General features: G+C 40.1%; 6 protein-coding genes and 1 long non-coding RNA gene across 17 annotated transcripts; 3 read left to right on the forward strand and 4 right to left on the reverse strand.

The window, feature by feature from the left end:
• Window positions 1-847: 847 nt before the first annotated feature.
• Window positions 848-5,662, forward strand: il10ra (interleukin 10 receptor, alpha). Its single transcript, XM_008425710.3, has 7 exons — window positions 848-1,109; window positions 1,827-1,947; window positions 2,092-2,273; window positions 2,362-2,507; window positions 2,703-2,874; window positions 3,984-4,093; window positions 4,190-5,662. The coding sequence occupies exons 1-7, from the start codon at window positions 1,046-1,048 to the stop codon at window positions 5,069-5,071; spliced, it is 1,677 nt and encodes a 558-aa protein (XP_008423932.1). The 5' UTR covers window positions 848-1,045; the 3' UTR covers window positions 5,072-5,662.
• Window positions 5,663-9,313: 3,651 nt separating this feature from the next.
• LOC145554522 (uncharacterized) lies at window positions 9,314-11,810 on the reverse strand. The gene is made up of 4 exons (XR_014090487.1): window positions 11,523-11,810; window positions 10,930-11,064; window positions 10,523-10,550; window positions 9,314-10,405 (listed from the first exon to the last, which is right to left on the reverse strand). It is a non-coding gene; the product is annotated as an uncharacterized LOC145554522 (long non-coding RNA).
• Window positions 11,811-18,068: 6,258 nt separating this feature from the next.
• tmprss4a (transmembrane serine protease 4a) lies at window positions 18,069-30,144 on the forward strand. Of its 2 annotated transcripts, none has more exons than XM_081614434.1 (13): window positions 18,069-18,198; window positions 25,677-25,740; window positions 26,094-26,219; window positions 26,426-26,578; window positions 26,683-26,806; window positions 26,899-27,018; window positions 27,526-27,569; window positions 28,036-28,192; window positions 28,308-28,474; window positions 28,708-28,803; window positions 28,903-29,039; window positions 29,185-29,340; window positions 29,414-30,144. In XM_081614434.1, the coding sequence occupies exons 2-13, from the start codon at window positions 25,734-25,736 to the stop codon at window positions 29,423-29,425; spliced, it is 1,299 nt and encodes a 432-aa protein (XP_081470560.1). In that variant the 5' UTR covers window positions 18,069-18,198; window positions 25,677-25,733; the 3' UTR covers window positions 29,426-30,144. The 2 variants fall into 2 exon arrangements, with proteins under 2 accessions (XP_081470560.1, XP_008423931.1); XM_008425709.3 differs by lacking the exon at window positions 18,069-18,198 and adding an exon at window positions 20,310-20,923.
• A 296-nt stretch (window positions 30,145-30,440) lies between these two features.
• On the reverse strand, window positions 30,441-38,941 carry mre11a (MRE11 homolog A, double strand break repair nuclease). The gene is made up of 20 exons (XM_008425706.3): window positions 38,868-38,941; window positions 38,252-38,322; window positions 37,376-37,508; window positions 37,105-37,265; window positions 36,912-36,999; window positions 36,657-36,798; window positions 36,460-36,574; window positions 35,280-35,465; window positions 34,946-35,117; window positions 34,774-34,854; window positions 34,571-34,700; window positions 33,918-34,018; window positions 33,644-33,814; window positions 33,491-33,550; window positions 33,237-33,414; window positions 32,159-32,251; window positions 31,996-32,057; window positions 31,093-31,154; window positions 30,909-30,996; window positions 30,441-30,790 (listed from the first exon to the last, which is right to left on the reverse strand). The coding sequence occupies exons 2-20, from the start codon at window positions 38,269-38,271 to the stop codon at window positions 30,749-30,751; spliced, it is 2,085 nt and encodes a 694-aa protein (XP_008423928.1). The 5' UTR covers window positions 38,272-38,322; window positions 38,868-38,941; the 3' UTR covers window positions 30,441-30,748.
• Window positions 38,942-39,794: 853 nt separating this feature from the next.
• cep57 (centrosomal protein 57) lies at window positions 39,795-44,384 on the forward strand. 3 transcript variants are annotated; one of them, XM_081614189.1, is made up of 11 exons: window positions 39,798-40,136; window positions 40,418-40,604; window positions 40,758-40,946; window positions 41,027-41,142; window positions 41,250-41,378; window positions 41,953-42,030; window positions 42,140-42,226; window positions 43,465-43,536; window positions 43,644-43,873; window positions 43,952-44,096; window positions 44,179-44,384. In XM_081614189.1, the coding sequence occupies exons 1-11, from the start codon at window positions 40,089-40,091 to the stop codon at window positions 44,350-44,352; spliced, it is 1,455 nt and encodes a 484-aa protein (XP_081470315.1). In that variant the 5' UTR covers window positions 39,798-40,088; the 3' UTR covers window positions 44,353-44,384. The 3 variants fall into 3 exon arrangements, with proteins under 3 accessions (XP_008423927.1, XP_081470315.1, XP_008423926.1); XM_008425704.3 differs by having other exon boundaries at window positions 39,799-40,136; window positions 41,027-41,154; XM_008425705.3 differs by lacking the exon at window positions 44,179-44,384 and having other exon boundaries at window positions 39,795-40,136; window positions 41,027-41,154; window positions 43,613-43,873.
• A 1,660-nt stretch (window positions 44,385-46,044) lies between these two features.
• LOC103474599 (coiled-coil domain-containing protein 195-like) lies at window positions 46,045-50,019 on the reverse strand. Its single transcript, XM_008425703.3, has 3 exons — window positions 48,871-50,019; window positions 46,794-47,001; window positions 46,045-46,701 (listed from the first exon to the last, which is right to left on the reverse strand). Exons 1-3 carry the CDS (start codon window positions 49,184-49,186, stop codon window positions 46,572-46,574), a joined length of 654 nt encoding a protein of 217 aa, XP_008423925.1. The 5' UTR covers window positions 49,187-50,019; the 3' UTR covers window positions 46,045-46,571.
• Window positions 50,020-51,826: 1,807 nt separating this feature from the next.
• dock10 (dedicator of cytokinesis 10) lies at window positions 51,827-120,287 on the reverse strand. Of its 8 annotated transcripts, none has more exons than XM_017308311.2 (56): window positions 119,954-120,287; window positions 89,133-89,252; window positions 85,061-85,150; window positions 84,114-84,196; window positions 81,784-81,856; window positions 81,445-81,585; window positions 80,972-81,106; window positions 80,408-80,597; window positions 79,569-79,654; window positions 77,369-77,452; window positions 77,090-77,248; window positions 76,652-76,900; window positions 76,447-76,569; window positions 76,078-76,160; window positions 75,872-75,994; window positions 75,700-75,779; window positions 75,439-75,626; window positions 75,203-75,268; window positions 74,981-75,073; window positions 74,749-74,872; window positions 74,537-74,658; window positions 74,319-74,402; window positions 73,480-73,572; window positions 73,187-73,305; window positions 72,920-72,989; window positions 72,001-72,114; window positions 71,821-71,892; window positions 71,577-71,723; window positions 70,813-70,896; window positions 70,624-70,720; window positions 70,430-70,462; window positions 69,675-69,853; window positions 68,982-69,098; window positions 68,341-68,449; window positions 68,095-68,216; window positions 67,186-67,300; window positions 65,956-66,022; window positions 65,482-65,529; window positions 62,826-62,936; window positions 62,321-62,430; window positions 62,126-62,241; window positions 60,713-60,850; window positions 60,443-60,625; window positions 60,237-60,347; window positions 59,930-60,145; window positions 58,987-59,044; window positions 58,271-58,378; window positions 57,594-57,700; window positions 57,365-57,487; window positions 57,047-57,160; window positions 56,091-56,237; window positions 54,833-55,043; window positions 54,345-54,535; window positions 54,155-54,255; window positions 53,246-53,384; window positions 51,827-52,819 (listed from the first exon to the last, which is right to left on the reverse strand). In XM_017308311.2, the coding sequence occupies exons 1-56, from the start codon at window positions 120,059-120,061 to the stop codon at window positions 52,772-52,774; spliced, it is 6,522 nt and encodes a 2,173-aa protein (XP_017163800.1). In that variant the 5' UTR covers window positions 120,062-120,287; the 3' UTR covers window positions 51,827-52,771. The 8 variants fall into 8 exon arrangements, with proteins under 8 accessions (XP_017163800.1, XP_017163798.1, XP_008423923.1 ...); XM_017308309.2 differs by lacking the exon at window positions 119,954-120,287 and adding an exon at window positions 98,365-99,107 and having other exon boundaries at window positions 60,713-60,847; XM_008425701.3 differs by lacking the exon at window positions 119,954-120,287 and adding an exon at window positions 98,365-99,107 and having other exon boundaries at window positions 58,277-58,378.
• Window positions 120,288-142,482: the final 22,195 nt, after the last annotated feature.

Consider the following 142,482-nt stretch of genomic DNA (forward strand, 5'->3'; position numbering starts at 1 on the left):
TATAGTGAATAGTGAAAGTGTTCACACCGATAACTTTTTCACATTATAGTGTAGTACATTGAACACCATGTTAGCCAGTGTTACTTGTTTTGTTTTTGGAGTTTATGTAACTTTAGGTCAACACCAACATTGCACAGCAATAAAGTGGAAAGTAGTTTTTGAATCTTTTTGCAAAAACAAAAAAAAATGTGAAGGTTTGACGAGCTTTTTTACTCAGAAACCCTTAGTCAATATTTCTTAGAACCTTCTTTTGGTGCATGTCAGCTGCATGTCTTTTATGGTATGATGTCTCAACCCTCTTTGAACATCATGGTTTGAAAGAAAACCAAGATATTGTTGCTGATGCTGTATGTTTGTATTCCTTTTTCTCTGTGTGAACCTGCACTCTATGCTGCTGAGCATGAATGAGGTATTTCTGATGTAGCCTGTGACTTGAAAAGTCAGATAGAGTATGCAAACTTTTACACATAGTTATCTGGAAGTGAACAAAGTCTAAAATCCACCTACCTGAGTGAATTTGTATAGACTGTATTTGTTTTATTTCTATTTACATTTGTAGAAAGTAAGTAAGATAAGACATAAAAATCCCCCCACAATGTAGTGCCACTTTTCATGAAATAATAATGGAGGTCATAAAAAAAGGTGAAAGGGGTATTCCAAGTACTTTCCTCTTTCTTGTTTGTACAGTGAGATGGCAGATCAGCCATCGTGTGCACCGTGACTGTATGGAAAGGAAAATAAGGCAAAAAGAAAAGAGGAAGTAAAGGCTGAGAGAGGAGGACCCCGTCACTGATGATGTCACAGCAGGAAACCCATCATCAAGAGGGCGGGGAGGGAGTGAAAGGAGATCTGCAGATAGGTTTTATTTTTTTCTTCAGATCGACAGCTATCACAGAAGAGAAAGCCGCATCGCCGCCTTTGATAGTTTTCTGTGCTGATAATGGTTTCAGTGATCCCTCACTGATCACTGGGATGAAGGACTTTGCTGGAAGCTGTTGAAGGATTTTCTGACTGAGTGTTTATATCTTTCTCAAGAGCGTGAAAAATGGAGGAGAAAGATAAGCCACTGATTTTGGTGTTCCTAATCCTATTCATCGGACATGTTTCAGGTAATTATGACCTTTACTGATCATTAATGTTAAGTAAGTGTTAAGTCCTGCTTTAGATTTTTAAAGGTCATTTTGAATTGTTCAGTATCTGTGGATGGTGAGATTTTATCATTTATAGTAGTAGTTAATATAGAGAGTGTTCATAAGTTGTGAAGAAAATCTACTTTTTAAAGTTATTTTTACTTCTCCCAAACTTTGGTGGAAAATTATAAGTGGAGTAAATATAGAATAAGTAAATCTTAATATATAAAGTCAATTTTTCAAGATTTTTATTGATCACACTTTGATATTTACCCAAAAACTTGAATACTTTTTAAACTATGAGTCTGATAGTGAGGAAGATGTGTTACAGATTTAGACAAGCTCAACTGTCGTCTTAGGTGATATTCATGACATTGATTACTAAAGTTGACATTAGTGTTCAATTGCAAAAAATTTTTATTTCCTTCTTGTGAATAGGGCTCTGTTCCCCTTCTGAAAAAAAAAACCCCAGGGCCAGTACAAATCCTATGATTTGCAACCAGACTTCCTCTTTTCTTCTCTCTACTCTCAAATGTTTTTGCGAGAACGTCTAAAGATACTCCTTTTCAGCATATATCTAGCATAAATGTACATTGCAGGTGTTTCCTCTTTGCACGAGTCATGTAAAAGCGATCAGTGATTGGAAACATTAAAATGACTGTACAAGATTTTTACATGATTTTCTTCTTGAAACAGGAACAGCCATCCCACCGCCTAGAAATGTGAAAGTGCATATTTCAGAAGGTGAAGTAATACTTCATTGGGAAAATCCTGAAAACGCCCCTCCATACGCGATGTATAACGTTCAAATGAAAAAGTATGTTGAACCTTTAAATATATAATTGTTTTCAAATAGCGAATTGTCACTGGAGTTACACATTTCAGTAGCAGTTCAGTTTTCATAAGACTCTGATTAGTCACATTTTTCTCATTTATTGACTGGTGAAAACTCTGCCTTCAGGTATGTCGCAGATGACTGGGCTAATGTTTCCAGCTGCGTGGGGATTGCAAGGACCTACTGTCTCCTTAGCACAGATATAGAAAAAATAAACGAATATACAGCTGCCTATTTAGTCAGAGTTCAGCTCGTCGAAGGAGATCAATCATCTAAATGGGAAAAGAAAAAATTTTTACTAAACGAAGGTAAGTATTTCAGTTGGGGATGTAGTATCAAAATTAACTCAGCTCTAGGTAGGTTTGCAATAATTTTCAACTTGTTCTCTATTCACAGGTGAATTGCAGCCTCCATCTTTTAGTTTGAGGGCTACTTCCAGCACACTTACAGTCCTTGTCCATGAAAATCCCATCTTGAGAAAAATCTTTCCATATGGCGTTACCTACAAGTTGTATTTGGAGGTAGCTGGTCGAGAAAACAAGGTGAGTTTTCCTAAACCAGATAATTAGGTTTAATGACAGAGTTAAAAATGTGGAACTTTAAAGACAGAACATGGCCTTCTGTAACCACATTATCACTTAAACTCACACGTCACTTAAAATCAGTAATAAACAAAATGAGTATTGAGTAAAATCCAGATACAGTAATTTTTTATTTATTTTATTTTGCATTGCCAGACTACCAGAGTTTACCTTGAAGACGGCGAGGGAAAGCCTGAAGGGAGGACAAAGACTTTCACTGGTCTCCAGTGGGGAAAAAATTACTGCATCAGCGTCGAAGTCAAAGCCAATGGTTATTCCACCAAAAGCAAAGTGTCTGCAAAACAGTGTCAGCTCCTCCCAGAGCAAGGTAAAGGAATTTGCTTATACTTACCACTAATTTAGAGAACCTTTCAAAACTATTCAAAATCTTTAACATTTTCACATTTCGTTATGATACAACCACAAATTTGTTTTGTTTTTTTATCTAATGCGTCATAGGGTGAGTTTTCATTAAACCCCCTTTACTCTAATATCTATAGAGCCATCAATGTTACATGACCTTTTGAGACAAAGATGACTCATAATTCTGTATAAATATCTATTACAGAAAATTTAGTCATTTTTGAAAACCCACCATTTTATTAGATTTTCATTTAAAATGTATTCTCTTCTATAGGATGTGGATATTTTGTGGAATTGATGTAAGAAGTACCAAAGTAATAACTCTCCATTTTGCAATAAGCTATACAAGGGAAACATGACATAAAGAATTTCCTCTGGTGAGACTAAAACAGATTTTTCTTTTTTTATGGCCTATGCGCAAAGTATTACGCATGACTGAAAACTTACTGCACATCATTTGAGCACACCATTTCTCTGGTGTAAAACATGGAGGTGACAGAATCATTCTGTAGGAAGTTGGTCAGAGTTGATGAAAAGATGGATGAGCAGAGTAATGTTGGAAGAATCTGCGAAAGACCTGAGATTTCAGGAAAATGACCTTAAGCATTCAGCCAGAGCAAAACTAAATTTAGAATATATGGTGAGACTAGAAACTTGGTGCTCACAGATGCTTTGTTTTCAATTTGACTGAACCTGAGCTTTTTTGCTATGACTGAGCAGACATTTCAGTTTCCTGAGAGAAAAGCTGGTAGTGCAAGATGCGCCTCTTTATTACAGACCTTGTACCACTGAATTTTTTCATCACAAAACATATTTCACATCTCTACGCATGCATTTGTGTTGATCATGCACATAAAATTCCAACAAAATACAATGAAATTTCTGTTTGCAACGTTACAAAATGTGGAAAAGTTTGTTAATGAAGAAACATTACCTGCACAGCTCAAGTCGAGACAACAGCATGTAATGCAGCAAAAAACATTCACGAAAATTGCCTCACTTTGTTAATGTTTGTATATTTTCACCTTGAACTGATCGGTTTGTAAAATGGAAATTTTGTTTTTCTTCTTTCAGAATTCTACATAATAGCTGTAACATCCCTGTCTCTTCTGGGGATCCTGGTAGTTGCGATCTGTATTCTGTTGGTTTACCTAAGGCGGCCTGCGAAAACACCTGTAGCTTTGGTAAGAATAAAAAAAAAAGAAACCATTTGAAAATGAAAACGGTTGAAATGTGACATGGCTCATGATTTCTTTTAATCTCCTCTTTCCCCGCTTCAGAAATCCCCTGTGAGTGGCTGGGAGCCACTTTCTGTCACAGAAGGGTCGATGGAGGTGATCACAGACAAAGGATGGTTTCTTTCCAGTTACAGACCTGACGTAAAACCCTCAGTGAGTCTCCCCGAGACCAACCTTACGATAATAGACGACGGCGAGGAGGAGAACAGGAGGACCAGCTTGGACAGTGGGGTCAGCGTGGAGGCGAACTCAGCGGCAGACAACAGAGGACAACGTCAAGAGAGACAAGAGGACAGTGGCTGCGGGAGCATGGGAAGCCCGGAGATCTCAGCCCACAGTCACACAGATTACCCCATGCAGGATGAAAGCCTGGAAGCGGACGACGTCAGCAAGAGGGAGGACAGTGGGATGGGCTTGGGCTGCCCACACCATTCCTCTTTCTTGAAACTTGACAGCCAGGACACAAAATCCCTTGTCGAGACAGTCATTGTTGGGAACTACCGCACCCAGAGCCCGTCTGAGATGCAGGTTCGAAGCAGAGATAGCGAGAACATGTTAAAACAGATCCCTGCACACTCAGCGCTGGCTGACGTGGTGACGGGATACAAGCCCGGGCCGCTATCCTGTATCTGTTCGCAAACAGGCCAGTGCAGCTGGTGCCACAGACACGGCAGTTACGGACCCGAAGGAACCAAACTGTGCAAGGCAGTGGGTATCAAAAACGTGCTGCTTGGCGGGACGAGTGACCTGGTGGACTCTAGCAGAGTCGGAAAAACACACTTGGACTCTGTTATAAACAATTTGGAAGAGTCTCTTTTACATGTGTCTGACACATTTCTTCTACTGACGTCTAGATACGAGCAGCACAGCAACATGAACAATGTATCCCTCTCCCTCTGTGACGTTCAGCTGACAACTGACTAATATGGTGTGGAACGCAACACTATTCACACATGACGTTACATCACATTGAATATTTTGAAACGGAAGTGAATATGTTACGAAATCCTCTGAAAGATTCAGCCGGTAGGACGAAACAAATCAAGTCGCACTCAGGCGGGGGAAAAAAAATCAATTTAGATTGCAAAACTACTGACTATTAACCATCCCTGACGCCTTGTGAGCTTGTTGATTTGAGGAGTTCTTAAAGCCTGCTTCTCTGGGTGTATCGTTGACTGACTGAACTGCACATGCCGGAAATGAAACCAGTACGAGGAGCACTATGAAAAAAAATCGTTTGACAGTTACCCAGTTCAACCTTTCACGATTTCACCTCCTCCGTCTGCGATGCGTCGTCTTTCAAGTTTTTTTTTTCTTTTTAATGGAGAATCACTTCACGTACTCCTGCAGTATTAAACGGAGCAAACATTCATGTCCTTGTTTTCACTGATGTCTGATAGATCGCTGTTTTTGCTTCGGCCTCATTTGCCTCAGCAAGTAGCCATCCTTGACTGCATCCCGTTGAGACTATTTATGTTGTGTTTCTATAAATAAATTTATTTATTTCGTATTTCAGCCTCGACTCGGGTGTGATTACGCCGTCTCTTTGGATTCTTCTAGAAAATTCCACCCATACTGTTCTCGGTCGCTGAGTAAACAAATGACACAACATTTAGGCAGGAAAACCCTGAAACAAAGCATGTACGGGATCCCCAAATGCAGATGAACTACAGGAACCTGCGCTGTGGCTTTTCTTTTTTCTTTTTTTGACACACACTAGGAAACAAACACTTCCTCTGCACATAAATCTACCGAGTTTAAAATAAAAGAAAATCCCAGAGCACAGTTGAATTTTGGTAAAAAGGAACACATCAAAACAGCAGCCCTTATTATTTTTTCCAGACACCATAAAAAAACATCATGTGACCCATTTCTTCTTATGTGCAACGAAGTTAAGAGGAAGTGAGACAATTTTTGGTTTTTCCTCCTAGCTAGGAAAAGCAAACTTTTTTTGAAATGATGAATATTACAAAGTATTATAATAAATAACTCTTGTCTGAATTACCCAAAGCAAAGAGAGAACTGAATCCTGTCTAGTCTGCCATTTTCTGCTTAATATGTATATTAACATAGATGTGCATATATGGTACTTTCTAGGTTTTTACTCATGGCCACGTCATGAAACTTTATAATTATCTCCCATTGTTTCGAAACAGGAAGCAGACAGTTTCTCTGACCTAAAGATGAATGTCTTTTTGTGTAAAATGTGTACATTAAAAATGTATATATATTGAAAATGCTGACTGCTGTTAGTAAAAATGCGTAGTGTACCAAAATGGACCAAGCAGCCACTCAGAGAAGAAGTCATTACTCCAAAACCAACATAAAAAGCCAAATTCACAAATTCACTCATAAAAAAAAAACTTTTACTTTTTAAAAATCTAAATTTCAAATGTTTGGCCAAATCGACCATAGCAACACATGGAAGAAAATGAGGGGATCTTGCAAGCTTGAAAACACCAGCTCTACTTTGAAGTAAGGGTGGCAAAATCACATTGTGTGGGTTTTTTTCCTACAGGCAGGGGTATTCCACTGGTGCATCAGCCAAGACGTTAAATCTTTGACACAAGTATGGATTAATTAGAGAGGCTGTAGCAAACTCTCTAGAACACACCTCTATACAACTGCACAGAAAACGCAGGAAATCTGCACAGCACCTCACACTAGCTGTCAAGCACAAAGGAAGGGGGTGGTTTGGGCTACCTTGCAACCTCAGAGTCAACCATAAGCTGCTTTTTATTCTAAGATAGTCCAGAATCAAATGTGAAGCCACTTGTGTGACAGTGAGAGCTTACCTGAAATATGGTCATCAGCAAGACAAACACAACACAAATCTCAAGTAGTATAGGGGATAATCAAGGTATTGCAACAGCCTACTCACAATGAGAACCTCAACTAGGGTGAAATGCTGTGGCAGGAACTAAAGAGAGCTGTGAAACTACAGAAACAAATGCCCGGAAACCTCAGCGAAGTGAGATGATGTTTTTAAGAAGAGTGGGCAACAATTCTTCCACAGCGATGTGGGAGACTGATTAAGTCATACAGAGACTAACGACGTCAAGTCACAGTGACTACAGAGTCGGCTCTACAAGTTGCTGAATCATGGTTAACTTTTTGATGTTATCAATGCCTGATAAACAACTAGAACTGAACGTGGTGCGCATTTTCTTTTTTTTTTTTAAAGATGGAATCAAAGAATTGTAGCGAAGCTCATTTAATTCTTACATAGAGGATGTCATGACTTCAGGAGGTTAAAAAATGACAAAGCAAAATGAAAAAAAGTGTTATGTCCCTGGTATAGCAATTTAAAAAAGGCTGTAAGAAAACACAGTCAGGCTCAACTTTATGACCAGTCACAACCCACAAGTCATTGGTCATGATGTTGGTTTTGCTTGGGTCTCTCCTTACATCCTCATTGTAGCGAAAACCATCTGGTTTGGTGCAATCTAACAAACAAGCTACTTTAGCTGAGAACGTTACTATTTGTGTGTGAGGAGATGGTGCCAAGATGCCATTTCATTTCAGTTTGCTGCTAACGGGGCAGCATTTCTGCAGACCAATCAGTGTTCCCATGCTGGTGCCTTTATACCACTGAAAGATGGATGTAACAATGGACATCAGAATGTGATCTGGACCATGAAGCAATGGAAGAAGGTGGTCGATTCTGATGACAGATGCCGTCCTTTTTTTTTTTTTTTTTACGTCACACAGGTGCCGATGAAGGAAGAGGACTGCTAACCTGAGGAACCTTTGGCAGCAAAATCCAAGCCAGCAGAGACAGTGTGCAACATTGGCGTTTTAGCATAAGGACTTGAAATATACAGTAGGTATTGTTCCCAGAGACCATAACACACTTTTGTGCATCCTGTAAAGTTCAGGCTTTGATAGGTCAGGACTGTCTTTGGAGAAAAGGGGACCAACAAACTATCAGTTATCAGTTTGGTTTTAACTGCGTTGGAAGTTATTTATTTAGAAACACATATGAAAGGCACATTTGCCATTGTTAAATTATACAAGTGTCTGCAACAAATCAAAAAGTGAAGCACGCATTATCACTTGGCTTTCTAGCTAAGTGAATGCATGAATGCACCTCTCCATTTATGCATACCTAATTGCCCCTGGCTGTGAGCTGATCTGCATGGGTTATGTGCAGATGCATTTTTATTTTTAGAACAGTGCAAATTAGTAGTGCCACAAATATGAAAAAATGACCTTCCCCTCTAATACAGGACAGAGTAATGCCGTCACATAAATATATCAAAGAACCATTAAAGTACAAATATATTTACACATAATTTAGTTTTCTCATATCCAGTTGTGCATAGTATACTGTTACATGGGATTCTCTGGTGTCAATGAATGCTTATATTATATTTAAATAAGGACTGTTTCATAATGAATTTCAGTGCATTGTGTCGAAATGCACTCAACTGTTGACAAGTAACAGACTCATCTGACTTTTCTAACTCCGTCTTTATCTTCTTAAAGATGAAGGGATCTTTAATCTTGAAAAACAATATTAAAAATCTTTCATTTTTATCCACTCTGACCACTTTTTCACTCTCTTCTTGCCATCTGCCATTTATCTTTTCTTTCATCCTCAGTCTCGACCATATCTGCTCATAAACCCGAGCTAAAATATTTAAAAAAATAAGATTAGAAAGTTAATTTAGGCCTTCACAGATGTGAAACTTGAGTAGAGAACAAAATGCCACCAAAAACCAACAAGCTAAAATACATCATGTCTTAATTTTTTGTCACAGTAGGGCACACAGGTAACCTAATGAATATAATCACATAGGTATGCACATCTAACAGAAATATATAACAATTTAATAACAATACTCCTTTGCTTTTAACTTCACTTATCTTCAAAAATGACTCGATCCTCTCCTCTTGATATTTTCTGCCTCTTTCTGCAGGAAAAGCTGAGTTTAATTTATACCTGGGTCTGGGTATATAAGATATGAGCAAACTTCTGTGAAACGCTTCTTGAAGGATGACCAAAGGAAAATAGTTTAAAAGGCAATTCTGCCAAATCCCAAGGAATGGTGTGTAAAGCTTTGGGTTGGTAAAAGAATTGTTGTCTGCGAGTTGCTCTTTCAATTGTAACTTCTTCTTTTTATACATTCTTGAACTAATTGCTTGATTTAAAAAAGAAAAATCTGTTTTTAAAACCTGTTTATTGTTTCCAGTTGATGTAATAAGATTGACAAACCTTCAACAATAAATCACTCAAATATTACATTAAATTTTTATACAGACATAAGGCATGTGCTACAGTATATACAACCGAAACCACTGATTCAGAATCATTTTAGTATGAAGCTATCACCATGTAGGTTTCTCGTTTACGAAATAGGGACTTAATCCAACACATAAAATGTCAGAAATGAACAATTACATATATTTTAGCCTTATTCAAAGCCTTTGGAGTTCTGTTTTGAGACATCAAGAGCATAAATGATTGTTTTTTTCACTCAACGCGATAGGCAACATCAAGTTACCCCACTGCAAACCGTTTTGAGGAAAAGAAAATTGTTAGCAAACAACTTCTAGTTTCATTAGAGGAAAAACAGTGAGACATTGTAGTTCCACTAACCATAGAGAGTTTCAGATGGGCGGTAGATATGTGAATTTGGAGGGAAGTCACCCGCAGTTTATAAGAAAACTGATGTAGCTGGTTCCTGTGGCTGGGTTGGTGAGATATTCTTCCCTTTCCCTCAGACCGTTACTCTCAGCAGTGAGCTCTGTTTTTTCTCTCAGTTTCTTTGACTGGGCATAACTGACTTATCACGAGACACCTCATGCTGTCAGTTTCTAGTGACACAAATCAAAACTGGCAAAGTTAAATTGCTCAACAATATCTATTTACAGATGGATTGATTGCTTTATGTGTGCTCTACAATCAGAAGAGACAATGTTGGTTTTAAATTAGCAACTGGAATACTTTTGCTTCAAGAAAAAAAAAGGGAATTAAAGGAAGCTTTAACACAAAGTTATGCAAAGTTACCTATGCAAGAGGTGCAAAGCAGAACAACGTACAAATATTAAGGTGCAATCAAATAACGTCTTAAGTCTAACTACACAAACGGCAATGAACGTAAGCTTTAAAAATGAGCTTCATGCTGCTTAAGGATGTGAAAAATGAGGTGGGCTCCTTCCATTGCGTCGGAAGTTTTCCGGATGCCACAGACTTGTTATTTTATGGAGCCGCTGATTGTGAAGGGAGGTTTCGACTTTTTCAAGCCAACTTTGCTGTAAAGTCGAAACACAGCAATGTTGAGGTGCAAAACCGCAAAGCAATTTTAAATGAGGAAATAAAACTTGCATATATGGCTTTGAAAGAAAGGCAGAACAGAAGAATGTACTTACGTGAGCATTCTGTCTTTCACTGTCGGCTCTGCAAAGAACAAAGAAACATAATGGAAAACGTTTTCAGCAACAAAAGGATGATTAGTTGTTTTGCTTCCGTGAGTATAAAGTTGCATGCTGGTTTTGGGGATTTAAATATTTATCCAAAAATCAGTCGAAACCCGCTTTCCCTTTCTGATTCGACTCTGGAAAGTGGCAAACAGCAGGGAGACGAGAATATTGCGAGCTCCTTATTCTGTTGCATTGATCTATCAGAAAAAAGATGCTTACAAGGTTGATTTAACTTAAAATATTGCACTTCATGCGTCATGTGTTAAATGGTGTTGCTTAAGTGGTCTTTAGCTGTATTTTGTATGCGGTGTGTGATGTGCGAGATGCTGTAGCGCAAGTATTCGTTTTTATCTTACTTTTTTTCATGCAGCACTTTTTCAGCTTCTTGCATTTATACTTGCAGCAGAATTGCACGATGCCAATAGTAAGGAGGATTGCCAGGATCCCAAAGCCCACCAGGACCCCAACCGTTGCCGAGTTCACGTTGCTCCCTGTGAACACAAACACAGGTGGCCTTAGACTGGTTAACTTTCAGATATCCTCTGAAGCGTGTCAAAAACAAACAAGTAAAAAAATACATGCTGCAAGAGTGGCAGCTGTGTGTTTTTGAACTTACAACATCTTTCATTACTGGTGTTAATTTTTACAAGATGAAGTAGACCGCATGGGTTTAATACAACTGGTTTATACATATTTGTTATTAATGGATACTTTATTTGTTAAGAGAGTAAAACTTCAGTGGAAAGACAAAAACTAGGTTGTGAATCAAGTACCACATTACTCCATTTATAGAACACATCTCAAGTCCCTCACCCTAAAGTCATAAACAAGCAGTACATTTTAAAAAAACAAAACAACTTGCAATGAATGTAAAGGTAAATGATTGATTAAAATCCCAGCGGTGCCAGAATGTCTGGCACTGAATCTTTCTTAAAAGCGGGATCCTTACCACTATTCCCCATGCCCGTCAAGCCACAATGACCGCTGCTGCCCCGTGTCCTTCTTCTCTTCCCCTATTCCTGCCTGCCGGAGTCGAGTTCTGTCACCCGCTTCTTTGACTGGACATCAGATTTTCAGGAGATCATTTCATCCTGGATCTAAAGAGCCAAAACGGAGAGCTCTCTTCTCTGTCTGCTTTTGCCTACGTCTGCTTGTCATGTCCCCATACCAGACATTCCTTCAAACCGGTCCATCTCCTTTGCTTGTCCTGCCTACGATTCACCCTTCCTTCATTAGTAAACTTTTAAGTGATTCTGATGGCCTGTTTTTGTCATTTTTATGCTTTTCTAAAAGCTTGTTCTGGAGTACACTGATACTGTGGTGGAAACCTTTTTTTTTTTTTTTTTTTTGCCCCTGTTTTGAAGAAACCCCAGACATGAACCAAAACCAGAAACATCAAGGAAAACAGCTGTACTCTTTAATCATATGACCTTCATTACTACAAGGTAGGCGTTGACACCTGTTCTGACAGATGACGTGGCACTCCTACAGGATAGCTACATTGTTGCTCCTTTTCATGGCAAAACCAAATTCAAAACAAATACACATGACTCAGAACGAAACATTAGTACTTTTTACACTGACTAAAACGTACACCAAGCAATGACTTCAAGCAAAACAGTCCCGAATTCACTTGTATCCAAAACACAAAACTGTATGGGTGATTTATCTTAATCTTTACACAGTGTGGCATTTTCAAGATAAACTGGCATTCATTTTCACTGCAAATGAATGCTTGTACAAATGTTTATATTTGCAACATGGAGAAAGGTAATGAAGCTGTTGTAATACAATGCCTTGCAAAATCATGCACACACCTTTAACTTTTCCCCATGGTGTCGTGTTACAACCACATATTTCATCAGATCTTACTTGGATTTTAATGACAGAGCAACACTAAGTAGTGCTTAATTCAGTCATTGCCTTCCTATTCAACTCCAGTCTATGATAATCTCCCTTCAGTGCTTCACCTGGGCTTTCTCTCATTGACTTGGATTTTTCCAGTAGGATTTCAACCGGGCCAATCAGCGAACAGGAAGAGATCAATGTACTGTGCTTTTAATAGTTGTAGTCTGCCTATAGTTTTAGCAATGAGAGGAGGAAGTGAACAATGTTGTTCAGTTTGTGTTGGCTGCGCTTCCAAAGAATTTAATTGACATCAACAGGCATCTTGTTTTCTCGTCTCGGCATTTCTCTCTTCACAGGGGGGATTGTTGTTTACAGAGCAGGCAATTTTTCATATTGTCAAACTGATGCATTACATCAAGGAGAAACTTTAGTGACTGGATAAAATTTAAAACATCAGAGTCCACGTCTCCAGCAAACAATCGTCCAGACCCTACGTACGAAGCAAACCGTACGGAAAGGGACTGTTTCTTTTTTTTATTTTATTTTACAGCATTGCTTAAATGTGAAATGGATGGGGAGGGGGGAATCCAAAGTTGAAATTTTACAAATAAAAATCTGAAAGTTTTGGTATGCATTTGTATTCAGCCTTCATTAAATGTATAATTAGCCAATTGTCTGTAGAGTTCACCTCACTAGTAAAGACTAAACTATACGTGTGTCATTCAGTCTCGATATAAATGCGAAGGCCACAACAGCCGCGACCTTCACAGCTGTTGTGTGAAGGTCACAGAGGTTTGTTAGAGTTGACAAAATGTGAAAAAGTTGAAGTTTCACTAGCTTTCCAAGGCACTGGTGAAGTTCAGTAGTGCAGCCGTCGGTGTTACAGGAAATCCTCTGAGGTTTTCCCTCCAAACCATTTGACCTTACAAAGTCATGTCTTCAACAATATCACACAAATTCTAACTTAACTTAAAAATAAAAGGTATTTAAGCAAACTCTCCTGTTCACTTTACCTATGCTAACACATAATTCTGAAAGCAGTGAAAGCTTTGGGATTCATTTTGAAAGTTTGTCTCCAAAACTTTCTGTTATGACTGTTTGCTAAACGCTTATTGAGGCTGTAACAGCTGCTAGACTACATTGTCCTATATCACATCACATTGTGTGAATATCTCTGAACATGTTTGAAAGCACGTGTCAGTCATCAACAACGCGTCTATCTGTACCGTGTGGTTGAGAGTTTCCTGTTATTTAAGTTTGGTGAGTAAGTCTGTCTCTGACATCATGGGCTCAACTGCAAAAACACAAAATGTCAAATGATTTCTGAAGGGAATAGATGCCTTCATTTAACTGAGGATAAAGCAAAAAAATGTTTCATCTTACTCTGACTTGTATAAGAATATAAAATGTGGCTGATGCAAGCTTAAGTACTTTGACTTAAATACTTTTATCAGAAAAATAAACCAACTTCCAATTTCCCCCCATATAGGGCATGTTTATGTTGCGTCTTGAACTGTGTCTTTTCCAAACTTCGAGTGGAAAATGTGAAAATTTATATTGAATCCAGCTCCACCTCAAAACAGCAATGACATGTCATCTGTCCGAGGCAAAAGTCCAAAAGACATTTGAGCAAAAAGCAGGTGCTCAATTCAGGTCCATGCAAACCAGGAGGAAGTCGCGAGTCTGTGGGTTCTGACCCCGGCAGATGAATCGTTCATAAGTGGAATTGTTGTAGTCATTTGGGGTCACGATCAGTGGGTTTTTTTTGTAACTGCAGAGAAAAAGTTGCATGTATTCATCTGAATGATGTGTGACAGTATAATTTGGATTCTCTGTTCAGGACTGAATATTAAACTGAGTGAAAATAAATACAATCAAATACCATTTTAAAAACCGACAGACAAAAGTGGATTTGGAATTTTTTTGACCCCATCAGTCAGACAACAAAAAAAAAGCTGTGACCTCTGATTAATATTATACCAATATATAATCTATGTGTCAGTGTGGAAATGTCTGCCATTGCATGCCAGTTATAAAGTTGATGTGAGGCTGAACACATTTCCCCAGTCATTTATTTATTTTTTTTAATTGATGCACCTGAAGCTCAGAGGGGAAAAGAGTGTGCACCACATTTTCATAACCACCTCATTGTACATGATGTCTCTGGAGAAGATCAGTTGAGATGAGTCAGATATGGATGAGGAGGAAGGAGGGAGCCTACAAACGTGTTCAAGCTCCCTTTATTCCCAAAGCAGTCGAAAGAAAAAAGACAACTCAGTCACAGGTATGACAATGTCTGTTTTACTCTGTGCCTATGCAAAAGTCTGATTGACGGATGTTACCTTGAATATTTTTAGTTCCACAGGTTTTATGGGAACATGCCTTGTGGAGCATCGAGCCATTGGAGCGCAGCTAAGAATGTGGAAATGGTTTTCTGCTGGCAGGCCTCATCATGCTACATAACTCATTTAACAAGAAAAGGAGAACCAATGGCTTCCACTTGCAAAGAAATGTTATACTTTGACTAGTGAGAGTTCTTGAGGACAAGCGGTAAACCTTAGTTTTAATGAGACAGTATTATGCGTTTTCCCGGCACATAGAGCAGTTTTATAGCACAATAAAGTAACTATGTTAACTACAGTAGTTATAAAAACGCTATCAAATATGATAAAATAATTTTTACTTCCTACTCACCTTGAAATTGGCTCTCAATCTCTTTAAAAACTCCTGCTCTTTTTTAAAACTCCGCCTTCAGAAAGTCATCACAACATAGCTCCTCTGTTAACCCTTTAACAACAATTTTACAAAGCTGCACTGAGAAGCAGCTCGATCCACCAGGTGTTTGCCAATTACTGCAGGCTAGTCTGAAGAGGAGTGGTGGAGTTGTGATAGAGGCGGGAGCTCGGAAATTGCAGCTCTAAGGAGTAGCTACGCCTTGAAGACGCCGCTCGGTCCAACCCAGCATGCTGCATCTGCTGAATGGTTGCCATGGAGATTAAAGGATTTCTGTAACGTGCATGAAAGAATAAAGGCAACACTACAGGTATGTTTTCAATGAGGGAAAAAGCAATATTATGACATGATGTAAAGCTGAAAAAAGTCAAAATTACATAGTACTGCATCTTTAGCAGTTTCAACAGTGTGAGGTGACCCACACTGACAGGTGTACAGCACAGAGGTCATGTTAGACTTTTTTGTTTTCCGTCATTTTGATTGACAGCACCGAAAATTTTCCATCATGATATTTTATCTGTCAATTTTCAAAAGATATCGACATGGGCCATTCAGTATGGAGCTAGCTCCATTTAACTTTCATGCGGTTTAATCCATATTCAACAAATTGAACAGAAAATTCAGATCCCATCACACAATCAATCAACTGCATCTCGTCAACAATGAAATTAAGTGACCAAACTTAAATTATGAGCGCTGTCAACTTCCTCCTGATCAGCATCTGGAAGAGAAATCTGCACTAAAGTTTAGATCAGACCCAAAAAAGTCCAACCCGACCCAACCGAGTCCACAGGCATTGTGTCCGAGCCAGATGCAACCCGACTGATTAATCAGAGGCCCATGCCTCAAGTAAGCCCGACATATTCTTTTAATTAGGTTTTTACTGTGTTTTGATTTTACACCATTTGAGTAAGCGGCGCAACGTCTCCCAGATTTTGTTCAACATCTTCCAGCTCCATTTTGTCGCTTGTTGTAATGCAGGATGAGTCGAGTGCAAACCTTCTGAGATAATTGACTTTAGTCATGCGGCGCACTGCACTAAGGTCTAATTAACTCTCTTTCTTAAACAAAGTACACTGTCTACTCCTCTATTTAAATAATAAATGAACACAACATTCTCATAAAGAGAACATGGCATTTGACCCAGACGTGCTCCAAAGTGTCCTGCCCATCACTCTTCAATGCGCTGTCAGCTCTTAAGTCAGTAGGCTACATTTAATTCAGTGTCCATGTCAGAGATGATATTCAAAATGGATTTTTTTTTACGAACCCTGTGCGTAAAGTTGGAAGTGTCTGCACATCTGCAACAAGTCTAGTCAGGGGTGTGAATTGTAATCCGTCAGATTTTTCTGGCTTCAGATTTTTCCATCAATTTTAAAAACCCTTGATACAGCATGTTAAGAAAACTATCCTTTTATCGTGAATTTATCAGTATGTAAAAACCTTACTGGCTCCATGCCCTAAAGTTAGATCAGTGGCAACCACAGAAAACACATTACTCTGTTTCAATGTGTTATCGAAGTAAAAAAGCAAAAATACTGTCAGTATGGAAAAGTACATTGTGCTCTTCAACAGATCTCTTTTGTTTGGCTCTTATTTTCTTCTCACAATCTAATCATGTCATGTTAAGCAGGTGAAACTCATTTGCAAAATATAAATGTAGGCAGTACGTGCAAATGTCGATATTTCCGTTGAATACAGCAAGTGTGGCCAGCTGTATGGAGTTATGCACCGTCCATCATGCTTTGCATAGTGAATTTCCCTCCTATCATGTGACAAGTCAAAGATTATATTAGTTCAGGTTTTGTAATGCATCTACTTATTCACATACATGCATCACCAACACATAACACAAACAACATTGTTCTTCAATTTGTTTGTTTTTGTCCAAAGCTGTGAATATTGTTTTCAAGTATATTCTGATATCCACTGAAATATTTATGTCAAATGAATATTGTTGCCTTCACTTTAGTAAAATTTCTGAAAATTAGTTTCTCTTATTGTCACGTTATCAGCTGTAGACAGACGGGTAAAGAAAATTACCCCTGCCTTTTTGTTCACACTTACAGTAAGCACAGGTAGAGGGTTTTACAGGAAAAAAAAAATCTTTTTATCTTATTTCAAGGTAGGAAGTTTCCAGTTTTTCCAGTAAAACCCCACAAGGAAATGGCAACAGAAAAATGTAACTGATCCTTTTCACAAAGACTAGGGAAATATTAGATTATGAGGCTGCCAGGCCTCACTATGAGATATCACATATCCCTCTGCTATTATTCATGAATCGTTATTGCTGCATTCACCCGTCTTTGGTTAAATAGTGAGTAGCATATTTCACATTTCTGAGCAGGAGTTAACAGCTTTTCTTATACTGTAAATCCACCCATTCAGCAAGAAGTGGCGTGACACGCCCTTTACCAGATTATGAGGCTTTTTGTAAAACCTCCACAACTAAATCCCTGTATAAAACAATAACATAAAATGAGTTTTAATGAATCCAAAGAGGAACTAACTTTAATTAAAAAAATAGGTCAAGCAATATGCTTGACCTATTTTTTAAATTTTTTTTTAAAGCGTTTATATTGTGGGAACAATACATAAGGGTCAATGCTTGACCATGGAGATGAGATTTTTTTTTTTTTCAAATCACACTTCCCACAAGGTGTCTAAAGCCCTATATTTAGTTTCACAAAATTTACGCCTAAGTGCGAAAACAAAGGATAAAACTCCTCCATTGGTGGGCGGCAGTAGGGAGAGGGGGTGTTGAATGTAGGGAGAGGGCTGATTGTGTGTGTTCAAGGATGTAGTGAGAGAGAGAGAGTGTGTGTGTTTGCTTTGCAGGAAGAGGAGGGCGGAGTGGAGGGATGAAGAAACATTGGAGGGTGTTTGCTGGTTGAAGCTATAAATGTCAGTTCTGAAGGTCTTCAGAGGAAAAGAAAAAACATTCTCCAACAGGAACTATTGATCTCTGTCCAATTTTCTTGATACTTTTTGGATTCTATATTCACCAGCACCTACAGAATAAATTAAAAAATCTTCCGTGGCAGGTGAGCATAAACTGTAATGATAATGAGTGTGTAAAGGTAATTACTAAGATGTTTTTAATTGCTTCCTCCTTCGTTTCCAAATTCAAACCTAAACTTGTTTCGATATTGCAAAGTTAATTGTCTGCGTGCGTTTCAATAATGATGGAACAATTATGAAGAGCAGAATGAATGGCATGTGGACTGTGACAGGTTTGAGTCTGGCAACTCAAACTTTGGTCTCTTTCTGTCAAACTTTAACTGTTTATTTGCTTTTCTGATCAGAATGACTAAACTGTTCACACAAAAATAACCTTCAGTGGGTGTTTTGTAATTCGTTTTAAAGGGTACCGTTTGTTCTCCTTGAACGTAAATCTGAGAGTTATGAAAAGCTAACAAATAAATCTGAATGCCATTTGAAAAATAAATCCGATGAGGCAAGTATAAGGTATGAACACACACACATATATGACTCTATACAACCTCTCTTTTTTTCTCTTGCCTTCCTTTTGAAAACTTGATTTTACCTATGCAGCATGGTTTTTGTCGATGTTGTTCTTGTCCTCTGCTGACCACTTCGCTAAAGTTGCACTTCACGCGCACGCAGGGGGAGTTCAGTAAATATAGACGTCTGCTTTTTTGGTCCAGGAGTGGAAGCATTTATCGTTTACTGCCAAATACAAGGAAATGGTGAAGATACCATTCATTTTATTGTGGCTGTGGACTCCTACATATATATTTATTATCAATAAAACAATTTATTTCATGTCGGGGGAACCTTTGGAATTGTACTAATCGTAAAATAAACCCCAATTTATGCACACAAAATGGAGAAAAGCTGCGTGGAACCACGCAGGACCTGCTTGGAGATGAATCCGGCTGCAGCGGACAGGGGCAGAGACAAACAAACTGCTACGTCATTTGATCTAAATTCTAAGACGCGTGTTGATCTCCTTGGCTCAAGCAAACGCATCAAAACAGAATCGCTCATTCCACTGGGGTGGAACTGTGATGCATCGTGGAAACTGTGACAGAATAACAACTGGATTAACAGAAGCTGTTTTTGCAGGGATCGAGTGTGAACTTTGCTGTTAAAAACGTAAATCAGCCTAGAACCGATTCATTTCCGAGAGACATCCATAAGACCTTTTGTTTTAGTTACAAAAATTGTATTCATCCAGGCTTTCACAGTGCAGGCTCACAGCTTCCAACACACTGAGGTTTGCTTGTACGAGAATGATTTATGAGTCATCAGGTGCGAGAGGTGGAAGTTTTCTAGGTGAGGAAATACTGGAAGTGAGCATCCGGTATCCGAGATCAGTAAAGACTATCTGCTACTGTTTGTAACAAAGGCTCATTCTCTTCTGCCGTCCTGGTCACTCACTTCTCAAACGTCCAACCTAGTTTCCTCCCCCCCTCCCTCTATCTGGTTGCCTGCGGTTGTTTTCCTATAATATTCTCACTGGATTAACTCAAATAAAAGAGTGACCAGAAATGTGACATGTGTCCCTGAAAAGCAATTAAACTCTTTGAAAGCGATGTAACAGTTTGTTATGAACTCAGTCTTGGCAGTTTGGTATGTGTGGCTCTTTAGGCCACTTAGTAGGTTTAAAACTGAAAAACTAAGCAGGGATTTTCGATTTGAATCCTTAAGTGTAGCCAGTTTTGTTTATTTGGATGGAAATATAAGTCTGGTATAAGAGTCTTAAATAGGTACTTCTATAATAAAGAGTTTCATAAAAATTAGGAAATAATCAACTATTACATGTGCTCTATAAATGAACAAAAATAAGTAAAACAATGAATTGTTTTAGTTAATCTGATCTAAAAAAAAAAAGATATACCTGTACACAGTAATAAATACATTTATTCAAGAATTATCACATTATCTTCAGATTAAAAAAAAAAAGGTCTCACATTTAGAGAAATAAACGTGAGCCCGAGTTTAAAGTTATACAGTTCACCATACCATCTCATACCTTACATTTACCCGGCCGTTTTAAGCATCTTATGTTTACATGCACAGGTGAAAACGGAACATCTCTCAAAGTTCACCTGACGGGTTTGTGAGTCAGGGTGACTGACTGATACCAGCTGAGCATATTACTGTCAAAACAAAGCGAGCGGCCACGCCTAAGCAAACAGCGTGCAGTTGCAGACATGTTTTGTCTTTAAGCTACGTGCTGCTTTTTACACTTAAATGTATAATAGTTCATGTCAATTCAGGGAATCCTGACTAATAAGCACTAAAGAAAAGAATACACGTAAAATACAAGACCTCGTTAAAAGTGAAATGCTGGAGTTTTTTTTGAAGTTGTCAGTTAAGATGTTTAGAGGAGGAGGGACGACTCAGTGGAAACGCAGGTAGGACGGTTGAAGTGTCGAGTTACCTGGTTTTAGTTTTTGCTCTGTCAGAAGACCTCGGAGTATTAGGAAAGAAGCTCCTTTCTAAACTGCCCTGCAACAACACTCGGCTCCGAACACCGGCACGTTTCATTACAGCTTTGGGACCACGGAGGTGGAGGTCAGGCGTCCTTCAAGCTAGATTCAGTTACGCAGGTGTAGATTGATTAGTGCAGGGAGCACGGAAGGGAGACCGGGACAGGACCGCTCCTGGTTTTCCTGCTAAAACCCAGTTGGGGAAAAAAAAGTGACAAAAGGCAGAAGAAGGAGAATATAGAGGACAGCAGCTACTGAGGAAAGGGCCAGTGGTACGCTATTTACCGAAAAAGACAAGTACATCATGGGGGTGAGTATAGCATACAAGGCTGTTCATTTGTTTTTTTTTAAAGGTCTAGCGGTTATAATTGATCTGACTATCTGACCCTGAAGCAAGCTTGAAAACACTGCAAAATTAAATGTGGTGACTTCTTAGGTTGAATCATATCAATCAGTTTCTGCAGTGTAGTTGGGTAAAAACTTCAAAATTTATACTTTATACTTCCTATAAAGTATAAATTTATATGAATATATATAAATTCATAGGAAGTATAAATTTACTTCCTAAATACGATTATATATAAATACGATTTTATATATATATATATATATATATATATATATATATATATTGGAATTTGTTCCATCACATAAACTAATTATCTTAATTATCTTTTTACAGCCTTCAGCTCTCTATTCTCCTGCATAGCTTCTCAGATGCCCATTTTTCTCAGCTGAATTCAGATGAAATATTTTTGTTTTCTAAGTGAACACAGTAAAATAAAAGATAATTGTCAGGGGTTTCAAATGACCCCGTTATACTTGCTTTTGTTAAAGCTGGATAGCTTCCCAAAAACTCTAACTAAACTAACTATTGGATTAATATGACAAAAAAAAAGAATAGAGATTTGTGTGTGACTCACAGGTTTATGTCAGTCGTGTTATTTTAAGACGTTGCCTTAGAAAATGTGCCGAGTGTGTCATAATATTTCGGGGAACAAAAACAACCAACTGCTCTCAGAAATCGTTTGTTCAATTCCCAGTGTAATACAGCCATGTTTCTGGTTTCCCAGGTTGTCATGACTAGTTTCATCCCCTCCATATTCTCGATACTCAGAGTTTACGGCACACTTTCAGGTGTTGGTGACCTAGTTTCCTGTCATAATTTTTTTGTTTGTTTGAAACCAGGAAAAGAAACTCACCGAGATTAAAAATTCTTATTTCCAAAAACTGTTCTGGGCTGTACACCCACAACGTTTCCTAACATGGCATTGACTTCTTGATGAGCGTTTCATTGTTCGGAGGTATTGATATTTATTGATGATATTTTTTTTTCTAAAACTCAAGATTGAAGTTCCTAATACAACAAGACTTTATTTTTGTTACTTAACATCAATGTTTTAAGGAAATCAGCCATCTTTGTTGTATTACAAAACAAACTAATTGACAAGGCCACAATGTAAAAAAGAAGAGAATTAAAAGTACGATAAAATAACTCTTTGAATGGAAAATTCCTCACACGAATATTTGAGACGTGTATAAAGTCTTTCACTTTATACATGCGACCATTTCTGCTGCAAAATGCCTCAAGGGGTCTGATCAACAAAACCTGCTGTGACAGAATATAATGTACATAAAACCTGTTCAGCAACATTCTCTGTCTGTTTGTCTACTGGTAGATGTGTGTGCTTTTTCTGCCTCTTGTAACAAACGAATCTACATAAAGGGCAATGACAGGTCTTTAGAATGTCTTTGTGCTGTAAATATGATTGCAATCTAAAGGCTGTCAAAAACTAGTAGAACAAGCTAAAATGTGGAACAAGGGGCAAAGCGAATAGTTCCTGAAATCATCTGTTTGCACATTATGTGCTAAAATTTGAGAAGCCAAGTAGCAGAGAACAAATTCTACCTTTTGCGAGAAACAGCCTTGAAATAAATTCATATTTGATTGCCGCAACAGTATCACCTAACAGCAAACTTGTGGAAGCAGTTGTTGTTTTCCTTTTAAATTCCCCTTTTTCTAATATAATATTTTACGATCATTTTACTTGTAAGCGCAAACCTACTTCCGTGTTTCTAAGGCAAGCTCAAAATGAGCTGTACTTTAGTTGTGCATTAGGCTTTTGTTGTCTTTTCAGTGTTGACACTTCCTTATTACCCAACAGACACAGAGCAGTAAACACCGATCAAACAAGTTTAAATGTCGGTTTGGGCCGCTGCAGAGCTGTGAACTTTACCAACATAACCGGATTCAAATGAATTTCTAATTATCAGAAGCTATAGTCGTAGGACATCTTCGTGACGAGTGAAGCCATGACTAACTGTGTATAGAGCTTAAAAATTCACAAAATATTTTACATGATTCTTTATGCATAGAATTCATATATGGAAAAACAGGAAAGACGAACGATCTTGCAATAGTGCTATCTTTCAAGGCTCTGTCAGAGAAAAATTAAAATTAGTTAATGCTGCCTGATAAAACATGAATTGTTCTCAGGTTATGAATAAATATGTTGATTTGAAGACAAACTACATTCGAAACAGACTCTTGTTTTTTTTTTTTTTTACAAATTACTTGCTTTAAAAGGGAGTGGTGCTGGAGAGCATTGTTGTTTGGCCAACAATGGTTACCACCACAGTAACACAGGCTTCATTCAGTGCTTTGCATAAAAGAGGGCCTCACATGCAAACATGCTACTTCTAATAAGATCACACCCAACTCAACCACTTATCAAATTAAGAACATCGAGGACAGAGGATAAGCTGCTTTTCAGAAAGTTTCAGGCCGTCCGAGAAAGTGACGCACCGGGAATTTCGTTACCGCCAGTGAAGAGCTTGCTAGGGAACGGCAGTGGATGGGTATCAGTGATTCTGCAAGCAGACGCATCTTTGCCTGGTCTCAAGACAGGCAGCAAGTAACCAGAACACCTAGGACAGACTGAGTCCAGAGACTCATGCGATGTTCAAAGGTAAAAATCGGCGTGTCAAAAGAAATCCTCAGATTAAAAGAACTGAGAACCCGGAAGCTGTAAAGTTTGTTTCAGCCTCTAAACTTGGCTTGGATTGTGGAGTCAGCTGTAGTGAACTTGTTGAAGCTCTCTTCAGAGCTTATCGATCTCGTCTACAGATCTTGCATCGGGCTGTGCAGATGTTCAGAAGCACCTCAAGAGTTGTTGGGCAACACACTGTAGATCGGATAAAGGCTCATATTATGTATAGCGCCAACATTACAAACATTGTAGAGATCTAGAATAAAAAATGCCTTTCTTGATTAATTACAGTTTTTTAATTTTTTTTTTAATCTTCCAGTCTATTTTCCAATTCAAACCCGCCTGGCTAGAATGGTGCAATATTTTAGCTTAATTTGTTACAACGGCATAACATGACCGGAAAAGCAAAGTTGTCCACTTTTGAGAGCAAAAAGTGGAGAATTACACCAATGGGGAGATAAAATTTCACTCCATTTACCTCCTAATAATTTCTTTAATTGCCCACATAAAATGTCTCAATACTCAAGTTTACATGGAGGTCAACTAAGACATTAAAATCTAACATATATGCATAATTTTCTTGCTTTCCATTAAAGATCAGTTGATAGGATCTTCTCACATCCCAGTAGCTACACTCACCTGATGATAAAAACCATATCCAGAAGCTCCCTGTTCATGTTGGGAGCCAGTCAAAATGGTTTCTTTGTTCAGCTAATCCAATCACAAAACGGGCATCTCCAGTTTGTTTTTGTTCCTTCATAAGATATTTGGTTTGCTGAAACCTCAATCAGTGAAGCTAACATTTAGCTTTCATAAAACAATTAAAGATGGGTGTGTCATCCAAAAAGGTTGGCCATTTTTTCTGCTCTAGGGTATATAATTTCTAGCAGAAATCTTCTACTAAAAAGCCTGGATTCTAGATCTTTACAGCCAGAACTTTCATAGCTGAGTAGAGCAGCTGAAGGATTTTGATATAACATGCAGCCCATTAATCCTACTATTGGTTGTCATACAAATAATGCTAAAATGTTACCTTACTTTTCCAGGTGTCAGTCCAGGAAATGGTTATTTAGATGCATTCCAGTAATTTGCACATTTAGTTTAAAACTGATTTTGGTACAATATCAGACTTCTGAATCACTGAACAAGTGATTGTGTGTGTGTGTGTGTGTGTGTGTATGTGTGTGCGTGCATGTGGTCGGCTACAGAAAGATAAACAGTTCAAAAGGTGAACAGTGCTGGTCCTAGTCAACATATCTAATTTGTGACAAAAATATATATAGTTGCTGATTTTATAATATTTTGACTTTATTTAACCAGAAAAACTGAATGAGATCAAGAGAAGAGTTCCCAGGTCCATGTCCCGTCGATAAGTCTGCTACTCCAGAACTACAAGTGGATTTGTGACTTACTCAATAAAACAACAACCTGTACGGGCCTCTACGTCACTGCAAACATTTGTTGTGTGCTGAAGCAGAAACACATCTGAAATGGCATGCCCAGGGCGGATTAGGGTTTGGCACTAAATCCACCAGTCTTAAGCTTTTGCTCTTGCCAACTTAATGTGACAATCTTTAAGAATAAAAAAAAAACATTCTCAGCTTGGTTTGTTTAAGCAGGTGCATCTGCATAATTGGTCGGGTTCACCATGTACAGACTTGCGCTGTCGATGCTATTGTGTTGCTATTCTCCACCTCTGCCTTTTAACGACAAACATCAAGTACCAAAAGCCCTCAACCTGTGGCTCCTGTGGTCGAAGTTGCAGCCCTGCATCGATTTGCATCAGTGTTGCTTTTTTGTCCCCACAATGTGTTGCAGACAAACAGCTCAGTCATCACAGCTAATAAACTTTGCAGTTTGGTTGGATGACATTTGTAGAAAATGACATTAATGCAGTGGTAAACATTGAAATGACATCATAACGTCCACCTTTTTTTTTCTACCAATATTTCTTTTCGGTCATTACCATGCTCCCTCTCTGAGCTTTGGTATCCCAGCAGCCAAGTCCGAACAGGTGTTGGGAGTAAACGGACACTTGTTGCTCATGTGATATCTGTTGTCTTCTGTCCTCAGGCATCTCAGACATCATTTCAGGAAGCAGCGGATATCGAAATACCACTTAATTCGAATATGCCAAGTAAGTCAAGAGTCCATCTCTGGTTATTTTGCATAATAGATCAAATGTGGGCTCAGGAAGCTAAAACATTTGAAACTGCAGGGCAAAACTGTTGAAACCCAGTCAGGTCCTTTTCTGGCTCCTTTACAAGTCCTAGATCAGGCCCTTTCAGCTCCAGTCCTCAATGGCCAGTTGTCCAGCAACTTTTAGATGTGTCCCTAGTCCAACACACCTGCATTAAATGGTTGATTGACCCCCTCAGTATGCAGTGGATTACTGGAGTCAAAGACCACTGTTCTTGATTATATTTAATTTTTCTCTCTAATATTCAGATTTATTGATTTTTTTTTTTTTTTTACTTTGTTCTTTTGCAGATGCTCAACAAAAACTCATGGCGAACTTGAAACCTAAAGCAGAAAAGTTGTCAAAGACAAAGAAAATAATCTGGATTCTGATGGCAGTTGTGACTTTGGCCATATTGGTCATTGCAGGATATTTTAGTAAGTCCCCAATTCCCGATAACATTATACGTTACGAATGTTATTTTTTGGGGATACAAACGAGTTTGCTATTTTAAACGAGACTTTCCTTTGCATTTCAGCAGAACAAATGTTTCTATGAAGAATCATTTCCAGGATTTAGTGTCACACATTTCTAACCCATGTTCTGCTCTACTGTTCTCACATGTGCCTCCTCTCCCCTCCAGTCAAGAATCTAATTGAAAAGCATTACTACTACTGCACACGCTCGGCGAAGTTCATCCCACTCGCTAAATCCTGTGATGGGAACATTGATTGCTTCGATGGAGAAGATGAGGCTTATTGTACGTCAGAATTCAAAGCAAACGGCACATTCCCAGGTACGACTGAAACACCTGACACGTTCATATATTATCCTGTAAGCAAAACTACAGCTTGGAAGCGAAATCGTGACGTTTTTGTCCCCTTCCTCTCGTCCTCTCAGTGCGTCTAATTTCCGCTGCGAGTGTCCTCCAAGTGTTCAACGGCAAAACGTGGAGGACTGTCTGCAACGACGACTGGACCGCACAGCACACCGAGACTGCTTGCAAACAACTAGGATACACAAAGTGAGTTTTAACAATAGTACGACTTAAGAAACTGGTTGTTTGGTCTTGAGTTACATAGAGCCTCCCCTTTCTCCTTTACTCTCCGTGAACAGATCCCCAACAAGCAAAAATGTTGACGTTAGCACTTTGCAGTATCCTTTAATAACTGGACCATTCGCAGCAGTCAGGAGCGAGAGTGGGAGCACACCAGTACATCAGGCAGCCACTGACCGGTGAGAACAACACAGTTTTCCTCATGTTTTTTTTTTTTTTTTGAAGTCCTGTTTGTTTGTGGCACTTGCAGGGATGATTTATGGCCAAATTGAGGTTTCAAGCCATCTGAGCAGGCCAAAAAATCTCCCTATATATAAAAAAAAACAAACGAAAGTTAACATACTATAAATATTAATCTGCTATTACTGTACAAAAACTCCCCTTCATTCCACTTTTCTTTTTGACTCTTGTTGTCTTTTCTTTACAAAGTTTCTGTTCCTGAAAGGCACTGTGAAGCAGAAAAAAAGTCCAGTTTTTGTTCCTCAAATGCATTTTCTACTAAAGTGAACAAACGGGTGCTTTACCCCGACAAAACGGAACAAAAACTGAGGCATAGTTCAACATGGGTTGAAGTTGGAGAAGCAGGGGAAAGATTATTCCTACATGTCCATCATTTAAGTTGTTTTCGGTTACATTAGCATACAGCGCTCTTGGCTTATCACCCTTTCTCTTTTTTGTCCAAACAGCAGCGTGTGCCGCACTGGATCTGTGGTCTCTTTGAAATGCTCAGGTGAGTTCTGGTTTTAGAAAACCCAGTGTGTCGTCGTGTGACTGCATTGTTTCCAGGGTTTTCATGACATAAAATAGGTTTCAGTGGAGATGAGCATTAGAGGTGACAAGTTTCACACGTGCAGGCCTAAGCAACCCCTAGAAACTCATAACACGTTGTGTTTATTCCTGCTGCTAGGATACTAAGAGGTCACGTCGCCCCGTCTGCCATCAATCTTTATAGATTATATATATTAATACTATAAAACCACCCTCTTGTTACTCTTTAAGTTACATACTTTTAATATGCACCTTTATCAAACACATGATACCAAGTATTACAGGACGAACATTTGTGATCACTATGTGATAATTTGTCAACCTTATGATGTAAAATTAAGCACTGTTAGAGAGCAGGACAAAAAATTATTTGCTAGTGGGTCGTGCCGTTAAAAACTGTTTCTCCTAAAAATTTCTGTATTGGTCAGATTGTGGCGAGGTGAACCATGTGGATCGCATCGTTGGTGGCGTGGATGCCAATATAGAGAGTTATCCCTGGCAAGTCAGCCTGCAGAATGGTGGACACAGGTGTGGAGGCTCACTGGTGTCATCACGCTGGATTGTCACTGCCGCTCACTGCTTCAAGTTAGTAAAATCACAGCCATTTGCCATTTCTTGTGAATTTTTGTTTGCCATGCAATATTAAACCTCCTGCCTCTCTCTCTCTCTCCCTCCCTCCATTATTCTCGGGTCCCTGCAGCAGTAACAAAGAGGTGAGTCGGTGGACAGTGATGTCAGGAGAGACATACATTACCTCCTTCGGAACCTTCTCTGTGGACATGATTATAATCCACGATCAATACGATAAAGACAAAAACGACTACGACTTGGCAATGATGAGGCTGAGCAGCCCGATCTCAATGGGAGGTTAGACTTTAACGCAGTACACCTGAAAACATGCAAAATCTTAAAATGTTCAGATCAATCTCTTAAAGGTCAGGCGACCTTCAAGAGATTGATCTGAACATTTATCAAAAGCCCTTTACTGACATCTAGTGTTCAGTGTTTTAAACTGCAATGTAATTTAAAATTTAATGGTAATCATACATGTTTGAAAAGCAGCTAATTCAACTCGCCTTTGTAACTTTCTTAATGTTCAGACAATCGCAAGCCAGTGTGTCTCCCACCTAAAGACCTTCCCCTTCCTGACAAGGCTCCTGTGGTTGTCACAGGCTGGGGATTGCTGAGAGAATATGGTGAGACTATTACGTGAACCAAGGGAGGAAGAACAAAAAAAAAAAAAACGTTTTGCTTTGGTAATCTAATGCTACAGCAGATTTGTCTTACCTTTTCAGGAAAAATTGCAACTAGACTGCAAATGGCCAATATCGAGATGATTAGTCGAAACACATGTTCCGGTATTTATGGATCCTTAATATCGCAAAGGATGATCTGTGCTGGCATCTTGAAGGGAGGCGTGGATTCCTGCCAGGTAATGAGTTACAGTCGGGGGGGTCCATTTAAATGCATAAATTGAGTTAACTTGACGATGTATCGTTAATGTTCTGTTCTTGCAAATGTCTGAGTTTTTTTCTTTTTTTAATACTGAGCCATTTGTGTTGTGGTTAAAACTGCAGGGTGACAGCGGAGGCCCCTTGGTGTACCTTTCCTCCTCCAGTCAGTGGAATCTGGTGGGAGTGGTGAGCTGGGGCGACGGCTGCGCGCGGGAAAACCGGCCTGGAGTCTACAGCAACGTGGATGACATGCTCAACTGGATCTATGAAGTCATTGAGGTACTGCATGCAAACAAAGGAAGCTCCATTTTTGCAGGCTTCAATTACATCAGTTTTTTCTTCTTTTTTTCAGAAAAATCAGTGATGTTCCACTGTGACTGGAGCCACTAAATGGATTTCAGGCATTTTTACCCGAGACAGACTGTGAAGCTCAAAGTTCTTGTTTTAGCACTGCCGTATGTAAATAAGAGGACTTTTGGGGGAGAAGAGCGGAATATGCACATCTGCTGTTAATGAAACACTGAGCCACAAGTATGGATACAGACATATTCGTTTTCACAGATTGTGCCATTATGTCTGTATTTACCTCAAGGAACGTGTGTGTTTTGTTGTTGTTGTTTTTTCTGCTGCCTAAATTAAGGTTTCAAAAAGTATTGTAGCTTTTATTTTTTCTTTCTTTAATCTGGAAGCACTTTTTGGCAAAACAAGCCAGTCAGAGCAGATTCAGTGACGTGTGTTTTTCTGCACTAATGGAAGCTTTTATGGTGCTGGACTTGTTACCTTTCTCTCCACTCAACACCCAATAATGCATTTTTACAGGCAACGATATTTTACAGTGTAATTGAAAAAAAAACAAAAGCATTTCATTGTATTACAGTGACTCCTGAACGCTCGCGTTATGGATTTTTTTAAAGGTGCAGGTCAAGTCAGTTTTGCCTTTCCATGTAAATTAAATGTTGTTGTTGCTGTTAACATTTATTTGGTTTTAACATATACTTGTAAATAGTCTGTAAATATAATAAACTTTTTCTCGCCTTGGAGGCTGTTGTGTTGAAGTGCAAATAAAACTGGGAAATGAACGTCTTTCATTTTGTTCTCGTCTGCTTCACAAATGTGAACAAACCACTCTAACAAAGTATTTAACCATTCAATATTAATTTATTCCTATTGGTAAGGTGTCTTTTGATAAACTGAGATAAACATTTTAATGAAATTCCAATCTCTAGTAAAATGTATTAGTTTCTAAATATTTGACAACACGTTGAGTTTCAATTGACCTTCTGGGGTCAAACTGATTCTCTGGATATCTAGTCGACTATAACCACCTGCAAATCAGGAATGAAAACCTTGGCAGTGATTTTAAACATATTGGACAGATGTTTGTAATTTTATATGAAAACAATTTATTTGTCCATATTTAGAAAGGGCAGTGGAAAAAAAAAAGATAACAGCAGGAACCCTCCGGGAAATGGAAAGCAAACAAGAAGGTGCAAACTTGACATTTTCTAAACTCCTCTGCTCAAACTCTTCAAACCCCACAATACGGGAAGCTGGTGCACTCCATTATTTTACCCCATGCAGTTTTGGTTGTAAAACTGAATTAATCATCGTCATCATTTAAGAAGACAGAAGAACATTGCAGGAACACACAATAACACTTTGAATTAAACACAACTGATGGATGTGCTTATCTTCTTGAACCACGGCTGTGGCCTTTGAACGGGTTGTCCTGGTTTCATCCACATGAAAACAAGTAAGATAAAAGAGAGAAGATTAGTTTGTAAGCTGCAAAACAAGAGGTAAATGTGGAAAGTATGACTAATCTAACTCCCCATATTTGTTCATACCTCCTCATCACTGTCAGCAAAAGCAACACCTCGAGAGGTCTGACTCTGACTCTGAGAACCGTACTTGGGGACAGATGATGATGATGATCTGTGTTTGACAGGAACAAAATTCAGCTTAGAGGCCGGAGAAAAACGATATGCATCTCTGTGGCTTTTCTCTGCTAAATGTTAGCTTAGCACAAACCTGGGAGGCGGCCTGGTAGCTTTCATTACGGGTATATCTTCGTCTGAGTCATCTATGATCACCTGAAGACGGTCGAACAGCACGGAGAGGAATTATGTGTTACGTTTATGAAGGTTTCAGGAATATTTTCCATGTGACAGGTAAGCTCTAGAATTTATTTTTTGACTTAATTAGTCGCTTAAGTTTTTAGCCAGGTTCTCTGTTATAACTTCCCATTTCATGATGTTTTTTTTTTTTAATTCTTTTTTTAAATTTACATTTCTACACTCCGAGCCCGACACCGAAACAAAATTCGAGCCAGGCCAGGCCAAAATTATTTGCTCGATGGTCAGGTTGGCTCAGGCTTCTGTGGCGAGTTTCAAAAACCTACAAAACATTCAGCAAAGAATAGACCAAATGTAAATTCACAATATAAAGTCGTGTTAATCTACTTAATAACTGATTCGGTAGTTTATCATGATCAGGAAAGAAAGACAGTAATGTGCAGATGTTTGTTAGACTGTAAAACATGCAGCTCCGCCCTGCTCTGCTCCTATCAAACACATCCCAGATGATTTGCACATGAGTCACCCTGCGGTTACAGGTGACAAAATGGAGCTGGAAGTGGCTAAACAAAAGCTAAAGTTACACTGATTACTCAAATTACACTAAAAACAAGAGCAGTGAAATCTTAATTGAAGCAATATGTCGGGGTTGACTTCAGGCTGTAATTAAAGTTAATTACTTATGATAAGTTAATTACTTGGGTCAGACTGGGCTTGGACACTGGCTTGTTTTGTTTTTTGTCCCGATCTAAACTCTAAAATTAGTAGAGCTGAGACATAAGAAACAAAGAAATGTTGAAATCCATTCAAGTTGGTGAAAAAAGCAAAAATCTCAACGGACGTTTATTGGTTAATTTACCTCTTCGGCTGCAGAAGAAGTGGATCCCCCTGTTTGAGATCTTTGGGACGTAGCCTGAAAAGCTGAGAAATGGGATGAGATAAAAGACATAATATTGAGAAAATAGGAAATAATCTAAAATATTTCAGCGGATTATCCTTAATGAATGAAGCGTCCCCTCTACCCTGAAATATGTTTCTGGTTTGAGATGCTGGTGCTGATCTCTGGGAACGACCCCGACCCCGACCGGCCGGCTTTGCTTCTGATGCAGCAGAACCTGGACAGAACAAAGAACAGAAGATTTAATGAGACAAAAAAAATTTTTTGCATCTAATTGCATCTAATTCTGCAACGCCGAATTAGATGGAAAGTTCTTCACGACAATTTAGGTAAATGCTTTATTAAAAGAACAAAAAAGACTCTCACTGCAGGACTCCAGTGCTGGCTTATTTATTTACCACTTTATGCCACTCGGGTGACGTTTCGAGGCCCGAGGCTCTGAATTTGACCGTTCAGAACTTTCCCTGTCGGCCCACGCCCAGATTCCGGCCTGAACGACGTACCGAGAGCACATTTGCAAAAAAAAAATTCCAGTTGGTTTGCATATTCAAATCCAGAAATCAGAAAGTAGCTTTCTTTCTGGCTACATGGACTTCTTCAGTCAATTAGGCCCGACGTAAAAACAGAACAAATTGGCAGCAACTGCTACAGTTCACTGAATACCTGGTGAATAACTAGCAGAAATGTATGAAAACAGTGAGCAGAAGGTATTAGATATCATTGTTATTAATACCAGACTTCCTAGGTGTCTGATAAAAATAGGTCCCGTTACGTATTTGACTGGATGGCAGCAGCCATTTATCTCAAGGTCACATGGTAGCTGAATTTAGAGAGAGCAACAACAAATATAAGTAAATCACAAGCCAATATGGTTATGAGCACGGCTGCTTTAGACCAGATTTACATCATTAACATGAGGTAAGTCCTCAGACTTGCAGAGATACGTTAGTGGTGAAAGGTGCAACTTGCAATACTGGTGTGAAATGAGAATAAAAATGGAATTTAGTTCAATAAAGTGAAGCTAATTTTGTTTAACTTTCTATTTTTGACTGACATGAACATCTTGAATAGCAGCCTTGTCTCTTTAAATGTCTTTGCTGGATTTAGATGTGTTTAAGTTTTAATTGTTGAAACCCTAGAATTGACAAACAAAACATTGCATCTGACAAAAGCACCTCCTGACCTCCATGTGGGACCCTCACCTCTCCCTCTACCCCCTCCCCGACTTCCTCGCCCTCTACCGCCTCCTCGTCCTCTGCCTCGGGTCGGAGCAGGAAGCGACCCCGAGTCCTCGTCGGAGTCCATGGTGGCGTCTGCGGGCTCATCTGACAAATCGAGATCGCCGCGCTCCATCCGGTGGGCTCTGGCTCGGTTGATGGCCTGAGACACAAACGCAAAGTGAACCACAAGCTCTTCACGCCGTCTGACAAAAACCCGGTTGGTTATTCTACCCTACTTCTTTGATGTCGTCCTCTTCTTCAGTCGTATTCTTCTTGGAGTCTCTGAATTTCTGAATCTGAAAAAAAAAAAATTTAATTCCGTTAACCCCCCGTCGTCACGGCGCCGCACGACGCGGCGGTTTGCTGAGCTCTTTGGTTGCCCGTCTCGCCTCTGCATCAATATCTTGCTCTGTGGTCACTCCTCTGCTCTGAAGATGCCGCTGCGTCTTCTCCAGCTGGTAGGTGATGAGCTCCTCGATGGCGTCCTTTTCGTCTTTGTCCACAAACTCCTGGATGGCTTTCCCCATGCCCTGCTCGGTCAGCAGGGACAGCTGCACCTTCTGTGAAGACACACACACACGCTCAGTGACAACATCAGACGAAGCGTGGGGAAAAAATTAAATCCTGCGAGTGACGTCAGCGTTTCATTTAAAGTTTACACACCTGCTCAGCCGCTTCAAAGTACTGCTTAACCAGGTCCTCCACTCTCAGTCCCTCAACAGCAGCTGGTTTTACTAGCTTGCTGTAGTCGACGTTGAACTCGTCTAAAATTTGCAATAAATGACGAATATATACAACAAATAACATACTGAACATATAAAATACCTGGAGGTCTTACGAAAGAATCCACTAACGGTATAAAAAAAAGAAGCAAGATTGATTATTTCCTCATTTTGTTTCAAATTTAATTAACTTGAATTTATCCAATACGGTTCCAGTCAGAGGTTTAGAAACTAATCATTCGCATGAATGTCATTATTTCTTGGATTTTAAGCCTTTGACTTCCGCATTTTTTTTTTGTTTGTAAAATTGTCAAATTGGGTTCCTGTGCCGTCGTTTGGCAACATTTCATATTTTGTAAAATGAACTGAGATAACTGAGTTTTCCAACAAGATAACAACCCCAGAGAGATAAAGAAGGATAACACCAAGCTTTTGGGAATGATTGTGACATTAATACCCTGGAAAAAAGGAAAGCAAAGATGCATCCATAAAAGAATAAAATTCCTCAATTTACGCCCGATGAGCAGACGCCGACTGACACCATTGGATTCAAAAAGAAAAAGTCAGCAGAAACGTATTTAGGCGAAGTCCGACCTTTGACGCCCTCCTTTTGCTCGCGCTTTCTGAGGAAGTGGATTATATCCTTTGGGTTAGCCACGAGGTCCACAAACTTCTGACTGAAGCGAGACGTGTTGAACGTTTCAAAACCTCCGCTGTAGTCCACCTGGAGACAAGAACGAGGGGAATTCACTCGCTGACGAGCGCGGACGTAAAGATGAGTGCAGAACTCGGCCCACCCTCAGGCGGATTAGAGGTTTCTCCGGCGTGAGCGAACAGCCGAGTCTTTCCCTCTCGGCTTCCTCTAACATCTCAGAGACCTGCGTATGGACAAGAAGGAAAAGGTTGACAGAGGCAAATGGAGTGAAATCTTAAACCGGTGCAGCGCATTTTAAGACGAACATCGCTTACCTTTGCATAGCACAGGTTCTCCACCTTCTTTGTAACCTGAGGAGTATCAGGCGTGAAGAGATCCTCGTAGTCGGCCAGCACGACATCCTGGATGAAGAACTGACGGACTGTCTTCAAAGGGATCTTCTCCATCTTCATTTTACGACCTTTGACTCTAAGCAGTCCTATATGCCTAAGTGAGCACAACGGCAGAGGCTTGAAAACTGCAGCTGTTCAAAATACAATAGGAAATGTCCTGCAGTGTGTGTGTGTGTGTGTGTGTGTGTGTGTGTGTGTGTGTGTGTGTGTGTGTGTGTGTGTGTGTGTGTGTGTGTGTGTGTGTGTGTGTGTTTACTTCTTGGTGGCCTCTCCAGGCGACAGGGATGTGGCTACAGAGCTTCCTGGCTGCGTCACGTAGAAAAGCTGCTGCTCGTTTCTAGTTGGAGTAATCAAACACTCGTGTTCGTGGCCCCAAACAACCAGGTCAATGAAATCATCCAGGAACTGCTCAGGAATGTAGTTTGTGGGACCGTGTTTACTCCTAAACAGAAAAATGGCACAAATATTGCTCACTTTGAAAACAACGCATGAAAAGATTGACAAAAGTTATTTACCTTTATGGTAATAAATAACATAAGAAGAAAAAAAAGCAGAAATAACTCCTCCTTAAAACCGTTTGACTTTGCTTTTCAATATGGCCGCTCCTCGAATAAACGGTAGTAGGATAAGGTGAAAACATCTTCATCATACAAGACACACATGTAAGAGTGCGTCTAAATTCAATATTGCATGTTAATATAAACTCAACGAATCAAAAGTGGCGCTTGCTTATGCAAGATAAGGCCGTGAACCTGATCTGACAGGCCTGGTAGTAAAGAAACACATAATCAGAGAAGCAGCCAAAGGGCCCATGGTAACCCGTAGTAACACTTTTCATGTTAAAGCAGCAATGTGCAACTTTTATAAAGAGATGCATGTATAAATATGTTCTTTACATATTTGTTAAAACTATCACAATGTTGTGACAAGATGGTATGAGACAGACAATCTGTGAAAGAAAAAAATAATCAAGCTTCTCTGCCTTCTCACAGTGCCAACTACAGATATACACTGCTGGGTCAAAAACAGCCAATCACAGCCAGGAGGAGGGCCTCAGCACTGTCAATCACTCTCACGTACGCACTGCTCACACTCTCCACCATTCTCTCTGCTGCAGCTGGTTCACTACAACAGCCTGCCATTAATGCTTAGGCTAGTTAGCATGTCTCTCAGGATCACCTTTCAGTGATATAACCCTGAATAGTTTAAAGGCTGCACACATGTTAGAATGGCCCAGTTAAAGTTCAAACCTAAAATACTGACTATAGATTTTAGCAGAAGGGGCTGAATAGAAACACAAAATGTTGTAAATTATCTTACGTGTCACTAAGTTACTTTTTAGTTTGAGTATTTTTGCAAGGCACTGCATTTGTTCCAATACAAATTCCACCAACTAAATTAAAACTGTTCACATCACTCATGTTTTGAGGACACACCTGTTCTGGTGAATCGCAAAGAGGTTAAACCAAGTATCTTGATCCTCTTTGGGTCGAAGCATGGTGACCTGCTTGTTGACAAACATCCTGTACAGGCGCTCATCCGGGATCGAACCTTAACAGGCATTCATGCAAAAGTTAGGTACAAAGCAGATGAGAATTGAACAAGTAGGAACCAATGGGAAACCCAAACCTACCAAGACCGTACAGGGCCAGCTTGGTGCTGCCTTTCTGCAAGAGGATTGGACTAATCTCTATCCTCTCCACAGAGTGAGAGTGACCAAAGTGATTGACGAGACCAGACGCGCTCAGCAGGTCCAGCGCACACAAACCTTCCGCCTCGAAACAAAAGACGTTTTAAGGATGAACACACAGATAAACTAAATGAAATATATACTCAGGATTCATTTCTAGTTGATGTACTCATTGTTTTTCAAGCAGAAGGAACTCACCCCGGTTGGATCGTCGTGGTTGCCATGAATACTGAAGACAGGGATAGAAATGTTCAGGTTTTCATCCTGATAGTTCACCCAGGGGAACCTGCAACACAATGATTCATTCATTCATTCGGTACATATGCAACACTGATGGAAAACCCGCAGAGGCAGGCAACAAAAAAAAAACAAAAAAAAAAAGAAAACTGACTGTGTTGTGTTGAAGTTAGTAGTCTGGTCACTGAGGATGTTGAAGGTCACAGGCGAGTCGCCCATGCAGTATTTCCTCAGCATGGTGATGCAGCTGTGGAGGCATCGTCTTGACGGCTTGTTCTCGTGAAACAAATCCCCACCCAGCAGGATGAGATCTACCTGCAGAAAAATAAATCACAAACCAAATCAGGCAGATGAGCAGCAGAGAAAAAAAAAAATTATTCAGACAAAACAAGATGTAAATATTGATCGCGGCAACTCGCAAGCACCTGATTCTCCTTGGCACATTCCAGGATTTCGTTCAGTGTGTTGAAGGAGTCGCTGCCACGAATCGCGTCTTTCTCAAGGTAACCGAGGTGAATATCAGTGGAAATCAGGATCTTGAATGTATCCTCATCATCCCTGGAAAAGTGAAGGCGAAATGTGATGATAAACACAGCTTTGATCTTTAAGAGAGACACAATACAATACAATTTAAACTAAAATCATGCTGATACATTCATCTATATACATCCATCCATCCATTTTCTTACACCCTTGTCCCTCAGTGGGGTCGGGAGGGTTGCTGGTGCCCATCTCCAGCTAACGTTCCAGGCGAGAGGCGGGGTCACCCTGGACAGGTCGCCAGTCTGTCGCAGGGCAACACAGAGACATACAACCATACACACACACACACTCACACCTAGGGGCAATTTGGAGAGGCCAATTAACCTGACAGTCATGTTTTTGGACTGTGGGAGGAAACCGGAGTACCCGGAGAAAACCCACGCATGCACAGGGAGAACATGCAAACTCCATGCAGAAAGACTGGGGCTGGGAATCAAACCCAGAATCTTCTTGCTGCAAGGCAACAGCTCTACCAACTGCGCCACTGTGCAGCCCGCGTCTATATACATTGGATGTCCTATTTGTTTTTTTGTTAAGTTCCTTGAGACAACATCTGTCGCTAATGAATATGAATAAATTTAATTTGTACTTTGCCACCTTTAATTTGATACCAACAGTTGACCAGTGCAAAGAGGTCTGAAGCATAATAGTGATAAAGGAATGATCTGAAAATAGAAAGAGTATGATCTAACTAAACTGTGGCGGAGATGCATTTTTTCAGAAAGGAAAAGGGAAACTGGTCAGGATGGAAAACTTACAATGTGTTTTCTGAAGACATGACGACACAAGAGGCTCTATTCAAAAGCTGGCACGTTAACAAATGGCTCCCCTGTGGAGAACAGAGACAATCCAGAACAAGCAGATTATAAACGTGCTAAAAGATTCTCAGAAATCCAGTTGTATATAAGCATGCTGCTTCTTAAGACCTCCTCTGTTCATTCAGATCCCACGATTTGTTTCAACTTTTTTTCTTTTATAACCATCAGTCATAAAGTAAAACATAGTGCCTACGTTATTATCTTTTTTATTATTTTTTTTAAAGAAAGCCTGATATTTGTCAAATGAAATTACTTCCGGAAAGAATAGCTATAGCTTCTAAAACATACGTAGCTATTCAGTGTTGTATGGACTAACACCGTGCTAATTAACAATAACTAAAGTGGCGGCCATGGCTAATAGAAGCGTGTAACTCAATGGTAATTTAGCGAGGGGATAGTAAAGTTAGCATTTTTTTAAAATCCTATGGTGCAATGCACCAGCTTTCTTTGCATGGAAGCTAGCTTTAGTTAACATTTAATATGTATGCGTAACATTGGCTTGATAAGTACACAAAACATATAAAACACAGATGAAACTGAAAGTCATGCCACCAACCTCCCATTAAGTCTCTATTTACCCTGAAAATCCCGGTAACTCTTGCAAAACGTCATTTCCCCCTTTTAGATTGCTCACGGTTATTGTAGTTTTTATTCTGGGCGATCACAAACTCGACCTACAATAATCTCCGAGGAAGAGAACTACATTTCCGCAAAACTAGTGGTGTCGCTTGGTTTATCCGAGTAGGAGCACCGCTGAACCTTGTCCTCGCGTGCTAAAATGGATAGACATTGAAGAATAGACGCCGCAAAGCGATATTTGATACTTGACGTTCGCTATAGTGGCAACGGTATTTTTGTTGGAAGGCATACAACAACAATGTAATATAATGTTCACACACAAATGTTCACGCACTTTGTGTGTGAACACGACACACAAAGTAGAGTAATGTAAAATCCAACTTTCATTTTTTAAAGAAATTAATATAATTGCTGTACATTAAGCTCACGGTTATGAATTGTAGATAGTATTTTAATGGTGGTCTGATATATTCTCACTTTAAACATTTTCACTACATTAGCAAGACGGAAATAATAATACAGTAAAGAGTAGCAGAAAAATACATTGCTAATAATTTTCTTGAAATTGTCTGGATGTCCAAATAAAACTGCACAGTTGAGAAAAGTAATAATGTCAGCGGTGAACAAATAAATACATTTAAATGCATTTAAAGCACAATGTGTAATTATGCAATACTTTAAAATAAATAAATAAATACATTAATAATAATAATAATAATAATAATAATAATAATAATAATAATAATAATAATAATAATAATATAAGCATTTACTACTACCGCATAAAAAACACGATATAAAATTTAACCCGATGTGCATTTACATTAATTCGGCTAATCAAGTTCTAGAACTGCAGCGTTTCAGAGATGAAGTTGCCACTCACAAAATGGCGGAAGAACTGACGTATCGTTTCTACGGGGCAACGCGACGTCTATTGTCTACGTCTATGTTAGTCCAGCTGAGCGTCGTGTATAACGGGCCAAGCCGGACTTGGTATCATTCGAACACCAAGGAGAGTCTACTGTTGTTTGCGTTTTTTTATTTTTTTTTTCCACAATATATTTGCACAGAGAGGCTGCACAAAAAGCGGAGCTTGGCTAGCTTGTCATAATTAAAAAGGGTGTTGCTTGATCAATTTGTAAATCAAATCTTATGGTTTACACCCTTAGCTTGAGCGGACAGCATCGGCTGTGCATCAATGGAGATACTTTCAAATAGACCCGCAGCAGAATCCTATCGGTATAAGGTAGCTCTACTCTTTTGTATCATTTAACTTGAAAGAATTTGAACTTGTTCGTTGTCGGTTATTTGTATTAGCCAAACTGCTAGCAGTGGTTGCTACATTCTGAAAACGGCTCCTTGCTAAGCTTAAAAGTATATGTTTAAATAAACTTATTTTTTAGTTAAGTCGTAAACGCTTATCGTACTTTTTTTTGTTACGTTCTTTTAATTGCAAGCTTTTATTAAGTGGAAAAAAAGCTTCTCATTAACATTTTTCAAGATGTTCCTGATCCCGTTTCTCTGCAGGCATCGCGTTCTTCTCCAGCACCTAGCAGGATGGTGTCCGACACTTTCTCCCTGTCGTCTTATAAAACCTATCCTGATAATCGATGTTCCGTCAACACTCCTGCACGTCACACGCCCCAAACATTCACTCGGCATTCACATCGTCCAGCATCACCCAGCAAAGCTTTTCCAGAGAGCAGCAGTGCAGGTAACTCGTGTGTTGACAAAGTTTCCATTTCAAACAATGTGTCAGAGCTCCATGGTTACACGTGCAACATGATGCCACACTGCTTGAATGTCTCAGCCGCAACAGCATCCTTGAATTCCTGCTGATTTTATTCTGTTAATTCTACTGTTGCAGCGATCTTATCTGCCTTGAGGAACCTCCAAGAGAAGATTAGGAGGCTGGAGCTTGAGAAAGACCGAGCAGAGTTGAGTCTTTGCACTTTATTGAAGGACGGACGTCTGCAAAGTGACAGCCCTGCACAAAGACTCCTTACTGATGAGGACATCGACAGAAAAACAAGTGAGCAGTCAAACCATGACCAAGGTAAGAAATGACCTTCGAATAGAATTGAAGTTTTAAATTCTGCATGTTAATTCATTACGTATTTTGCCCTTCATTTGCAGTGCTGATCACCCACCTTGCTGCTGCAGAGAATCGCTGTGAGAAGCTGGAAGGACAGCTGGAGGAGATGAAGAGGATGTTGCCCAGGACAGAAAGCACCGGCTCACCCAATCAGGAAGTGAACTCGGTGGTATGGATGTTCTTGAAGAGTTGGCTAACGCCTCATGCTTTAAAATGCATAAAACATTGCAAAGCGAGGAACAAAGCTATTTGTTGCCTTTGTAGGCTTTAACAGAGAGACCTGGTATGAGTAGTCAGCAGCCTGATGGACTGAGTGAGCATGCTCAGTTGGAAAAGCTGGAAAAACTTGAGCAGGAATATCTCAGGCTGACTCGCACACAGGAAAATGCAGCGGTACGTACAAGGCACAAACATGTTTAGGGTTTTTTTTTTTTTTTAGCAAAATGAAGGTATTAGCCATTTTTAGCGTCATCCTCCAAAACAGCAGATGCATCGCTCACAACTTCCTCCGCCTCTGTGTCCTCAGCCCTTAGTTGTTTATGATTTGACTTACCCTGATTACGTCACAAGATGGCGCCGTTGCTTGACCCACTTACTACAGACAAACCCTGCATTGCTAATATTTATTAAAAGCTTTTGTTTACACAGAATGAACGCGCAATAGTTCCATCTTTTTCAGTCACGTAAGTGGCTTTATCATGTCAGTGACACTTTAAACTTATGCATTGTCCCCGATCTAATTGGAAGGCTGTATTTCTTTAGATATCAATAAACCAACCGAATTTTAAGTCAATCTCAGAGAAATGCTTTCTGGAGTCTTATATTTTCAGATGAAGTGGTAAGAAAAAAAGTAGTTCACAGTAACCATGTATAAAATGTATAGTATAATGTTGGTGTCATATTATTATTATTATTGCAATATTGTTATTATCAGCAACACAGTGACGATGATTGTCGTTGATTTCAGATGAAGATCGGCGCGTTGGAAAGAAGGATACAAGAAGAGGAGCACTATAGAAGGCTCATTCAGGATAAAGCCAATCACGTAGAAAGACTTTATCTTCTTATTTTATTTTTATGTTTTATTTTTAGCTAGAATTGAAACGTCGAAAGACTATTATTTTCATGCTTTCTTTTTATTTTGCATCCTTCAGCTGCAGACAAGTATGGAAGCCAACAGAATTTTGCTGCAGTCCGTTTCTCCACGTTTATCCTTCAAAGAGAAGAAATCCAGCTCAAAGGTAACAACCTGTAACGGATGGCTCACGGTGTTTGTCATGTTTGCACTTCAACAGAGCAATTATTGTCGTAATCAGTGCTGTGAAATAAAAAGGAGACCAAATACTTGTAAAGTAGATGGAAAGATGAGTCTCTTTTATTGCATTTTAAGTAATGAGTTTTATAGGAACAGATTATTGTTTTCTTTGCAGATCCACCCAGGAGGGAACTGAGCCGTCTTTCTTTTTTATTTCCAGTTCATTCAGACCAACTGTTAACATCAGTAGCATTGAACATATTAAAGGTTTTGATGTTTAAATACATAAATAATTTTTTAGTCTTGCTGGAGGAGGCACCTTGTACATGTATTACATACATAAAAGGTGCATGCAAAAAATGGCAATTTTGTTTCTAAACAAAAAAGGAAAGAAATTGCTTTAGGTAACGTTTGTTATTTAAGCAATTTTAATGAAAACATGTTTTAATGGGAGCATTGTAGATTTTTTTTTGTTGTTTAAATGTTATAATTTTCAAGCTTTCCAAAAATACATAAAAAAACAAACACACACACACTTCACCACAATTTAACCATGTTGTATGTTGCACTACAGTCCCACATATAGACTCATTCAATTAAAATCTATTAAACCTGCAGAATGCAGCTTTTATAAAACCATGTTTTTTACATATTTGTTAAAATTGTCACCATGTCGTGAAATATGAGACAGAAAATCTGTGAAAGAAAAAAATCCACCTCCTTTGCTGCCTCCCAGTGCTACTATTGACATCTGCAGAAATGCACCGCTCTACCATTCAAAGCCTGGAGGAAGAGCTTACCGTTGTCAATCATGCTGGTGTACGCACTGTTCAATGTGTTAACGGCAGATAAACAACCTACCGTTGCATACAAATTGTTTATCCGCTGTCATCGGTGGACTGAGCTCCTCACTCTGCTATCGGGAAGACGCTGTCGTGTGGTGGAGAGCAAAGGGAGGGGAGTGTGAGCCGCATGTACACAGGCATACGTGACAGCACTAAGACCCGCCTCCTGGCTCTGATTAGTTGATTCTGTAGTTAGCACTGAGGGAAGGCAGAGGAGTTTGGGTTTTTTTCACAGATTGTCTGTCATATAATACTGTCACAACAGCTTTAACAAATATGTAGAAAGCACTTTTTTTAGTAAAAGTTAAATGTTAAGTTTCTGTCATGATTTGTTTCCCTTTTTCTCTCTTTTTTTGCTAATTTTTTTTTTTCCCCACAGCAACCTTCTCCAAAACACACAGAGCCTCACTACAGACTGAGCCTGAGAGACATACCATTTGTCACTGGAACGGTACCATTTGCACTCATACACTTATGGTTGTGCCCTTCGAAGCGCGATGATAAATCCTCCTCACTCTCCCCCTCAGTGTTTATCTTTAAATCTCTTCCGGTTTCCAGTCGGTCGCCTGCAGCCACTCGGTCAGAGCCAACGTTCAGGCAGTCTTGTCCCTCCTGAAGCGGCACCAGCCTCAGCTCTGCAACAAACGCGTCCTGTCTCGCAACGCAGACCACTCCGAGACGAGCAGCCAGTCAGGCACTTCCTCCTCCTCCTCCTCCTCGTCCACTTGCGGAGACGAACTGTCGGAGCTGCTGCAAGCCCTGCAGGAGGAGCTGTACCTCATGAGTTTGTGAGCGAGCTTGTAAATGTACCTCAGTTTCGGAGTCCCGTTTGGTTAAATGTTAAGGCGCATCCTCGTCGCACGCAGGGAGCACAGTGAGTTGATGAAGCAAATGGAAGAGAGCGCCTCTGAAAAGGAAAAGGGAGCGCTTCAGAGGGAGCAGGACAGGCTGCTGCTGAGGATGGAGAGTAAAGAAGAACAGATCAGTAAGCTCTGCAAGCATAAATCACAGGTGGGGCCTCGGCAATAATTACCATTTTACATCTGTAGCGTGACATAATTGGTGTATGAGTGGCTCTTTGTTTGTGCTCCAGATAAAGAAGTTAAGAACGAAGGTGAAGTCTGAGAAGAACAGTCGAGCTGAAGAAAGACTCGCCACCAGAGGACGCTCTGAAGCACCAACTAAAGCTCAACTAGCTGAGAGAAGCAAGAGGAACCTGATGCTTCTGAGGGATATGAGAGCTCTGCAGAACTCTTTACAGACCTGAAACTCACTACAATATATTCATAGCATAATCTGTTTACTGTTTTTGGTGCTATTCTTCTACCTCTGACTATTATAGTGCTTAACTGAATCTGCCTGATGCTGAAAACCCACTACACACAACAGGAAGGTTCACCGCTTTCATCTTCCTTATGAGGTTATTGGTACCTCGGGAGTCGGATTTTCCGAGTTCTTACTCGGTACTAGAACAAGGACATCGACTGAAGTGAAAAGTCCAACAAGGGAAGTCCAAGGTCATTTATATAGAATATCATGAAAGTTGCCTATTGCTAAATAATGTAGGATTTTTAAATTGGTTTCCTTAGTTTGTGCTATGATCAGGTTCTTCTTTTTAAACTCAGTTTCTGTTTGAGTATTTCCATGGAGCGTCTTCTTCAGCTTCTCTCCCTCTGACCAGCAGAGGGTGGGAAAGTGTAGCGACGCACTTCCAGATTGATTTTTGATGTACAAAGGTGAAGAAAACTAAGAGTGCTTTGATTTTTTTACATTTTCTTTAAACAGAGTATAAGATTGTATTTATATATATATATATATATATATATATATATTATATATAGTTTCAGATATCAAAATACCATTGCTCTTGTCTTCAATTAAATTCATAATTACTCAAAACCTATAAAGAAGAGCTGGACATATCGTCCTCACATATTAAATAAAACTATCAACATCAGCTCTCAGAAAGTCATCATTTTTATTCCTTTATTATACTTGGAGTACAGCTGTGGAAGACTTGATACTTTCTTTTAAGCATAAAGTCCTTAGCGAAAGCATTCCACTTGGATTTTTTTCGCATTTTACAACCCGATCATAATTTTATGATCGGTTATTATGCGATGGAACAAAAAAACAGTAATTAGTATAACGCAGTGTACATAAGAGCCTGAAGGAAATGAAAACCATGTTTCCATTTGCGCTGCTGTAAGTTTAAACCTTTTCACAATAATTAATTTGTTTCAGAAGGGCCTGAATGTCACACATTTTAAAATTTTTATTTTTTTGTAAGATATTTTGAAACCATGTTTTAATATTTTTTTTCCCATAACATATTTATCTAAGTTAGTCTATTTAAATTCACCAAAATTTGTCGTCAAAGCGCAAAGTGTGTTAAATTTGAAGGCGAATCAACTGTCAGTGATCTGCTGAACTTTGGAGCAAATGTACCAGATAGCCGTCCTTAATCCAGTTCCTCAGTCCAGTGGAAGCAGCTGTAAACTGGACTGTAACAGGTGCAACACTATGAACTTCATACAAGACATTAGATTGCTTATTCTGCTTTTGAGTTTGACAGTACAGCTTTACATGTAGCTCATTCACTATTCACTAGAAATCTCAAAAAAATAACCATTTCCACTTGAGAAAAATGTTTACTTTTCTACCGGAGTTAATTTTGTGTTTCATTTTAAACAACTAACTTGGTGCATTCCATAAAAAATTCAAACACGTTAGCGAATGTTTATCTCATTGTCGTGTAAAAGAGTTCACAAGAGGACACCGATAGATCTTGTTCATGCAAAAGTTGACTGCATCATCACATAAATCACGTGGCTGCTTATCAGACGGGAAAAACTGATGTTAAATGTGTTTTTTTTTTATTTTATTTTAACGAGGGGAATGTGTGGTTGTGAGATATGGGGTATTGTTGCTAAATAAACCTCCTGAATATGGACACATGTCGTTGGTGATGACTTTAATTCCCATTTTTTGCACGGGTTACAAATACAAATCCTCGTCAGGATGCCAGCTTGACTTGGGGTTGTGGATATGCATTTCAGTGCGCCTTGTAAAGAGAACAAGAAGATGAATAAATGATGACGGTGACGTGCCTCGCACGGACCGAGTCAACGACCACAGCTGAGTCTGAAAAGGCGGCTGCCACATGTGTCACCCTGAAACCACAGGCCGGGCCGGAAGAGGAGTCTGGACACCTGATCCTCCGTTTAGAGAGAGGCCCCCGCGTCTCATCCCTGTTGACCAGGCATAGATTGCCACGGCCAAATGAAAAGAACACCTGTAATCAGAGACTCCAGTTTGTTGGTCAGGTGTGATAAAAATCGGTCTGCTTGCTTACTCAGTCTAAATTGACCTAGTTAGGAAGGGAAGAAAAAAAAAAAACTCCGATGAGGATGCAAAGTTCCAGTTTATATCTTCAACTTGTTCCATTAATATATCCAAAGTCTTTTTTTTTTTAATAATGTTTTCTCAGGACTCGGTCTCGGCTATGGAAGCCAGACCAGTGATTTTGGGCTCCTCTTTGTGTTTGGTCAGAACAGGTCGACTGGTGTAAATGTCATCAACGGGTAGAAGGAAGGTTACGGTTTTTACCTTGGCCCTAAAGGGAAAGCCAAAGGATAGGAATTATTTCACGTCAGTCGGAAAGTGGTCAGCGATTTAACGCCACCCCTTAAAAGAATGTCTCTGTACCTGTTTTTATGGACGTACTCCTGCAACGAGCGGCGGTTGTTGGCTTTCTCTGCTCCTCCAAACACGTCGCCGTCATGCCGGATTTCTTCGTGAAGTCTATCCCACCCTGAGTTACTCTGCCTGTTCTTGTCGACCCTTCCCTCTCTCACTGTCAACCCGGAGAGGCTGGAGCTCGTGGAGTACCTTCGCACGGTCATGGCAGTGTTTTCTAGAAAAAAAGAAGAGTGAAGCTAAACCTTTTAAAATGTTTCCTGTTGTTTTTTTTTATTATTATTATTTCACACACCATTAGTTATTTAGTAAGCAAACAATAATTTTGTTTTATTACAAAATTATTCATGACATATTCTTTAGTCATGAATATTGTAAACATGACTAACATAAGAAAAATGCATCTTAGGTAAAAAAAAAAAAAAAAAAATGCTCTGATAAAGTTGTGTGGTAGTTTAATCTAAATAAAAATCACCCAAGATGGATGGCCATGATAATATTGGAGGAAAGGTTCACTATTTATTCAATATATGAATGCTTGTATTCTGTAGGGAGAATTGATGGGATGATGGATGGAGCTAAATTACGGGGCATCCCTGAAGGAAACTTGTTATGCTGCAAAAGACTTACAACTTGAAATTTCTCCTTTACCAGGAGCTCAACCACTAGTGTTTAAAGCATTGGTCCCCATACTACGGCCCGCGGGCCTGATCCGGCCCGCCTCCAACATTTGGTCCGGCCCCTTGAACAATACCAGAGAGCATTTAGATTTTTTTTCATATTCCGTATTTTCCGGACTATAAGCTGCTACTTTTTTCCTAAACTTTGAACCTTGTGGCTTATAGCCCAGTGCGGCTTATAGCCCAGTGCGGCTTATAGCCCAGTGTGGCTTATATGTGGATTTTTCTTCAACCACCAGGGGGCTCGTTAGCAGGAAGTGAATCATTGGAAGTCAAAATTGGAAATAAAAGAAGAAAACGGAAGGTTTTAATAGGGAATTGAAATTTGAGAATGTTGTTGATCAGTTAAATAGCATTGAGGGGAAAAAGAAGATCTTTCGTTTTTTTAAATAATACTGGGATCATTATGAGAATTTGAGGCATAGATATTAGGATCCAGTAGATGGCAGAAGTGCAACAATAATGGATGCAAGTTGCCGCTGAAATCTAAAGAAGAAGAAGAACACGCCCATTTTCATTTAGCACATGCTAGTAGCAGACAGAAGGATGAGCACTTTTACTGTTACAGTTACAGTTTGGAAACTGCAGTAATCAGTTCAGTTAAATCTAAACTTGGCAACTTTTTCTTTTTCAACCCTAATAAATGTGATATTCAATTGACCTGTTATGACTCAAATTTTGGGTGTCCGCCCCCCCTCTGCTGCTGCTGCATCATTGTGGAAAACCTGGAGTGGCAGAGTTATCTGCGGTTTATAGTCCGGAAAATAGGTGTTATTTCCTGGATTTTTCTGTGAAGAACCCAGAGAGGGTTATTTGATTGTGCTTTCTGGAAAACAATAAATTTTTACATTTAGGCACTCCTGCAATCGTCACACTTTCTGTTACAAACTGACTCCGGCCCCCCACCAGAGAAGGGAAAAGTTATGTGGCCCTCACAGGAAAAAGTTTGGGGACCCCTGATTTAGAGTGACGGATTAGATCAAATCATATTCATGTCTTAGAGTGGTCCAGGTCTAAATTCATTTGTATTAATTAATTTACTTTAGTGAATTTTCCTTAAAAACAAACAAACAAACAAATAAACAAAAAAAAACAACTACTTGGTGTGTTAAATTAGTCTATGTCCGACCCCAACATAACAATTTCACAGACTAACAGATAAGTATCGACAAGTGCAATCAGCGATGTTTCTTTTTCAGGTTGTGTGTACAAAATATTTGTCTGCCCCTTAATTTCAGTCATAAAAATAAAAAAAAAAGTTTTGGTCAGAAAGACAAAACAATGACGCCAAAGCCTAATCCCATCATTATTGTTATTATAATATGTACTACTACTACTACTATTATTGTAGCTGAAAGGTAATAAAGAACATACTATTTTGCGTATTTCTGCACACTTGCTCTTACCTTTGTACTGTCCCTCCAGGACTGGCGCAGACGCATTCCGTCTCAAGTTCCCGTAGGGGTTCTCCAGTATCGCGGGTTGCTCAGTTCCAGCGCTGGTTTCTCCTGCCGTCCCTGCACGCTGACCACCACAGTCCCCACGCAGCTCTCGGTTTTCCGCCTCCAGCTTCTTGATTTCGTCGCGCATCTCCATGATGACCTGCGCCAGGCTGCGGCTGCTCTCCATGGTGCTGCTGCTGCGCTGCCAGTACCAGGGCTTCCCGAAGACCGGAGGAGGGTCGTGCAGGAGGGGCTCGCCTTGCCGCTGCGGGTTCATCATGCTGCCGCCAGGAGACTTATGTGGTTCCTCCAGATGAGCGTCTCTCCAGGCCCCCCTCTCTGTGTGCGTGTCTCAATCTCAGTCCAGATCTTAATGTGGGCAGATTATGTCGCCTTTCACCACTTATACAGCTGAAAGAGCTCCGGTGATCAGCCAGCACCGCACAGGGGATCTTTTATTTATGAGCCCGGGAGTCTAGTTTCATGAAAGCCAAGCTTGGGGTCGGAAATGAAATGTGCTCTTCACAATAGCTTTAATTGGAGACCAGTGGCGCCCCCAAGAGGGGGGCACTGGGAAAAAAAAAAGGTGCTGACCATCCCACTGGCCCCCCCCCCACAGAGAATCATGTTCAGCTCAAACACATACATTCATCTTCTTCAATTAATACATCCATGTAAAAGCCTAAGTAATTATTTTTATGTTAGTTGTTCCACTCTAAAATGTTTAGTGGCTTGTTCTGGCCACAATAGAAAAGAAAAAATTCTGGGGTGCCATCATTGGAGGCGAATATGAACCCAAACCAGAAGAGTTTGCTGCTCTTCTGATTGGTTATTATGCTCGTTTGTTTTGTTCATCATCAAACAAGTGCATTTCAGGAGGCGTCAGAACAAATTAGGAGGTGGATTTTGGAAGCAGAAGGATAAGATTTTTCAAAAATAAAAATAAGAAAAACGTTTAGTGTGATTGGATTCATCACATCCATCCGAGCTCCCTGTGAAATCACCTAATTAACTGCAATTTATTGGGTGGCTGTTATCCGTTAATTGAAACCGTAGTGAAGAAGTCACCTAATGAATTATAATTTCAGGGTCATGACAAAAAAAAAAAAAAAACACATCATGATGCTGTGAGGATGTTTTTCCTTCAGCAGGGAAACTGGTCAGAGTTGATGGGAATATGAATGGAGCTAAACACAGGAAAGTCCTGAAAGAAATTATTCTTAATAGAATTATTTTTTAAAGAAAATTGAAAATCATTTATTATTCAATTCCCAATTATTCTCTACTTTGTGTTCATCTATTACAATCTGGGGCTCCAGAGCCAAACTGTCAAGGTCTCTTCATATAATCATCTCAAAATGATAAAGAACCAATTTAGTTTTTAAATCTAGATAAGAAATGTAGGTTTTTGCCTTTGCTAAAAAAAAAAAAGTGCTATTTTTGGAAGTCATTAGGTTGGAAAACTATACCATAAAATCTCAATAAAATATTTCAAAGTTTATGAATGTATTGTAACAAATTTAAAAACATTTAAGTCATATGAACAATTTTGAAGAAATCGGTGCAGAGCAGAAACTAAAATTATAAATGATTGCAGCAAAAGTTCAACATGAACCTGTCAAAGTCCAGGCTGTCAGGAGCAACAGACGGACACCAACAAACCAGTATGTGGAGGAGAGAAACACCAACCAACCCGCAATTTTAGGCTTTCAAAACAGGCTGCGGGGTTCAGGAGGCAGGACCGATGAGACTAGAAGGACACGTAAAGAAGACGTGTCAAAGGAGATCGGTGCAACTCTATCTGCTTCATCTCAGATGTTCAACAGGCCGAGAGTGAGGAGGTGGAGATATGAATGCGTCGGCTGTCTTATCAGACAGCGACAGAAACCGAGGCCCCGAGGCTCAGCATTATGATCAGGGCCACTTAACCTCTTTCTATGTGCAGTGTCCTAACCTCAGGCTTAGCATCAATAAGTAAACGGCTGCTCTTCTTTTCTTTCTCTGTGCATGGTCAGTAATTATAGCCAACAATTGGTGGTGGTGGGGGAGGAAAACCTGACATTAGATCCCATGGAAACTGTTCTCTGTAGGAGTGCAAGGCAACGCTTAACGTCATTTCACTTTCACCGAAGCCTCAACTTACGCCGCCGGTGACAAAATCACTTCAACACGACTTTCCGCTCTTCCTCACTTATTTGACCGTTTAGGATCAAACTCTCAAGCGAGGGAACAGAATCGAACTGAGAGGAAATATTTTGCAATCCTAATTGGCCAAACGCAGAACAGAAAACCAAATAAAATAACTCTTAAAATGAACTTGGATTTGTAAAATATATAATAAATTAGGTTAAAAAGAATGAGTTTCATTTGTACCTTAACTGTGCTTGAAATATAATCAGGTTTAAAAAGAAAAAAAAAAAGTGAAAAATAACCTCACCGTGTCTAATGTGGTGTTTAAACTGGATACAAATGTAAGAAAGTCATCATACGGGGGCCAAACCGTGTATGTACTGTAAATAATACCTGTCAAAAATACAAAACAGCTAAAAATTTATCAGACAATTGCAACATAAAGCAGCATGTAAGAGAATAATGAGAAGGTTAATTAAAACTCTAACGCTCCCAGTTAAAAAGAGAAACAGCAAAAACGCCAGCGCTCCCTTAAAATCATTAGCACTTATGGATAATAAGACAGTATTAGAACAGGATGTCACATTATTATTAGCAGCATTATTTTGCATAAAGCACAGATTTAATTTGAAAAGATGTATCTTATTAAATATTACTGAAGTTCATATAAATATTAAATTGACTGTTTTGTATCAAGATGAGTTTCAGGATGAACAACAGGAATCCTGCCACGGCATCACCCAGATTTTAGATAAAGACAGAAGTGAAATGAATCAACACTCATACTTAATTTAACATTAACAAATTTTTATTCAAATCTCATACATAAAACTTTAGTTGTTTTTTTTGTTTGTTTGTTTGTTTTAAATTCAGCTAAACAAATATTAATATACTGTATACTTTATAAAAGGAGACATTTCAAACATTTTTTTTTTAAATAGTAATACTTCTTATTTACAATTTAAAACATGAAATCATAACGGTAACAATGCCATTTCAATTATAAAAAATGTTACAAAACATGTTTCTTCTTTTTTTGTTGTTGTTGTTTGTTTTTCTTGTTTCCGTTTGAAAATTGGCACGGCAATATCCGCTCAGAATGTCTCAACGATACAAAGTAGCAATGTGGAGCTGCTCTACATTCAGAAAGTAGCTGGAGGCCTACTGCGTAATACCTCGGATTCTTAGGACCTGCGTTCAAATCCGATGTTATTTTTCACATTAGTCTTCTTTAGATAGTTTGAAATACATTGGGATTCCGTACGTAAACAAAAATGTAAAAAAACCGTGCACCAGAAATGCACCTCCATCTCAGTAAGGTCACCGTATTCTAAAGGGCAAAGGGGCGTTGGGAGAGAAGGCGCATGTGTGTGTGTGTGTGTGAACAAATACATTGTACGTCTGTCAGTTTATATTAAATCAGCCTGGCAGGGGCGGGACAATCTGTACCAAACCAACACAAACAGTAGCTAACAGTCCAGGAGCCTGGCCTCTCTTTTGTAGACAGTCTAAACTCAACAATGGGACTACAGACTACCACAACCACGGTCTACACACTTCTTCTTCTCTTTTCTTGTCTTTTCTCTAAAAAAAAAAAGAAAAAAAAAAAGAAAAAAACGCCAGTCACAGTTCCACTAATCTGCCGCTCCAAGCAGCAGCAAAAGCAAGATCACAATCAAAAACAATCAAATGAGCAACGCTGAGGCTCAAACTGGCACAAGGGATTTCTGGCTGTTCAGTAGGTGCTGTGTCGCTCCGTTCCTGGTTGTCTTGTGTGAGGAATCTAGACAAGGGCAAGAAAAGAAAGCTGGAGTTGGCACAGGAAAAATCTGCGTTTTGACGTAATAGCGCTTTGACTGATTCGACAGGTAGTTCAGTAAGCATGAAGCGAGGCGGCTTATGAGTGGTGACATGGCATAGCGGTTTTTAGGAGTGGACAGAGAGGAGGCACTGAAGGCAATTTGTCAAGCTACAAAAGTTGGGAGGAGGAAAAAAAAGGCAGAAAAAGCTGCAGTTTAAACAAACAAACAAACAAACAAAAAAAGTCCATGGAGTCCATGAAAATGCAGAATGTTTGATAAAAAAAATAAATAATGCAAATTAAAAGATGCAGTGCAAATGCAATCCAAATAAAGAAGCGAAACCTATTCAGAACAGGCACAAGATGGTAACAGAGTCAGTGGAGCTACGTCTCATTGTGATGTGAGACCTGTTCGTTCATGATGCCCGACAACTCAGTGAGCATGTCCCGGTAGTGAGCCCTCATCTCCTCCTGGTACTCCAGCTGGTCCTCCTTGATGAGGCGCTCATTCACGTCCAAAGCCTGACCGCAGGCCTCTGCGAACTGCCTGCAGAGGACAAATCAAGGAGTAGCTCACTTGTGGGCATGTCAGTAAATGATCGTTTTAAATGAGCGTATATGGGTAGCATGTTATTTAGGTGTAAAATTATCTAATTTTAGCATTTTATCCCTGTTGTGACTACAATGTGGATAATGAAAAATAGACATACTAATACTAGAATGTTTGTTAAAGTTAGCATTTCATAATAGTTGTGATTTTGTGCTTGTCGACTATTAATCCCAAATAGTCGATTAAGACCAAAGCTTTAGATTTCAAAATTCTGAACTTTTCTAGAGTCAGGTTCTGTCTACATTAACACCAAATACTAAAGTATTTGGTGTTAATGTAGACAGCAATGCAATGCTAATAGCAATGCTATTAAAGATAGCATTGCTATTGATAGCAACATGCTAATGCTAGTATGATGGCTGATCCTAGTATTTTCTTTCAATTTTTTTTTTCTTTTTAGATTTTCTTTACCCTTTGTAAAGAACAGGAAATGGCAGAAATGCAGGAAAGTTATCAGAATCAATAATCGGCTTCCCAGGACGGCTGCATTCAGGGCCTTGGCGTATGCAGCACTCTACCTCTATGCTACGCAGAGTTTCTGCTGCTAGCATGATTTGTTTATGACAAACTTTGGTTTCAGATTTTTAATTATCTATAAAAGGACATTTCCCAAAAGAGTTAACCATTTCCATGAATCAATTGTTTCAAAAATGTGCTCTAGACTCCTGTTTTCACTATAGCTGAAGTAGAAAACAGGAAAATCCTACCTGAAAATCTCTTTTAGGAGTTTGACCTGGTTGTCGGGATATTTCTTTGCATTCTTCTCCTCCAAAAATGCTCTGGCATAAGCCATAGGTCCTGCATTCACCTAGGAAGGACCAATCAGCAGCTATAAAACCAAATAGTGGCGTATTTGTATCTTTTTTTATTTTTATTTTTTTCTGGAGGAGCGCTTACTTTGACGCTAACGCTGCCTTGAAGTTTTAGCTGGAGCCGGATCATGTCCACCTCTTCCATGTTGCAGAGCTGGTTGAGCTCGGAAACTTTACGCGACATCTCATCGATGGCAACTTCGATTGGGTTCATCTCCGTGCTTTGCTGCTCCACCACCTGGATGCGCTTCTTTAGGTAGGGAAAGCTGGAACTTGCTGCAAAAATGTAAAAGCGTCACATCAAACATTAGCCAAATTCACCAAAAGACTCGAGTATTTTGTGTAACTTCTCGTTTGCAAAGCTAGAAAAGACGTTTAGAAAAAAAAATGAAACAAGATGTAATGGAAGAAAAAAAAAGGATCTTAGGTTTAACAAACTTGGAAGTTTTACTAAGACTTCAGGCATAGTAACTTTTCATTCAATGCACACTATTGGAATTAAAGATTGCTGAGCATAAAGCAGCCATCAAGCATAAAAACAGAAAACATGCAAACGGATAAACAAATACTAACTGGTCAGTATGGTGCGTCTCTTGCATTGCTCCTCCACATCTCCGTGCTTCTTCCCCGACAGGGTGAAGGGAGTCTCGAACACAAAGCGGTTGATGTTGTGGTGTCTCTCAAAGTCTGTTCTTTTGTCTTGTTGCTCTTTCTCATCAAAGTAGGGCACTACATATGTCACCTGAATGTAGGCGTACTTGGATTCCAGGTCTTTGGGATTTACCTGCATTGAATGAATGTTAGGCACAAATTGTGAAACTTTGGGAAAAAAAAATAAAAAATTAATAAAGATGAAACTTATTGGCAAAACGAATAAAGATGAAAAATTAGTACAACATTGATTTTTTAAAATTTTTTTTATTGCAGTATGATGCGAGAATGTTTTGAACCAAATCTTTTTATCTGAGATAAATTTTCAGGACCCTACTGTCAGTACTTGATTCAACTCTCTTTAGTGATAAGACTCCACCTGGCTTTCCCCTACGACATTTCTCAATGTTTGACCATTCCACTTTGCACTAACTCTACGTCATCCAGAGTCCTGGGTCTGCTCTTGTGCTCCATTTCCTGCAGCTCCCAGCACAGGCGTCTGGAAAACTACTCCAGTGTTAATTTGTTCATGTGTTTAAGGTCTTTATCCTACTTGAAGATCAAACAACAACCCCCTTTTTAGCTTACCGACAGATTCTGACATGTTTTATTAACATTTTCCTGATGTTTTACAGTTTATGATGCCACATACTCTTTTAATGTTATCAGGACCTTTGTAAAAGAAACATACCCATATCCTCCAACATGCTCAACATTAGGCCTGAGGCTCTTTTTTTACACATTCATCATTTGCTTCATGCCGACCACAGATGGAGAGTTTGTTACCAGGAAATCTTAGCTTCATTTGACCAGATCGCGGTTGTTCCAGTTGTGTTCAGCCAGCTTTATGAAATATGAAATAATTCTTTGCCGACTTTCTCTCACATTGATATTTGAGCCTTGTTAAATATCAATGCCATGTCATATCTTATAGTCATGCTCACTGTGTGCGGCGGCAAGATAAAAGTGGTTTCTCATCAGACCTTTGTTGTCTCGCTGTGACTGTAGATATGGGCAACTTTGGGAAAAGAGCTCAACGCACAGAATTTACACGAGGGCATTTTACAAATCTTTACCAACAGTGCAAATACTTGCTGAGGCTGCTCAATTTTTTCTAGATCACATCCACATGTAATAAAACCAAGTAGATAAACTGTTTGAGGAAACATTCTACCATTACCTTGTTAGAGTCCTGGATCATCTTCACATTGTCGGGTCCGAACTTGTCAGAGTAGAGTTTGAGTAATCTCTGGGAGATTTCAGACAAACCCGTCAGCTTTGGCTCTTTATAGATGAACTCTTTGCTCTCCTCCTCCTCAAAGAAGCCCTAAAAATCACACATGCAGATAACTAATCAGTGAAATATGGATAAACCATAATGCTTTCTTCATTCAAATTTCTGGAGTCAACGACGCTGCAAATAAACACACGTGATCGTGTTAAAGCACTTCACTCCGTCCTGTCAGCGTGTCTGTTAAAAGTTTCGGATGGAAGACTGGGGAGATAGTTTTCAAAGCAACACTGGGATCAGATGTCAAAGGTGAGTAAGGTTTACTGAATGTGTTGAATGTGGGTGCATGACATCAACCTGTCTTAATTTTTAGGTGGGGGGGGGGAAAAATAACTTGATCGTCAGGCGTTACGGGGAGTAAAGTGGACCACAACAAGAGCCACACTACCTTTCAAAGGGTCAGAGCAGCAGATGTTATTATTGGTAAAAAGGACAAGAGAGGTAAGAATGATTAGCACCAGGGGAAATGAAAACTTGAGGGCACTCGAGACTTACCGCAATCTTGGATTAAAAATATGATAAACAGGAAAGAAAAGAGCAAACAGAGAGATTAAGGATTCTGACTACAAAGAAAATTTTAGCTGTCTAATTTTATGTAAACAGACACTATTTAGAGCTCAGGATTGACTCCAAATCAAAGCAAAGTGTAACACTTGCATGATACCTAAATCACAGTAAATGCAGCTGTGGAGGCAAGTCTCTGCTTCGGACGTTGGGCGCCCAATTAGCGTCTCGTGAAATCATAACCACACTTTCCCAGCCAGCACGGAGTATTTACAGTCGATTCTGTTTATATTAGCCTGGTCAGCAGGTGTGTGCCTTCATTCACATTACTCATCACTCACTTGTCCGTAAAAAGCCACACGGTAATAGCGTCCAAAGAGCCGTTTTTCTGAGTTCACGACCTCCGTCACCTTCAGATACGAGCGATGAATGTCGTAGTACAGCTCCGACAGCCTCTGTGGAAAACACGGAGTAGCACACAAACTTAGACAGATATGGCGGTTATTTATATGGCACCAATTCACAACAAATATCATTAAATTATAATACTTTTCCAATACGTATTCAAAACTGTATGCAATCCGATTCATTTCCATTAAATAATGCAGTCCGACTGTAGCTAAGAATACAGTGAATCGCATAACGACCGTAAACGTTACCTTGAAGTCCCTCCTCTTCTCAAAAACAGCGATCACGGGTTTGTTTATGTCTGCAATAAGCTCATATCGCTCAGATTTCCACAGATAGTCCACACACAGCTCCAGCTGCTCCACCAAAGTGTCCTAAAAGCATAATCCAACATATATTTTTAAAATACTAAACTACTATTATCCATAAATGATAATCATGGATTTGTTTTTTTTGTTTTTTGTAAAAGTGAACACTGACCTCAGTGTATGGCGTATCTTGTGTACCTGTATCTTCCTTCATAGCACCTTCCTCCTTAACATTGGGGCTAATGCACATAAATGCTGCCCAGCCCATGGAGAACGAAGCTAGAGTGACAGACGGGTAAAACTGACATTAGGGCAATTCAGATTATATGCAGTGCAGACCTTCAGATTTCCCACTTAGGTGTTCTGCTAATGGTGTTGAAGTCAGTCAAAGCTTTTCAAAGCCGTTGAACGTTTTCCACATTTTCTCTTGATAAGAACCACAAACGTTAAAGTATTTTCTAGGGTCTTATGAAAATCCCAAATAAAACCAGTTGAAATTTGCGTTTATAAAACGGACAAAATGTGAAGCACCTGCATAAAATACAATGTGTAATCAGGCATCCGTTTTTGCCGCCTTGCACAAAATTAACATCATTCAGTGTAAATTGTGACGTATCCTATCAAACGAAACTGGTGTTGACTGTCATTTTATTTCCTCAAACACCTGACATCAAAGCTGAAAGGCTCATTCCTATAATCTGGACGGAAATTATACAACCTACAGGAGAGAAGATGCTAAAACGAACACCTGACATAGTTTACGTCTAGCTCTTCTTTCAACGTCAACACGTTAGAATAGCTTATGTGAACTCCCAGCCCCTCCAACCCAGCAGGCCCCCAGGCGCTCACACTCACTGTCTTGATCTCGGGAGGAAGTTAGTAAGGAGCTACAGTTAAAGACAGGGCTTTCTTCGGGGGACACACAGGACATTCCGGCTTTGTCGGCTCTCCAGTAGCCTGTTTGGTGGGAGGGGAGGAGGAGCAGCAGGTTTATAAAAAAAATATGCGTCCACTTGGTTTTATCTGCTATGCTTGAGGACGAGACTCACAAAGCGGCTAAGCAACAGTAGCTATGGGCTGGGTTAGTGAAGCGCATGCAAATGGATGCCGGGCACATTTGGCTAAAGATGCAGGCTTTGTATGAGGATGCACAGACAAAAGGAGCGAGTGGAGACAAAGAAACATATGAGAATGTGTAGAGATCAGCCTAGAGTTTGACAAGAAACCAAGAGACTGTTAATCAGAGCTAAATATCTTCACTACAACTGTGCAAGTAAAGTAAATCAGCTTCACATCATTAGCAATCTGCACTAAGCCACTGTGCACATATTCCACTATTTTAGAAAGAAATTATGTCTCAAAGCTTCAATGATTGTATTAAATGTGAAAAACAGTTTGCAGATTAAAATATGTATATATAGCTGTAAGTACAGTAGCAGAACTTATCATGTAGGCAGAAAAGAACAGAAATAGATGCTCCGTAAAAGCAGAGATTTTTGGGCACAAAGTTACACAGACAGACCATGCTGCAAAAGAAAGCTTGTTAAATTTAAGCTTGGACTAACCTCTCCTCTTCAGCGATTCAGCAATCAGGGCTGAGATGTGGATGTAGCACATAGCAGCCTAAGAAGAAAACGTCAACAAATGCAGTTTTCAGGTCAAATCGAACGGCAGAAGGTGATACATGCAGTAAAACATTCCAAAGCATAAATAAAATGGATAAAACAACAACGTAGCAAATGAGTGAAACAGAAAAATCATGTAAACTGTGCCTAGCTTTTAAGCTAACCCCTCTGCATAAAAGCCTCGCGAGAAGGAGCAAGACAGCTGTTTCGTGGTAGTAACATAAAATAAAAAACAAAACCTACATAGCGTGATAAAAATTCTTTAAAGCAGGTTTTCCTGCTGCTGAAAAAAAATAATACGCCACATTAACCATTACAGTTACATTATTTATGTTATACAGACTATTAATCTGATGTTTTTTGATTTATAAATTTGGACAGGTTCTAAAAATCTCCTTTAGTTGAAATCAAAGAACAAAAATATTATGTATGGAAGTTTTAGACGTCTCAAACCGTAACTTTGAAAAACCTTAACATATACGGTTTTTGGTCTCAGGCATGACCAAGACTTTATAAATGCAGTCTCAAAATGGTACATTGTTATAGTGTAATGTCAAGCAGGAAAAACTGTTGTGTCATTTTCACCATTGGTTAGTGAGTTAAGTGGAACACAATAGTAAGACTAATGTACACCACTTAATATTGATTAAATTTAGGTTGGTATGTTACTCCACTTCAAAGGTACCAAGGTTTCAAGAATACAAGTGGCAGTTATTTTAATGAAGCATAAGACTGAGGTTAGGTAAGGACATATGCCTTTCCCTAAATGACTCAGATCCATATCAGTAAAATTACAAAAAATTCTGAACGAGACGTCCCAAATTGAAAGTGTTTCAAAAGTCACTGAGGTGAGATCAGCCAAAGAAAATCTGAGATGTCTGACCTCAGACAAGTCCCCGTTGCGGACGTGAACCTTGGCCATGCTCTCCAGCCAGGTGCGTCGGAGCTCGGGCGTGCTGGCGTAGGAGTTAGCCAGACTGTACTGCAGGTCCACCAACATTTCTGGGTCTTTCTCATGCTCCTTCATTTGGGCCGTGGCCATCAGGACCGTCCTGATCCGTTTGGTCAAATCCTTCACCTCAGCAGGGAACGGTGTGCTCTGAAGGAATTTGAAGAACATTCCTCACTTTAAAATCTTGATGATTCTCAAAAGCCACATGACCACAACACAGCTCTTAAACTTGCGTTACCTTGAGCGGCACATCTCCGTTGGCAAAGTTGTTAATGATGGCCAAGGATTGTTGAAACCTCGAGCCTCCAATTCCAGCATCTGCGATCAGCTGGCTCACTGCTTTGATAACCTGAAGTGGAGACAGAGGCTCAGCGTGGCTCTGGAAGAACCCTTGTATACTTCCATTACCATGAATCAAAAGCGGGGTGGGGGGGGATCACCAACCTGCAAATGTGAGCGGACGATTGATTTGCCTTTTGTAAACTCAAAGTTTTGCCTCATGAAGAAATAGAGCAAGGCAGCCGCCTCCGTCTGGGTGGAGCTGGATCGATGGTTACAGCATTTTAGGATCTCATAGCACAGACAGCCACACAGGTCTGCCTTACCCTGGAAGAACGCGCTGGGAAACTGCAGAACGAAAGGACCGTCAGACCCAACGTCACATGAGAAAAGCTAGCGGAAGTCTTCGAATGCATTTTCGAACGCTTGCTGGACCTTCTGCACAAAGAGCCTGAGCGCAGCAAAGACGTGGCGCAGGGTCGCTGTTGACTGGTTGATCTGAAAGAAGAGCAAGTAGGTGTCCAGCACCTTCTTCATCAAAGTGTTCTGCCCTTCGTCCTGCAGCAACTGCTTCTATATGAAGTAAGGGGAATAAAAGAGAAACTGTGTGTCATTGTGGTAGTTACATTTAATAATAGGAATCAATATCGCTTTAGATATTTAAATTTTGTGGGGGGATGAAATCCAATATGACACAAAATGTTTGAAATAACAGCAACACATGATGGATTTGTGGGGGAAAAAAAAAAGAAAGAGTGCAACTTTGGAAGATGGAAGAAAAATAAACCCAATTAATAAAAAAAAGATTACATTTTCAAAAATTAAACGTAATCGTCATTTTGTGAAAAAATATTGCACCCCATTACTGAACCATGAATAATCTGTATTTAACCACATTTCTTTGGCTTTATTTCTCTAGTCAACGTCTGAATAGCTTAAAAAAAAAAGAAGGGTTTTGCAGTGGCCTAGAAAGAGCCCAGTCTTTGATCCGATTGAGGTGCCAAAGCATGAGTTTAAACAAGCTGTTCATGCTCAAATACCCTTCAGTGGGATTGGATAAAGAAATTCTTCAAATAAATCTGGGCCAACATTCCATAACTGAATGTTGGCCCATTGCATGATAGCAATATTTTCTACTGGGGGCGAGGGGGCACAACCAGGTTGGTTTGTGATATAATCGCCGATAACAAACGAAATCATCCTTTAAAAACTGCATCGTGTCATAACTTCTGCTCAAATGAGGATTCTTATTTGAATATTACTTTTGTTTCCTGGCTGGAGCGATAACTGACATTGGTTCTGATTAGTCCACTATTGTCTTGTTTTCAATATTTTAGCTGTGAATTATGGCTCTGTTTTAACATATATTATTTAGCTCATTTGATATTAGAAGAAAAATAACTAATATCAAGTATGTTTCAAGATAATTGTATTCCTTTTTCGTCCTGTCCTCTAATTCTTAAACTTTGACTTCTTCCCTGGTTTACTTTTATCTTTAATTTGTTTTATCCTTTCTATTCTGATTTAATCTTGCACCGACAACTAATGAAGTATGTGAAAACAAAAAAAACCATGCGACACATGACCTTTCAAGTGCAGAAAGTGCAAAACTGCTTTTTCTTGCCACCAGGTGGCAGTAAAAGATCAAGTAATAAGCTGCCGAAGCCATAATTTACACCACAATCCCTCCTGGATTCAACATACATTTACAGTAAATAGTTTAAGCATTTGTTACCACAATTCAACTTTTTTGTCTGTTTTGTTACAAAACGCTATTTGATTCTTAAATAAGAAACAAAGAAGATAAATACGCAGGCTGTCGTTTTGGCTGTGCAGCGTGATGCAGACCTTATGATGGTGAACAAAGAGCTCTAGTACATCCAGCACGGTCAGAGCCACCTCTGTGGACAGGTTGGCCTCGATGTCTGTGGGACTCAGCGTGTCGCCGTCCTGGATGCTCCCATCTGCAAACGGAATCGAGCGTGGGTTGTAATGTCAATCCAACTAAGGCGGCGCTACAATCCTCTCGGTCTTGTGTTTTACCCGTTTCCATCATCTGCAGCAGCTTTGGGTTCATGAGGGCATTCTTGCCCCTGATGATGGGCATGGTCTGGGAGCGAGCGTGTCGGTGGCCTTCCCCTCCAGAGGCCATCCTGGGGACGACAGCGAAGAGCGCGGTTTAGAAATTAAACAACTGTTGCTGCAGGAATTAACCTACAGAGAATAAGACACTTTATGCGACGTAATAAATAGTAACAACACATGACGGTCAGTAGCTATGAGGAGGGGCATGCTCAAAACACAGCTACCATATGTGGCATGGAAACACAGTGATATAAAAAAAAATGAATATACATAAAGCAAAATTTTTTTTTATTTTTTATTTTATCTACTTGTAAATTTCATCTATAGTTGCATTTTCTAGGGATTCTTGTTATTAAAGCTAACCAGACATCATTAATATCAAGAGTACTCAGACTCAGCATCTTCATCTCAACTCATCGTCGTCATCATCATCATCATCATGGCTGAGGTGGAGGATGATTACCATTGTGGGAAGAGGCTCGAGTGTTGAGAGGACTGGGAGGGGTTGCTAGAGCCCTTCAGGGTGCCATTGGCCTGGGTTGCCTGGGCCAGCTTTACTGCCGCTGCTAGCTTCCTGTTCACAAGCCAACCACATCACAGCTAACGTTAGTTACTGTAGTTAAAGCAATCAATGTTTTTTTTATTTATTATGCCCATCATTTATCAGTCAGTGATCCTAACTGTGAGTGGCAAGCTAATGGCCGTCTTGTTTGCATGCTTGCATAATCAATCGAAGACCTTCATGTAAACGAGATGCACATCGGGGAGGTTTTAGCTCTTTTGTGGCCTTACACAGGTATAGCAGCTGGCTCACGATGTGTGTGTGTTCTATTTCCCCAGCAAAGCAAAACGAAACGCAAAAAAAGCATTCAAGATCTGCAAAAATTGACCTTGGTATAGGATGAGAGAGCAGCTGGAGTTGGGGGAAAAAAAGAAATTCAGCTCGTACAGAGTGGGAAGGTCAGCCAGATGGAAAATCAATTGTTTTAGTTTGCCATTAGTATAATCCTACCAGAACTGAAGTGATGAACAAAAGGTTAGAGTTTGCATTAATGTAATACAAATATCAGCGTCAGAATTAAAACGTGTGGATTTGATCATGCTGAACGTCAGCAATCAGATACCTGACCTCAGCGTAGGTTTGTCTAGGTAAACACTTGCTGCCTTTGTAAGACAAAAAAAAAAAAGGATATGGAAATGTTGCAGATGGATTCACAGAACAGAGGATTCCATGCACCATCAGTGAGAAAAAATATATATACATATAACTATACAATCAACACAGGAGAAGCAATCAAGTAAACACAGATAAGTGCTCGATTGATGCAATACATCATACATGTGCAGCAACATGGATGGTCACCATGCACAAAGCAGGGGGGAGACATGCAATACGATGCAGCTTACAGTACAATGTTTAACAGTGACATACTTTATTAATGTGTCAGATAGTGTAGATAACCAAGGTGACCCTTGGCTATGTACAAGGGTCAGCGTAGGGTCGTGATAATGCAGACTGGGAGTTAGCTAAACTGTTTAGGAAAGCATAACTTAGCAAACAATTCTTTTCCAAAATATGAACATTAGGGGGAGAGGGGATACTGGAGGTAGTTTTCAGTTGTCAATATGGTGTGCAAAATAAAGTCTGGGTACGCATAAGGGTAAGATATGGACGAAGCTATTTGAAAGGAAACTGCACTTTCTACGACTTCACGGGTCTGAAATTCATTCAAGTTGAGAGAAAGACTGCAGATAACAGAAAGGCTCTGGTTTCCTGTCCCAACATCTGTCTGTTATAGAACGTGTTGAATTTGGAAATGGTGGCGACCACTTGGAAATCTCAGAGCGAAGGATCGACACTCTGGAGTATAAATGGAAACTGATGTTTCAGTAATGCTGGCCTCAACAGAAGGTATACGTATTTTTGTCTTTCTTTGAAGGACCAGTAAAACGGCGTTTTAAAGTGATTGTTTCTGCACAAGTCACAATGTTACATCCACTTTGAAACTAAAGAATGAATAACTTCTTATATGAGGCTTAACTTAAGAAAAAAAAAATCCATCTGTAGGTCAAAGCTTTACAAAAATAGGAGGTTTAGAGTTTGGCTGCAAAATTCTTGTTGCTGCATCTCTTATAACTGCTGGATTTTGCACTATGTGAGAATTATGGAAGGATTTTAATGTCAAACCTGGACACAGCTCCCCCCTCTGGACAACTTAATACAATGTGCCAAGACTTGAAGCCTGTATTGTTGTCTGGCTTGCAGGCTGGCTACACACTGCTCATGCACTTCACCCCTCCTGACCTACAACCGGTGCCCACACTGACTCAGCCAGGCGCTTAGAAAGGCAGACACTGATACACGCACAGGCGTACGGCGGTGAATCCCCCCGTGGCCTGGTATTACAGACGAATGTTAAGCAGCTAGCTTAGCCACGACCGAGAGCCTTTATCAGTCTCCCAGCTATCCATATTCAGTTAAAGCCTCCGCATACAGAAAATCCGTGTGTTCATTCAGTTTTTTTTTTTGTTGTTGTTGTTTTTTTTTGGAGGGCTTACACATCTGAGTCCTACTGCTGAAAGGAAAAAGACGGTTAATTTAATTAGCTGCAAGGAACCAAAAGATGGAAGGGTCTTGCAGTGCCAGTGGCTCTGCTCCAACAAGAGCAGACACTCACATCTCAACCCCCATCCTGAGCTTTCCAACTCCTACAGCGCAAAATCCAGCAGTGATTCTTTCCTCGCAGCACGATCCAGGAGTTTCACCTCCCTCCCCCTCCCTTCTTTCCGTCTTTTTCCCTCCTTATCCATCTTCTTCTAGCGAAGCTCATCCGCGAGCATGCACACGCATGCAAAGCACATATTAGTATTTCTGCCCGACCGTGCCCAATTAATTTATTTGCGCGTGCGCTCCAACACGTCTGAACGCGGCTCCATTTATGCATGTGTGCAACCATGATTATATGAATTATGTATCAGGTGGTCGAGGGCGTGGAAACTCTCAGCTGCAGCAGGTAATAGGTTTTTTTTTTCTTTTCCCCCCATATCAGTAGCTTTGTGAAGAAAGCATGTGAACAACACATCAATTGAGAAGAAAGCAAAGAGAGACATGGACATACCTGGCTATGTGGCGTTTCCCCAGAAACCTGAAGTGCTGAAGACAAAGCCTGAGGAAAAAAAAACAAAACAAAAAAAAACACCCATTTGGAAATGTCTTGTGTTTCAAAGGTTAAACAGGGAAAAGAAAGTATCTCGGAGAAAATTGTGCAGGATGCGAACTAGCATAGATGCTGACACAAACAGGAAGCATAGAAAGTTAATTTAATGCACTCCTCTGTGGATTGGGATCTTGGACTAAAATCACAATCTGTTTTTCTTCTCTTGCTGTGTCATTATTTTCATCTGTTCCCTTCTGGCCATGTTTCTTCTCATTTGCCTTTTTCCCACCCTTGGCTGTCTCTGATTTTTTTCGAATTGCCTTTAGGTTACTTTTATAATCAGCCGAATATGACATGTGGTACTGCTCTTTCAACAACAACAACAACAACAACAACAACAACAACAACAACAAAAAAGAAATTAAAAGGTCTTACTCCAGGATGTTAAAGAAGTCTGAGATCTCCTGGTGTATGGCCCGGTGCCAGTAGGATACCAGCACATCTGGAAACAGTGGGGAAAAAAAATTAAAAATGGATCAAGTCACAAACATTTCTGATTAGCTGAGTATTGTTTGTAAAACCAATGCTATAACTCAGTTATTCATGCAGCTCAGGAGTCAACGCTCAGAAAGCTTTTCGGGAAAAAATGTCAAATTGTTTCACCAATGCTACATTCCGAAACAAAAATGAAAACACAGCCAAATGTTGTGGAAGTATTGCAACTTTAACAGATTTGAGATGATGCACCGTCACCGTGACACGCATGACTCCATGTCCGGTAACAAAAACATTCAGAGATGTGGCTAATTTGGAGGTTAACACCTTGATTTTTTATTTTTTTTCTACGTTCAGCAAACCAGCATTATTCTGCTGAAAAAAGGCCACAGTTATCAGAGAGTGACAATCATAAAAGGCAGTACTAGGTCTGCAACAAAGCTTACATAGGTGGCATGTGTGTGTCAGAGTAACTTTAATTTTGACTGAGGAGCGTTTTGGTGCCAGAGGTACACAAAGTACAGTACAGTCCTGTTTTGGTAATCACATATCCAGACCCTGACAGGTCTGTGACTATGCATGTCCATAGATAGCTGAATGCACTGCAGTGTATGTTCTGCAAGCTTCAAAGAATCTTGGTTGGCCACAACTGGAAGAGTGTTTCCAGTTCAACATTCTTCCTTCCTTGGACCACTTTTGGTAGTGATGCTCTCTTGGGTCTTTAAGCAATCACAATTTGTTTCTTGTTAAATTTGCTCAAATCCTTACGCTTGCCTTTTCTCCTCCTTGAAACCCATCAAGTCGGGGTAAACGATGTTTATTTACCTAATATATTCCACCCACAAACTGATGTCAGGATGTAGAGATAATAGGAGGCATCTACTTCAGCTGTCAGTGGTTATAATATCATGCTTGATCTGTACTCATCCCAGGACTTGGGATATACAACAAACCAGTGCCAATTTTTTTTTTAAATGGATAAAAATTTGGAAAAACTAAGTAGGTCTAGTTGAAATGCAAATTTTAAATCTCAAGATTTCCACTGCAATTTATCGGAGTCATTAACTGAGCTGTCCTGTCCTAGTTATATAATAATAATAATAATAATAATAATAATAATAATAATAATAATAATAATAATAATAATAATAATAAAAACACATTTCTTGCCTTCAGATATCGTCTTCATGATGTGTAGAAAGCACATGAGGAGACTTCTGGTCTCTGCCTGGTCCAGCTTGTCACAGCGAGAACCATAACCAATGAGAGACTGTGGACGAGCAAACTAAGACAAAGACACCAAAAGAAAAAGTTAGTCAAAAATAATCTGTCAGCAATGTGATAATGGACCTTTTCATCTCCCCTTCGATTGCTATTTAGGTAACAGAAAAGACAGAAATTTTATTCATTTTTTTTATAAAATGCAAAAATCAATCATCCAGAGATCTGAATCAGACTATTTTCCGCCTGGTTCTTATTAGGGACCATGAGGTAGAATACTGAAAAATCAAAACAAAGAAGTACTATTCACTAAATGCTTCCAATCCTAGAACACACATCGTGATGAGTCTACAAAAAACAACTTAATGTATCCATTATTTTGCACTTGCGTTAGTTACATAAATATTAAATCAAAGTTAAGGAAACTACCTTTATCAGATAATCTACAGCATGGAGTTCAAAGTTCAAAGCAGTGGTGGACAACAAAAATACATATTTTTTAAAAATTATTAAAAATGCAACTTTCCTGTGATATTTTCCATGATTACCTGCTCAACAAAAACTAAATACAATAATAGTTTAACAAAACAAAGTATTCGGACTTCTGTAGGTACACTGTCCATTTACACGAACAAATATCAGCATTTATTTTCATAACAGGCTCAAAACGTCTCATTTTTCTATATTTCTCTATAAGTAAATAAATATTTTTAACATTTATTCTGGAGGATTGAGGACAGAAAAATGCAAATACAAACATAACCTAAACAATTTTTTGCACCATCTGAGAAAGGAAAAATCTGCTTTTCATAACAAAAAGGAAATTACAATGGCTCTCTCAAATGTTCCCTCTCTCACCTTCTCACATCCATCCATCTTTTCACTGTTTCTGTCACTGTTGCTAGGGTTGGAGTCCACGCTGATCAGAGAACCTCGGGAGTCAGCCTGGTTACCCGTAGCAACCGCCAAGGATGAAAAAGCTGGTGCAGGGTAGGAGGAGCAGGAAAAGGACGGGAGGGAATCGGCGTCATTGTCTCGATTCGTATATTTTTTTTACAGAAGGTCGGCTCGCAACGCAGACAGGCGCATACTGCACTGGCGTACCTGTAATTGAATTGAGCACTTCTTTGGAAAACGAGGCGTCCACAGAGTTTCCGTGGCGAGTCACCCCTCCCGCCACTCCCCCGCTAACGCTTACGTCATCTCGAGAGCCCTGCAAGGCGGGCAGGCAGAGAAGCAAAGAGAAAAAGATCAAACGCTTGTCGTCCACAGTGTTTCTAAACCTAAAATTAATTATCAACACAAATAATTTTAAATAAGTCTTGTTTTATTCAGTCCAGACTTTGAAGAACTGGAACCTGTTTTTGAAAAGTATGACATATAAACCAGGACAAAAAAAAAAAAGAAAAGCTAAACAATTAGGCTAAACTAAAGGATTTCCAAACCTTGGGCACATATATAGAATATATATGTCAAGGTTATTGACATTTGACCAGAACCTTCAAAGAAGTGGAAGCTGGTCATTAATCATTCATTTGATAGACTTTTTGAAGCAAATGCAGAGAAAATCCCCACTTGTACAACGACGAAAAAAAACAAAAAAAACAATTGTCTAGGGAATAAATGCTGCATATCTGTCCTAGAGAAGAGCTTCTACTGTCCTTTCGTTTATAAACTAAACTTTTATAAACGGTGCAAGCTAGGTGTGCAGGAACTCAGAAACATTGTCGATCTCTCAGACTTACTTGGTCGCTTGACGTGAAGTAGATGGGGAAGAGGTCCCTGAGGAAGAATCGAGGCATGTTGTCTAAAATCAGTCCATACAGAGGCAGGTAGAGGGATGCGATTCTCGCCTGCTTCTCCTGGAAGAAAAAATAAATAAAAATCACCCGGCGAAAAAGAACACATGAAGATTATTAGACAATCAATATTAGGTTTAGAAAAACAGCCTATTTTCTCATATTAACATGACTTGAATGGCTAACACAATGTTTAATGTTTTAGGCTTTTTAAAGGAAATAGGAAAAAAAAACTGCAAATTACTTTCAAATGACAACCTTCCCATTTTCCACATCCTACCCCTCTTGTGACACATTGGGTTTTGACTCAGACCTCAGGAGACTCGGTCAGGGTCCAGACCGTTTGTTGTGGTTGGCACTGCTTATCCGAGGGCAGATTACAGACTTAATCTGATCTAGAAACTTCCCAGCATTCATTAAGAAATCCTGACCGTTGGTTGCAGCTGTCATGAATAATTACGTTTGTGTGTGTGTGTGTGTGTGTGTGTGTGTGTGTGTGTGTGTGTGTGTGTGTGTGTGTGTGTGTGTGTGTGAGTGAGTGTTTTTTCTATGGATGAGTCATAATTGAACGATTTCTGCTGTGTGCTCATGAGTCATTTTTATGCCTTTTGAGTTTTCTTCAAAGCAGAGCGCATCTACCTTGGTGGCGTAGCGTGAATCCAAAGAGTGCTTGGCCATCAAGGTCTTCAGCGTGGCCAAGGCTAGGTGCCTCAGGTCCTGCTCGTCCTGGAGAGCCAATCCCAGCTCTCGGAGCAGCAGCCCTGTGAGGAAGTGCTTCCTGCAGAACTCTCCAGTCAGGTTGTACTCAGGCACTGAAACTAAATCGAGATAGAAATTAGAAAATTAGCCGAGTTGCAAAAAGGCTTGTGACAATGTTTGATTGGCCTCAGTTAGTTTGAGAACTTCTTTACTTTACGAAGTCTGCTGCTCACTTTAGTTAGAGGAAAGCAGAGCGGCCCCAAAACTGTATCCAAGCAAGAGCAGCGACGCTTCCGATCGTCATTAACAAGTAATTAACCAAAGAAATACTTTTGGAAAAGAAAATGACAAAAACTACTGAGAAAAGTGACTGTTTCAGTGTTAAATCTGATTTACTTTTCAGAGATTATTAGACAGACAGAAAATTTATGAAAATAAGATCATGTGCAAGTTCTGCTATTAAACATTAGAATAGAAAAAAAAATAAAGCAACAGACAAATTTCCACATAAAGAATGTGCATAACATAAACCTTTTGAAACAAGCACCTCCAGTACATAATGTACGTATGTCTGATCTGCGCAACTATTTCTAGTGAAAATATATATTATGTGCTTTATATGTGCTGAACAAAAAATGATGGGGAGACAAACAGGACAGACAACAGTGTAAAAAGGACTGAATGGAGATATTTACCATGAGCGCTCTGCAGCTCTGGGGATGCATGATCTGACATGGTCACATAAAACGACAGAAAAACGGCACAAACAGAAGGACAGATGGACTTGATGTTAATGGACATAAAAAAAAATAAATGAAAATGAGATCTACTCGGTGAATGGCTTCAACCGCATAAACGAGAAGTGGCTGTGAGCTGCAGGGAATCTTACCAGTGATGCGAGCAGAAGGGAGAGGCAGACTGAGAGGAATATAGTGCTCATGGTTGCACACCTCCCTCAGGAACTCAAACTTTAGCTCGCAGAGAACCTGCCGAAAAATAAGGAAACGTCTTCACGTACAGTCGTTCCCAGTTATCTCCGCGCTTTTAATATTTGCTCTTACAAGATTTTTTTTGTTACCTTGCTGTCTGTAGCAGTGATCATATTTATGTAGTTGCTTATCAGCTTAAACGTGAAGCCTCTGTCCATCAGTGTAAAGCAGCGCTGCAAAACACACAGACACAGTCGCATCAAAAACTCAAAGGTTGAAGATAACACGTGTCACGTTGAGGGAATTTGATATGTAAGGAACAGAGATGCACCAAGGAATCGACTGGTGACTGGAATCAGACCCTTTTCAGCTTCATTGGCAATGGTCACTGACAAGCCGGTCACAAGCTCAAAAACCTGATTTTTCTCTAACAGTTAGGATACCCGTTCTAAGCACAACCAGGCCGTGCTGACATCAAGACTCTTAGTGGGGGGACGCTGTTACTTAGAAAAGATGATCAGCCATGTTTGTTTCAACATGCTGGAATCAGAAATGTTGGCAGCCTTTGGAAAAATCTTAAAGTTAAGATGAGGAGCTAAGTTTGCTAGAAAACTCAGATGGAGGCATTAAAATAACGGTAAGACCCAGTTTTACAGTAAGTAGCGTGTGCTATGCAATTCCTCCTTTCTTAAAGAAATAATGATTGGCTGCTATAACAAAACGGGTAAAGAAAAGTACTTTCAGCTTGGTTCGTATAGCTCCTTATGTTAAAGTGAAATAGGAAATCTGCTTAAATCGGCATCCACAGGTTAAAACTTTACAGTGAGGTTGATGATGTACGCTAACTGCTTCAAAACCATAAAGCTGTAAAGTATTCAGAGCAGCAGCAATTTCCCCCACGGTTTGTGCTCACCTTGACAAAAGATGCCACAGCTGAGTTGGCGCTTCGGGTTTCCTCCACCAGATCTTTATACTTCCAAAAAATGTGTTCGGACACCGTCTCCACCAGCGTCTCCACACGGCTCAGGTAGGACGAGGGGAAACGCTGGGGCCTCGGAAGCTGTGGACACAGCAAATGATCAGATGAACCTGAACTCTCGTGATTAACTAATTGGCGAATTTTAAAAAAAATTTTTTTGATGGCGGTGACAATTTACCTTTAGTTTTTCAGAGTCGACCAAATGATGAGCCATGGACTTGACAATGAGGTCAAAGAAGAACCAGGAGAACTGAAAGCATGGAAATGCCAAATATTTCATGTAAGGCTACAGCTATTCGGAATATTTACAAAATATGAATTAATACAAATATATCTGGCTTAGTGAGTGGAGACAAACCTTGAGGACATTCCTGACTGCTGCCTGCTCATTGCTCTTCAGGTCAAAGGTCATCCCTTTAGCCAGCTCTTCATGAACTGTCCGAAAGCCATGATCCTCTGATTTAAACACATACTGAAAATAAATAAATAAATAAATAAAATAAAGATTAAAAACTCAGGTTACAGGTATACTTCCAGAAGGGCAGCAGTCTTGCAAAAAAAAACAACAAAAAAACTCATGCTGTAGTAATTGAATTTTAGACAGTTTAATAAAGATTATTTTGTTGTTCACAAACATTTAGAATAGGAAGCGATTTTAACTAGAAAGCTATGTCATAATGAAACATTTTAAATACATGATCGTCTTTCAGAAAGAATAAATCAAAATTAAAATATTTAAAAAGGCAATGAAATAAATTTTTTTAAAATATATTTTATATTGGAAGGGAATCTAGAAAAAAAAAAAGAAAAACCGCTATAATCATTATAACCTCTCACAGACTCACTCAGCAGTTTAAATTGGACACCACTTCATCATGCCGGTCTGTTACTATGGCAACCTCAGTTTCATTAGCTCTATTGGTCATCTCCCCGTCCCTCCCAGCACTCCCTCTCTGCTGTTGCCTCTTCAGACTCTGCAGATTTCCTGCTCTGTGGCCAACATGAAGTGGGTCTTGAGAGTTTTTTTTCCATCTCTTTTTGTCTAACTTTCTCTCTTATTTTTCACTAAATAAAAAAAAATTTTTTTTTTATTGTTTTGTGTTTCTCGCTGAGAGGGCTGAGGTGCCCCAGATCTGCGGCTCTTTCTCTTCTTTATTTCATCGAGAGCTTTTAAAAGCATTGTGCGATCTTCCTGAAAACAACACGGGTACAAAAACAAACTTTCCTAATTTCCCAGAAAGCCACATTAACACAAACATTCATCTCTTACACTTTACCTTAATGTAAGACTGCAGGTAATGATCCAGGTTTTCTTCATGACACTTGCCAACAATGTGAACCAACACTCTGCAGAAACAAAGTAACGACAAAGACGTCATTTTCTTTTAACTAATGCATATAATAATTTGCCTATCTATAAAATGGACAAGAACTAAGAATAATTTGTTTTAATTATTATTGTTACGGCAAGGTTTTCATATATTTAACTAAATCAGCACCAATGCCTTCAACATGCACAATGGCCCTGCAGCGCCACTGTTTACCTGGTGGTGGCAGTAGTGACCTCATCATTGTCATTCTGAGTCAGAACCTTGAACAGCTGGTTGAAAAGAACAGGCAAAAACCGAACAATCACTGGGATTCTCTCCATGCTGAGGAGGCCCTGGAGATGTATGAGGAGTAAAAAAATAAATAAAATAAATGAGCGAGGTAGAAGAGGCTTAAAAAATAAAAATAAAAATCTGATTTGCAGTTGTGTTCATTAAAAGTAGGAGTTATAAGCCAATGTTACAGCTTTTTAAAATAAGAGCAGATTTTTTGCTGGCTTTCTTCTGACCTTCAGGCAGTTGAGGAAGTTGGAGGTAGGAGGCTGAGAGAGGTCCAGCTCTCTCTTCTGGCACTGCTGGAAGAAACGGTTCAGGTGGGGGTCCTGGCAAACAGAGACGGGTTCATAAAAAGCAGCAGCAAGCAGCTGAAACATTACTTAGAGAGCTCCTTTTTAAAAAAAAAAAGAAAAAAGAATGCAAAACCTCAGATATATTTTCATAGCACTATGTAAATCACCTTACCTGCCTGAGGTCATTTGTTGAACTTCAAGAGCAACAGAAAATGTTTTGTTGTTTATTTTGTCCATAAAATAACTTTTATTAGCATGTGCTGATGTGAGATTATTTTTTTTCAAATTAGTTCTACATTTTGCTGATTAAGTTATCCTAATCTAGACCCGTAAGAGGGATTCTTCTGCTAATCGTCCAACAGGCTTCAGTTTCAAAACTGAATAGAAACATATACACAGAAATATGCATTTATATTAACTTTACATTATTTTGCACACACGAGAGTTTTGCATACTTTACGTAACAAGACACGGTGACTGCCATTTTGTTATGGCTTTTGTCACACATAAGCTTTCATGCATCATAAATATCAAAGGAACGTGTATAAAAGTGTGAAGCCGGTATCACTGTGCTAATAAATTAGAGGACTTACAATAACAAGCAGACATTTCGAGAAAGTCTATGTCGTCAAGGGTTTGGTGAAACACTGCGTTAGAAAGTCACCGCTTGTCATTTGCATGTCCTTATTGGTCTTGCAACGTGCGAATATGTGTGTTTACGCAATATGGTGTAAAACTTGAAAATAAGCAGATACTGAAAGCACAGTTCAATGTCTTACCTGAGTGTATACAGTTGAAATAACATTGGTGGACACTTTGAAGATGGTTTTTCCTCCATCAACCCATTTCACGTCAGCTCCATTCTGGTTAAGAGGAAATAACAACAGCTCGAGTTGTGAAAAGAAAAAAAAAAATTTACACTTCAAATCCCTTTATGTGCAATTCTTTGCAAAGTCTTTTGTTACAATCGCCTAATCTCCTCATCTGTTACTCTTACCTTGGTGTTGCTGGCTTCTTTGATGGCAAGGTATCCAGGAGGCAGGTTACAGGAGACGGGAATGCTGAACTCCTGAGATGACACTCGACCTTCTTTCAGTATAGGCAGCCAAGAATACCCCACTGACAAATAGGACGCATATATTTATTTTTTTACGCGTAAGATCGAACCAGTTATCCCATAACCTGACTCAGACTCCAGCGCACTCTCACCTGGGGTCTCTAAGGCCTCTTTCCTTTTCGAGCTCGTCTTCGCGTTGATGTCGCATGTGACGTGGTAAAATGAGAAAAGTAGGTGGTGCTTTTCATGAAGCTGAATAGGAAGCTCAATCTTCACCTGCGGAGACGGAAATGTTAGACGAGTGGTGGGAAGACGCCAACCCCTCTTCAAGAGAACAATTCATCCCTCAAGAGCCGACTCCAGACATCTCCTTCTCCAGCTCACCTCGTCATAGAAGTCAGGGTTCTGGGAGTGATGGAGGACGGTGGAGCAGGCCGCTGTGGTGAAGACTGCTCCTCCAGGCTTGCCATAGATGCACTAAAATAGAAATCCCCCCCGCATGTTGGAGAAAACTTAATTTGGGCAACAAATGAATCACATACAATTCCAATAAAAGTCCCCATCAGGATTTTTTGTATTTTATTTTAAAGAGGGATAATGTTCTACCTTTAATGGTTTGGCAACTTCTTCGTCTGAACTGCGGAACTCGACGTAGACTGCAAGGTTACGAGCCTGCACACAATAGGACCATTGTAATGCTAACGAGTGAACATGTAAAACCACACAATAAAATGGGCATTAGAAATATGCATACCAGGAGGATTATTGGAAGTAGTTTAACATTTAACTCGCATCCCGTTTTTTACATACTTTACGTCGGGATGTAACTCAACAAAACCCACCTTGGCAAAACTCTTCTGGCTGTCGTACTTGAGGTGTTTTGGGTAGACGTAGATGTGGTTTCTATAGACGCGGTGCGGTTGGGTGAACTTGGTGGTGTCCTGTACAAACTCCTCCATCTCAACGGTGGGCTGGTGTTTGCTCAGCTCTTCAAAAGGCTTCACCGGAACGTACGAGGACGTCACGCAATCTGAAAGACAGGGTTTCGGGTTAGATTGGAGACCTGACGAAAGCAGAGAGTGGAGAATCACTGGGATACATACTGGGATGCTCCAAAGGAGCATTTTCTATGGCTATGTCCAGGGTCCCAGGGACAGTCTGCAGTTTGCTGGTCTTCTCAGCTCTGCAGAGGAAAAAAAAAAGCAGAGGTGATAACTATGCATCTTATCTTGAAGACAAGCAGGTCGTTTTCTTTTCGCGTTCAAGTTATCTCACCTCCTGTATTCAGAAACCAACTTTATCAGATCATCGGTAGAAATCTTATTGCTCTCTTGCTTGAAGAGAGGCGAGAAACGGGACTCGCGGTCCAGCCCGCCATGGCCGTCTTTAAACACCGGCCTAATAAAGACAAAGTGGAACATAAATCATAAACTCACCGATAGCAACTATGAAGAAACATTTTTCAGTGAGCCATTACTCACCTGACGGACCAGGCGAATGGCATTCGGTACTTCCCCAGTTTGCTGCAAAACTGCTTGTTGGTTTTCAAAGTCTTCTGCACAGTCTGTTCAGATTAAAAGCAAAAAAAAAGTGAATGAGTGGGTACTTTAGTAAATTTTAACAGCTTACATTTTTGTGGTCAGCTCTAGATTGAAGAGCTGACCACAACCCCCTGACTAAATCAGGGGGTTGTTAGATGCAAAACCTAAGGTAGCTGATTGAATGTCTGCTGATTAGCTAAGCAGTCTGAAACAAAGACCACACGGACTGCTGAAAACGGAAGAAGGAAAAGGGAACGTCTCCGACAAAACCTTAGAAAAATCTAATATCTGAAAGGTGTAAATACTGACCTTGCTTGAGTCTGTATTTTTGATGTAGGGTTCTGTCCCAGCGGCAATGTTTCCCATCAGCACCTTTTCCACTCTTGCCACCATGACGATGTCAGTGTGGGGGTTGGTAACTGAGAAAATGGCCTGCAAGTAAACCATGAGACAGTCTGACTGCTAGATTCATTCTATGGGGCAAAAGGCGCAACGGGAAAAAAAAAACGTGTACCTGCTTGGGGAAGCAAAGCCATTGCTCCAACTCCGGGCTGAGGTGACAATCGCCTGGCTTCCTCTCAGCAGGAGACGACAGGCCATTTTCCTGAGCTCCCACCCCCGAACCGGAACCCACCGGCCTGCTGGCGCTTCCTCCGAGCATCTGACGCACGGCTTCGTGATTTAGGTCTACGTGGAAGTCCGCGGAAACTTTTCTTCCTTCTCGTACGTCCAGCAAAGCCAGCGACACGAAGAAGGGCTCGATCTGGAGGAGATTTGAACCTGTCAGCGTCTGCACATTTACAGTTTGTCTTTTTTTTAAACCGCTGCATTTCTAATTTACTTAACCAGGAGAAAATAACCAATAATCATCAAATGCCTTATTTAGTCACTCTAGTTGAAATAACACTTGGAAGAAAAAAAATAAATAAAGGACAACATATCCTATCCTCACATTTGTGACTGGCCCGGTTTCGCTTTCGGTGACGCAGCCTTGCAGCATCAGATTCAGGGATTTGCAAGTTATCATGAATCTTCTGCCAAGCTTCTCCTCAAACGGACGCACCGGCGCGCCGTCAGACAAAGAGTGCTCAGTCCGTGGGCTCCTCAAAACCTGCAGTTGGATCAACACGTTTACTTTGTGAAATAAAACGGGTAGCTGTGAGCAGCGCAGACGCAAACTGCTCCGAGTAAAACAAGTGAGGATTTAAAATAAAATAAAAAAAAATCTTACAGGTGTGTCGGGATCAAGAGAAAACAGATTCAATCGGCCTTCTCTTCTGACAGAACGAATTCCCTCATCTGTCTCTGATATATACTGTAAAGAGATGGACAGTAGAAAAACATCAAAGTGTGTGAGAGCACTGCGCTAGTAAATCTGAAATGCTGCAGCGAAAAGACCTGGTGAGAATTAAACGGACACGTCACATTTGTTCAATTCTAGCTCCTCATCAGTTGATTCTGGTTAATTTGTTAAATCCAGAATTTAAAAAAAAAGCCAGTCTTGCATATAAATTATCAAAATGATCAAACTCCAGTATATAATTGAGATCTCATTGTTCCATGTTGTCTCAACGGGGCATTTCTCTCTCAGACTGCAGATTTACTGGTGGCTCATAGATCTGGTAAAAGTAAAATGGGAGGCAGATCTTTCAGGTATGAGGCGTTTTTCCTGTGGAGCCAGTTGTAGCCTCTTAAGACTATGCTTAAACCTTCCTGTTTGATAAAGCTGATAGTTGGCCGTTATAGGTTATCCTGTTATTTCTGCAGTTTTGCTCCAGGTTTAGTGTGCTGGAAGACATAATCCCATATGAAGGATTGCTCCACCACAAAGTAGGAGACCCAAAGCTGGTCTGGATTACTGTAGATAGAAAACTGTTTACCAATTGCCTGGCATGATGAAACTCTGCTTGCCTCCATTGTAATATAACAAGGACAAAATTGGATATGTTTTTTTTTATTTGTTTAATAAATCAAGATTGGATTACCTTGATTATTTACTTCTGTAGATTATTTGCATCCATTTCTCTTGTGGAGTACCTTGAGTAACATTTATTTTGAGTTGGTGATTGAAACTGCAATTAAAAGCAACGGTTTTGTCTTTTATAATTTAAATTACACTTACAATCTTTTTGTCATTACAATCTACAATTGGTGTTATTATCTTCCATACTAAATTCTTTAAAATTCCACAATGTCTTCTTGTATGTGGCAGAGAAAATGCCCCTGGTTATTAGACAAAGGGTGGACTGGCACCGTCCAACTTCTGTTTTTTATTACTGGGCAGCAAGTACGCATTCCTTAAACTACTGGTTGCTAACCAGAGAGGCCTTGAGCTTCACTCCTCATGGCTGGTGACAGAGCTAATTTCTGTTTGGTGCATTTGTCTCACCTTCTTAGTAGGTTATTCTCTTCTTTTATCTATTGATGTACCAATAATTCATCCAGTAACCCAAGACAAAGGTTTGGTCTGAGGTAATGAAATATTGGATCGTTCAGCTTTGACATACAGTAGATCTTACCCACTTTCATAATTTTTTTTTTTTTACGGATAAAAAAAATAGCTTCCTTTGAGCAATTGTATGTTAAGTATACTCTTCCTAAAACAAATTTCTTACATATTTGCAGCTCACTCATTTTCTTCGTACTCGAACTTTTCAGGTTCCCTAACGCAAGACCAGCCGATGAGTTTATTTCTTACAACCATCATGCAACGGTCTAATCTCCATTACTAATAATAAACTATGAGACACGTCAGCTCTGATTATAATTGGGATACAGTGCTTATTTTTGGTAAATTCACCAAACCTCTCACAATCTAAGGTAATTCACAGAGCCTGCAGGTCCATATTGAAAATTGGGTCAATATTGTGAAGAAGAGGCAGAGAAGAGGCCAGTCTAATCATATGCTTTGAACCAGATATGCTTTAGCTAAACTCTGGTTTTCCACAGCTTAAATAAATCTATTGCCCGGAAACGGATCCTAAACCCTCAGTTTGTGCTCTTTGTTACCATGGGAGGAAGAAAATAAACATATTACTTATGTGAGACAATATGTGCTGAAATTTGCCTCTTCAGGCCCATTTTTAAAATGAAAATATTCTGAGCATAATGCTATATGATAAGGAAGACTGGAGATCATCACAAAATAATTGTTTGACGCCTTCCCCAGAATGTCAAGGAAGACGACGAGATAACCAGCGCTGGTGTAATAAAACTCATTAAAGCATGTTCATAAGTTTCTATACAACTTTTAAAAGTCAGTGTATGATGTTTTAAATGTTTCAGACAAATTATTTTCTACTATGCAAAGCACCCTGTAACAAGAACAGCAGTAGATAAAATGCATCTTTGAAGCTGAACAGTTTGAAGTCTTTGCTGGAACAGCAGAGTCGTGGGACTGCTTGTAAGATTCAGTCATAAGTGGAACCAACCTTCGCCAGATCTGGATGGATGCCGTTCTCTGTGGTTTCTTCGTTCTCCTGCAAACAGCTGTCACTCAGTGACATGTCAAACACGTCTGCAGGGAGAGAGGAAAACACAATGAGGACTCCCCGGAGTCTGTCCGTAAGCGTTGACCGCCGTCATTGATTGGATGGGAATGTTTACGCAAACGGTTCATGTTACGTAAATATGAGGCCGTAAAACATTTTCTAAAACAGGTCCTGCTGTAAACTAAGCACTCCGCTACCTGAGCCAGCAGACCCATATCCAGTTAGGTGTAAAATATGACTCCATTTGAACCGTTTATGGGTAATAACGCAGGCGGGCCTCAGCAGAAATGCGCCTCTCACGTTGCCTGGAGCTTTTCTTCCGAAAAGACACGGTGGCTCATTAATGATAGGTCACCACACACCGACAGCCTGATTTAGAGGCATGCCAGCAGACCACAGAGCCATGCAGCCTGAAGCCATTACATCATTCCTTCACTTTTTCCCTGGTTTAAAGAGTCTGACAGTTTGTTATGTTCAGTTAGAGGCTGTGGGCCTGCGATGCAGCTGGTACAAGAGGTTTAGAAACAACTACTAAATGAAAGGTGGAGTCACTGTCAGCTCTCATTTCCTGAAATAAAAAAAACAAAAACTCCAAGCCCGTCAAAACAAATTCCACCCATTACAGCACCAGAATGATGATAGACAATATTTAGCTCAGCTAAGTCCAGGAGGGAAAGCATTACATCTCCTAGGAGGATTTGTGCAATTGATGCAGTCAAAGAAACACATTTCTCACGATAACGGTGAATTTCGCGTTCCAGAACACGATCGGGTCTCACCCTGCTGTTTCTCTGTGGTGAGTTCCAGACTCTTGCGATCCGGGGCCGGCCCGTCGGGGGGACTTATCTGCAAAATGCGAGTCAACGTGCTGATCCACTCCTCCATGTCCTGCTCGCTCTCCGCGGCCAGCACAAAGTACGTCACCTCGTTCATCTTCAGCTCGAACGCGTGCTTCCTCAGACGGTTGTTCTTTGAGGAACGAAGATAAGCCAATTAGTTACTCATTCAGAACACGGTTCCTTCATCGAAGGCTTCTCACCGCTTTTGAAAATCGGAGAGCCTGGTGTTTTTGTGACATGCGATTAATTGTAAAGCAGGTCCTGCTGTAAATTAAGCACTCCGCTTAGTTTACAACTAACCAGGATTTTGTCTTGCACCAGATGTTCGCATCGGAAACCTAACATGTTAGTTGAAAATCTGTGGTGGTATTTTGTGGTCTTGAGACCAGACAAGCAGTAAGTGAGCTGGCCTTGTGCAGCACGACGGCTGCCTGCAAAATACAGTGCACAGTAAAGTGCGTGCGGCAAACACTGCGTCGCGATCGTGAATTTAGTGAGACCCACCTGTACAACACCCGTGCATGAGTCCAGGAAGATGCAGCCTTTGGGTTCCTTAGAGATCTTTTCATCCTTGTAGAAGTTCATGATGTAGGAGTTATCCGTGAGCTGAGTGAGCTGGAAGTATCTCCGCTTAAATGACTGCACAAAAACAAAACAATATGTTTCGAGAGAGTAATTAAGAAATTCAGATTTTATACGTAAAACAAATAAGAATCCAGAATGTAAAATAAACCTAAAGCCAGATATGCAATAGTGGTGCGTTTTAAATAATAACGTAAGCACACATTTATAATTGTTCCTATTTTTTTTTATTATTTGGGAAAACTTTTCTCAGCATGTGTAGATTTAAGCTGAACCAAAGGTCAACGTCAAACAAAAGCATTTTTTTTTTTTCGGGTGGGGGGCAAAAAAAGAAAAAGTTTGGCAATAAGTCAGTGTGCAAAAGCGGAAAGAGACAACAATGCATTTCTCCTCACTCGGACAGTGATGCTGTTGTTAACTGTGCTGTTGAAGTTTCCTTTATAAAGCCAGCCCGACCGGAACACACCAATGCCCCCTCCGCCTCCTCCACCACCTCCGCCCCCTCCTCCTTTGGATGAGGACAGAGATGTGGTGTCCTGTAGAAAAAACACACAGTCAGTCATAAATGAATAATCTCTTTTCAATAGAAACTCAACTTCTAGACACTAAACCAGCATCTTTTTACAAAACGCGAGAACCACAGTTGTTAAAAGAAAAAAAGAAAAAACGAGTAAGATGTAAACAGTGTGCAAAGTTTTAACTCCACCAAAAAAATAAAAAAGGTGATTACAAACCTCATCTTTGTCCACATCTTCATAGTCAATCTCAAAAGAATGGGATGGCAGCTTCTCCGGTTTGTACAGTTTTCTTGAAAGGAAATGGAAAACCAAACAAGCAGTTGAATCAGTACATCTTTGATCTGATAGAAGGAAGAAAAAAAATAACTTGCTATGTTGGATTATTGCTCTCAACCGGGAGGAGCGCAAACAAGCACGTGAGGCTGCCTCCGCTCCATCGATCTCTGCCAGGACTCAACAATGAGTAGCCCTCACTGGATCCCGCTGCACTAATTTTTACAGGAGGACACGTCTTTGTGTGTGAGCGATGGGATGAAACGTTTTTGTGTGTGTGTGTGCTGTGAGGGGCAGACCACAAGGCTGGAGTCTGTGGAGGACGGCCCTGGAGCCGTCAGACCTCTGCGAAAGGTCTAACGGCAGTAAAAGCTGTCCGGGAAAACCTCTTGTTGGACTACGTTTAGAAGAATTGCGGCGACTGTGGGCTGGCAGACCGACATGGGAAGACTTCTGCTGGGTGGAAAACAAAACACGGCAGCCTCTTCACTCAAATCACAGCAGTGACAACGAGCTATTATTCCTCATTGTCATTAGGTTTTTTGGAGCACATTTCACTTCAGATTGTTCCATAAACCCAGAGCAAACAACATGTTTACATGTAAATTGAGCAAACGCTCTACAATTTGTGTGTCCTACGTTTTTAAATGACAGCACTTTGGGGACTGTAAGTGTTGTGCTCTAACTTGTCTTTATGCCTCCGTTTTATTTTATGGTTCATCCACGATGTCGTATCAGAGGTCATGTGAACCGGCTGAAAGAATATAGTGGCAACCCAGGGGACAGAAGAGGGACATTCCTGTGGATGAAGGGCCGTTCTGGGTCAGCCTTCCTGGGACTCGCTAAGCTAAAGTTAACTGACTGATTCAGAGCAGAGACTCCGTTATTCAATTCATGTCTAACAGGAGGACCGACATCAGAAGAATGGGGTAGCAGAAGAAATGTAAGGTCCTTGGAAAATACAAGATGGTTGCTAATGTAAAACAAAACAAAAAGAGACCGTCCCCGCAACAATTATTGTTGGTGTGAAGTGTCATTGAAATAATTCCTCCTTTAGAGTAGGAGCATCTTCTCCAGTATTAAACGTAAAAACATTCCACCTTTAATCTGAGAACATTTACTAAGTGAGTAAGACAACCGCATTGATTTATTGATTCCAGTAGAATAAATATAATAATCAGATTACGTAAATGCTGCTTTACTTTGTATGTTGACCAAAGCGGAAAACCATGACTCCTGTTTCCTCGGGGTATAAAAATATGGCATGACACAAAGTCCCATTTCTCTTAGTCAATCTTCTAAATGGAAAGACGAGGAGAAAAATGTAAGTCAAGTGAGGCAGATATATGTGCCGACACTCACTGCAAGAAAATAATTACTTATCCAACTCACCCATGTCTACAGCTTAAATTTAAACAACTGAAACTGTATCAAACCAGGCTGGATAAGGAGGAAAGTATATCTTCTGTCATCAAGACGCCATGACAAACACTAGACGTTATCTACGTCCTGACTGCTTGTTTGGGCGTGTAGCTCGGGAAAAGGCTTTTTCTGTCCACCCATCTGAAATGTAACAAGTGGAGTTTGCCAAGCACTACGGGAATTTGGTCAAATGAGGCCAAGTTTGAGCAGATAAATAAATAAAAAAAAGAGGGAGATTTGGCATGAGATAAAGGATACAGAGGACTATGCACAAAAGTCCCTGACGTTCACTGTCGTAAATGGTAGGATATGTGATGATGTTTCTCTTCCAAAGGCCCCGAGAATCTTGTTTGAGAGGCTACATCGTATCACAACCCCTTAGAAACTGAATAGACATCTGGTGACACCAGACGGAAAACCAAAAATGGCTACTTATTGGGTCTTTCATCAGGATAATGTTTCAAAATAGTCAAATTGACACAGAAATGGTGGAGCAGACACAAAATTCACCTTCCTCATGTTCATTTCAGCACCCACACATAAGGAAGAGTGGTATGCAATAATAGTCCTGTTTTTATATGCAATTCAGCTGAACTGGGAATTCAGAAAACTTTTAACATGTGTAATAAACAAAAAAACTGTGCAAACAAAAACATAAAAGCATGGCGCAGCATAACACGAAAAGATTAAACAGTAGTCTTATCATTTAAGCAGGAAGCTGAGCTTACTCAAATTATAGAGCTCCATCTTTGCATCCTTATTAATTCACTCTTCATAATTCACAAAAAATGCTTTTTTTAATATTAATATACAAAGAAATGTTACATAATAAAGGGAAAACATGTTACTACCTTGGCAGCAAGCGATAGTCTCCAGCATAGTCGTCATACTTGAACTGGACCACATTGAGCTCAGAGTTATAATATTTGCAGGCCTGAAAAACAGGGTGAGAAATTAAATATTGACTTTTTTTTTCTTTTAATAAGACCATTGTCTGGGGAAAATGTGGATATAAAGCAGGTAAAAATTATTCACGGGTCAGAAAAACAGGGCAGATGAGATGACTCTAAAGCAAAAAAAAAATAAAAAAAAATATATATATATATTTATCTAGAATATTTAAATTCATCCAGGGGAACTAAATTTAGATTCCGTCACCAGAGATATCTTTAGCTTGCCAGAGATTGCTTGACTGGTTAAATGTCTGCTTTCAGACGGTTTGTGCAGTACAGTGGAAGTCACAGAGGCTGCAGGGAAGTTTCACATCCTGCTCGTTTGGTCAACAAAGTTTCACATTTCCCTTTAATCCATTTATACACATCGACATGAATAATTTGTTGCCAAAGAAACAAAAACTAGTAACCCAACGGTTACTAGATTCAAATGTAACCATAAGAAAGTGTACAGATGAAAAAGATAAGGTCAGAAATATTATGCTCCTTTTAGCTGTACCTATCTGACATCTCAGATATTGCTCCAAGCTGAACCCCATTTCATGCACATCACCGCTAGTTTGTTGCAGAAACACAAAAGAACTTTGCCTTTTGAGTCAGGAAATCGTAAAATTAGTGTAGGTTAAACTGACAGCCGACCACCAACCGATCTTTCCTTTCCTCCCCTTCAAACCACATTGAATTCAGCGAAAGGCTTTCTCGCACAGTGATAGCAATGAAGCACCATCAAACAAAGGGCTGAACAACTAAGAGGAGACAAAAATCTAAATAAAACAACCGAGTTTAAAGACAGACACTGAGTAAAGCGATAAATCAATAGGCATAAAACAGTAAAAGCATCTTACTTGTCTGACCAGCAGACACTCAGCCTGGAGTTCTGCCCCTTCAGGGACCGTTGAGTTGAGAGTTCGTCTCTCTTGAGGCACCGTGGATACCTGCAAAAATAAATGGGTAGATGACGGTTGGTTACCAAATGGAGAGATACTTCAAATATTTGCTGTAGTTCATTCTCAAACATTGTTTAAGAATTTACTAATGGATCTTTGAAAAGAAAAAAAGATGCTGTAGTGTGGCGTACAGCCAGAAAGGCTTGTATGCAGCACAGTGTGAACTCAGTGTTTCAGCAGTGGAGAAAAAAGCTGAAACAATAAGTTCCTTTAAAACCCCCACCTGTTCAGAGAACTTGATTGATTGAAGGTGTAGTTAAAGTTAGATCTGTAATTTTTTCCCCCATAGATTGACTTAATTGTTGTTGGTGCTAAAAACTAGTAAGTCTCATTTTAATGGCATGGATTTGTCTTAAAGGTCTAACCTTCCAATTCTTATTTTGACCAAATCTGATAACACATAAAAGCAAAAAAAATAAAAAATTTAATTAAAATAAATAAAATAAAATAAAATAAATAAAAAACAAGAAACATGCCACAGGTTCCTTTATTAAAGACAATGTGGAATAAGACCAAGAGTGGATTTATGAATGTGAAACTTATTGTGTAACTTCTTCAGTTTTATCTACATAAAAATGAACACACAATATTTAAATGAAATGATTTTTGTAAACATGGATATGTATATGTGTCCTCTTCTTTAAAAGAGCCACAGCTTAGCTTAGCACAGCCTAGGTATCAGTGATAGAAATATGTATTGACACTGCTTTTGCATGTTTTCACTGTTTCTGTAACTACTATCTGGCGATGAGGTCCAAGCCCTTGACATTGGAAGGCCTCCTTGCCATCACCCTAATCTTTAGCTGCTGCTTATCAGATTCAAGAACAACTTTGGCTGTACCATTCTTAAGCATTAACATGTCTTGTAGACTGGAGAAGAATGTTGGTAAAATAATAATAATAAAAAATGTACTTTAAACCTAAATCTGCCAGGGGTATGAATATGCTTTGGGCTTAATTGTAGCTGATTGTAAATATTTCCAATCACACGTAAAGAAAACCGTGGCCTGGAAACTAAAGAAGCACCAACCAACCTTCAGTGCGATCGGGCCATGTTTTAAAGATACAGTTAGATGCAAGCAGCATGTTGGTTCATTAGCAGAGACCAAGCTAGCAATCGGAACAAGCAATAAAATTACTCAACCAGCTGATTTGAGCTTGTTAGACTGGTGTTACTCTCTAAAAGCACAACTGGCTAGGTGGGTTACTCTTTTTAAAATCCACCTGAACATTTCTACAAAATTTAGTGGGCATTTAGCTAGCTTTTTATTTAGCTTTTTAACTATGTTTGTATTTAATATAAAAGCAGTTAGATCATTTCATAAGTTTTGTAAATACAGTGAAATCTTTGTACTTTCACTGTTACTCATTCCATAACAAGTTAATACAAAGCTACGTCTTTTTCTTGATTTTATTCTTGTTTTAGTTTCTCACAGTTTTTAGCGTCGACATTCGGTGCTTCTTGACATATGCAGCACATTCAAAAACTGAATTTTAGAAGTGCAGATTTTACAGCGGCTAAATCAGTTCGCAGTTTGTTTGACGACATGTTATTTTCCGGACACTGAAAATAACTGCCAAACACTGGCTGGAGAGAAGGTGAGAAAAGTTTTAAATATAGAAATAACGTTTGGCGCCTGCAGCCAACACTTTAGAATCAGAAACTAAAACAGTTACTCTCTAACATTTTGACACCAAGACAGTTGTCTTAAAAATCTTCCTCTGTCGAGTTTTCTACAGACACCACTGCAGATGAAACAAATACCCAAAATCCTTAGGGTTTTTTTTTTTTGATAGATTTACACGTTTTAATCAGAACATCTTTATTATCATTGTACAGAAGCAAAACAGAACTTCATTTCTGTACAGCTCATCCAAAAGCAGGCGCTTGAGGCTGCAGCCATTGTGAGAGGCGCCACCTTCATTGTGCTGGTGGTCCTTCAGACAACTACGGTTCAGACTTTTAATCCTTATTAGCCCAAATTATGTCCATGAATGTGAAAAATGCAGCTTTTTACAAGACACTAGGTGAGATCACAGAGACCTGATTTCATCTTTTATGGTCAGTGGAAGTTTTGGGTGAATATCAAACCAATGTGAATCATCCACTGTAACCGCAAACAGACAATTAGTGTTACAAGCTGACAATTCAGAAATGTTGTTTAGTCTAACACCATGTTGGTTAAGCTACATCTTAACCAACATGGTGAGTGTTTGATAACGTCCCGTCATCTCACGGCTAGAGGATTTACACTTCTTTTAAGGGCCTGTTATCAAATGAGACAAAATGTTTTCAAAGGTTTTACTCTACATGGCAAGCATTTGATACTGAAAAATTCTTCTTCCTTTTTCAAACTCTCTGCTTTCACATGTGACGTTATGGGAATGATCAATAGAAACAAGCCAAGATAAAAAGGATTTTGGTTCAATCTTGGGTACGATATCCCAGTGACTGAAGGTGCCGTGTTCATCTGTTCAAACAATTATTCACAAGTATGAACAGCGTGAGAATGTCAAGATATCACACCATCTAGGCAGTACATGTTTCTGTGTCCCTGAGATGGAGGTGTTACGTTGAAAATGTATGGATTTGAAAGGCCACTCAGAGAAGAAGAGTTCATTACTACAAAAGAAACACATAAAGACACATTACAGTTTCCAACTGGTGTAGGGGACGAACACCACCGCAATGTTCATGCTTCTGATTTAATATGTCACAGAGAAATCGCAGGTCAGCAGTTCAAAATTTGCAAAAAGACGGAGACAGGAGAATGGCCACAAATCTTCTCAGATCCTTCAACAACTTCATCAAAAGATTGTTCGATAAGTTTACGAGCTCAGACCAAAAATTGAATGCATTTAACTCGTAAATTACACAAATTTAAATTAGAAAAAGTCAATTTCCTTATCCATAAACTAAACATCAAATCTCAAACGCACATCAATAACCAGATTAAATTGCTTTGATACATTTTTTACAAGCCTGCCAATGCAGAAAAAGGAATAAAACCCAATCAGCACCAACGTTCGGACTTTGATTTAGATGCTGTGCAGTCAGCTGGCAACAATTTTTATTTCTCCAGTGATTTAGCAAAAGAGCAGAGCTAGTAAATACCTTCTCCTTGATTAATACTCTGGCAAGCCACTTTGACTTATAAGAAAGAACATTGACAGCACACTGCAGACATAAAAATCAGAGAAGATTGCTTTGCTGCCAAATGAAGCTGGCAACCAGCAAAGACATAAAAAAAAAACTTCAGTTCTGGGGTCAAAAGCAAATGAAACTCTGAACCACAAGCAGCCAATGAGGCCATTTTATTGTGCAGTTGATGCACATCTGCAGCAAAGCATTAGCATAGTAATGAAGGTGCTAATGAACAAAGAGCTAAAGGAGAGCCTAAGAGAATGAGCTATTGAGTGATTGAAAAGACTGTAAGCCTCTATATGCATGATTAGTGTGTGTAAATGATTGGCTTCCATAATGAGCTGGAAAGTAACACACAGTGCCTTTTAATAATAAGTCTGTCACGGTCAATTTCATTTACAATCTTTTGGTTTCATTGCTATAGACGAACAAAAATGTCCTGCCAATTCCCAGCAATATTTAATGCTAATTTTAAATAAGTAAATAACTTTTTATGAAGCAGATCTGAAATTTTCCAGGAGCTCCAGCTCAACAACTGACTCACTCGATCAGCCAAGAGCTTTTTTTTTTTTTTTGTTGCGGCTGTTTTTGTCGGGAAATGTTGAGTTAAACTAGCCGGGGTTCAGATGAAACACTTTGACAAATGTCCAACAACAAACCCAATTATTTTCTAGCATCCAAATCATCAGTCTAAAAAGGTCAGACGCAACAGAAAGGTTTCTTGTAGCCTTGTGTGCCAATGACTCTATAAAGTCTGAATGCAGATAGGAACCCTACAGATTGATTTCTACACGACGGCACAAACCACCGAAAACTTTCACTTACCGAGAAATCATTGTCGGGGAAGAGGAGCAGCTCTCTGAGCGGGTCCTCCTTCAGCTCCTCCCAAAGTTCAGAGATGACGGCCTCATAGTCAAGAGGATCGATCAGCTTCGGCTTCTCCTGCTGCAAATGGAGAAAGAGGAAATGGGCAAAATTAAATTTTGGACGTGTTTTTGATCTGAACACTATAAAACACAGCATCTTACAAGATATAGCTATCCAGTCTGAAGCAATCCTGTGCCGCATGGTGCAACGCAGCACAATGGAATAGATGATAGAGCAGCGTATGTTATTTTAATACAACTTTCATCATAATTTGGTGCATCATATTGTGAAAAGGGAGGAAAATGTTTTTCAACAATTTTTACAAATGCAAATATATGAAAAGTATATAACACATTTTTTTGGGGTCCTCAAAGCTCCGATGCCCATAAGTGACTTCAGAGCAGCCGACTGGTGTGGGCAGCATCAAGGTAAAGTGGAAGCTGCAAAGGTTCACGGGTGTATTACTGTTGTAAGGTGCTAATACAATGTAATACAATGTGACAAAGCACCACAAGAAAAAGATATATATAGATCTATATAGATATATATACAGGTCCTTCTCAGAAAATTAGCATATTGTGATAAAGTTCATTATTTCCATAATGTAATGATAAAAATTAAACTGTCATATATTTTAGATTCATTGCACACCAACTGAAATATTTCAGGTCTTTTATTGTTTTAATACTGATGATTTTGGCATACAGCTCATGAAAACCCAAAATCCCTGTCTCAAAAAATTAGCATATTTCATCTGACCAATAAAAGAAATGTATTTTAATACCAAAAAAGTCAACCTTCAAGTAATTATGTTCAGTTATGCACTCAATACTTGGTCAGGAATCCTTTTGCAGCCTTCAATGCGGCATGGAGGCAATCAGCCTGTGGCTCTGCTGAGGTGTTATGGAGCCCAGGATGCTTTGATGGCCTTAAGCTCATCCAGAGTTTTGGGTCTTGCATCTCTCAACTTTCTCTTCACAATATCCCACAGATTCTCTATGGGGTTCAGGTCAGGAGAGTTGGCAGGCCAATTGAGCACAGTAACACCATGGTCAGTAGTACCAGTGGTTTTGGCAGGTTGTGCTAAAAAATGAAATCTTCATCTCCATAAAGTTTTTCAGCAGATGGAAGCATGAAGTGCTCCAAAACCTCCTGATAGCTGCTGCATTGATCCTGCCCTTGATAAAACACAGTGGACCAACACCAGCAGCTGACGTGGCTCCCCAGACCATCACTGACTGTGGGTACTTGACACTGGACTTCTGGCCTTTTGGCATTTCCTTCTCCCCAGTCTTCCTCCAGACTCTGGCACCTTGATTTCCGAATGACATGCAAAATTTGCTTTCATCCGTAAAAAGTACTTTGGACCACTGAGCAACAGTCCAGTGCTGCTTCTCTGTAGTCCAGGTCAGGCGCTTCTGCCGCTGTTTCTGGTTCCACAAAGGCTTGACCTTTGACCTGGGGAATGCAGCACCTGTAGCCCATTTCCTGCACACGCCTGTGCACGGTGGCTCTGGATGTTTCTACTCCAGACTCAGTCCACTGCTTCCCCCAAGGTCTGGAATCGGCCCTTCTCCACCATCTTCCTCAGGGTCCGGTCACCTCTTCTCATTGTGCAGCGTTTTCTGCCACACTTTTTCCTTCCCACTGAGGTGCCTTGATACAACACTCTGGGAACAGCCTATTGGTTCAGAAATTTCTGTCTGTGTCTTACCCTCTTGCTTGAGGGTGTCAATGATGGCCTTCTGGACAGCAGTCAGGTCAGCAGTCTTACCCATGATTGTGGTTTTGAGTTATGAACCAGGCTGGGAGTTTTTAAAAGTCTCAGGAATCTTTTGCAGGTGTTTAGAGTTACTTTGTTGATTCAGATGATGAGGTTAATTACTCGTTCAGAGAACCTTTTCATGATATGCTAATTTTTTGAGACGGGGATTTTGGGTTTTCATGAGCTGTATGCCAGAATCATCAGTATTAAAACAATAAAAGACCTGAAATATTTCAGTTGGGGTGCAATGAATCTAAAATATATGGCAGTTTAATTTTTATCATTACATTATGGAAAATAATTAACTTTACCACAATATGCTAATTTTTTGAGAAGGACCTATATATATATATATATATATATATATATATATATATATATATATATATATATATATATATATATACCTGTAAAGTAAACCTCTCAACATATTTATGAAAAAAAAAACATTTAATTTTCTGTTCATTATGTTATTGTGATATTTCAGGTACACACACCAGCTGGATTTAAGCAGAAATGTGTGTGTGAAAATGGCAGATAGCCATGAACATGACATTTTAGGTGTTTTACCGTGACATCACAGGGACCTAAATAAGTTGCAGAGGAAGTGAAGCTGCTGCCATGGCGCAGCTTTTGAAACACCCCACTGAAAAGTGTGAAGCTCAAAAGCAAATGAGATCAATAAATTAGCGCATTAGGCAGCTTCCTTTATCTTCCAGTCAAAGTATTTATGTTTTCCTCCCACTAAATAAATAATAACATTTTCTAATAGTATAGCAGGCTAATGAATTGAATCACACAACATTAAGGAACCAGCCACTCAACAGTTTCTGCTCCTTTTACAGGTCAAATCAATCTTCTCACAAATAAAGTGTAAGCCACCAAACCAGGACTTGTGACATGACAAAAAAAACAAAAAAAAAACAAGCATTATAGGCATGTTTACAGCAGCGGGCAGCAACTTCTGTCATTCAGAGAGCGGCAGCCCTGCAGCAACAACAACAGCAAAGTGAGAGGTGCAGCAGGTTGTGGTCAGAAACCCAGAGGAAGTTATGATAGCTAGTTCAGTTCACATCTACGCCGTAGCCCGGGCGTCACAGCGAGGTCTAACAGCCTGGCTGCTCTCACGGCCGTCTCTGGCACAGAAAAGTGAAACAGACGGCAACAGAATGATGGAAATACAGTTTTAGTTCCCTGCAAAAAAATGTGACCGTGGATGAAAACGACTTCTGCCCCGAAGATAGTGTGTGTTTTTTAACAAGGAAGGAAATTCAACCTAATTTATTTACTATCAAAGAAGAAGAAGAAGAAGAAAAAAAGTGATCGCTTACAGTTATAGCTGAGGATTTTGTTCCTCATTTCTGTTTGATTGTTGAACTTTGTTAAGAATTACAGCTTATTGTCGAGCTGAACTGACTGAAGAAGGTCTTCCGAAGAAAAGCAAGAGGACTACTTGTAGGATTCTGTACAAACCAAGCTCAGCGTTATGGTCCTAGATTTTTAATCAAATTGTACAGTCACTAAATGTGTGTAAACCGCAAAAAAAAAAAATGACTGACATGATCTATAACTAATTGCTGGTCAACTACCAGCCTGGAATAGTGATTTAATCCGTCTAACAATAAGGAAGAACGCTACAAGAAGTAGAACAAAAAAGAGCAGAAATACATACAATGCTGAGCCGGCTGAAATCCGCCCGTGCTCGTTTGGTTTTTATTTTCCTCCTGAAGGTGATTTTGCTCCTGAAACTCATTGCCGGCTGCCTTCAGAGAACCATCTCCAACCTGAAGTCAAGAAAAGCTACACAGCAGGCACATTGTGGGCATGTGCTCTTTCAGAAGCAGAACTAACTCTCAGTGCGAGCTCGCCTCAGCACACGTGGATGGAGGGGAAGTGGATGTGTGATTGTCCAACAGACATTCCGCACACACACACACACACGCACCTGCACACACACGCACGCACACGTGCACACACACACACAGATGGCAAGAAAGTCCCCATTGAGCGAGACATTAACCAATCAGGTCGTAGAGATTCTACAAATGGCTTTTTAAATTTAAGGGAGTTAAATAAATAAATTAGCCGCAGAATGAAAAAAAAAATAGAGGCTTTTGATTAAAAGCCTTGCTAACTTCGTTTTTTGGTTTAACATTTTCTTGGCGTTCGCAGCAACACAGAAACAAACACGCCCACAAACTGCCACCTTCCTGCGCGAAGCTATATTGTCACAGCAACTGCGAGCCAAAATAAACACCGGCACATGCACGAGCGCTTACGGACACAATAAAAAGCATACATATTGCACACGAGCTACATGTCATACTTGACAGCGGCTAGCACAATGCTTGTCTCAGGTTTGGCTGCTCTGAGACCAGCACCCACTTCCCTACACTGAGCAGAACAGAGAAATATACAAGAGGAAACAACTTTTGATGATACAACAGATGCTCATATATTTATTTTCAGACCGCGCAGGGAGGTGGCCAGCGCACAGTCACTGGAGGGAGGACACCATCGTATGAGAGCGTTTAGATTATATTCAGAGCTACAATCTGGTTCAGTAAGAGTATGAGCCCCGACGAGGCTCATCTGTCAAGATTTACAAGCATCAACTTGCATTGGTCTGATGTAATATAATCCTAAATGCAGAAAATAACAATAACTAAAAGAAATATAAGCTCTGAGGGGAAGTGGATGTGTGATTATCCAAGAAATATAAGCTTGACGTGTATGGTGGTCCGTTTATTCTCTTTCCTGTGATGAGCTGGTGACCTTTTGCGAGTGGACTCTCACCCACTAACATCTGGAGACAAGCCTCCCTATGACCCGTAGTGGATTAAGTGCATGTAAGAAATGGATCGATGGATGCTTTTCGGGGCAGTAGGAAAACAGATGCAGATCATTTTGGTCAAGCAACACAAAGTAGCAATAAGAACAAATCCCATAGCGGCTCTGCTCACAACTTTTGCACCTTATCGTCAGGAAGTAAGGCTCTCCCAGACTTTTATTCCCCTCATGTATCAAGAAGGCAATGGAGTAGCAATATACATAGTGCAATCAAATAACTTGAAGAGCTAAAGAAATAAATGAGCAAAATTAAAGCAAAATGAAACCTAAACTTGCCGTATGACCAGTCAAGGGCAGCGACTTGAAATGTGAGGATGATGGTAAGAGAGATTAATAAAGCCCACCAGCTGACAGACAGAGAGCTGGATCAAACTTTTAAATGTAGGATTAAATAGCAACACAAGAGAAGGTCAATAAATTTCACGTTTTTTTTAGTTTTTTTTTATGCATCTTTACCATTAAATGTGAGGCGTGCTGCGTTTTCAGCCTTCACCAACACGAGTCACATCCATTCAAGATGAGAAAGTTGAACTATATGCCAACGTTTGTCAACTGGGGGAAACGATAATGGCAAAAAAAAAAAAATATTTATCAAGTGAAACCTCTGTGGAATCTGATTCATAAAACTCATCTTTTAAAACTGTCCTCTCATCAATTCAGTCATTGACATCTATTCAGTATCTGCAGCCGCTCTTCATCCTCCTCCTCCATCCTTTTCCTCTGCTCCCTCCCAGCCGGCTCCACCCATCTCTGCCTCTCCTCAGCAGCTCCCACATCTCATCAAACATCCTCAACAGCCTTCAGGTTTTTTTTCCTCTCTCTCTTTGATACCTCTCTCTATCTCCACCCCGTTCCCTTGCTCTCACCCTGTTAAACATCCCCTTTTATCCTCTCTCCTCCATCCCGTCTCCCCTCCATGTTCCTTCCTCCCTCCCAGCAGGGGTGAGGCAGGGTGGGTGTGGTTGATGCAAAGCTCCAGCTGCACGGAGGACACGAATAGAGCAGCAGACTGTCGGCTCACAGCGTGACTATCGACGAGGATAGCTGGGAGCAAAGCGGTCTGTCCGAAATTAGAAGATAAAAGAGATTAAACAGGAGTCGGGAAAACACAGAGACAGACGGCTAAGAAAGACTCGTCGTTCTCATGCAAAGATTTAGCAACTTTACGTCCTATTAGAGCATAAAAAAATGAAGGCGACAGAGGGAGAGAGGGAGGGTGGAAAAAGGGAAAGATTGCAGAAGATTGATGTGGACTAATAGCGGAAGACAGAAGAGGGCAAAGGCAGCTGCTGAGACAGCAGAGACGAGCAGATCCCAGACAGAAAACATCTGCTTCATATCATTACAGCAACGCAGGCTGAAAACTCTGAAACTGTTGGAGAGTCACACGCCTGAATTTCCCGTCCAACAGGAGAGAAAAAACTGACGAGCTTTTGCAACTGTTAATTGAAATTGCTAAAAAAAACTAACGAGGCAAAGGCAATTATAATTTGTATGCAAATAAAGTCCCGAAAGGCTGCAAGAGTTGTTTAATAGAAATAAAACGAGAAAAGTAAATTAAAACCAACAGAGAAGTTTGCATCAGAAGTTCGTCTGGAAACAGGAGAGATTCCACTGGAATTCCCTTATCTGCCTTTGCAAATTAATTGTTGCATTTTCCTAGCTTAAAAAAAGAACAACTAATTATTAGACAAGTCACCATCAGTGAGGTCGACCTTTCCACAAAGAACATGGCGTCTTACCTATCTGACAATCACAATTAACAGCACACAACTCATAAGTGGTTTCCAGGGAAACGTAACCTGAGCTGACTGAGAAACTGACATTCAATCCATTGTTTATGTTATGCAAATATGATTTGGACAATATCGTGGTTTGATTTTTTGTTGTTGTTTGTTTGTTTTTTTTCCAGATGTTTGCTCCAGCCTCCAGAATATTTGTCTTTCAATCTGAAAGTTATGAGCTTGACTTCTGATTCCTTCTGACACATGCTAATGTGCTGCTGAGCAAAGCACTTCACCCCAAATTGCCTACAGATCTGCAAATCGGCTCATCGATGTGTGTGCACATTCGTTAGTGTGGCTGGACGAATGTGCTTCCACAACAAGGAGCTCAAAGCGATGGGTATGACTAGAAAGTGCAAGTGACTTCTGTCCTTTTATCAAATCCCCCAATGTGCTTTTCCAAGGAAGATCTGGAATATTTAACTCTGTGTATCACTGGAGGTTGCCGATTACTTTTTTATTGTCCTCCATGTTGACGGATGTGATTAAAAAAAAACAAAAAAAACTTTTTTTAACTATTCATTTTTCTTTTATTATAATGACATTTTCAATTGCATTTCATTTTCATTCTTTTAATATTCAGCAAGCCATCATGCATTGACCAGATGAATGCATGTGACGCAAACCACTTAAACCGTCACACCCAAACTACAAGCATGGTCCTAAATTATGTGCGCAATCGAAATGTTTTAAAGGTTTGATTTTGATCTGGAAGATCATCATATAATGTCGCTGCATCTTCACCAAGTGGTCGAGCGTGTGAATTGTAAGAGGCCTCAAATGCAATATGCTGGAAAAACGTTCCTTCAAAAGCAACTTCAGATGGCTGTTTCTGTTTTTCTCTATAAGTCACACAATCTTCAAACTGTCTGAGGGACAATTTTTGCTCAAACCTAGTGACAAACCAAATTCCTGTTCACCATCCATCAGTTTTACAGTCTGCTTCTGTTTGTAAAAAAAAAAAAAATCAAGAAACTCTTAATAAGGACTCGACAATTATTGTTAGCGCGCGCTTACTCTGGTCTTGTTGAGTCAGAATCAAGATATTTGCTCAAAAAGTCTGACTTGTTTGCAGAGGCGCTGAAGTGCAAACAAACTTTGGCTCAGATCAAAGAAACAAACTCTCTGGCCATCAACGAAGCTCTTGACTCTCTTCCAGTGAACAAGATCCAGGAAGCGGACTGCAACACTCGGCACTGTGGGTGCACACGACCAAAACAAAGGTGTGCGAAGCGAGGTAGCCAAGACAAACATCTGGCAGGTCGGACGCGGCGGGAGGACGAGTTAAACTGATACCAATAGAGTCACATGAAATTTATCACCGCCGCTTGTGAGCCCTCAAAAGACCAACCTGAGGTTTTCAGGCTAATTGGTGGGAAAATTGTTTGCGGGATTCACCCGTGCAGAAGAGCAGCGCCGCACAAAGATGCTTTGTGAAGCCATGGAGTTAGAATCTCGCCCTGTCCAACGCATCTCTATTCTCCTTTCAGGGAAAATGTGAGCAACGGCTGGTATGCCGCCATATACATAGCTTGGACTGATTCAACCAAAGAGGTTTTTTTTTTTTTTTTAACTGGCTTGCTCCATATTTGAGCCAAAGGTTTTACACGCCTAGAATGAAACATGACAAGCTCCCTCTTCAGTGGGTCGCCCCGGTCATCCAAGAAGGATGTGGGACTTTTGTTAAGTCCTGACCTCATGCAGGTCGCTGAGGTCCCATGGGGGAAGTCCCAGTAATTTTGCCACACAGCTTTAAAATACCCTACACATCAGAATATGCTGAAAGAATAAAACATCTTGGTTATATTAAAAATGCAACACAATTAAAACAAAATACAAACACTGACTGATGCACTTTTTGTTGCAAAGGAAATGCCTGTGTTTTTTTAAAACTCTGCAAAATAGACACTTTGTGCTCAGTTGTTCCATGAGCTAAAAGGATCAGCTGAGTCCACATGCTAATATGATTTTGGAGTGGATCTCGCTCTCTTGCCTCGCGCAGGAGCCAGTAACTGGGCACCGAAGACGACAAGATTTAAGGAGGGAAGGAAGGGGGATTAGGGGAGACAAAAGGGGCGACTGTAAAGATCTCCTTACTGCCAAGACTCAAACATTTTTTCCACTTGGCGTACAGAAAGTAGGATTTCTTGGAATTAAAAAAAGAAAAAGTCTGGCTAAGAATAGTTGTTACAGATGGCTGACAGGGAACTCTGTCCTGAATAGAGAAGATAGGGAGGAGAAACATGTGTACTTTTACACAATCCATTCATCAACTGTGTAAAACGTTCATTCATATATTCAGTGAAACGCTTCTCATCCAACCAAATACTTCAGTTGAAATCAAATAACATTTTCTTTTTTCTTTTTCCTTTTCACTTCAGGCCAACTGCAAAGAGTTTTTTTTCCCACCGAAACCAGATTCCTCATGTCTGACCCCACCACCCCACTCCACTCTCCTTCTTCCATTTCCGTCTCTTTGCCTTTTTCTCAGCTGTGAAACTTAATGGCCTCCTCAAGCCATTGCTCATTTGTCACCCTCAGCAATAAAAAAAAACCCCTAAATTTCAACAAGGGAAGGTAAAACAAGATGCAGAAAGCCAAAAACGCTTCACTTAACACAAACCTGCACACTTTAACGTACTTTTTCAACGTTTCAAAGTGCATGCCAATGCACTTTGAAACGCAGCTGCTTTTTTTGCACGCAACTGCATCCTTTCCAGCACACTGGCAGGTCATCCGCACATGCATTTCGCACTTAATGGGAAGCCGCAGACACAGCGCCGTTGGTTACCATTATAATGATGGTCAGAGGCGAACTGGTGGAGATGTAACCCTCCAGAGTGGGAGTTGCAGCTTCCACTGACGCCTGGTCCTGCCGTGAACATATGTGACCACAGTCGGCTCCGCCCACCGAGCGAAGCAGCAAGACCACACTGGCCGAGCACCCCATTCTCCAACGGCCTCCAAGTCCAACCCCGATCCGCTCCGGATGAGCTCAGCCTCGTCTATCGGAAACCGGCCTTGGCTCAGGCCTCCGGTCCCGCCAGAGGTGATGTGTTCTCCTCTAGAAGTGTGACACCAAGAGCTCCATCAAGGCCCTGTGGTTGTCACTTCAAGCAGTCCAGCTCTGAAAACTTGAGGAGGTTTTCCCAAAGCTGCTCTGCTTCAGCCTGCAGCTCCTAATGTTGCTGTTGCTGAGCTGATACACTGGCAGTCCTGCATGTTCCTCTCTCTCTCTCTCTCTCTCTGCCTTCCCTTCTTGTGTTCTCTCTCTCTCTTGCTCTCATTTTCGTCCTCCAAACACACACACACTGACTGCAGCTGTGTGAGCTTCAGCCGAAGCCAGGCACATCCAACAAATCGCACTCAGCAAAACCCGTCAGCTGACCAGAACCAGCCGCCACACACACACGCACACGCAGACTTCCACACACACCCAAACCAACATCATTTTTTCTGATTTCCATACTGCTGCAGCTACGTCTCTCTCCATTTGCTTCCCCGACTACGCCAACACTTTTCAGTCCTATCTCCGTTTGTTGTGTTTGGGCCGTTGTGGGTTTTGCTCTTGAGAGCTTCCAGCAAATATTCTGCAAAGCTGCGGCTGCTCGGCTAAATAACGCGTACCCTGGCTGATTGCGATGTGTGTTATGATTTTGCCGCAGTCCGTCCTGTTGCAGCAAAGTGCGAGAGAATGAAGAGTTTAGGAACAGAAAGCGGATGGAGTAAGGGGAGTGGGTGGCCTCGCGGACGAGGCGTGCATGTGGCGTGTTAGCCCCGCAGAGCCTCGCATTTGAAATCATTCGAACTTTGCTTGAGCATGAAGATAAGCCGCAGGAAGACCGACGACGTCCCGCATGCATTCAAATTCCGTTGCTTCACTCGCGATATCGCCGAGTGACTCTGATTTTTCTCATGTCTTCAAAACATCTGGTGCTGCTTTATTTCACTGACTGCGGCTGAACGAAAAGAAAAGGGGAGCGTTCCCAGAAGCAAACATTTCTCAATTTGAAGTATCTGTCATCATAAAATCTCCTTTTATTCTGCGCCAGTTGTCCTTGTTGAACTACAAACAGAACAAAGTAAAGACCTTTTTTTTTCTTTTTCTTTTTTAAGGACTTAATGCAAGCCAGGTTTTTGCTTTGAATCTAGTTTAACAGACCCTAATATATTTGCTTAAATCACTGGGATCTAAAACAGTGGTTTTCAACTCCAATCCTCGAGGCCCAATGTCCTGCAACTTTTGGATGTGTCTGAGCTGAATAATGAGGTCACGAGAAGGTCATGGAGATCCTGACTGCATGCTGAGGATATAATTCGGGCATTTGATTCAGGTGTGTTGGACCACGGACACATTAGCGGTTGCAGGACACCAGACCGCGCAGCTTGGATTTGAAGAGCCCTGATATGAAATGACGCTACATAGTAGCTTTGATTTGCTCCACCTCTCTCTGCTTCCGGCTCGTCTCCAACCAGCCTGATTGGAAGCACCTGCTCACAATCATCTCCTCCTCCTGTGTGTATTTAGTGAGTGTGTTCTCTTCCTTCAATGCCAGTTTGTCTTTGTTTCTATCAGCAAACAGTTCAACCATCCTTTCCTCTGTATTTTTGCCTCTATTAATTTTTTTAACCACTTTTGTGTATTTGACTCTGCCTTTGTCCTTTTTCGCAGTTGCGAAATGACATTATATATGTCCATGATTTCCAGGATATGTATAAAAAATAAAAAAAACACCTCAAAACTCTGGTTTGCATTTCTGCACAGCCTCTTTTACTCTGATACCCTTAAATGGGATCCAGGGAGAATTTTAGTGTCTAGATGTGCTGGAAGGAGTGGACCTGCAGCTCATGCTTTCCAGGTTTTTCTTTTCTTTTAACTGTTGAAACCCGTGTATCATTTTACTTCCCCTCCACAGTTATGCAACACTTTGCATTGGTCAATCACATTAAACCCTAATAAAATACATCACAAAATCCGGTTGTGGCGGAAAATATTTTCACTTTTCCTTTTACAATATTAAACTAAAGTTATAATTTTAATTACAGTTTTCCGTCATGCATTTTCACAAAAATGTTATTAAACAGCGAAAGTAAAGCCAATGAATGTAGAGTTTTGAAGTAGATGTGAATATTCTTGCGAGCCACTGCATGTCTCTGGATTGGCTGGACATGAGGAGCAGCACTTCAGCTAGCTGTCGGAGAGGCTGAGTCACTTATCAGTTGACCAAAAACTACCTAAGAGTTTCTATTTCAGCGACTGTATTGCTTTATTGCAACTACTCTCAAAATGAGTTGCATCAGTGAAAATGAAACAAACTGCAAGCAGCTGAAAGGGAAAGCACCAGAGAGCGCTCACTATAGAAACAGAAGACCTCTCACAGACCTGCTGATTTGTCTCAGTCCGATGCTCCCAAGAATGTTTGTAGCATTGTTGTGATGGCGTTTCGGAAAGAGTAGGACCTTCTTAAAGAGACAAAGACCAAACTATATTTGACATATGCAGCGTTTTTACAACAACTGAAGGTTACATAGTTACTTGATTGGGTTACAAATGTGCCTCAAATGCATAATGCCATCCATTTTAATATGATGCTTTCAGATACTATTCATCTGTTGCAGAGAGTGATTGACAATGCAACAATCAAACACTCATTATAGTAGCTGAAAAGCTTTTAGCATGTTTGCACTGGTATTTTGATGAAGTCTTTGCAAGAGCTTCTGGATCATATTGATCACAAAAACCTTGAAGGAAAACTTAAAATACATGCATGGGACCTGCGTGAATAATTACATGAAAAAATAGAATTGAAAAATATTCTGCTGATTGGAAATTGACCATTTTCAACTCGACCAATCCTGATTAAGGGCCAGCAGGCTTGGAAAAATACAAATTCAAGAAGGCTTCAAATCAGTGGATGCCACCAGGAACATGTTTTTACCGAGTGAAAAAAGGCTCAAAGTTATCTATTTTATCGTAAAACCGAAGTCAGAAAAAACATGAAAGATGTGCACAAGTATTTCAAAAGAACTGCTACAGCTAAAAATATGTTCAAACTGAGATATGTTTATAGTTTTATTAGGCTATGGAAGAAGTAGAGAGAAAAAATCTTCAGCAAAAAAGTTGCTCATTTTATCCTTTTGATCTCTCTCCATCATGGAACATGTAAAAAATATGGCAATGTTGGCAATTTTGGGGGAAAATCTTAGATTTAGAGCAAGTACATACATCCTCTACAACATCCACATAGAGGCTCATTATGTGAGAAAAATGCTTACATAAAAATAGATCAGAAATCTCATAATACGCCATTGTCTTCAAAATATTTGCTAAATGTTCCTTTATTCCACACTGGCAGTGTGATGTCAGCTCTGATCCAAACATAAATAATAAATAATTATACATGAGCAAAAATCTAGACCCATATGTCGAATGTTTATATGTTGAATCCAAACTGGTATTGGAAATTTAAAAAATTACAGAAATCAGAATTCAGCAACAGATTTTAAATCTCTCTAACTCGGTAAGAAATTGGGAGTTGCTTACAACTTTTGCACCGCAAATAGCTACTCCAAGCTATGAATCAAACGGATAAATGTAAGAGGAGAAATTAATTTGGTGTCTATGAAGTCATTCCAAAAACCCTTGAGTCAATATTTTATGATTAACTGAGTTCCCTACATGTGTAAAAAAGTTTCTACGTTCGGGTCTACATTAAGTAAAATGCGTAGCTCCTGAGTTTTTCCACTTTCTCGGTGTCACAACACAGAGTGGGGTAACCATGGAGACGCCGTTAGGTCATTATTAAGCTCCTCAGCTCCATGACAGTGCTGTGCGAGATCCCACCACCCAACACCCACTGACATCTTCATTATTATAATGCTTTACACAGCTATATATAAACGGCAAACACAAATGTACAAACGGAAAGAGGCACCAGAGTGTCGACATGGAGCGTTTCAGCCCTCCCTCCCTCCCACACGGTGCTGTTAACAAACACGGCCCACTTAGCAGGAGATGACAGAGAACATGTCCCGCGCAGCCTGTGAAGTGCACAAAAGACAAACATTAACTGTTCCCACCATCGGCCTCTCCTCCTTCTACATCCACTGCCCGTCACTGAGAGCCGCTCAGTGCAACATGCCCTCATAGCGGCGGCGTTTACACGCTGGAGCCACAGAAATGGGCTTTTGTTTTCTACACCAGGTTTCCACAATGGTCCCGTCATGCAGACATGCCCACGCCAACGTGCCCTCCGGTTTCCAGCAATGTGCCCATGTTACACAGCTGTCCTGAGCTCATACACCGATTCACCCCGTCTGCCTTCGCAACGTTTCCAAACACATGGCACCATTATCGTACGGACTGCTGCAAGTGTGTTCTTGGCCGGAATCGAAAATGTCGTAAAACGCTCAAACAGTAAGAGAGCGGGGACGTTTTCAACCGGATTTACTGTATGTGGTCATTTTGTTGTTGTTTCCCAAACTTTCTGAAAGAATTTAAAAGTTTTATTTTTATTTTTGCCACTTTCGTCTAGAAACAAAAGACTGCCATTATCCAAAGGAAAACTATAAAAGACTTTGGCAGAGCCTGGATAATGACTAATGATGGCAATTTTAAAAGAATTACCAAGAAGCTTATCCCGAGTGGAAGAGTGCTTAAAGTGCTTTTACGCAGCGCTTTAAATCACGATGACAGCAGCTTGAGAGACCAAAGATCACTTTACGGCACATCCAGAAGACCAGCTGACATAGAAATCCTGTCAGGTTGTGTCAGAAAATGGTTTAAAAATATAATAGTGCTTGTTTAAGGTATGTTTTATGTCAAACACTTAATTTATGGAAATTTTGTTTATTTAGCTTTAACTTTAACCCTTAAAAAAAAACCTCTCCTCTTGGTAATTGTAGTTGGAAGAGGAGGGGCTGACAATGATGGTGAGTCTTTGACAGAAACAGAAACGCCCCGTCTTAAAACTTTATGTAGCATAAAATAGAGCAAAGTCAGGACAGAAAGAAGTAAAAAGGATGTCAACTTGTCTGTGCCATGCTTCACGCCTTCCCAGACTTTAGTGTTTCAGTAAAAGCATCACTTAAGGTTAGATCTGAGGGTTTACAAGATGTCTATAAACCTCCCTGAGGCATACTACTGCCATGCATAAATATATCATTTTAAATACCAAAGCTGATTATGAGCATTTGTCAGTGAGTATATTACCACCCACCACTGGTGATAATAAGAACGACATGCAATATAAACCTTAAACTTACAAGAACAGTAGTATGAGGTGCTAAAAAAGAAAAAAAAAACACTCTTACATTTTATTTATACAATGAGTGAATTAAAAAAAAAATTCTGTGAAGCTACTGGTAAATCAAGGCCATTTGTGCCACAAACTCAATAAAAGGCCGACATTCCTCAACAGGAATCTAAAAAGAAACCTTGGAATTTATTACAAGTGTTTGGTTGCAGTTGTGGCTGCAGAGGGTGGCAAAACCCCTTATCAGGTTTTGTGGAAAATCACTTTTTTCCACACAGGGCCATATTAGTTTGGATAGTTGTTTTCTTGCAAAAAATAAAAATAATAAAAAATCTAATTTGCAAATGGATATTCCTCAGGTTGCTTTTGTCAACCTGATCTGACATATTTAAGTGTGAGAAAGAGAAAACAAAGTCATGGCACTGTCCAATCTGAAGAGAAACATCAACATAAAAAACATGCTCCTCTAAATTACCCCTTGCAAAATCAATGAGCATGAAAACACAGCTGGTTTCTTTTTTTTCTTCTTTTTTTTGTTACTGTGTTTACATGATGTAAATGTGGTTACCGGGTTCTGCATGTGAGTAACTGCATTTAAACTGCGAGTGAGCCCGAACCTCTGAGGAAAATGACATCACCGTGTTGTGTGTAGCCGAGTGCTCTCATCATGCGTGGAGTTAATGTGTTCCAGCTGTGGAGCCTCCGTCACTGTAATCCCCCTCGCCCCAGCAGGACCGCTACTCTGATGAACAATCCTTAAAAAACAGCAAAGCCAACGCTTCACGTTTCTACATCTTTGCTAGGAGGGTGAACGCACACTTGCACGGCGCACATCTGGTGCTGGTAAGTCCCCGGAGGTGAAACTTGGGGAAAAACTTCATCCAACTAGGCCAAACAGGAAGGTGGAATTCATTAAACCCAGCGCAAACACTGCCTTGTAAGCAGCTAGCTCTGCTATAGTTAGACTCCCTGTAGGGCTGGAGGCTGAATCACGGCAGCATGTTTTGATGTGGTGTGGAGCTCCACTGAGTTTATTCAGGAAAACACGCCCCTGTTACCATGGTAGCTACAATGTGAGGGATGCTGCTATTCAAGAAAAGAGTTAAGTGCAGTGGAGCATTTGGCATTTGCAGAGGGCAAAAAAAAACAACAAAAAAAAACAAAATGGCCCGACATTAAACTTTTCCTGGCTGTCGTACGCGAGGACTTTCACTCCCTCTGCAGAAATCTTATCAGCTCATGACAAACACGATCTACCACAGGCCCTGCAGACACTCCCAGTACCATCCCATAACTAGTGATAATGTTTCAAAGCATTTTCTGAGATGCACTTCTCAGAAAAACCACAGAATACAGATGCATTACCACAGCATGCCATCTCTGACAAACAGGAAGGCAGAAAAGGTGTAAACTGAGTAATTTTTTTATTTTTTTCACTTACCTGACGCATTTGGAGAGGATTATTTATTTTTTAGGTTACAGATGTCAGAATGAGTGGGTTTTGTGAGCTGACCCCCTTTTTTTTCTGGTTTATTACTTTTTTTGGAACACATCTTGTCAGCACTTCTAGGGTTTTTACTCTTTAGTCTGTCCCTGCGTTGTAGCTCCGGCGAGCTTTGCTGTGAGATCACATTCGTTCGCTTATTTTATTCTCGGCCAGTAATTTCTGGTTTTGACTTGCAGACATTTGCAGAACCTTTTAGTTTTGTTTTACATTGTGGTCTGCCTTCAAAGCCGCTCCATGACACATGCGATGTTACTCTGCACTAATGTTCGCAAGGGCCGTGTTTCGAACTTTTCTCTGTTTTGTAAATCACAAAAAGTTCATTAAGAAGGAACTTTTCCCAAAAGTAGGATTCTGTTTCAAATGTGCAAACTAAGCTTTGCTTCTCCGTTCTCAGCAGGCGGCCAACAGAAACTTGAATGTACTTGCAAAATTGGCCAGAAAACGTCTTGCCTAAAACAACTGGCCGATGTTAATTTGCCTCTGTAAGCGTGCAGAACTGTTGAGCAAAAAAGCATGATCTCAAATACAGATTTTCATGCAATACAGTCAGGGCTGCACACGATGCAGGAAGTCGGCGTTGGGACACTGTTTGTGTTGGTTGGTAACTTGAAGAGCAGAGAGATGCAGCACACTGCCAATGCCATCTAGTGCTGGGAACTCAACACAGCAGCATTTTATGCACGACGTCTCTGTTTATGCCGGTCTGAATTTCTGCTGCTTCCGCCGCCACAGCTTTCACGAACGACCTCAAGGAGGCACTGCGTGCACGAGATGCTATCTGCTTCTCTGGTAGTTGGTTTGTTTAGAAAAGGAAGCTATTAAAAAGTCTTTAACTAGAGCTCGAGTCCTGGAGGCAGGAGGGATGTTGGGGGAAGGGGGCTAGAGAGGGGCGATGAGACGGAGAATTTGGAAGAGGCGGGGAGGCGGGAAGGGGGGAAGCGATTTAAGATCTGCTGCCGGGTACGGAGGGCATTGTTAAAACTTTCCAGTCGTCCTCTTTTGGTTTCATTTTCCGTCTAAAATTAATTCCAAAATTGAAAGCAGGAAAACATCACTGCGTTCGCTCCTACTTTATAGTCACTTACTATAGAAGTGTTTCCAATGGACCTCAAACTTTAAATTTGCACGTGTGAAATCTGAACAGAACACCGTTAACATGATAGAGAGATAAACTTGTTCACTGTCGGAGAACAATGTTTAAACCAAAGGTGAGTAGAGGGACAGTGGTGAGGCTGGAAGAGAGAGAAAGAAAGCAAGTAAAAGGGAGGCGTCTTCGATGCCTGGATAACTGGACTCCACTATAAAAGAAACTGAGCTGATATTCTTGCAGAATGGGTTGCATATAGATATATATATATATATATATATTTTTTTTTTGTGCTGTTGGTTTTCTTAAAAACTATGTCAGACAGCGGTAAATCAAGTAGTTACGGAAAATGCTTTTAGACATTTGCGTTGGGACAACGGGGAAGTCTTGCAGAGAATCTCCAGACGTTTGTGAAAGAAGAGAGACTTCGAAAACACGTGAAGTATTAAAAGCAGAGCCTCGCAGAAAACGCAGACACACAGCTCCTCTCAGAGCCCTTCATTAATTCTCTCTCCCACATGGCTCCTCTCCACGTCTCCCCGCTGTCTCTCCTCCTGTCCTGACTCAGACAGCTGAGGTCGCTGATTGTAGATGGATTTTGCAACAAACTGCTCTTCCTCAAAACACAGTGCTTTACAAAAGCGTTCTATACTTCCTGAACATTTTCACATTTTGTCACATTACAACCAACATCATTCGTGTTTTTTTCCACTGGGAACTTATGTGACAGATCAAGGTAAAAGCAGCAGATACCCATTTCCTGGAACATGTAGCAGGTATGGTTTTGGACTTTTACAAAAACCTAATAAATCTAAAAAAAAGGGAAGTATTTTTATGCATGATCTAGTACTCCTACATAATTTGCAAGTCACTCATTAGGCAAATAATTAGAAAGAACAGTCAACTTGTATGCAATTCCTTTTACAAATTCAGGTGCTTTATGATGGCCTCAAGGGTTTTAATCAGAAAACATTGATGAACACCACCATGAAAGCCAAGGAACACAACAGACCGGTCAGGAAAAGAAATCTGGGAAGTTTAAAGCAGATTTAGGTTAAAAACGCTACTAAAAAGCCAAAGCTGCAACATAAACCGTGTTTACCAAATAAACAAGAGACACTGAATACAAATGAATATACAAAACACTTTCAGGATTTTTTTTCTGTTTAAACCATATAAATTTCATTCCACTTCACAATTACGAACTACTTTGTGTTGGTCTGTCACGTAAAGTCAAATAAATTGTAGTTTGCTGGACAAAATCTGGGAAAGTTCAAACAGTACGAATGCTTATTGTAAAACACCATAAATCTGCATTTGCCTTTAATTTGAGAAATGAAAAGAGCATTTTGTCTGCATGCTCGGTCGCCTTGGCACTGCCGGTGCAACAAACATGCTTTCAGTTGCAAAAATGAAGCACGAGCTCGTGTAAAAAGAAGGTATCAGAAGTAGGAGTACAGTAACAAGAATGGTCAAAAAGAAATAAAGCCGCTGTTCAATTTAATGTGATTCTCAGAAAATGGAGCCTCTCGGCTGAAAGGGGAAGTTTTGTCAATATTAATCTGCACATCAAAATTTCATCTCACTGGAAAGAACATCAGAGCGACATAATAAAAATCCCTCCAGCACGATGTTTATGACCTCTTTCTCTCAACATTGACATTTACTTTTTGTGTTTTTTAAATATCGTATCTATGACATTTACACAGATGTGAGGCTGCTCCAGTTGCAAATTTACAGGGTCAGGTTTTCTCCAACCAACACGACGACACCAAATCTGCTTGTGAAATTTCTCAATCTTAATTTTTTTTTTACTTTTAGCACACCAAATCACCAAGAAACTCTATTCCGCAAGTTTCAATGTTGTGTCCTAACTTTGAATTCGACATATTCATTCTCCACCGGTACTTAATTGCGTCCTCTCCGGCCAGGAATACATACCAGCACAATGTGTGAACTGTATTTATGAAAATAAAAACAGCAGCTTGATTGCAGGAAGGCTCCTTTATAACCTCCAATTCATATCTTCGCTGCTTAGATGGTTATTTTTGCATTAATCATCCATTCACAACACCTACACATGACACCTACACAAAGCCTACACGTAACCTCAGTGTAACCTCCACACCAGTCGTGTCTACTAACCAGACTCCCACTCAGCTCTGCTCCGTCTCCCTGGGGTCTCAGTTCAGGCTGAGGACGCAGCTGCTCTGAAGACTTTCCCTCATGTGTTTTAACAAGCGTAATGTTTCTTTACTGTCTCCCTTCTCGATCCACACTTGTCCTTCCTTAACACCCCAAATAGCCCTCCATGACCCCAACCAGCCAGCCCTTTTCTTCTTGTGCGTCTCAAGCAGCAAAAGCAAGCCAGCTAGGAAAATCCTATAATCAGCGGCGAAAGACGGACATTATACGGAGAATGCAGACACTGAAGTTGGTAATTCAAACGCAAGTTTCCACCCCTATACATTATAACCCAGCAACAAAAACTACTTCACCTTTATGTTGATTTGCCAGTGTTACCATAAGACAACACGTCAGTGTGACGCTGCTAGCATGAGTCGGGAGGAATGGCAAATATTTGTGATCTTTGATCCAAATTACATTGATTTCCAGAGCAGAATTTGTTATTTAATGAATACTTTTTATGCTATCACGGTCCAAATTTCCCAAAATGAGACAAAAACGATCTTTTTTTCCCTCTCATTTACTTCCCAGCTGGAATGTAGCTCTTGTCCTGCAACGATACAGTTGAGTCTTGATGACCTACAATGCGATGGCACTGACTCCTAATGGCTATAGGTAGATAGTTGCCAGTGTTGCGTTGCCCAAAGCTGACTGCACCTTTAAAAGTAGCAAACGGAGTGCAGTGGCCTGCTCCAGACTTCCATGTAAAGATCTGATGCATTTTGCTCTCCCTTCAACATTTACTCAGTTGTTCCTCACAATGGTCTATCAATGTCGTTTTGAAACAAACACAAAGGGTACATTGGGAAGCAGAAAAAATTAATCTCTGTTAAAAAAAAGTTTCATCTTGTTATGCATTTTTTTATTCTAAATCATTTGTTTCTACCAGAATTAAGTAAAACTGTGGAACATTACTCAAGGTTATCATATCGTGAGAATCTCATTTCGACGTATGAGCAAACTTTGTGGCAAGTTCTTTTTAGTTTTTTTTTTCTAGATATGATCCGACCATCAAAATGCTGTCATGATTTCCTTCAGCACTGAAAAAGACTCGTTCTTTACCTTGCATTTTACTTTTGTCTGAGTGGTGCAAAGGCGTCGTCGCATTTGTTGATACCAAAAATACTAGAAACCGCTAGTGAAAATAGTTTTGAAAAAAATAAGAGTTGGCAGCAGAACAACTGAATCAGCAACATCAGCTTAAACAGTCAAAATGTGTCACTATCTACCACTTTAGACTCCTAACCTGCCTTCATTATACAGCATTAAAAAAATCATCATCAAGTGTGATTAATGTTAACTCGAGGTTGCCTTTGAGTATCAGTTTATGCCTCAATATAAAGTTTTGTTTATAAATTGTAGCCATAAATACTCATAATGTTCAAATGTGTTTATAAATATATGTATAATTGTAAATTACCTTGTATCTTTCCTTATTCCCACTTAATTTCCATACAATTTGACAGTTTATGACCTCTGATCTACAAAAACTAAATGACTAAATGACCTCTTGCTGGTAGACGTAGTGAAAGATTTTAAAAGTGTAAATTTATCAGCATAAGATGGAAAAATTACTTTTAGTTATTGGATACAAATTGACACAAACTGTCCCAAGAAAGAAACGTTTATTTCCTCAAAGAAAAATACTTTGTAAGACTTGAGGGTTACGAATTTACACATCCAAAAATGGTGTTTGCTGTCAAATTTACAATTAGGCATTACTAAGTTTGCTCCTGTATGCTTCCTGTCCCGCCTTGAAGTAAAATCCATATCTTCCTGTCGCGAATATGGCACAAGAATGACTATGCAAGGTTTCTGCTGGGCATCGGGGTCAGACGGCAATGGCAGGAGCATTTTCAGCCCTCCTACTCTGGAATGCAGTACGAGGGAGAGAGACAAGACTGCGATTCACTCGCACAGTCACTGAAGTATTCTTAGTCCACTTTATGAAGTGGACCTTCACCCCCGGCCCAGCAATCACTCCACCAGGACTGTGACTAGAGCCTGGATAGACAACAAGTGCGTACTGCGGCCCGGTAAAGTGCACGGAAGGACGTTTGAAGCTGAGCTATTCACAGATGCAAAGTCTGCTCAGCTGCATTTAAACGCAGCGGTCCTCTGAATCCTCTGGCTCTGAATCCTCGCCCAAAGAGCCTATTGTGGACGCACATTAGCACAATGCCTGGAGCCCCGGGGGACCCTCGCTCGCTCCGTGTCATTCCTCTGCTCACGTGACCTCTCACAGGCACTGCCGTACTGACAGACACACATTTTCACTCCGGCTTTCCCACATGGATCAAACAGAGTTTTCTTCTCTTTTTAATTCAAGCCAGCAAATGGAAACGCGATACCGTCTTAGAAGAAGCGTCTCCGAAAAGAGCATTTCCTGTTTTTTTTAAGTCCAAGCAAAGACACACACACATACGCACGCACACGCACACACACACACACACACACACACACACACACACACACACACACACACACACACCACTAGGATTACTGTGCAGTGCATTATGCAGTGCCCAGACAGTGGAGTAATTCAGTTGATGGCGGTGTTAATGGTGACAGTGACAGGCTCCGGCTATTTTCTCTCCGTCCCGTTTTGAATGAAACATTGAGAAAATTGTGACGATCACACACCAAGGCCTGGCAGTGCAAGTTCTTCTGCTGTGGGGTGGGGTGGGGGTGTGTCTGCGGTTCAGATGTGGAAAAAGTTCAAAATCAGTCGCTCATCTCCGTTAAGAAGATGCACGTTAAAATCTGAACAGAACCACAGCAGAATGGAAAAGATCAGATTGGAGGAAGGTCTGAACCTGACGGTGATGCAGAAACGAGCTGTGCAGGTTAGAGATTCTCTGCAGAGTCATTCACTGATGGGAAAAAGTGAATAAGACATCCTGTTTCACACAGGCATGCACAAAAAGCTTCTATGAGGTTCACACCCCAACGCGTTGGTTAGACATTTGGTATGGAGTTTGATATCAAGCGTATGCGAATGGAGTTGGGTGTTGCACAGCGTGAGGTGCCTGTTTGTCTCAGCGCAGTCGCTGCCCTCAGCCTAACAGGAAACTCTGCAACACATTGTGAAGATTTACACAGCCATATATTCACCATAGACAATCTTTAAAAAAGATTAACAGCTAATATTTCTCAAAAACTTGTTTTTAAACATTAGTGTTTTCATTAGGCGTAAGCTGTTAAGCCACTAGAGCCTGTTTTTTTGTCTTTTTTGCTATCCGTTTAAGACATTTGGCACTAAATGTCTACAGCCAACAAAATCCCAAACAATAATTTTTGAGGATTCAAAATAATTAAACTCAGCCGCAATTTGCTTAGGTTTTTCATTTGCATGACCTTATAAATTTCCTTCATTATAAGTTTAGCACAGCTTACCTACATCTTCATCAAAGTTTCAGTTTTGCTCAGGTGTTTCCTTTGAGCCACTGCAACACACTCTGCTGACAAAGTTGACCTTTTCGCAGCAATTCCTGGCGTTCGTGAAGTCATTTTGGTCGCATAAACTAAGTTGGTATAAGTTTAAGCAAACTAACTAGCATTTGCTAGAGGTAAAAGTAATTATTATTTCATATGCAGGTACTGCAGCCACAATAGAAGCCCAGATTATCATATTTCCACCACTCTGGCTGACGTCTAACACACCCTGATGGTGTTGAGATGTGGTCTTGTTTTGTGATGTGGTCTTGTTTTTTTGTTTTCCTTTTCTTTTTTTAGGAGAATTGAAATGACTAAACCCGCTCACTTGTGTCATCACACCCTTGCTGAGGCAGATGGATGCAGCGCAGAAATAAGTTTTTGAGCTTATAAAGTATGATCAACAAATACATTTTGATCTTATTGTTTTACAATCAGAATTTAACTGGACTTTATGCAGTTAATCTATATGTGACTGGAAATAATTACATTGTTTTCAATTGAGTTTGAATTAAATGTCAATCATTGATAATCTACATTGGACTATTGTCCGTTTCCCTTCCGACTTTATCATTTCTAAACTTCTGCTGTATGTATTAAGTCAGTCTCATAGTCTCTCAAAAATATATTTAGACCATGAATTTCTTTCACTTCTCAATGATCTGCTTTACACATAAAAAATTCAAAGGAACAGAAACCCCTATCATAAAGCACTACAAGACACGACTAAAGCTGCAGCATGTACCTTAAAACCACTAGCCTACCCTGCTTAGAGAAACTCTCTGCAGCAGAGTCCTAGTCAAAGATGACTGAGATACTGAATCTATCTCTTCCTCTTTCATCAGTCTTCCCCTAATTTCTCTCTGGGTTTCCCCCTCGTCACGCAGCTGAGCTCGCTGCCGCGGTAAAAACCCGGTGATGTCTGAACTAATTAGAGACTTTCTCTCTCCATCCTTCAAACATGATTTAACCTCTTAACTGCCTCTGTAATGTAAGTCAATGAACCCATGAGGTCACCGGTGTCATCGTTACAGTCAAGGTTGCCAAATATGAAGGGTAATACAAAGAGTCGGAATCTGCATGGAAATAGATTTGATACATATTTCCGGCATCTTAACAGTTTTTTTAAGGTGTAAAAGGTATTTAAAACAACGTATCAAATATGATGGACAAATTAACCAAGTGGACAAAGAGCTCATGTAGGAGGCTGGGTAGATGTGCAATTGTAAATAGGTTGTAGAAATGAAATTTCACACAATTTAGTAATAACCTAAATAATGGTGGAGGGAGTGTGAGAACAGAGAAAGGATGCAGAAGATTAGAAATGATAAAGTCGGAAGGAAAACGGATAATACGCAAAAATCGACAGGAACGCTTCCTGTTAGAATTCCATCCTAACTGACTTCTAACCACTTTCTCTCCTCTGACACGATTGATTTTACGGATTACAGGCCGGTCCAGCAGATGCGCGGAAGGGGTTTCAATAGCTGTTGCTGCACACGGCTCATGGCCAACCAAAAATTGCGTTGACACTTCTTTCTTGTTGAAGGACCACGGCCTGTTGCAGCTAAATCAGTACCAACACAGATCTAGAGCAAGCCCAAGCCTTCCATGCGCACACGAAGTTTAAACGGTTTGTCCACACACAACTGCAACACAGACACATAGACAGAAAGAAATACACAAACACAGCTTTGCGCGCTGGACGAATAGGCAAGTCAGCAGTTGCATGCGATGCACCCCAGGCGGTCGACATGAAGTGTCATGAAGAGGAAGCGGAGTCAGACTGACAGCACGTCCTTTTGACCACAGACAGCCACAACACATCACCAGGACATGTCGACCAAGAGAGCCCCCACTAGCAACAAATGTGCATGTCACAGTGGGCGATGCACATTTTAGCTGCGGGAGGCAGGGGAGCCTGATCAGAGCATTGCAGCAGAAAACATGGCAAAAGACACAAAGCAAACCGTCTCATGGGATGAATGAAAATGGGCAGATGAAGAGAAAGCTGAGAAATCTACAGAGAAGAATGCAACAAGGAAGTAGAAAATCGTCCTGATTAGAGAGAACTCATTTACAAAGAAGATCACTTATTGCTATCTTGGGGGTGTTATGTTTAGATTCGGAGAGGAAGACTCCTGTAGATGCCAAGTATCCATCTAGATTCTACACAGAAATGATGACATTTAACCCAAATTTAAAAGTAAGATGAAATGGTCGGCTCCATTAAAGCATTTTGCATTTTCCCCTCACTGAAATTAAAAGAATGTCTATGTGAGGCAGATTTATTAATTCAACATCTATCATACAATTACAATAACATTACCGATCAAAAATAAAAGCATGCACCACTTATTTCTGTGTCCTGGTTTAAAAGGAAATATTTTGTTCTGGTAATGTTTTAAGATCAAGTAATAGACTTTATGTTTATTATCACAATTTATTTCAGACCATAGTAATACCTACATTTCATCCCGCAGTGTGTAATAATACCTGGCGGGCCACCATGTTTTCCTCATCTTCCTTATGTTGTCTGCTTATTTTAGATATGTGCTTTTATACACCAGTAACTGTGAAGACAGATTAAACTAGGCTTGTAGTTGACACTTTGAACTGGGCGAACAATTACCTAAAGGAACTGTGTAAAATATCATACATTTATGAGCTGAGGAGAGCATATTGGTAATGAATGAAAGTGGCTCGAGAACAGAGCCCTGAGGAACCCCACACATGATCTTTGCTACCTCACATTTGTAATTATCGTATGACATAAAGTAGGCATGGGCTGCCAAATAAGATCTTAACAAATATAGCACCATTCAAAGACGGACTGATAACAATTGTACAAACTGGATACACAGACAAGTTTAACAATTTGAAGCCGTATAACAGACACTGATTTATAATTAAATGCTGAAATCCAGAATTAACTCGGCACAGAAGATGACCAGTATGTGGCAAGGCGCGAATCTGTTGTGTTGACAGAAGGACACAAAGAATGCCGAAAACAATGAGAGCCGTTTATCTGTCAAAGCAAAGATAGAACCACGGTGATGTAACGCCACAAACCAAAGGAATGACCTACGGTGCAAGGGTGACTGCATGCACAAGCGAGCCTTTTCTGCTGGTTAAACAAGTTATGAGCCGCGGTGATGCCAGGGTGAGCATGTTGGCCCAAGTCATTGGCTAAGCGGCTGTTCCATGGACGCACGGAGGCATGGTACGACATGTGGTTCATCCCACCAGGCAGCCGGAGTCACAAGAATGACACTTGTGTGCACGCTGCTGTGCTGTGCTGCTCGGTTCAGCTGAGAGCCATAATAAACAGTCAGTGCTCCACAATACAAGAGCATTTCTTGTTAAATTGCTTTAATTGCTGCCCTAGAGGAGTGTTTGATATAACGACTACCTCATTTCTTTATGCAAACAACTCGTATTTAATTTCTTCATTACTTCATTAGGTAATTGATGTAGAGCAGCTCAGTCTCTGACAGACTCTGGTAAGATTTGATAAATCCCAGAAGCAAAAAGCGCATTTTGGTTGTTTTTTTTTTAGGGGTTTACCAAGGCTCATATACATCCCTCAATTCTGCATCTATCTACTCCCTGCATGTTACTCTCTGCATATTTGGGGATGGGTGGGCTGACACTCTGAAAGCATTGATTGCTTTCCCAGAGCTGCTCATCTGAAGAAAAATGCAGCTTCAACAAGCTGAATTTTTAAAGTATTATGTTGGTTGCACTCACACACACACACACACACACACACAAAAAACCCTTTCACTCTTGTTCTTAAAAACCGATATCACCTCAAGACACAGGGAGCGCAAACAGGCGCCACATGCAACAGAGACATAAAGGAAAGCAGGCATAGAGAGGAGAGAAGGAAAGTCAGTGGAGGAAGAGAGGGGACCGATGTTAAATGAATGAATAAAACTAGAGAGCATGAAAAGAGAGACGAGTCTGGGTTAGTGAGAGGGAGAGTCTTCACGCTTCGGCGAACGTCATGCCATAGGGCCCGATTCTGCTGACCTGCTTTCTTTCGCTAACAAAGGCTGAGCTTTTGCACACTCCGAAAACGTTTCCACACGTGCACACAACACATTTGGACATTTGCACGCCCACTTAAACAAAGCCTGTGTTCACAAGTGGGATATGCAGGTCCACAGGCGCGCCGCCCTCCACTCAGGTTCAGCTCCATGCTTATGTTTACATCTTCATACACAATATATAATGTCTTGAAGTTGATCTTTTTCATCCCTTTCTGACAATTGCAGTTTTGATTCAAAGGAAATAATTGAGATAAAGAAGTTTGTGAAAATACTCATTTTCACTCTGGGAGGTTTGATTAAAACATGCATATAAAAACAACTCTACATATTAATGTTTTCGTTCTGAAATATCCATGGTTTCCAAAAAGTAAAGCATGAACCAAAAGAAATGACAGAATAACAGAAATGGTGCACTAATGCATGATGTTTAGTTTTTATACATTTTTAAAATATTGTATAAATGACGTGAGCTTGGTCCGACTGTGCTAGCTCCGTCCAGCCAAAACAGGGATGAATAATATTGTTAAGCCTTTTCAGTTTGAACCATAGCCTGTTAAAATCATCGGGAATGTAGAAATCACAAGGAGTAATGGAGATGAGGAGGACCAAACGGTGGAAGAGGAAAGAGTTGGCCAAAGAAGCTGGTGTTTGTGCTGCTGCTGCCACCTTCAGCTTCATAAATAAAACGGTGAATGACGTGTACCTCTGGTCGGACTATGTAATCTGGTAAGTAGGTGACATGTGTCTGATTCGGTCTTCAGTTCGGGAACACCTGTTTGGGTTTGACTTTGGGTCCATGGTTTCACATTCAGCACTGGTAGCAGTAGTAATCAATATAAAGAGCTTCCAGTGTTGCCTGTCTCTGATGTTTGTCCCAGCATCTTTCACTCGCTAGAAGGAGGTGGGTTTAGGCGCTTTGTCGGTAGGCATTTGGTTTTACCTTGCAAAGGTAATGACTACCAGTTTGAGCCTTCATCAGTTTTTCTCGTACAATTGACTCAGAGCCTCCTGGAGAAAAATGTTGAGAGCACAGTGGGAAGTTGTTTGGCTCTCTCCTTTGAAACAATCCAGACTCACCTCACTTTTCTTATTAGTTACAGCCAACAGTGATGCAGTGTGGCATGCAATATGATAAGCAATAACTCAGGTAAAGTTAGCCTTGCTGTGTTTACTCTGTAGATTCTAGCACAGAATGGACCCAACTACATCATCAGCCCAGCAGGCATGGATCAGGTGAAAAAATGGCAACAAAAAACATACATTTTTACATATCACAAACACCAATTTTTTAGTTAATAGGAAAATTACAACATATTTAGACCAACATGTTCAACTAAACGTGGATCCCTTTTAAAGCATTCGTCTTTATTCTTACCAAAAACAAGCCCATGCTTAGGTAAGATTGTAGCCACGACATAAAACAACATGACAATTTTCACCCGTTTTGCAAAGCTGTTCTTGTCAAACACTGAAACAAGCCTAAACTGCATCAACGAAATAAATGTTATTGAAAGTATTATGATTAAGATTAATAAGTATCGTTTAGGCTTACTGGTGCTTTCTCAGCATAAATGTTTGCTGCAAGGTTAACTTAAAGTGACTGACTGCAAAGTCAGTCACTTTACTTTACTATTTTACTTTTTAGGTGATCTGAGATGGTGTTTATTTTGAACTAAAACTAAACATTGAATTAAAACTTCTTTGTCATTGTTATAATTTTCTGCTATGGTTAAACACTGAAAGTTATCAAAATATGGTAACATTAAGTGAACATGACACTGCATCGCTGCATTTAAAAACAGGAACAATTCTGTGACTAGTTATATCTTTATAATCTACTTTATTCTATTTAAAACGGAAAAATCTATTTGTTCCTCCTTCAGACAGTGTTGCCTTTGGGTTTGCAGCACACAGCAATAACTGGGGGAGAGGTAGTGCTGTGTTACTCTATTCTTAAAAACAAAACAAAAAAAAACGCTGATTACCCTAACCCATTTTCAGAACAGGAACAATAAGCTACAATTCACACAGGGTCACAAAAATTGAACGGTAACAGTTTGAATAAATGTTGCCTCGTCCAATGAATCTCATTTCTGCAGCCACATTCAGATTTCAGGGTCAGAATTTGGTAAAAACAACATGAAAGCCTGGACCCATCCTGACTTGCATCAATGCTTCAGTCGGCAGCAGTGGTAGAGTCTGGAGAATATTAACTTGGCCCACTTTGGACCCCATAGTACCACTAGAACATCATTTAAACTCCACAGCTCACCTGACCGTGTCCACACCTTTACAACCACATTTCCAACTTAACATGGATGCTTCTAGCAGCATAATTCAACATGACAGTGAGTTATACTCCAATCACCTCAAACCAATAAATCACCTTTTGAATGGGAGACGAACCAACCTCTGATGAATGGTTCCCACACATCGTTGAATATGTACTTTCTAGGTTTAAGGTAGTCCAACTTGGTACTAAGAAGGTGTACCTAATAAAGTGGCAGGTGATTGTATTTTCTTGTGTGTTGCCTGTTATGGCAGAATGCACTGCTCAAGTTGATTGAATAAACCGATCATTCAAATCATCATCAGTCAGTTTCCATACCAGCCTTTCTTCCTTTTCAAGCTTAATGACAAACATTAAGCTTCTGACAGAAAGAAAATTGCCCATTCCACAATGAAAAGTGACGTTTCTTAAATCTTTTATGCGCTGTACAGTTATTTAAATCATGTTCTCTGTCATGCAATTTCTATCCAAACCTATTCTAACTCTCTCTCTCTCTGTCTGTCTCTCTCTCTAGTGTGTAATTCGTCTGTCCTACTGACACAGTAACACCGAAGTAAAGAGGATGGTGGAGTGGGAGTAAAATAAAAAAATAAAAAAAAGACTGGAGTGAAGTGGCCTTTTCTCTATGCTAATCTCCGTAGGCTGAAAGCGCTCAGAACAAGACGCAGGATTCATTTGTCTCCTTCCAAATGAATCAAATGCACACCGTGAAAACATAAATCCTCTCGTTTCTGTGTTTTTTGTGCCTCCCCCCCCCCAAACCCCCCTCCAAGACTACCCCTCCTCCCACAATGTTATCTGTCAATCAAAGCCTTTCATTAGAAGGCGCGACACACCCACCACAGCATATCTTCCACGTTCCCCCACTATAATATCTTAATAATATAATCGGTCGTAAATTAGGCTCATCAGAACTCATTTTTCATCGTTTCCTCTCATTTTCGACCCTCCATGTTTCCCCCCCGTATATCCTCTCACCGCCGGACAGATGTAAACCGCTGCTTGCCATGTCGCATCTCTCTTCTACAAATAAATCGCTTATTTCCTGTTTTTTTTTTTTTTTCTCCCCCCTTCTCAATTACTTGAACGCACCCAGCATTAATCCAATCCAACAGGCTTTTCGACCTCTAGGTCCTTATATCAACATTCGCATTTATTCCTCCCGATCATTCAGAAATGTAACGCGATGATCCTGGCTTTACTCATTTGGGCTCTATTGAACCGCTTCCACTGCAGGATCAATAGAGCTGAACAGGCGCCGCTTCTGCTTCTGCTGCGGCGGCTGCACTGCTGCTGCTGCTTGCGCTCAACCGCTGCACCATGCAACGTGAATGTCAACGTCAGGTTTCACATACAGCTGCGGTGCAGCGGTTCGGCCAGGATACATCATCCCAAATCACTTGCATTCAAGCACCACAGGGGATTCACGTCTCTGAGATTTTAAAAAATAGAACAATAATGATAATAAACTGACAGGTATTGATGCGTTTTCTTTTCTTTTTTACTCTTCCCCCACCACCACCACCACCACCATATATTTTACAACCCACAGAGGTCCACTCACCGTCACTGCGGAGTGTCGGACTGCGTTGCACGCCGTCTGCCTTATCTCGGCCGCGCTCCCCGGTTTCAGCAGGTTCTTGGTGAATCTCCGGGTCGATTCGGCTGCCATCTCCTCATCTGAGCGGACCGAGTGATCTCTGCGACAGCCCCCAGTCAGTTCCTGGCCCCTTCGCACCTATCCCGATCCTTCTGAGCTCTGTTTACACATACGCATACGCACACATTCACACACACACACACACACACCGACACAGCCTTGCACACACACGCTTCTCACACGCACACACACAGCGGCGTGTCTGTGACACGCTCAGCATCAAGTTAGTGGCTTTCTCAGACATTACTCATCGCACGGGCTTTCAAATTAAAGTCCGCTTCCTAACCTAGAAATGAAAGCCTCGCTGCCTTCAATCACGGCTTTTATTTTGAAGGGGACACATTAAATTTCCGTACTGCACAAGATACCGTTCTTCTTTTTTTTTTTCTTTAATTATTCCGCGTTAAATTGTTTTAGCCGCCTATTTTAGCCCATTTTGAATCAAAATATTTTATAGCGGTGCGTTATACATTTACTTAAGAGAAATAAAACTCTCGCTTCAATTTTATTTGATACTTCACTCAGGCCTTTATTAGAAACAGCTCATTTATTGGCTGGGAAATGTCAGACAGCCTTTAGCAGTCCAGTCACGATCAAGGTAGGCTTAGAGCTGAGACGACGGGAGACACGCGAGTCAACACTGACACCTGGTGGAAGTACTTAGCTATGACACTCTAAAAGACCTGTCGTTTCCTTCACGCTTTCTTTCTGAACAAGGGTTCTTCACCTTATTACCAGTTTGGTACATCTACATTTATCAAAATGAATAGGTTAGGCTGAAAGTGCAAGGTAAACATAAACAATAAAAACAAGAGAAAAATACATGTCTGCGTTTTAATCTGCATTATCGCTCTAAAGTTGAAAACAGGTTTATCTAATTGCAGTTTATGACTAGCTCAATTAATTTAACCTACTGTGTGATAATAGTGCGGTCAACTGGTGTTCGTGGCATCATGTTTATTCATTGGTCTGAGAGGGAAACTTTTTGTCTCTGTTGACGACCGTTTTTATGCACACGTAGCGCCTCCCAGAGGACAGCTGGAGAAATGTTGAATGTGAACTGGTATTTGTAGTTTCTTACTTTAAGCAGTAAGGGAACGTGAGTTGCACGTCTAGGGCAGTCGTTCCCAAACGTTCCAGCTTTTGATCCATAAAATAAAAAAGCAAGAGGCTCCCAAAGTTTTTATTTATATATATTTATATATATATTATTTTTAATGAGTCAAAATGAGTGAAATCAATGAATGTGAAGGTACAATGAAATCAAATTGTTGCCTCTAGTGCGTTTGTTTCTGGAAAAAATGTGAAAGTGTATTTCATAGTCATATTGCCCCACCAACAAACTAACCTAGAAAAATTACAATTGTGATTATCATAATCACTGGTGGGATGTTTTTAGCGTCAATGCAACCTTCAACTTGTCAACAGGACAAACAAAAAATCTAAATTTGGTGACATCATGGATCCTCTGATATCAAGTGACATTAAATGTCTCACTTTATTTCTAACTTAGGATTTGTCAATTAAGTTAATAAGAATTCTGATTACCTAAAATAAGGACGAAACACAAAAAAAGGAGGAGGAAAGAAGAAATAAAGAAATAACCACAGGGATTTCAGTTCAATATTAAAAGCAAAAAAACAGACATAAAACACTTTTAATCATTTAAAACAAAGCCATGTACATTTGTTTAAAGTGGAAGTTTAGGGGTACCATTATTTGTGTGTGCAGAGATTTTGCTAAAAGGGAATTACAAAGCACATCGTTCTTTTCAATGCTGAGTAAATATAATCAAGTTAACCTCACATTTTTTCAGAGTGAGGCTACGCTGCTTTCGTAAAAATATTCGTAAATTTTAAGGCCTTTTCTACATCTTTACTAGCGGTCTCATCTAATTGACCCATTTCTATATGTATTACAAGGAACTTAAATTTGAGTCAACATAAAAAAAATTACAGCTATAAGAACTAATTGTGCTACTGTGGAACACATTGACGGATGCAGTAAACGTAAAGCTGAGCCGCTCCTCCATATCTCACCTCAGTTTGAGGATTAAGCCTCACAACTTTCCTGTCCTTAAAAAAATCTTGTGTGCAAAATAATTACATTGACGTTTTGAATTGAAGCTACAATTTGGGGGGAGAAAACAGTTGTGCATCAGTGTTAATCCTCTGGGTGGCAGCATAGCACCGCAACTTGCACAAAATAAGTTGATCCGCCTGAAAAGTTTAAATAGTGAAAACAGTGATCGTTATAATGTCATTATACCCATGTTTATTTGATTTGAGATACTCACTGATTTAACACACGGAGGCAGTCCTGACGGCAACTTAAAGACACAAATTAACTTGACACACACATTGTGGACTGTGGGAGGAAGCTGGTATTTACCTTGAGAAAACCCACACATGCTCGTGTTTATCGATTTTCTTTCTTGTAGTCGAAGGAAATTGTTCCTGTGTTATTCTCAAGAAAATAAAGTTAGGTCCAGAATTATTCACACCCTTCTCAGATTTTGTATTTAAAACATATTTTGTCGTCACGTTTCTTTTGACTGGAAGTAGCATTGACGTTTCAGGTCTACCCTTGCCGTATGGGAAGGATTTATTTCTCTGCTTCTTTTGATCACGAATGCAAACACATGATGTCTGACTACAAACACTGAGTGGTTCATGCAGCACGGACTGCTTCAGTAGATACAACAGTATCCAACTCAACAGAACAAGAAGACTGACTGATCATAATAGTTTAGTTTACCAAATGACACTCCTGTATTGTACAGATCTTCTTTCACATTCTGGGGGGGGGAATTAATCATTCCCAGAAAGAAAGTTTTTGTACTCGAAGGCCTTGCAAGACTGATTTAATTCCTGAATCCTGCCATCAAATATGAAATGGCACCGACTATAAAACTTTCACAAGTGGCTTCTAAATATTTCTGCAGACATTGTGCAAATGCATGCGTTGCATTGATGTGGACAAATACAGCCAGAAAAGATTGGACTACAAACGAGAGGATTTTGAGGCGCTGCCTGCTGTGGTGCACGATCTCCTTTGATGTGCTCTTTGCAACTTACAAACCAACACCTATATTACACCCTAAAGGGAGAATATGTAATAAGCTTTGAAAGAAAAAAAAAAAAAAAAAAAAACGGTTTAAAAGCTCTTCAGAAAACCTTGGGAAGTATTTCTTGAATCCGGCTTGGCCAAAGCAAAATGAAATGAAAAGGAAGAAAACTGAATTTTTTTTTTGCAGTGTATATAGATTGCATTTTACTTTGATACCCACCGCCCCCCTTTGTAAGTCATCCAGTGGTAAATAGAGTCTGTCTGTGAGTGATTTCATCTCAGTATGAATCCATTTGTTCGATGAAGACCCCTGAGGTTTTTCAGATAACATCAGTGACTAAAACAGCATCATCAAGATCAAGAAATTCTGCAGATAAAGTTGTGGAGAAATTGAAAACAGGACGATCACCACAAACCAGCTCGATCCATCATCTGCAAAGAGCACGACTCAGAAATGCAAACATCTCGAGACATTTCTGTCCGCCTAAAGTGACAGGTGGGCAGCCTGGAGGTCAACTCTGGAGGAGCTGCAGAGATTCACAGCTCGGTCAGGAGAATCTGAGCAGTCTCGAAATAACGCTCGTTGGAGGTTGCAAAAAGACTCGGAGGAAGTTCCCCCATCGAGAAAGACAAACAACTTAATCATCAAGTCAGATCTACAATGGAAGCTGCAAAAACTGCATCAAACAAAGAACAGCAGTGTTTTGTAGTCAAGAAACGCCTGTTGGTACGCTTGAGCATGATGCGTTAGCCAGGCAGTCATCAACACACTGAGTTCCCCCCATAATCCCAGCCTTGTGTGGCTGGCAGCAGAGGGTAACTGAGAGGTGAAGAGTGAAATGTATAATGTGGGAGAAAAAAAAAAAAAAAGAAGAAAAACTTCCAGCAGCCAAGATAGCAAAACGAGGGAGTGAAGAGAGTGGGAGAAATGCTGGATCACTTCAGGCACAAATTGGACATAGTGCAGCTTTAGCCAGGCGATATTTCTTGTCAAGTCCCCAGATTCAATAACAAGATAGCTCTCTCCGGCATCCAGAGGTTTCTAAATCCAAGATGGGTCTCGAGGATTGAGGAAAGAAAGGGGCTGTTCATAGCCTTCAGGGACGGCTACGGGGTCACATTTCCTCTGACCAGAGCTTTGACTGTCTAATTTTTATTTTTATTTTTCTCACACAACAAGAAGTGGATGTCCATCTGCAGTTAACATATCCCTGTCGGCAGCACAGAAAAGAATGATTCCAGTAAGGTCAGGGTTTGTGTGTGGTGGAAAAACTCTTAAAAAGCTGCAGCCATGATGCGGGGATTTGAGTTTTGTTGGTCTGATGGTGGATGTGAAGCCACAGAGGGACTGCTTTGTATGCAGAATGAAATTTGAGAATATTGAAAGATAAACAAAAAGGCCAAAAATAGGGATTTACATTAAAATAAAACAATGGGAGCTTTCTGAACACTTGTTCAGTCTATTAAATTTGGACACGCCAATGCTCAATAAAAATAGATTTGAGCAAAAAAAAAAAAAAGAAGAAAAAAAAAGGACTCATTAAATTTAATCAAAGATTTCTCTGAATATTTTCCAACAACTGAAATTATTATTATTATTGTATTTTATTTTTTGGAAGTAAGGAAAAAGTGCAGATATTTGAAGCCTGCTAACTGGGAGTGCACAGCAGCACTAAGGTGTTTTACGTTCTTGACATCTAGAGAAAGCTGATGTCAGTCCAGAACTTTGATTACTGTAGGAATGACGCGAGAGGCTTGGCTCAACTTATAGGTGAACAACTGCAAAAGAACTACATATTTCCCTTCAAAATGGCAAACAAAACTTAAAGGGAAAAAACTTTTTCACTCCTTTGAGCTTAAACTGAATTGAATTTATCTGTGAAATTTACAAAAGCCTTTGAAGCTGCCATGAGTGAGTCTACTTCGTCCCTACAAAACTGTCTGACGTTACAAATGATGACCGTCACCCGTCACCTAGAAAGCTATTTTACTGATCCTTTCATCAGTAATTGGCCTTTTTGCTTCACTTTTAACTATGATTCCTGATCTGAATTCACACATGAGCGAGTCCTGACACAGTGCTATCTAACTTCAGCATCGACGCGTCATCAGCGTCAGTTCGCTCTAGTTTTGTGCATTTTCTGTGCTGTATGCAGGTGATTCATGGTAAAATGCAGAAATGGACTTTCACTGTAACTCCGAGCTTTAGGATATTAAACAGCATCATGTTCTTATTAGTTCTCTTCTCAGACTATCTACCTTTTTTTTTTTGTTCTTTGGTAAATTCTGTATGTGTGTGTGTTAGGTGTGTGTGTGTTTAAAGGAGTGTCTGATGCCTGGGGTGAAATCAGGCAGATAAAAGGAAGTGATGAGGTCTGGATCTTCAGCATCCTGACAGCTGTAGATTAAATTAAAGAACTTCTGACAAATCAAACAGTTTTCGCTCTCTGTCTTTCTCTCCATCTCACTCTCTATACCTTTTCACCCCCAGAGCCCTCATCAGGCAAGCCGAGTGCGTAGCTTTAAACAAAATGGATTTCATCTTTAAGGGCTTGAGTGGGCTTTGAAACGGCACCAGCTGCCGGGCCTGCTTGTCAGTTGCTTTTTTTTTTTCACCTCCTCTTCTGGACTCATTGGCTCAGCTTTTTTTTATTTTATTTCCAAGAGACTTCAACAAACTTGAGCCATATTGCGGCAGATAAAGGTAGAACATCGGGTCTTCAAACCCTGACAGTAATTGAGAGATGAAACAGACACATTTTCCAGGTTCTGAGAAGCCCCACTCCGATCGGCACATCAAATGCTCTCACTTGGGATTACGGCGGATTGACAGGGAGGCGAGCTCTGCTCCCACAGGATCAAGATTCTGCTGTTAATAGGACGTTGGCGCTTCACAGCGCCGTCAATTGGAAGATAAATCCAAATAAAACACAGAAATATGTGTTTAAAAACAACAAAAAAAGAGGCCTGCTGCAAGTGGAAACGAATCACACATATGTGCAACCTCAGGCGCATCTATCGTCATGGTAAAGTCACGTGACGTCGTCCGACGACGTCTAGCTGACAACATCCTTCGAGTTTATCGGCAACCCTGTTAAACGTGAAAAAGCGCTTAAAATAAATTAGCTAACCAATTTCAGGAGTAGCAATGAACCTTTTAAAATTAGAGTTAATTTGTTTTCAGTGGAGATAAAAATCCAAAGTCATTTTTCTTGATCAAAATCCAAATTACTCCTTGTGGCGAATGTTTAATTTTCTGGCCGAGGCCACCGGATTTTTACTTCAAGTTCACACGACCTTTGCAAGAGAATAGCAATACACATGAGCTACTTTTCTGTATGTCTATAATAATCTTTGTCTCCTCTTACCAGTGTCCTTTTCAAGTCAAAGCTCCAGAACTGCTTAGCAAAATCCATGTTTATGTTTGTGATGGTAGGGTAAAAAAAAAAAAAAAAAGTTTTCCCCTGAGTGTAGAAAAAGCTTTGGGCAAGTAGCTGTTTTCCTCTAACGTTTGAAGATCAACACACATCTGTCCTACATGAACGGGATGCTCTCTTGTCTTTCTCATGTTGAAGAGAGGCAAAGAGACGTGTTTCTTTTATTGCGTGTCAAATTTTAAACGATGGGAGTCCTTCATGTTCTAGTAATAGCAGATCACTAATTAAATCCTACTTGACACTGATCAGCTTAAAAATAATAAAATAAATATAAAGAAATGTTTAATTACAGTTAATTTTATAGAACATGTTAAGGTAAACTAATGGAAATAATGGAAACTTTTTGTTTTGTTGCTTGATTTAAAAAAAAATATATATATTTTTTACAGTGCAAAATTAAATGTGGTTTTGTTGCTTGATTTAAAAAAAAAAAAAAAAACTCTTTCCAAATTGCACTTTAAACTAATACAAAAAAATGATGTGTTTTATGTTCTATTGTATGTTTTATAAGTTATATTAAGTGAGGTCAAATGTTAAGCTGGTTGTAAAGCCACAAAACTGTAGATTGTGCAAAAATTTTTTACCCCGCATATAATCTCCAAGTCACTAGAGAGCAGTGTTGGGCAGCGATAAAAGGGAAGAGGGTACGTGTATGCGCGTGTGTGTGGGAGAGAAACTGGCCCGTATGCAGCCGTGTTTGGACTCAGAAATGCAAGCCTGCAGCAGCTGGCCAAACAGAGTGAGCAGGGAGTCATGCAGAAGCTGTGTGTGTGACTGTGTGAGGAGGGAGCAGTGCAGACCGCTGAGGAGAGGCCTTCTACTCGCTCCGACTCCTCAAACCAACAGAATTAATAAGCTCATTTGCCAAGAAAAACACTCTAATCAGTGGGTTTCCTCTCATTAAAAGTTAATTAGTTTGACACGAGTTTCCTGCAGAAGAAAGTATTGGCCACTTAGAACTCATTAGAGCCAAAGGAAAACATCAAACTGAGGAAAGCAGGAGAGGGGAGAAAGAAGGAATGAAGCACACACACGCGCGCACACACACACACACACACGTTCAAACATTTTATCATCCCAGCGCACGTTGAGAGACTCACGCAAGCTGGCAGATCTACAAATACTTTGTCTTTTCAGACTGTTGGGAACAAATGTAAACATCCCTGCCAGCAGACATATACATAAAGTCATACACACTTAAAAGAATCCTACAAGTACAGCAATCTGATTTGACTGCTTTTCTAGAGGTCATCTAACTTATAATCTGAGGTGTACCTGAAACCCTGAAACGTACAAATTTTTTTTCTATTCTGTATTTTTTTTTCTTCCCCCAAATCTTTTTGCTACAGAAGCTGACATACAATTAACTAAAACATCACTTAAGCACTCAAGTTAAAGAATGGGAAAAAAAACATCCAGACAAAGGCGTGTGGAGAATCCCACAGAGAGAGAGGCACCAAGCCGTCCAGCAGATCCGAATCTAGAGCAAAAACCTTTCCTGTGAGGCTGAAAGGTTATGCAAAAGCAACAACGTAAATTGTTGCTGTTGTGCAAAAAATCAATAATCAGATGACGATGCTGCAAAATATGTAGAATTCAAACTGAACTTATGCTGATGCTGCAGTGAAGTTTCATGTTTCTGTTTCACATCTCTTTGCAACAACTCATTTCTGACGCGTTTCCACTTTAATATTTCATTCGGTGCTTTGCTAATGAAAATCAGGGCTGATGCTGAAGACAAAGGTCGAAGCAAATTTATGAAGAAACTCCAAAGTGGTTTAGAATTAGGAAAGAAAATCACAGAGTTGTCCTGTAATGCCAACATAAACACAACGATCTCTAAAGTGCTGACAGTTCTAAAGATCTTCTTGTGGTCGATCCAAAACCCAGACACAAACTGGGTCGCGCCTCGCCACGCTGCTAAATGAAGTAAGGCACCCACACCCTCCTCTGCTTCCTCCCTCGCTCCATCTCTCCGCTGCTCCAGCAGCTTCACTGATCTGTCCAGCCTGCTTAGACTTCCCCTTGTTAATGAATCATGAAGTTTGACTTTTACTCCTTAATAAGCAGTGTTTTGCAGAGAGCGTGTGGAAAGCTCAGAGTTTGTTTTTGTTTAATTAGCTCAGCAGGTTCTCTGTCCACGGGGCTCATTAAAGGGGAGACGGCTCGGGGGCCCGCTGAGCGGCGTCCAGCGAGGAAACGCTGAAAGGCGGGGGCCCCTCGCTGCCAGGTGGCTACAAGACGAATGGGCCCGGGCACAGGCTGAGACGGGGCAGGAAACGCAGTGGCACTGGGCTGCGAAGTGAGGAACAATGATGGGAAATGTTCTGGTGAAAACATGCGGACTAGCGGTGAAAGAAGGCTGGGAAAGGGCAAAGAAAGAAACGAAGAAACAAAATCAAAGAAAGGCTGACAGAGACCGAGGTTTTAAATCCTTTTTTTCTTCTTCTTCTTCTTCTTATGTCAAAAGAGACAGTGCTAGCAACCGTGCAGATAGAGATCTAATAAGACATGTAGCTTTAGAGATTGATATTGTTTCCACTACATTTAACTTTAGGTCAATAATATAAAATAAATGCAATCTGTTTTGTCTCAACTATTTGATCTGATTGGATTTAAGCAAATGTGCTCCCACAAGAAAACGTTTGTACAAAGGTTTAAAGAATATTCCAAGGTACAGACAAAAAAAAGCATTGATAAATAACTTCCTAGTTTTACTCAGCAGCTAATATGTGATGCAATGAACCAAGTTAAACTTGTGCAGTTTCTTTTTGATTGTACAGGCAATATTTAAAGAAAACATATAAAAAAATGCTGCAGTGACAAAAAGTCTCAGGATATTTTAGGAATTTTGGAGGATTCCTCTGATCTGCTCTCAGCGTGATCTTTCAAATCCTTACTCACTTTATTGGAAGTGGATTTCTAAACAGTAACGCCAACAATGTTTCTCTTGACCTTTCAAGTTTAATGTAAAAGCTATTTCCTGAAAATATATTTTTTCTATCAGAAAAAAAGCTAGTTTTATACCAAATTCCAGCTGTTGTTGTTTGGACAAACCTGCTGCAGTAGTTGCAGCTCTCTGATTGGCTCTACCTGGCGGCGGCGTTTCTGCAAGTCTGATTGTGCCGCGCTGCGACTCGAAATGTGCCTTTGAATTGGACGTAGTCCCTTTCGAGCTAGTTACGACTTTGTCACCGACGCAGTGTGCGATGGGTCTCACTATTGTCATCTTTAGCTGACACACATTGGAAAAGCGACAGTATTTCCTGCTAGAAAACATTCATCTTTCTCCTCCCGCCATTGTTGTTTTCATTTCTGTAGCTGGATGTTTGCTATATGTTACACATGAGTTGTCCGCCTAACATGATTTGACTTGTCATATATACTCATTGTGACAGAAGAAAAAAGCAAATGTATATTTTTACTAAGGAAAATTACAAAAAATAACGCACAATGACTTGGATGAGAAATTTTGAACTTTGTGAGATAGTAAGACGTTATGAATACGTTGGTGTGGTGGTCATGTCAGATTAACGTCCTACTGAGCGACGCGTTACCGGCCTCCTCAAAACAGTACAACAAAGATTTCACTGTGATCAGCACTCTTCTGTCCGTTTCATTAAATATACTGATTTCCTAGCATTTCAGAACAACCAGAAGAACACAATTGTCTGTTTTCTCCACACGTTTATTAATGTTTACTGGAATCATGGGTTATCAAAATGTTATTTTAAACGACTCCTCAAGATTCATCAGTCTAACCACTGTTTTCAACATATTTCGGATTTTTCTTGTTGGACTGTGGATTCTGGCTCCAGTTTGGATTTTAAGTCGTTAGTTTTGTTTTGGTACAAAGCAAATCTGTAAGAGTCTTTGTGAATAAGGAATGAGAAAACATGTAAACGTGTATGACATGCGGAGAGAAAACCTCCCGGGAGAATGTTGTGGAGTAAATATTAAAGGTATCATTTAAGTAAACCCTGACTTTTAGAGCCTGTATCTTCTTTCTGAAAAAAAAAGCAAACAAAATTTTTACCTCTACTTTCCATCACCCCAATAGAGTGTTTCCAACTAATTTGGAAACAGATAAAGGGGTTACACTATAAGGAACTGGACATTTAAACTCTTTTCTTTTCCCGGATCATCTCAGTTCAACCTTGTTTGCGCAGATAACCTCCAAAGCCCTGAAAATAATGTTGTCGTGTCATGGATAAATGAATGGGGCAGCGGCTGATTTAAGACAGTCAACTAAACGCAAGACAACACAATAAAGCTATCATAAAGTTTCATTAAAACATCAGGAAATCAATTTACATTCTGCACACTCGGGTCCTAGCCTGAGTGATTATGCTTCACGAGCACTAATTAAACAATGACTGATCATCATTTTTCCAGAGTAAATTACACACACACACACACACACACACACACACACACACACACGCACACAAAAAAGAGGCTGCTGCCAATTTGATGGAGTCGGGCCAAAGCTGCGCGCTGCATATCACTGCCTTACCTGGTGACATTGTGTTTTTGTGTGAAGTGGGATGCCAAGACGAGACGTCTCACCTGTTAAAGAGTCGTCGTCTGCGTTCTCCTGCCAAGCTCACCTGGACCGCCTCATCTGTGCTGATGACCTCGTGGTGTAGAGCAACTCTGCATGTGTAAAGCTTTCGACTGAATCAAAGAAAACTGTGGCGTACTGTCGGTAGTCAAGACAACTGAGGAGAAGGTGCAAGAGCGAGAATAGGAGCAGCACCGATGAAGTTTTGGTGCTCAGCTGAACTTGAATTCTTGGTAGGAAGTGCTGCAACACATCGGGAAGATTTTAAAGAACTTGGAATATTGTCTGACCACACTTCAGAAGAGTGGATTTAAAAGATACATGTAAAGCAAGGTTTTGAACATGTACGGCTCTAGAAAAAAACGAAGAGCCCACTGCACAGACCCCCATTGAAAACCTCCCGGTTATTCCACCAAACATTGATTTCTGAACTCTTCCTGAGTTAAAGCTTTAGAACTGCAGTTTCTAAATCAATATGAACTTGTTTTCTTTGCATTGTTTGAGATCTGATAACGCTGCATCTTTTTCACAATTTTGACCATTTCTTATTTTCTGCAAATAAATACAAAATTTTTGGCTTGGAATTTCAGAGACATGTTGTCAGTAGTTCATAGAAGAAAAGAACAATGTTCATTTTACTCAAATATACACCCATTATTAGTAAAATCAGAGGAGCTGATCATTTTAAGTGTTCTCTTAACCTTTACCAGAGCTGTATATAAGATTTTTTTTTAACTTTGCTGACTTTGAAAAAGTGTACAACAAAGCCGCCTGGGTTAAAAACAACAAAAAATACAATACAAACTGATCACGTGACAAGTTTAGACAAAGAAAAGCTGATGAAATGAACACATTTGTGAGTGCAGAGAAAACAAGTAAATAAAAGCATCAGTAACAGAAGAAACGACTCTAAAGAAAAACGTTAGGGCTTTTCATGAAGAGCAAAATTTGCTACGCTTGCAACAATGTTGGCTTGTATTCCCTCAGTGAAGTTAACTTAAATTCAATTCAGTTTATTTATATAACGTCAAGTCACAACATGTCATCTCAAAAGTACTTTCCAAAAAAAAAAGTCATTCAACTCAATCCCACATACATTTCAATTGATTCTAGTCACCAAAAGGTTAATTGAGTTCAGTTTGTTATACAAATTAAACTAAAAATGTCTCTGTCTAAGAAAACCCAGCAGATTGCATCAAATCATTGACTTGCAGGACATTAAGCCAGGGAGGTGACCAAGAATGGAGCCAGAGAACAACTGAAGAGGAGAAAAAAAAAATTGCTCAAACCTTTTTTCCCTCGTTATTTTTATGGGATATTTGTGTGTAGAATTTGAAGGAAAGAGATCAGTTTAATGCAATTTGCAATAAAGATGAAACATAAAGTGTGGAAAAGGTGAGATGTGGTCATTATTTTCCAGATGCGTTGCATCTTGGCATTTTGTACCCACTTTCAACAAAGAATGATTTCATGTAATTTTATTTGACCTATTGGTTGTTGTGTGTGATGGAAGTATGTTCACGTGAAGCCAATTATAACAATCCCCCATCCAGGGAGGCCACTTGAGTTATGTTGATTTGATCAGAGGTCATTTTCCTCCATATTTAATGGGAGTCGACTGGCCTGAGCTGGAGCTGAAGCCAGATCAAACAACTGATAAAAAGTACAAAAAAAAAATGATGAAGCGATGCGCATGCAGGCCGTCGTCCTCAACACAGTAGTCCTGGGTCTGATTCTCCAATTATTTGCTGCATGCATGTCTTCCCATTCTCTCTCCCCTCTACTTCCTGCCCATTTAATTAAAAAATACGAGTGAGCGGAGTCTAAAGATTCTTTAAAAATACTTCCCTTTTTTTTAAATCGAGACTAGTAAAGAAAACCTAATATGTGATTCATTTTCATGTAATGCAGAGATTTGTGGAAGTGTGCAGTTAACCTTTAATGTCATGGTTAAAGGGAAGTCCAGTCCTCGAGAGCTACCATCCTGAAACTTACATCCCTTCCCCAACACATCTGAATCAAATAAGCTGCTCATTGCCTGGCCTCTGCAAAACTTTGCCGATGAGGGAACTTTGCATGGATGCAGCTAAAAGCTACAGCATGGTAGTTCTTAGGCAAATATGGAAGGTTGTTTCTGTATAGGGTCTCATCTTGACTTCCCCTAAAACTAAATAATCCCTACCGTTTATAGGTAATCTGCTATGATGAAATACTTTGTGCGACTTCGAACAATGCATCGTTTTCTCTCTTTTTAAACCAAAGTGAGAAATTTCCAGTAATTTGCAAGAAAAATGTTATGTCTAACAGAGTGAGGATAAATAACATGTACAAAAGGGAACCGCGCTCAGTTATTTGTTTTCCAGAGGAGCTCTGAGGGCGATGCGGATCAATGGTTTGCTGGGAGCATCTACATCTCCAACATCAGAGACATTTGCATTGTTTGATTGCGGCTAAACCAAGTTTAGACGTGCAGTAAGAGCATTAGCCCAAAGGTTTGTTCCGGACTTTATGCTTTTCTGTTTATTAGATACATATTTTTTGTGCATGGGGGGTGGGGGAAAAGGTAGGGTTATATTTAGAGAGATTTATATTCTCTATTTACAGAATGAATTGCATTACCCAAACAGGAAGCTGCTGGCATTGGATTCCATGCTGGGGTTAAGGGAGTGTCTGGAGTTAAAAAATATCAGCGTAACCTCTGCTTTAACCCCACATATGAGCACTTATTGATTCATTCACTTTGAAGAGGTCCTTGAAATTGTTTTGATGAGGAACTATTGTGGCAGTCTGTTGGGGCTTTCAAGGCACTAGTCCAAATGAGAATGTCTCCAAGCTGGAGACACGGAGACAGACAGAATCACAAAGGCTTGTGAAGAAAGACAGACACACAGACAGCACACCAACAACAAAAAAAGGGAGAAAAAGAGTAAAGGAGCTATAAAAAAAACCAGAGTAACCCTTGTTTCAGAAACAATGACTTTCCTGCCAATAGAAAGTGATGGCTGAGCTGTTGCAATATCCATGTCTCTGACAGAACTCAGAGCGTATCAGGTTTATTGCATTACCTGGGGAAAAAAAAAGGGAAAGGGTAGAAATAATCAAAAATGCATCAGAAATAATGCACTTTTCAGACTCTATCCATCATTGTTTCGGCACCCTCGATCCTTTACGAGAAGTGAGCGAGCCGCGGGAGGGTGGGGGGGCGAGGCACTCGCCGCCGCTCCCCGTCGCCAAAGAGCAGGGTGGGTAATTAAATTGCGTGTCGCTCTCTAAGAACTAAAATGAATGAAATAGATGAATGCTATTGCATTATGCCACAATCGTGACCTGCAGAAAACTAATGGCGGAATAATAGTTTTAGGTACTGGCTCTGTCTCTCTGACAGCCTCTTGAGTGAATATGCAGCAGCAGTGGCAGCCAAAACGGTTTGTCCTACACCTGTAACGGTCTCGCAGCCTGTTAGCCTCTCCTCCTCCACCTCCCACCGCCCTCCCTCATTCATTTAATCCATTGACCTTTCCTTCCCCAACATGTCACACCCATACGGCACTGAGTGCAAGGGCAGCATGTAGTCCAAAGGGGTTGCACCGTTTTAGTTTTTTTTTTCTCTGTTTTCATGGTTACTTTTGAAGCACACAGCCAAAACAGCGGACTTTTTTTCTCCCCATTTCTCTCTCTCTCTCTATTCAACATGCCTCCCAGAGATGGGCGCCTTGCTTTGTAGTTTGTTGACTGAAAGAGCTGAGAAAATTGTCCTGAAATCCTGAGCAAAAAGGAGTGTAAATAAAAGATCAAACCAGGCCTGTGAGCAGAACCAGCGGCCTGGTACTCAACGCAATAACTCACAACGTGTCGCCATGTATTAGCTTGATGTGTTCACTCCGGGGGTGGAGAGAGGTAGCCAGGAGCTCTTCTCCGCCGCCGCTGCACTGTTTACTGTACAATCACCAGAGGACATACAGGATAATTCTGCTGTAAAGAAATACGGTTTACTTAGAATTTAAACTTTCATAGGTTGCTCACCTGGGATGTCTTCTCCACGTACGATTAACGATTAAAGAGTTACAAAGCTCAGACGCTGAAAAGTGTTTTTGGATTGCAGAAAGGAGAGGTGTTGGGTTGTTTCTATAACCAAGGTGCTGGGTTTTTTTGCTGTCAGGAAAGAAGTTTGGCAGTTTAAAACAAATCTCAGGTCAAAAATTGTGGCACGGGTTGCTTGAGACTAAAAGAAGCCTTGATGTTTCTCACAGATGGTCAATTAGGGCTAAGCAACAACCTGAAGAGATTTTGAGATCCTTCCTCCTTGGGATTCACTTGTCTAAGTCAGAGGGTTGTGTTATTAATTTTGACCTAAGTTGGCTGATTAGCCTTTTACGTGTTGAGTAGCTAATGGAGCGTAACGACAGCTAAGTTCAATATTCACATTGTGGCCAGAGAATTGACTGGCTTTTGACATCAAGGAAAGTTTGAAGTTTAAGGTTTTGAAACCTCTCATGTCCTCAAACAGTTTCTGAGGTTCAAAGTGCTTTTAATGAGAGATCAACGAAAGAAAGGGGCTCAATGACTTAATTTCGGGCGTCCGTTTTTTACTTGCCGCCAGTCACTTCTCCACATTTTTCTTCCTTTTATATAAAAAAAAAAGTTATCTTTTTGGAAATGAATGTGTGGAAGCTAAATGCACACAGTCAGTCTCACTCCAGTACAGTTAGCAGCATACTGAAGCAGATAAGTGCAGGTCAATGTTGCTAAGTCCTGAGCGATAAAGCAATTATTAGCTGCCCTAAACATGAGAAAACACCACTGATATCACCTCCGAACTGCATAGGTTTTTTTTATTGTGTATTTATTTTAAGTTTTGAGCTCGATTCCCCTCATACTCTGCTTAAGAGAAGCTTAAACATTTTACCCAGAGCACTAGAAAAAATGTCCAATCCATCTCAATAGTTAATTAAATTATCCAAAAACAGACAAGATAAATTATTTCTGTCTATATAAAAAATGATTTAGTAGTCAACATGCATTTACAACAGTCTTTTTAAAAATAAAAAAAAACACATGCATAATATCAGGCTTTATTTGAATTGTTGTGTTAACACTAGGCCTGTCACGATAACAAATTTTGCTGGACGATTAATTGTCTAAAAAATTATTGTGATAAACGATAATATTGTTTCAAGACCTTCTGACACTGATTTAATGGAAATGACATAATACTGCATGCTATTTCCTTCCATAGATAGATACACTGGTTGTTTTGTTTACTAAATAAACAAAACAACCAAAGAAATAAAATGGATTCTCAGTCTCGACTAACAAAAAACGTACTTGAATAAGAAGTAAACAACATAAAGCCAAAGTGGAAATAAATACTGCATTCAGCCAAAAGAGTGCAGATTATGAAGTCTGTATACTATATTGTCCTTCAGTAATCACTAGATTTAAATAGAGAAGATGGGCACATCCGACTACCTGATGCAGAAGTTCATACTACACAATTTTTTGCCCCTATTTTCCCTTTACGAAAATCTTATGATGTTGGCCGATCTAAGATTGTTGCTTGTGGTTTCATAACCGACCATCCTGTAGTTAAGGTAGGTCGTCGTGGCCACTCCGATCTAAATCAGGAGTTTCCCCGACTGGGAGCTTAACGCTAAATGTGACAGGTAGCCAATCAGAAAGCTCGGATTCTCCTCGGTGCTTTCTGTGGGGAAATTACGGAGGGGAATCCCAAACAGCTGATACGGCGCAACACGAAGTCCAGCGGACATCGGAGATGATTTGTGGAAACATTAATGTTTATTCAACATTTCGTGCAAAGAATATAGAAATGACAAGGAGAGGAGTTGGAGCCAAATTGCTACCGCAGTTGATAAACCCGGTAAGTTTTCAGCTGTTCTTCGTTATCGTGACATAAATAGGTTATAATGATTTTCATTCAGTCAGGACTTTACGCTGACTCTAGCCACATGCATCACAGGTAGATTCTAAAGCATTGATTAATGCCTGGTTTTAAGGTGAGTTAACTGGACTTGTAGCTATTATTTTGTGCCCATGTGGCTGGACACCACATGGTACGACGAACCCGATCGAACCATTATACCTAGGATTTCTGTCGGCTAATGTGTCTCTCAGGTTTTGAAAATGGGCCGACAATCAGCCGACAACTCGTGTAGTGTGCGCTGAACATTACACTAAGGAAATGAGGAAGGGAGGGTCAGTGGAGAGCACCGGAGGTGAGCCTTTTTTATTCAGTGTCATCAATAGAAAGAAAAAAATGCAGGAAGAGACGATTAAGCCGATAATTAAAATGAGGTCGATAAGTTTATCGTGCAATTAATTGATTTATCGTTTATCGAGACAGGCCTAGTTAACACTGCTGATATGATAAAACTTCAGTATTTCTTTTAAGGTTAACCTACCAGTAAATGCCTAATAGATACATGCAATATTTTATTCAGGGTCATACAGAGTGTGAAGTTTGAGTAAGAAGTGGTCATTTTCTTAATCGCTTTCACTTTAAATATAGATTTTAGTGAAAAGGAAACACTTTCAGGGTGGTGCAGCAGGACGGCTGAATGGATCCTCACTTTGGGTTTCTGTTTGGACTTTTCCTCTGGCTCATCCTGAAGCATGCATGTCACTTTAAATCGTCCTGAAGTCAGTGTTGTGCCTTGTCGCTCAACACTGACTGATGGAGACAGAGACCTGCATGGATTCTCCATTTGAACCCAAATATTACTTGCTTACGAATTCGAATTACAATTTGTTCTTTTCAATCCACTCTTTAGTAGTCTTGGCCCTATGGATTATTCAACTCATGCTGGATAGGTTGATATTGACACAACACTGGGTCAGTCAGGTCATTTATTTATTTAAATTTATAAAGGGAAACATCAAGAAAATGTTTAATGAATCTGCTCCTCTCCTGTGAGACTCGTCCAGAAGATGGCAGCACCCAGCTACGCTTTGGCCTCCTCTGATCTGTGGTACCAACCGGTCAGCACATGGACGTGCGTTGTGCCCCCGCCGATATAAAAGATAGAGCCGCTCTGTGGCTACGCCTGCAACCCAGCGTGGATGCCTGGACGGACCGGGGGTCTGGTTCTTCTCACTGCGTTCCCTTTCTGAAACACGTTGAACCCGTTAAACTGCGGCTTCCCTCCCATCGGCTTCACAAACCCTACAGCTGATCAACAGAATCACTCGTGACACATCCTGGCAGCGAATGCTAAACACAAACCCCAGCGAAACGCCCTTCTGGGGAAACGAATAGGAGAACGTCAGCCATCTCCGAACACACAGCAAGACAAATGTACACAAACCTTTTAAGCGACTCCTCAAACTTTGCTGTGGCCTTGAAGAAAAAGTTGCTGTCCTATTGTTAGATACAGGCGGCCTGGGTTTATTTCTGTTTGTATATGCTGCAGGGGGGTTGGAGCTCTTGCTCCTGTTAGCCCCACCATTTGATTTCCTCTTTCACAAAAGGCCACAGTTGGAGCTCATGTCGAAAGAATGCATGCAACGACAAAACAGGCTCGACTGATAAATATCTGCCTTTTTTTTATGTTGTTGTTGTTGTTTTTTCTACCGAATGTGTGTTTTAATGTCTGTGTTTATCTTCCGGGGCTGTGCCGCGTGTGATCTTCCTGGAGTGCGTCTGACAAAAAAAAAAAAAAAAAGTCTTGCACACAAAACAAAAGCAGCATGAGACTCCTCCAACCCTCTAATGATGTTTAATGATACCTATCAGTGATGGAATACACACACATGCACACACACCTTTCATTCAACCTCCCTCTTTTCCTCCAGGAGCAGCAGCTCCTCCCCGACTGTGGAATTACACGCAGGTGATAATCAGGTCAGCCCGCAGCTCTTCGGGGACTGGAGGTATTCATAAACATTCCTGCCGCTGCTCTTTTTGTCTTACTTCCTGCGGTAAAAACAGTGAACGCGCTCCAGTCGAGCCAGCACAGGCCCTCGCTCGCCCCTGGGTGCACCATCCCCGTGTCTGTCTGCGCAGAGAGGGAGACACACACACACACACACACACACCTTCTGTTGGGGATGTAAAAAACAAAATACACACTATGTAGACATATCATCAGAATATTAACCACCTCATTAGCATGAAAATCCCTCCTAGTCATCTACATCTGATTTGACATTTGGCATTGGAATCAGTACCTTGACTTAAAATAATATCTAACAGCGTTCTACATTTCTTTTAAACACTGAACGACTGCGTGTGTGCGTGTGTGTGTGCGTACGTGTGTGTGTGTGTGAGTACACATTACTTGAGGTTGATTCTCGAAGCCAACTACCTCCTCCTCCACGTTCAAAGCCTCTACAAACAAAGACCAAAGGAACACAAAGGCGTGGGTTCAGTACGTGCCTTTTTTTTTTATTTTTAAAAGAAAAACTTTTTCTTTTTTTTTTTTCCAGGAATGTCAGCCTCTGCTTTTCAAAGATTTGACTCAAGCTCTGCAGTCAAATAAAAGCCTTTTTTGGTAAATTGATTAGGCTCTAAACTTTTTAGGGTTTTTGATGTGACTCGATGTGAATTGTTCGATACTCCTGCCTGCCTTGCACCGGCAAGTTCACAACCACGTTCTTGTTCTCCTTTTTTCTCCAGCCGGAGACCCCGGGGCCTTTTGTTCAAGCAGGTGCAGAGAGGGCTTCTGGGAGGAGAGAAAAAAAATGCTTTTGTGACACCTGGAGTTGTAGGATCTGCCATTGATTTTAACTTTTTGCAACATGTATTTGTTGTAGATTTAGCATCATTTGATTTTCTTTTAGTTTTGGAAACTTTTTTTTTTTCCCCAGAATTTACCCTGCAAAAAAATTGGAACAAGTAAAAACCTTCCTTCTTGGTGTTATGTTTGTCACTCTCTATAAACAGCAGACATACTTTTGTTTTTTATTTTACAGCTATTTAAAGGTCTACATTTTGTTGGTTTGATTCGATACATTGACTCTTTTTTGTGATTCTGAAAAACTAAATCCCTTGTCATTTTCAGTTTTCTAGCTGACATATCACTCTCCTTGACAAAAACAAATCTCAGTGTCAATTTTATCAGACTACAACACATTCTTTTGAATGTATGAATGGAGATAACTTAACGTTTTTTTCCAGGCTCATCAAGTTCACGGCATCAGAAGGTATTTGAAAGTGTGAACTCAAGAATGCCAGTGTTGAATCTGAATTAAAGGTGCTTAAAGTTTCAGTTCAAGGGTATGAACATTTATGCTTTCATAGCTATAGAAGCCACTTAATTTTTCTATTTTCCTCCGTCCACCGTCGGTACCTAGTTGTCCTTGCAGGGTCTGGAGGTGTTGGTCGCTATGTTTTCCCTACAACATCTTTAACATACCATACAATCGTCAGTAGTGTGACAAATAAATATATAGGCAACTTTCGGTTTGCCAATGAAACCATAAAACGAGACAATTTTTTAAATTATTTATTTATTTAGAAACAAATAAATACCACATTTTTGGTGTTGCAATACCAAAACTCAATGATGGGTAACAGAAGGGATTTTTTCCCCCCTAGAAATACAGATATTAATAATTTATACAAAACTAATACTGTGCCTTTGTAATACTGCATAAAACACTTGAGTGTGGTTAGTAGTACAAGTTCGCCCTGGTGGAGATCTGCATGCTAGTTGATGCGAACTACATAGTGATGCAAAATACGCAAAAATACACAATATGTCAAACATTTGCTGAAACTTCTCTTTTGATCCCTAAACAAATATGATTTTTTTTTTTCAGAACTGGTTTCTCTGTATGTCACTGAGACATACAGACATATTTGGGTAAGAAATTTGAGTAAGAAAATCTGAGCATGTCTGTCATGTTAAATGAGGTCACAAGTTCATAATTTTAGTATTTTTATTTTATTTTTTTACTTTATGAAACATTAAGTCAATTTGTGAAACAGAAAACTGTGGAATGAGCATCATGCAAAATAAACAAAAATGCGTGGACACACTTCTACCTGTGAGACGAAAGTTTGTTGACTGTGAAAGGAAGCCAGAGTATCCGGGTATGAGAGGGGAGCACAAGCATGCAGAAGGAGGCCAGACTCCCATTGGACACTAGGACCTCGTGCAGCAAGAAAACAGCCTCAATAGCTGCATCGTTATGCAGATCTTACATTTTTTTTTTTGCTCTTGCTTTTTGTTTTAGAAAAATGTCAAAGGAACATTGCTAAAATATTCAAGTTTAGGTTCTGGAAATAGACACATTGATGTGTATTTACTCAGTCACATTCTCTTGAATTAAATGTTAAAAATAAATACTTGTCTTAGTAGCTTTACTGCACTATACTTTAGGCCTTTACTTGTAGAATGTCTTTCAGAAGTAACACCACTCGTACTTGAGTACAGTGTTTGGCCACTGACCCACACCTGGTCACTTCTCAAACTAAATATACACCGGACACACACCCACGTGGTAACCGGATCCTTATTGTATAGACAAAACCTTGTTCTAGTTTCCCATTTGCTGAGCCTGCTGGACTATTTTGAGGGCAAGTAAGTGTATCATGAGATTGGTAGGAGTTTGATTTTTCAACAGTGCACTCTTTACCAAAAGTAGGTATTGATTTTAAAAAGCTTTACATTATTAGAAAAAAATTTTTTTTTCTAAAATATGTGTTTTGTACGCCTTAATTTAGAATTTTGTGGAGAACCTGGGTATTTTTTTCCTTATTTTTATTATTTTCTTACTCATATATGTACTCACACAGTAGAGTTTTCCTTCAAGGGTAACTGTTGCCACTCTTTCCAATATAAAGCTGAAATTTATCCTAAGTCTTTCTTTTACAAACAGCAGTGAGGACTGATTAAGAAACAACATCGTAGAGTTTAAAGTTCTAGAAGTTCAGATTAGCCCGTCTTTGTTTTTATTTTGCCCCGTGTGACGGATTCACCCCCTCACTAACGTATTTTGTACTTTCTATATTCTAAATAACTTAATTCATAAATGTAATTTTTTGTTTGTTTGAGGAAAGGTTTAAACCTGCTGTCTCCTCTTTGAGGTCACCTGGTCATGCGTTGCCATGGAAGCGCGCCCCATGAGCAGCATCGTCAAGGACCTGGTGTTTTCAATCAGCCTCACAGGGAAAATCCACACTGATTGTTTGGGTTTCGATTGTTTCAGCTTTATCTTTGAAGTTGTTAAAGCCGACTGTAAATATGTTAATGCTGCTCTAGAAATTTAGTTAAGTGTGTATGTATATTTTTTCATATAGAAATATAAGTGTTGTCTCCACCAGCAGAAATGGTGCAAGCTAATGATTTAAAAGCCAGGTGGTTTACAACAGGAAGAATCTCTCATTTTCTTATTGGTGGTTG

Source organism: Poecilia reticulata, chromosome 13 (assembly GCF_904066995.2).
Source record: "Poecilia reticulata chromosome 13, P_reticulata-male-v2, whole genome shotgun sequence".
Lineage (NCBI taxonomy): Eukaryota > Metazoa > Chordata > Actinopteri > Cyprinodontiformes > Poeciliidae > Poecilia > Poecilia reticulata.

What these genes read in the sequence shown, in the direction of transcription:
- mre11a (XM_008425706.3), bottom strand. Translation starts at nt 38,271, where the DNA reads ATGTCTTCAGAAAACACATT. An exon ending in GCAAAAGGAGGGCGTCAAAG is followed by an intron (nt 34,019 to 34,570) that starts GTCGGACTTCGC and finishes TGCAAATTTTAG; the next exon opens with ACGAGTTCAACGTCGACTAC. An exon ending in GGGAGGGGGTAGAGGGAGAG is followed by an intron (nt 32,252 to 33,236) that starts GTGAGGGTCCCA and finishes TGTTCTGTCCAG; the next exon opens with GTTCTGCTGCATCAGAAGCA.
- il10ra (XM_008425710.3), top strand. Translation starts at nt 1,046, where the DNA reads ATGGAGGAGAAAGATAAGCCACTGATTTTGGTGTTCCTAATCCTATTC. An exon ending in AAAATTTTTACTAAACGAAG is followed by an intron (nt 2,274 to 2,361) that starts GTAAGTATTTCA and finishes CTCTATTCACAG; the next exon opens with GTGAATTGCAGCCTCCATCT. An exon ending in TAGCTGGTCGAGAAAACAAG is followed by an intron (nt 2,508 to 2,702) that starts GTGAGTTTTCCT and finishes TTGCATTGCCAG; the next exon opens with ACTACCAGAGTTTACCTTGA.
- LOC103474599 (XM_008425703.3), bottom strand. Translation starts at nt 49,186, where the DNA reads ATGATGAACCCGCAGCGGCAAGGCGAGCCCCTCCTGCACGACCCTCCT. An exon ending in CCTGGAGGGACAGTACAAAG is followed by an intron (nt 47,002 to 48,870) that starts GTAAGAGCAAGT and finishes CTTTTTTTCTAG; the next exon opens with AAAACACTGCCATGACCGTG. An exon ending in GAGTACGTCCATAAAAACAG is followed by an intron (nt 46,702 to 46,793) that starts GTACAGAGACAT and finishes CTTTCCCTTTAG; the next exon opens with GGCCAAGGTAAAAACCGTAA.
- dock10 (XM_017308308.2), bottom strand. Translation starts at nt 98,523, where the DNA reads ATGGGGTGCTCGGCCAGTGTGGTCTTGCTGCTTCGCTCGGTGGGCGGA. An exon ending in TCCCCGACAATGATTTCTCG is followed by an intron (nt 85,151 to 89,132) that starts GTAAGTGAAAGT and finishes TTATTTTTGCAG; the next exon opens with GTATCCACGGTGCCTCAAGA. An exon ending in CTCTTGATCCCGACACACCT is followed by an intron (nt 77,249 to 77,368) that starts GTAAGATTTTTT and finishes ATCCAACTGCAG; the next exon opens with GTTTTGAGGAGCCCACGGAC.
- cep57 (XM_008425704.3), top strand. Translation starts at nt 40,089, where the DNA reads ATGGAGATACTTTCAAATAGACCCGCAGCAGAATCCTATCGGTATAAG. An exon ending in CAGAATCCTATCGGTATAAG is followed by an intron (nt 40,137 to 40,417) that starts GTAGCTCTACTC and finishes GTTTCTCTGCAG; the next exon opens with GCATCGCGTTCTTCTCCAGC. An exon ending in GCAGTCAAACCATGACCAAG is followed by an intron (nt 40,947 to 41,026) that starts GTAAGAAATGAC and finishes CTTCATTTGCAG; the next exon opens with TGCTGATCACCCACCTTGCT.
- tmprss4a (XM_008425709.3), top strand. An exon ending in ACTTAATTCGAATATGCCAA is followed by an intron (nt 25,741 to 26,093) that starts GTAAGTCAAGAG and finishes GTTCTTTTGCAG; the next exon opens with ATGCTCAACAAAAACTCATG. An exon ending in CAGCCCGATCTCAATGGGAG is followed by an intron (nt 28,475 to 28,707) that starts GTTAGACTTTAA and finishes CTTAATGTTCAG; the next exon opens with ACAATCGCAAGCCAGTGTGT.